Genomic DNA, 141,910 nt, shown 5'->3' with positions numbered 1-141,910 from the left:
TAATATTAAAATAACATAAATGTGCATGCTCAGTCATTAGAACATGTCTGAAAAACTGTACTTTCAGTTTCATTAAACTGCACTATAAATTTATAATACAGGGTTAAAAAGAAAGATCATTTTTTTATTGCATTGTTGATAGCTGCACTAATAAAAAGCCAGATGGAGTTAAACTACCGGTTCAAAATGGCGAGTCAGTGAAAATCAAAGTTGGATAGGTCTACAATCAGAGCCAAACATTTGTAAACACCTAGTCCATTTGCCAAAAGCAGCATTAGCTGTATCTACAACGTTCATCCAGCTGAGAACTACTTAAGTAAATGTTTTAAACACCCACAAAACAGAATAGTGTCTGAAACCCTTTTAAAATGTCAGTGTTCTAGCCTTTTTCTAATTAAAGCAAAAAAGCTTTCAAAAACAAATATCTTTATTTGACAAAAATAACTCTTGACTGTGAGCTCCAGTTTTCTTCTCTTTTTGTGAGGCCAGGTGGTCCCAGATTGTCAATAAAGATGCTTCACAGATTGCAGATTAGTTCCAGCTGGATACAGCCTGGGTTTGAGCAATAAACATGTTGAGGAAGTGTGACCTAAAAAAATCTGCTAAATTAATATTCAGACGGAATAATCTGTTACACACATTTTATATAGCTATTGTTTAGTTCTCCATAACTACTAAAAAGAGGCATTTTAACAAAAGATGTTTTTAACAATGCTCAAAGTCTTTGTAAATTTTATATTAACTACTTTTTTCTCCCATAGTAGTACTCACATCTCATTTGTAACAGTGCAAGATGTCCATCAACTCTATTGGTTACAATAAGAGCAATCTACAAGAATTGCAAGCAACACACCCCAAACTACAACACAGAATGTCACATCTATCCAAACTGATCATGTGCTTTTTCTGGGCCCCAAACTCTCTCCCTTTAATTTCTGTGAGAAGGTTCTAATTCAGATTAAATGGATTCTCAGAGAGATGGCTGGCAGCTGTGCACAGAATGTGCAAAACACATTTCTTAAGTCTTCCTCTCACCACAATTTTTTTCAGTGTAGTCAGTTTAGGGGAATATCTGTTTTGAATTTCACTTTAGCATTTTCAGAGTCTTCCTGCAGTTTGTTGCACCCTTAAGACAGAAAAGTTGGCAACAAGCAAGTCTAAACAGCCAAACCTTTACTGTGTGTTCACATAGAGCGCGAATGAGGCGTCAAAAACGCGCTATTCGCGAGTAGTTTGACGCTTGAACATTTTGTGTTTACTCGCTTCATTCGCGTCATTCGCTTCATTCGCGTCATTCGCACTATTCGCCGTGAAATTCGCGTCATTCGCGCTATTCGCGTCATTCGCGAGTGAAATTCGCTTCACGAAATTCTTTTTACAATTTACCGGATTCTCCGACCTCCTCACTCACTTTCTTCCAAGCAAGATCCTTTTTATTCCTATTTTTATGAACACGTATCATATAGCTCCGGGTGTCCACACACTGAGATGAGCTTGTCCTCCATTTTTTATTTCTGCCTCTGCTCGCTACGTCGTCTACGTCACTACTCGAGCAGGCGCCTGATTGGTTAACTCGGCGCGAAATTTTCGCCAAAGTTCAGATTTTTCAACTCGCGTGATTCGCGCAATTCGCGTGATTCGCGCTATTCGCGTCATTCGCGCCGCCTCATTCGCGCTATTCGCGCCGCAAGCGCGTCTATCGCGTCTTTGCATTGACTTAACATGTAAATCACTCGCGCTTGACGCCTCATTCGCGCTCGGTGTGAACACACAGTTAGGGTATAAAAATATGCATACACCGAGTCAGGATTACACGTGAGTGTTGAGAGCAAACGCTTTGGTCACATATTGTGTCCGGATTTGTTCTGGCTAGCAAGAATTGTGACCAATGTAATTTCTAACCACCTGTCAAACATACATACACAGTTTTTGGTCGTTTGTTTTCTACAAAGCTGGCTCAGTAACAAGTTAAATTTAAACCATAGCCAGGCATTCATTTGTTTGTTGGCTGATGGCTTCTTTAAGACGTTTCTGTGCATTTGCATCACTACTCGCATAAAATGTTTTTGGTAACAGTAATCCAAAAAAGAGTGCTCAACTACTTGGCATTAAGAGTTTGGTCTAAATGCCTACCATGATTCAAATCCCCCCTTCCAGCTGCCAACAGCAGCCTCAATATAACACTCCCTGCTTGAATCACTCATTCTTCAATATAACTGAACAACGAACTCTATTGAAATCTCACTGGGTGTCCCTGCTGTTTTAAATTCTGACCTCCGTAACCATGACAACAATGCCGCAATGACTAATACCCCATAATACTTATTCATAGCTGGAAATGTACAGTAGTAAAAATGGGGTGATGGAACATTAAGAATACTGAAGGAGCTGAACATGAGTCTTGAACATGTGCCTTAAAAACTGTGTATTTGAACATCGTACACATTTTTTCCATGATATGCATTTTGTAGTTACAATTTCCATGATTTTAATGAACCCAGCCTAACGTTTGTTTGGAGAACATAATATTTGTTATATTAACTTTTCCCACACGTAACTCATGTCCAGCTCAAATGGAAATGTTTATGTGTAAACAGAGGGATAGAAATAGATTGGAACACAAACAAGGTCTCCTACAAGCTTAACTTCTACAAAAAATGTTTTGGGTTGAGGTGACCCAGAAAAATGAACAGGATGATCATGATTCTGAACACCGTTATCTTAAACAAGACCCTTAACCCTTAATCTCTAAATTCTGTTTGCAAATTAAGCTGATGACATCTTTACTGACCTGTAGGCTACTGTAGTTTAAGGCTCAATGCTAGAATCATCAAAGCTCATGGCAGCACATCGTAATCCACCAAACAAAGTCATATTTGAAAAACTACATGAACACAACCACTTCTGTGAGGAATGTTGCAATTTTCGTCATGTTTTGTCTATAATTGATATGAATGTTGGCTCCAACAGTAACACTAATTTTCCTGATGTAACATCATGGAACACTAACATTTTTTAAAACGCATACAAGAAATCAATACTGCGAGAGAGCGAGCAAGAAACTTTACTACATTTATAGCAGCATTTTAGCAAGACGTCTGCTAAAGATATGGAGATCTGGAAAACATCTTCTGTGTAAAAATAGAAAGAGCAGTTTTACATCAATTTTAAATCAGAAACATCTTAAGAGACATATTATATGTCTATATGACGTTTGACAGCCGACTTCACCGAGACTTATTGCAGATGAGCAAACTATGTAGGCCTATTGCAGATGTCTTCCAGATGTAAATGCAAAAATCAAATAGACGTCTGCCAGATGTAGTGTGTTATCAGAGGAGTAGAATGAATATAAGATCAGTCTTTGTGTTTAATTCTAATATTTACTTTCAACTGTCAACTCGTTAAAATGTAAAAAACATGCAGTTACTTCCCCAACTTTACAGCAAATGCGTTTGGTAGACACTGAAATCAATGATCTTCACTGCAATGTTTGGAACTATTGTAGGCTCCATGACATGAGTTACTTCCGCATTTATGGCCCTTTTGGCCTTCCATACACTCTCTACGGTCTTGTCTCTGTTCCAATCCTCTCGTTACCTCATTACTTATTAATGCCCTACACCTGTTCCCCTCTTGATTTGGTCCCTTATTTAATGCCCCTTTGTCTTCTGTCTTGTGCTAGTCAAATCATGGTATGATTATTTTAGTCTTGTTTAAGTGTAGGTAGTTTTAGTCCTGTCTTGTTATTGTACCCATGTTTTGTTATGTTACCCCCACATGGGTCTTTGTTTTATTATTTTTTAAATATATGTTAACCCTTACCCGCTGTCTGCACCTAGGTCCCCTGTCCTTGTCTCACCACTCGAGAATCATGACAAATGCTGATTTGAAATTGTATTTCAATTTTGTGCATGGCTGTGTACAGTGTATACATACAAATAGAAACATGTATGTGTTATGTCTATTACTGGGTTAGAGTGTTGGGCTTGTGATCAGAAGGTTGCCGGTTCTAAACTCAGTGCCAGCAGGGTCATGGCTGAAGTGCCCTTGAGCAAGGCACCTTACCCCTGATTGCTCTGCAGTAATGTGTCACTGTAAAGAAACTACTTGTAAGTCGCTTTGGATAAAAGCGTATGCCAAATGAATAAATGTATGTATGAAAGCGAGCCATAGACTTGCCCTGTTTTCAATGGCATCCGTTGTAAAATGCTGTATAAAGTACCTAGATCACTTAGTGTTTCATCAGCAGAAAAGTCCAAAAATACATTTAATGACAATACAACTGTAACTCTTTGAGATCGGACAGATGAGAACACCAAAGAGTTCCAGTGAAGGGGTTTATTGATCCTGGATAGCAAAAACTTCACCAGAGTTAAATAAGCAAAAAGCCAATCCAGGAACTGTAAGAGGGCGAGGGGGGTGTAGCCGCCTGGAGCCCTTCAGGAAACGAACGATAAGATCGTTCTTGCCCACTCCTTGTCCTCCGATGAAGGTATGTGAGGCTGAAAAAGCCGCCACATAGACTTTGAGTGTGGAATAGGCACGGCCGTTATCCAACAACTCTTGTAAAAATGACAGTATCAGCGATATATCACAGGACACTGGGTCAGCGCCACGTGTTGCACACCAGGAGGCGAAGACAGACCATTTGAGAGCGTAGAGACGTCTAGTGGACGGGGCTCTAGCCTGAGATATGGTGTTCAGTACGCTCTCTGGGAGGTCCGTAGGCTCCCGTCGAGAGGCCAAAGGTGCAGAGCCCACAGCTCTGGCTGGGGGTGCCATATCGTGTTCCCTGCCTGAGAGAGGAGGTCCCGCCTCAGGGGAATGGGCCACGGGGCTGCTACTAGCAGCTGGGAGAGATCCGCGACCCAAGGCTGGTTCGTCCACAGAGGGGCTACCAATAGCACTTGGTGCGCTTGATCCCTGATTCTCCTGATCGTCTGCTGCAAGAGCGCGATCGGGGGAAAAGCATAGAGGAGCCGGTTGGGCCAAGCGTGGGCCAAGGCGTCCTTGCCCTTCGAGAAGTACGTCGGGCAATGAGTATTGTCTTCTGAGGCGAAAAGGTCGACTTCCGCCTTGCCGAAGATTTGCCAGATTTGCTGAACCGACATGGGGTGGAGCGTCCATTCGTCCGAAGGAACATTGCTCCGGGATAGCATATCTGCTCCCCGGTTCAGTTTGCCTGGAAGATGAGTTGCCCTCAGTGAGCACAGATTGGACTGGGCCCATTCCAAGAGGTGAGATACTAGGGAAAAAAGGCGTCTTGAGGAGAGGCCTCCCTGATGATTTATGTAAGATACCACCGTCATGCTGTCTGATCGGACTAAGACGTGACGATCTTTTAGCACCGGTAGGAAGTAGTGGAGAGCCAACCATACTGCCTGCATCTCCAGGTAGTTGATATGGAGGCTTCTTTCCTGGTTCGACCAGAGGCCGAAGGCCGGTTCGCCATCGCACAGAGCCCCCCAACCCGTGTTGGAGGCGTCTGTCGTGACCACTTTCCGGCTGGATGTGGAGCCCATGGGCATACCCTGCTCTAGCCAAAGGGGATTTTTCCACGAGGCTAGGGCGGTTATGCAGGTTTGATTCACCAGAACACGCAGTCGTCCAAGACGCCAAGCGTGTGGAGGAACTCTGGGCTTCAGCCAGTACTGGAGTGGGCGCATCCGGAGGATGCCCAGGCTCAGTACCTGAGATGCAGAGGCCATAAGGCCTAGCATTTTCTGAAAAACTCTGAGGGGGCGTGAAACCCCGGGTGTGAATGAGGCCGCAAGCCGTCGAATGACCAGAGCTCGTTCTGGCGATATTCTGGCGGTCATGCGTTTTGAGTCGAAGACTGTTCCCAGGAACAAAATACGTTGGCTGGGTGACAGTGCACTCTTGGCAAGATTGATCCTGAGTCCCAGGCACTCCAGGTGGCTGAGGAGGAGGGATCTGTGGGACCTTAGCTCGTCCTCCGACTGGGCTAGGACAAGCCAGTCGTCGAGGTAATTCAGAATGCGGATTCCCTACTGTCTGAGAGGGGAAAGAGCCGCATCCATGCACTTCGTGAAAGTGCGGGGAGCTAGAGAGAGTCCGAACGGAAGGACCGTATATTGATAAGCAATTCCCTCGTAGGCGAATCTCAAGAATCGCCTGTGACGAGGGGCTATCTGAATGTGGAAGTAAGCATCTTCCAGGTCCAGAGAGAAGAACCAGTCCTCTGGGCGAATTTGCGAGAGGATCTGCTTCATCGTGAGCATTCTGAAACGCCGTTTCATAAGGGCGCGATTCAGATGTCTGAGATCGAGGATGGGGCGGAAGCCGCCGTCCTTCTTTGGTACGAGGAAGTACCGGCTGTAGAAGCCTGACTCGATTTGATCTGGGGGAACCATTTCTATGGCTCTTTTTCCCAGTAAATTCCTCAACTCCGAATTTGAGTCCTGCACTCGGGTGGGGACGAACCCGCGGAAGCGCGGGGGTTGACGAGCAAACTGGAGTGAATATCCTCGGGATATTATTTCCGGAACCCAATCTGACACCCCGGGGATGGGCCTCCAGGCCTTGGCCCGGGCGGCAAGGGTTTGGGTGCAAAGAGGAGGTACGCCGCCTTTTGGGGGCTTGACTCCCAAGGATAATGGAAGAGGAAGCTTGCTCTTTTTTTGACAATGTTTGTGTTTTAATAAACATTTTGCAGAATGTGGTGTGGGCGTTAGAAAAGGCCCCGCACTTACAACATTGCACATCATCAAGACATTTTTGCCGGCACCCGGAGCTGAACGGGGTGACCTGGCAGACATGAGAGCAGTCTTTGAAGGAGGGCCGGCTGGAACGGGCCCTGTAGCCTTCCTCTTCCTTGCATCGGGCTCAGGACGGAGCCTGAGGCGCAGGGTCCAGCGTGATCTTAGGCCGGGGACCTTGTCGCTGAGGATGCGGGAATTGCCGTCCGGATCGGGAGCGTTGACGGCTGTCAGCTCCCAGAGCCTTCTGAGCAGCAGGGGTTCTTACCGGCTGTTGCGTCGAGGCTGGCTTCGGATGGGTTGCCGCCGGCCGAGATCCGGGTCTCTTAGGCAGAAAGTGCCTCATGGCCTGCGAAGACTTCTGCGCTGGCGTGAAGCGTTCTGCAAAACCCTCCACCGCCGGTCCGAAGAGGCCGGTCGTGGAAATAGGAGCATCCAGGAAGGGGACTTTATCCGCATCCTTGATCTCCGTCAGCGTCAGCCATAGATGACGCTCGAGCACCACTAAGCTGGCCATGGATCTGCCTATCGCCTGGGCCGTGGCCTTGGTGGCGCGTAGAGCAAGATCCGTCGCGCTCCGTAGCTCTCTGAAGAGCGCAGGGTCAGGGTCAGACTCATCCATGCCTTGGAGGAGCTTTGCCTGGTAGACCTGGAGCACTGCCATGGAGTGAAGCGCTGAAGCCGCCTGGCCTGAGGACGAGTATGCGCGTCCAGCGAGGGCCAAGGTGGTTCTGCACGGCTTTGAAGGATGAGACGCTTTAGCCCTCCATCCGATGGCGGCGGGTGGACACAGATGTGCGGCCACAGACTCATCGAGGGGGGGTAGCTTCTCGTACCCTTTTTCCTCTGCGCCGTCCACGGAGGTGAGCGCAGAGGAGGAAGAAGGTCGAAGACGGGCCGAATAGGGGGCGCGCCACGACTTTGTGAGTTCGCCGTGAACTTCCGGGAAGAACGGTGAGTTTCTCTGACGAGGAGCCTGACGACGCCCCGGCAAGAACCACTCGTCCAGGCGGCTGCGAGTGGGTTACTCTGGGGGAGACCACTCTAAACCCAGCTCGTTAACCGCCTTCGTGAGGACCCGGAAGAGCTCGGAGTCCGCACTGGGGGCGTGTCCGCTGGGTTCTGGAGACGGTGAAGGGGCGGGGTCATCCAACGAGCCCGCTAACTCCTCCCCGTCTGACGCCGCTAACGACATGGCGTCGTCATCCTCCGGTTCGTTTCCACCGAACGAGATCATGTCACAGGCGGCCGCCAGTGGACGCTGATCTGTCCGGGTGAAACAGACCGGGGAAACATCTCTCTGCGGGGAAGGCGAGGCACGGCGAGCCGGCGTGAGCTCGCGCTTCCCCGAGCGCTTAGCTCCTCTTCCCGCTGCTTCGCTCGCACAGTGTACTGTGCATGCAGAGGCGGGGGCGATCAAGGGGCGGAGTCACTCTCTGAAAAGAAAGCTATCCGCGAGCGCAGAGAGGAGAGACTCATACTCTCGCAGTGAGAGCATTCCGTCTCTTTGAGCGCGTCCTCTGCATGGGAGAGACCCAGACATGAGACGCACTCGTCGTGCCCGTCAACGGCGTGTAGGAAAACCCCACACGAGCGACAGGGACGACGCGGCATTGTAGCGCAGTGAAAACTGCACGTGAATACCGCAGGAAATTTGCTCTAACACTCTCTGAAAAGAAAGTGTGTGAAAATATGCTCTTTCAGAATCGCCGGATAGCGGCAGGGAAAAGACCGTGCGAGAACCGTTCGCTAGCGAAGCCGCCCACAGAATCCGCCGGAGCGAAGCCGCTGAGCAGGAGGTCGAATCCGCTGCAGGTGCTCTCTCGACGGCGAAGCAGTCAGTCTCGGGAAGCGAAGACCAGGTCGTCGCTGAAGGAGAAGAGATCTGAAGACCCTATGGCGATGTGTCTGCTTATATAGCCATAAGCCCCGCCCATTTTGGCGGGTGCCATCGCCATTGGTCCGGCAGCTCCGCTACGATTGGTTTAAAGTTTTACTTTTTTCCAACCAATCACCGTGCAGTTTTCACTGCGCTTTTGAATTGCTTCAGTCATCGGAGAAAAAGGAGTTTTCCCCATAGCGTCCTGCTACGCAGTACGAGTGAAGTATCGATAGGGAACCCAAAGTGACCAGACATTTTAAACACTCTCACTGGTTATTGAATTTTGTTGTGTGCTCAAACTCACCGCTAGGTATGCATCATAGACCACTGCTTTTTTAGAAGCAAAGAATTTTCACCGTCAAATAGTTTTAAAGACAAGGTGGAACAAAGGAAATCAAGTTAGACTGAGTGGTTGGTTGAGGATCCCTGGTCTAAACACTGCAACTTTACTTTCTATAAGTAAAACTGATAAAACCGCATGTTTGTTTTCTTCATGTAGTGATATTATTTAACTTTGTACTAAACGTGTATAAAAAAATGCATCAGGGCTACACAAAATATAATAAAGTGTTAAAAAGTGATAAAAAGTGCATTACCTTTGCACATACATTTCTGATGTACACTCACACCACAAGTCGAACACATGGCCTACTCTGTCAGATAGCGCTTTGGACAGAACCCAAATACAAGCAGACGTAGGGTAAAAAAAACGTTATTTAAATGAACAAACCCACGAGGGAGAAAAAAGGGTCCTTAGAAAAACTAAATAATAAATCCACAAACTTTGGAACAGGAACAATAGGTAATCCAAAAATACAATCCACAAACATGAAGTACTAGACACACTCAGTATCAAATAGTAAATATCTGACAGTAAACTCAAGACAATGCACCAACAAAGGACAGAGGGAAGCTGGAGCTACATAAAAGGGAGACATTAATGAGGACTGATCACACAGGGAGAGTGGTAGCAGGTGTCTGGAATGAAACACTAAGGGAAAGCTAACAGGAGGATTGAACGGAGCAGGTGAGGGGAATGAAACCCTAAAGGGAAGATTGACCGGGGACGGTGACAAGACTAACAGAGAAACAAGGGCAGGGCTGAGAGACATGACAGGAGGACACGTGGTGCCAAGTAACAACAAAAGCCATGTGTCTCCACACATAACACAACAAAACCCGAAAGACGTGGCAATGTCATGACTCTGCCCAACGAGCTAGAAAACCAGAGACGGGAAGGACAGAGTACTGACATACATGTTTTTTTAAAGAGACTCATTTGTAAAGGTAATTTTTTATACGAAACATATCATTTGAGACTTTTGAAAACTTGCCTTGCTCTTAGCAACAGTTTTATGGCAGACACCACAAATGCCCGACCTTTCTAAAGAAAGCAAGAAACACTTGTTGTACTTACAGTTTTATTACCCAAACCAACAGAAATCTGTAGGTATAAACTTGACACTTAGTGAAGTGAAGAGCAGAATTGCTAGTCTTTCTCTTTCTTCATGAACTGAAGAGCAGTTAAAATACCCCTGGTCCCCGCAGAGAAAGGTTTAATTCCCTCCAAAGCATACGCAGACACAAGTGGTTCTCATGCTACTGGTTTATTTGAAGACTCTTCTCCATTTTTACCGTGAAAACTAAACAGTACAAACAACAAGATACAGAAATATAACATTAGTTTAACACAAAACAAAAGCATACGCAAAGTGCGTGTAAACAGATGTAATGGCATTTAACGAACACAAAATACAAGCAAATAAAACAAAATACCTCGTTGGCTGCATGCTGCGAGAAAGGGAATTAGTATTTGAACATTTCTTATGAATGTTCAAGTCCTTTGTGACATTTAAGCCTTCTGAGCAAAATGTCCGTGCCTACCGCTTGCTTGCATGAACTAGTAATAAACGTGAAGTTCGCATCTGCCGCTTAACTCAATCTTTCAAAATAAAGGTACTGCAACTTATAAAATAAATATATAAATAACAAACAACTTTAATCATTACAAAAATTTAGAATTTAAGAAAAATAAAAAAATTATATGCACATTATATCAATAATATAATGGCAGCATTTACAAAAGGCCTCTGCAAACTTTGAAAACATTTTTGTCACCTTTTTGTATGTAAAGGGTTAATCTAATGGTTTATTTTGTTGTTCTGTGAAACACAAAGGATTGTTCTGAAGAATGTTTGTAACCAAACAGTTGAATGGCACCATTGATTTCCACAGTATTTCTTTCCTACAACGAAACACAATGGTTCCCCAAAACCACTTGGTTACACATATTCTCATAATCCTGTGTTCAACAGAACAAAGAAATCTAAACAGGTTTGGAAAAACTTGAGGTTGAGATATGGCATCCATATTTCTATACTAATATATTATTACATGTGCATAATATCCAAATATTTATGTGTAATGCATATGTACTGTAAATTAAATGATTCAGGCAAAATATTTGTAACAGATATATCACTATTATTTCAGCATTTAGATTAATCTTTAGAAAATAAAATTTGGTCTTTTAATGTTTTACACACTGTAAAGATGCCACAAGAAATGATATTTCTCTGAATGTCATGCTCCCTTGTGCAAAATTCCCATGTTTCCTGGATACCACATGTAAAGGACCGGTTAGATTAAATATAGTGAAAAAGTGAAATTTATACCGTAGTTTATATGTACATACTGCTTATATGTTCCGCTCACCAAAATCATTTAGGTAGGTTATTGTTCTACCAGCAATGTTGCAGTGCTAAACAAAAAATGGAAATAGCTGGGAACAACTTGTATGAAACTCTGGAAGATGATGTTTGCATGTGAAGATTAAAATTCTCAATTTAGAACAAGAGGAATTTACAAAGGTGATTCCCTCCAGGTATGAACCTAAACAACTTCATTTTTAAGATTATTATTAAATGTTAAAGAGAAGGCTACACGAAACACAGACATCCTGGATAGGAAAACATATTTTGGTAAGCCATGTGCACTTCAATTTAATGGTACTACAACACTGCTTTGTATATTTAGTAAGACATGTTAGATCCAATTCACACTGAACAAAAAAAGAACATTACTAAAGTAATTCTTACTTTGACAAAACTTTTACTTCTTGCTCTGATCTTTCCATCACGAATATTGTTCAAGGTGTGGCTATTTATTGCCACTAAGCCTGGTGTCTTCTAAATTACAAATGAAATGTTGTGTTTTTAAAATTGAGGTAGTTAAAATATGTAACTACATCATTAACTGTTTTCTGACATAATATGTATAGGTAGATAATATTATATTGCCATGCTGAACAGGTGAAATATGGCATCCATGATCTGATCAGGTTATAAATAATAATAAGAAATAAAAAGATAAGAAAGGTAAAATGGAATACATTAATATAGAATTGTTTATATTTATAAACATGTGTATTATATGAAATAGATTTTTTACCTCATCAGGAAGTTCCTGGTCTCCCAGAAGGGACTGAAATCTGCTGACATATAGGGGATATGGCTCTATTTTCCCAATTTTAGTATCAGAGTTTAACTGTCCCGAAATTAAAAAGCGCAAAACTATATGGCTACAGAATATAAACATACCATTATGCATATTAATCTACATACACACATGCAATCTGTGAATGAACTGTTTACAGTTTAAAAACAGAATGAAAATATTTGTATGTGCTTACAATATACTTGACTGCTGATCCAAGAAAGATGCTTGTTTTTCTTATTTTAATGCTCACAAAACTGGGTAGAATTATATTGGATTGGTGATAGTGTGCTTGTGTCTCTGTATGTGTGGTTGGCCAATTGATTCTTTTCATCTTCTTGAGTTCAGTGAGATCATGTAGACTCGTGATACAGTATTCAGTTGCAACAGTACCAATGACCCTTCTGTCTCATCTTTGAACCTGCCGATAGTGCCGGCCCATACAACAGGCAATACAGGCGATAACAGAATAAACTCTCCACAAGAAAATCCGTAGGAAAATTAAAATAAATAGAAGACCATAGCCTATAAATAAACACAGAAAACATTAGAAAAAAATAAGAGCAGAGTGGGCAAGCTCCATAATGTTTATAACGCGATTGCGGAGGAGCTTTAGGTGATGTCAAATACGTGTTATTGCGCATGCTTGGAGTGTTCAGGGCTATGGGTAATGTAGTATCTCATAACAACGTCATGTTCTCGTTACATCAAGAAATGCTCCTGGGTATTGATAAAGGGAAACACTAACAAGGAATGATGACACAGGGAGGTGACATGGATGAAACACTAAGGGAAAGCTAACAGGAGGATTGCACGAGGCAGGTGAGGGGACTGAAATACTAAGGGAAAGATGGATCAGGGCTGGAGACAAGACTAACACTAATGGACCGCTAACCGGGGAAACAAGGGGGCGGGACTAAAGGACGTGACACTGGAGAGAGAGCATGGCTTCTTAAACCAAAACAATGCTCTTTCTCCACACAAAACACATGGGACTGACATGATCCTGCCACAAGACTCGAAAACCAAGACAAGGAGAGGCAGGATCATGACATGTTACACTATTACAGCTTTGTTTAATATGTTGCACTTAAATAAAACACTTTTACGTGTAAATATATAAATTGTCATTTTTGTGTATTTTATTTTCACAATTTTTACACTAGTGGGCCCATATTTATGGTCTTGCCTAGGGCCACACAACCCCACAACCTGGCCCTGGCCGATGATCCGATCTTATGGTATGTATCATTCATTATATTTCATTCTTAATGTCCCTGTGTATCGACTTTAGATGGACATTTTAAAGATGAAAACGAGCACGTTCATCACCTAAGACAAACTCATGACACTTTGATATTTTACGATCTGTAATTTATCTAACATTGTTTGCCAAAATGGCTCACTCAACAGTTCACCCCTCCCTTTCGAAGCACTACTGTGGCTATCGCAAGACAAATAATAAATAAAATTTATGAAATGCACTCTGTAGCAGTTTGTCCGTTTAGACTTTTAAAAGAACATGCCGAATTCCATGTAAGGAGACCCGCAGTATATGGAGATAGAAATAGCTCATTCTATAGCATGGGCCGAAAACCGGTTTCAAGGTATACTGAGGTTTGAAAGAGTCAAGTTTTCAAAATCCCTACAATTTTCTGTGATACGGTTTCCAAGGTATGAGTTGCGTATACACAAAAATAAATAATTTAATAATTTAATGCAGTGTTTGATGTTTAGGCCTAATATATGGGCTTTGACAAAAATACATTATTGTAACACTACACAGGATAGAAGGATGATGCCACAATCAGTCTTTGTGATGATGAAGGTTTAATAAAAATCCAAGGCAAAAGGGTATATTCCACAAGGGTAGGTGATCCGCACAACAAACAGGTAACATTCACAAAGTAACTATATGAGCTAATACCAGGAAACCCTGGGAGACCAAAGAGGCGGCACTAGAACAGTAACAAAATTCAACTAGATCTGGCAACAAACTAAACACAAGCAAGGATATATAGTCTTCATGGGATGAATATCAGGTGCGGGTGCAATTATGGAGGGTGCAAAGTTTCTGATTTTAAGGAGCTAAGAATATAGCATAAAATTGTCTTTTTTTGAACTTACTGTGTGGAGTTACACACAATACACAAAAGACATAACATCTAAATCAGTTTAAAAAGTTAAAAAAACAACAGAGAGTGGAAACAATGTATGCAGGTCCTAAATTTGTATTGGCTCCGCTTAGTATGTTGCAATGGCTATTGCATCCTGTGAGATTTATTCAGCTTGTTTTTTGGCCAAATGACAGTGTGAGTGTCATGATCCTGCCTCTCCTTGTCTTGGTTTTCGAGTCTTGTGGCAGGATCATGTCAGTCCCATGTGTTTTGTGTGGAGAAAGAGCATTGTTTTGGTTTAAGAAGCCATGCTCTCTCTCCAGTGTCGCGTCCTTTAGTCCCGCCCCCTTGTTTCCCCGGTTAGCGGTCCATTAGTGTTAGTCTTGTCTCCAGCCCTGATCCATCTTTCCCTTAGTGTTTCAGTCCCCTCACCTGCCTCGTGCAATCCTCCTGTTAGCTTTCCCTTAGTGTTTCATCCATGTCACCTGCCGCCACTCTCCCTGTGTCATCAGTCCTTTTTAGTGTTTCCCCTTATCAAGCCCCAGTTTCCCTCTGTCTCTTGTCGGTTCATTTAGCATTTTGCACACTTTGCACATTTGCCCTTCGTCTGTCTGGAATTACCCGTGTTCCTGTTCTCGTTCCCTGGACTCAGTTTGTGGACTTATAGTTTGTTGTTCTTAAGACCTTGTTTGTTTTGTCCCCCTTGTGGGTAGTTTTAGTTTTCAGTCTTGTTTGTGTTCTTATTTTCCCCATCGAGGGTCTTTGTTTTTATAAAGATTTTGTTATTTAGTAAACCGCTGCCTGCGCTTGGGTTCTGTCCATACACCCTGACAGTGAGCCCCTATAATAAACGTTTTAAGCTGTAAATTGATTTAAAAAAATTAATGACGTTGCACGGGGACATTGTTCTTTTATATTCACTGATGTGAACACAGAGCTTTTTATAATGATTTGATGCATTTACTGACTGGTCAAAACATATATGTCCCACAACATGTAAGTTTACATGACATGATATTCTGTGGAGCAATGATGCCGAAAATTAATCAAGGGAATTACATTATTAAAATATATTCAAATAGAAAACACTTTTAATTTGTAATAATATTTTGCAATATTAAAATTTAAATACATTGTTCCAAAAGATTGCATCTATTACATTTGGATAGATACAATTTTGTTGAATAAATCATACAGTTCTAAACATTCTTAATATCGAATAAAATAAACATAATTTGTAATTGTTGTTTAAGGTTAGCTACAGGACATACACTCGCGCACCATGTCCCCCTGCCCGCAACTTTAGCCCCGGATCGGTGGCCTTTCCCGATCCTGCTCCCCTCTCTCCTCCCAGTAACTTCCTGTCTCTCTACACTGTCCTATAATTTATAAAGGCAAACAGCCCAAAAATATAACTTAAAAACTGACATGACCAATAAAGGGGGAGTGGGGGCTTGTTTCAGTTTCAGCACATGCTCTTAAAAGGTTATGTACACGGTTCTGATGGTAATTTTCTAAAATGACACTCAGTTAACAGAAAAAATTGCATACATGTAACTGAAATGATATAAAAAATTACTGAACTTTCATAATTTTACAATGATAACATTTACCAGCATACCAACACAATATTAAACAGATACAATAATTGTAGTGTTGCTGGAGACTATGTAGAGATTAATACTTCAAAGAGAACTGTGAGGTGGGGCTGGAATATTTCTCTGGCCCTTCCCAGTCTCACGGTTAATTGGACATGTGATAAACACAGCAGTTAGATTTTCTGCCTGAAATTGGCCAGATGAAATCCCACTTGATAACCACAGGCTGCTAAATCAAAATTAGGTAAGGTAAAACTATTTTTAATACATACTCTTATATTTGTATGCATAGTTTATATTATTGTTTATATTAGGATATACAAAAGCAAAGGACAGGCACTGCATGTGTGTACAAATGTTTTACACTGTGTAATTTGTATAGAAATAACATGAATGATATTTAAAAAATATATAAAATGTTTTAAGGCAAAACAACAGTTGCTTGTCACATTGGGAGTTGTGCATGGTTTGTAAAGGAATGACATGTCTAGAGAGTTGCAGACAGTGTTTTAATAAGTGACTTAAGAGTCATCCGTGAAGAATATCAAGCCTCTTTGGTGAACCAAATCCAATAAATGTGTAAATTCTTATTGTAAAAACTGTAACAGTGAAAGTGGTATAAAAGCTCAAAATGAGAGTTTGGAAGTGGTTAAAGAGAGCTGGATTTATTTATTAGACTTGGTTGATCAATGTTTTTTTTCATAAGACCTGACAAAGACATGAAAAAGCTTTGTATCACTCCACGATGTGGAAATAAACACAAAATTGCTAAAAAAAAACTGTTTTCACATCAGAATCAACGTTTCAATATATTGCCGAATTGTTTTGTTGGAGACTTCTTGTTGCTCCCGAATCCTAAATTAAAAGACGTTGCACTGATGAAATTAATAAACATTGTTCAGTCTGTGTAGTTTGTCACTAGGGAAGATTGAAACATCCTTCAGATAATGATGTCATGGGATTTGACTAAAGACAGTCAGTTTGAGCTCAATAATCCCTTTCAGCACTCAACTCACCCACAGCGAAGCACATGCTCTTGGCATGGCAGGTCAAATGTCCTAAGAATAAATTAAATTACTGATTCAGTAAACGATCAAGACATGCTCAGATTGGTAACTAAACCATTTCATAATTCTGCCCTGTAGCTCAACTACTGTACATGAGATCATTTTAATAATGTTTGATATAAAATTCTCAAGGAAACTTGTTTAGACTAGATGGGTGGTAGCACACATAAATAAGGCTAAACATTATCTGTGGTTTCAGTTGACACAGGCATTTTTAGATGAGAATCGAGATGGTGCCCAGCAGCGGAGATGTGAAGAGTTTGGATCTGTCAAGGCTGACGGATGATGAAGCTAAGCATGTGTGGCAGGTGATCCAGAGAGACTTCAGCCTGCGAAAGAAAGAAGAGAACAGACTCGGGTGAGAGACTTTTAAATATTTTAACTTTTTCATGACACAAGTCAATCCCAGTTTCATTCTTGTTTTTAAGTCGTTTGTAGCATTTTGGCCTCTACTAAAGAATGAGTTTTGTTTCATGACTCCAAACCAAATATGTTGAAAATTCCTTAAATCTTTGGATAATTTAGCATGTGTCTGTTGGATGGAACATCAAAGACTTAATGAATATAGTCTCACGAATTCCAAATTTGTTTAGTTTACCAGACAACTGATTCTAGACAATCCAGTACCTGTTTCTTCTTCTCCCTAAATGATATCCATACAATAATTTTCCAACATCTCTGCAAACATTATATTGTATTTAACAAGACCTAAATGGTCTTATCGGTCCATCCCATCAATGTATAAAATAGTGCTTGTGGATCACTTCTGACATCTAGTTTGGTCACCTGGGATTTATGATTTAACTTGAATCTGTGAGATGTCTGTGATGAATTAATACTGCTTATAAAATATGAATCTTAGGAACCGTTCCATGGCACTGGGCCTGATGTCAACATAGCTGAAATCTTTTATTGGAGAATGTTTCTTTTCGTAACACGTTTTTGAAAGAATCTTAAAGGTCCGGTGTAATTTAGTGGCCTCTAGTGAGTGGCATCTAGTGGTGAGGTTGAGAATTGTAACCGCTCTTTCCTGCTTTTAGAAGCACGACGGCGGCTGATACGGCACTAAGATGTCATCACATATTAGCTTCTTTGCCGAAGAAGATAAAGTATTGACGAAACGCACTCTGTAGAGTAGTTTAGGGCTACTAGTAACAACAGGTATGTAGATAGAAATAGCTCATACTAAGGTAATAAAAACATAACGCTTCATTGTGTAAGTTCTTTATACACCTCTAAAGAAATAGTTATGTATGTTATATTGCATATCCTCCGATAAATGACACACTGGACCTTCAAAAATGAAAACATGTATCTGACATCGGGTATTCTGACAAGGGGGAAACAGGGTGTTCTGATTGTCTCATATCTGCTATCTGCTAGTTTTTATTTTAACAGTGACTAATAACTTGGTGATCCAGGAAACAGTCTGGTGAATGAACATGACATGATTATATAATGTACATAAAATCTGTAACTATTCTCTGGATCTGTAATTCATTTTGATCTATTAATAACAGAGACACAAATGTGGTCCAGTCCCGCTTATAGACACGTGAAGCTATTGATAATTGAGCTCAATTATTTACCAGAACTCTAACTGAGATATGTCATAAGATCCCCCATTCTGTTCTTGCCATGTTCTGTCCTAGAGCTGACTTTTAATACATTTCTAAAGAGAGTATGTAAGACATCCCATTTCAACCTTCCATTGACATGCCTAATGCTTTTCATGTGCACCTTATTTAGTTGTTTATTAAACATCAGCAGTAGTTTTTAGATGTTGATGCCTTAGACACCATTACAAGCCGAATAAGCTCATGGAAGTCTAAATTCCAGTCATTTTATTGGAGGTAATAGGATTTGTCTCAGCATATTGAATAACATCACATGACGTTTTTGCCTCAATTCTCTCACAGTTGGGAGGCAAAGACTAGCTCGAAATAGTCCCATGGAAACTAGCGTGGTGATGATAAATACAAAGAAGTTCTTTCCATGGAAACACAATTTTCACGGATTTTCAAAGAAAGCTTAAAAGAATGAAAGAAGTGCTAATGTACGCAGATGATTTTCAAATGTTAAATTAGCTAAAAGTCTTGCAGGGGAAAATCGATTCAACAAATTGTATGAACAAAAAATTTTAATAAATAAGTGTTTGTCCAACATTAAGCAGTGATATTCAATTACTCAAATGCCTATTATTTGTTTTAAATTAGATCTGTTTCCGTCTTAAAGTTGTATATGAGTACTAAATCAAATAGAAAGTCAAGTTCACATGCTCTTAAAATCAGATCAGGAGCACTGTTACGTACAGTATGTGAGAGAAAAGGTCACACAGATGATTCCATATGCAGAGAAGTCAGACTGTTTATAAAATATTTCGGTTTGAAAATTGCTTACTGACTTCAAAAAAATAACAATAGCTGACAATCTTCTTTCTTTTTCATGTGAACATTATTGATTATTACAGTATGCTGTAATATTATACAGCCAAATTGACATCACTATGCATATTTGTTTTCAACCTGCCAAACAGCACACCACCTTTCAACATGTGGAGGAAAGCTCTTCGCCAGTTGCTTTCTGAAAGCAGCAGATTAAGCTGAAACTGCTTAAATATCCCATTTATAATGCTTCACAGCTGTGATACAGAGAGGGCATTGTGTTTGACGGCCATCCCATTGGCCATGAAGCTTGAGAAGTTGGCTCATTAAAAATAGAGGTTTTTGAGAGAACGCTAGAGAGGAAGACCCCGGGGCAAGTTATTACTCATGGATTATATCCCATTTTTCTTCTGGAAACCTCTGCTGAAACCCCAGTTTGCTATTAACAGAATAAAGGCCATTTGCTTTGAGTTCCCGGAATGTAGAACTACAGTATGATATATACAGAAACACAACTTTTAAAAGTGAGATCATAGGGTGGCCACAAAATTCATCTGAACCCAAAACCTTTTCATTTTTATTTATTTATTTAGAGTTTTTTTCAACTATACAGTTTTAAAGTGGTGCTAGAAACAGTTTGTCACACCAGTGACATAGAAGACCCATTTTTGGTCCTCCTCAGAAAAACTTTATTTAGTGAGATAATAATGTTTACGTTTCTGTTTATGCTAAAGGTATGGAATAGTCCCAATAAAGTAATAATATAAATCAGCACATGTGAGCCTGTGAATATGTTTTTTTTTCGTTTGCATCTAGGGAACTGAAGACCAAAATAATGAAAGAGGACACAAAGAGAGAGCTGTTGGGACATCAGCCCAAACTCAGCCATTCTCTCTGCATCCGATGTCTGCATCCCTTCAAATTCCTTGTCAACAGCAAGCGCCAATGTCTGGACTGCAAGCTCTTTGTTTGCAAGTCCTGCAGCCGTTTGAACAAGAAGGAACATGGTTGGGTTTGTGATCCATGCCACATGGCCAGGTGAGCCCATTCCTGTCACAGACATGTTTGATACAATTATTATTTAACAAACAGGAAAATTGTAAAATGCTTTTTCTTTCTTCCTATATAGAATCCTTAAGATTGGCACATTGGAATGGTTCCATGAGAATGTGCGCTCTCGCTTCAAACGTTTCGGCAGTGCAAAGGTTATGAATTTGCTTATCCAGCATCTGAATAGTGATCGCGCCTGCTCAAAAACTGACCTTAGAGGTAACTACAAAAAACATGTTTACTCCCTCCTCAAAGAGAGTCCAAAAGCATACTGATTCAAAGTCAACAAAATCTAGAACTGTCATGAGGTGTGAAAAGAGCTGAAATAATATAAGAAGACCTACTGCAAGTGATCTTAAGGCAGAGCTGAAAGGAGAGATGGCCTCATAACTGAAGGATTAAGTGAGAGATCCAGAGAGAAGGAGTAAATTGGCTGGGCTGAGTCATCCATGTGATTTACTCCTTTTAAGAGTCGCATGTCTTTTTGTCTGTCTGTGCCTGGACTGAAGTTAATCTCTTATCCAATTTCAAGCTCTCTCTGTCCTGAATATCGAGGTCAGCAGAAGAGCACTGCGGTTTGGTGAATTAAAATGGATGATTCAAACAAACGTTTAAGGAAAGAATTCAAAATGAGATGAATCAGATATAATTTTGAGAACAAATAAAATCCTCAACATTTTTTAGATATAAACCTGTTAGTTCAAATCATTGTTTAATCCCCAGATATTTGAGTCTCTGTTTGATAATGTTCTTCTTTCAGCTGATGTAACAAATCACTGTTCATTTCTGTCTTTTAACTTTTTATATCTTGCTGTTCCCCCCTCCCTTGCTGCCCATTACCAAGATCCCCGAGACGATGATACGCACAGCATGCCTGAAGTTCACAGTGAGTTAAAACAAACCCTGCTCCTCTGTGATGTATAAATGCTGATGTCATGCAAGATCTCAAACATCTTTCATCCGCCTGAACAATCCGGCAGCATCTGCTCTCACATTTCTCTGTATAATAGGGTGGGGAACAAGGAGAACAAAATGTATGTGGGGGAAAAAACTATTAAAAGCACAATTAAGAACACACAAGTATTTGTTCTCCAAAAGTTTTGATGATCTAAAAAAAATTTGGTCATTACTAAAATACTCATATGTGTCATTCTTGTTTTGGTCACAGCTGCTTCTCTTTATAGCCAGGAGGATGAAGAGTCTGAATGTGCAGACGAACAACACCACAGCCTGGTACTGTACAGATAATGAAAGGAAATTAGAGGAAATGGAAATCAGTGGCAGTGAGAGATCGCCCTCTGGTGGTCTAATTGTATACAACTAGAACGGAATGAATGTTATTCAGTTGTCTTGGATTGCTTAATTTAGAGCTCAGAACATACATTTTACATTTAAACCTCCATATCTTTGCTTTAGGCAGCCTATCAATTACAAACACTAGTTTTTGACTTTTTCAGAATAGAAATTTTAAGACCGTGTTATGCAAAAAGTATTTTTGTATAATTTATTTTGTAGTCTTTGTCATTTTAAAGTCCGAACCCCATCTGATAATTGTAAATCGTCGCTGAGCTTGGATGTCCAAATTCGCTGTTTTTCAGGAAAAAGAAAAAAGACACTGTACTAGCCTAAATGATTGAATACCATGTTGTCAAAGTTGACAAACACTTTTAAAAACTTTTTATTGGTTAGATATTTTCAAAACCCAGTGACAAACATAAAGGGTGACTAATGATAATGATTTATTATTTAAAAAAAAATGAAGAACAGCAGTGAAATAATGTCTGAATGTTTTTAGTGAATAATAACTTGTTAGATGTAGTAATAGTCTGTTAAATTTATCCTAACAGTACAATATTTGAATTTTATTTAAAGGAATATTTCAGAGGCAAAACTAAATCCAGCAAGAACACAACCTTCTTGTTCTCAATGTGTTTGTCGCGTCTTGCTGTGCCGTATCAAGTGTGGACACATTTTTTTAATTATAATGGGTTCTAATGCGTTTCTAATGTCTTTTTTCGTGTAGCATCACACCAGTCATGTCTGGTGTAGACACTGTTAAAGGGACAGTTCACCCAAAAATTTAAATTCTGTCCTTGTTTGCTCACCCTCAGGTTGTCTCAAGTCTGTATAGATTTCTGTGCTCTGTTGAACACAAAGAAAGATCTTTGGAAGAGTATTAGCGAATTTCAGTTCTATGACATCATCCACTACCATTCCGAAAAATATTGTTGTATATTTTTTGTTCTGTTAAACACAAAATGAGATAATTTGAAGAATTTAAGAAAACAAAGTTTTGGGGCATCTTTGACTACCATTTCATTTTTCCTATTATGATAGTCAATGACGTTCAAGAACTGAAAATTGCTAACATTCTTCCAAATATATTTCTCTGTGTTCATCAGAACAACGTAATTTATACAGGTATGAAATAAAAAGAGGGTGAGTAAATGATGACAGAATTTTCATTTTTAGGTCAACTATCCCTTTAACGTGCAGTTCTTTGATCGATGGATGTATTTTTTGGAGCTTCAAAAAATTGCCCCCCATTCTAGCGCTTGGAAGACAAGTAATACGTCGTATTATTCTTCAAGAAGAAACTCATATTCAGTCAGGATTCCTTGAGGGAGAAATTTTGTTTTGCCTCTGAAATATCGCTTTAAGTAGTTGTTTCTGTTTTGATCATTGTGATACAGTATAACTAAAACAATAAACATTTCACCCTCTCTCCCTTAAGACTAGAAAAGCCAGACGGCTGCTCCCAGTTGATCCTCTTGATTTTAATCTTGCCTTTGGGAAGTCTGAATATTCTCAGCCTGACTTCATGGTTTGTATTTTTTGTTCCTACATCTGATATTCTGATGTCACAAATTAGCAGATGTTCAGCTGTGGCTCGATCCATAATCGGGTAAATACTGATAGGGTCAGCTGTGGCCTAATGGTTCAGTGTTGGGCTTGTGATCAGAAGGTTTCTAGTTCAAATCTCAGTGCCAGAAGATCATGACTGAAGTGCCCTTGAGCAAGGCACCTTACCCCTGATTGCTCTGCAGTAATGTGCCACTGTAAAAAACCACGTGTTAGTTGCTTTGGATAAAAGCGTCTGCCAGATGAATAAATGTAAATGTACTGAAGCTTGTACAGACTAATAATTGCACTTTTGCCACAAGGAAGCACCTTTGATTTTTACATTTTGTGATCTATGGCATGGAAAATGCATTAGATTACAAACTAAAAAGACAAAGCTTTCATGATCTGAGTTTTGTCAACCAGTGAGCTGAACAAATTCTATGAAGCATTCCAACTGTGCGTGACTATTAACATTGTGGCTGTTAACTCCGATAAGACCTTGTGTTATGTGTACCTTGTCTTTTCATTGAGGCACATCAATTTAAAATTAGCCATACCTAGTTTTGAGTCACAGGGTTTGTTTTCTGACTAATTCTAAATGCTTTTAATTCTAGTTCATACTGAAATTTTTAAATGAATAGTTCCAATTTTTTTTTTAATCTGCAGCTTTTTAACCCCTCAAATGTTTAGCTGTGAATTTCAAGATATCATGGCTTTGATTTCTGGTAGCAGGTCAGTAAAATATATTTTGTGATTCTCACAGTATGTAGGTGGCCAGCAGAAAACCCCCCAGAATAGCGGTTCAGTTGCTGAAGCGAATGGCTTCACAACATTCAGGCAGATCATGGAGAATGGAACTCATGGAAGAGGTGATGACATGTATCATATCAGCCAGACGAGTCTAGACAGACCTTTTCATTTTGGTAAGATATGATGTCTGCTTCAAATTCCCTTTACTGATTTATTGTTTTTCCAAGAATCTCAAGTGGAGGGATTGCTTCTTCAAATTATTCATTTTTAGCTACCAGAAAAGAATACATTTTTGTGGGAGATCTAACACTATTTAAAACCATACAGCCGGCTTGTTTTGTTTCTGCTAAAGTTAGTTGATCCTCTATACTATACAGAAACAAAATGGTTTATTTTGCTGTCTGCAGATGACTACACACACATGGAGCAGACGATATCACAACCCCGTTTCCTCTCGAAGATGAGTTTCTGCTCGGCGGGCAGTACTAACCCTCACCTTCACCGTGAGCTTCCTTTAGATTCTTCAGATGATGAGGAGGTCTCACGGATGCATGTCACATACAGTCCTGTCTTACAGAGGGAGCCTTCACCACATGATGTTCCTCCACAGGTGAAATCATAACAGTCATGATATAAATGAACTGTGGTCCTGATGGTGTCATCTTGTCAAATCTGGTTACATTCTTTCAGGACACATAACATAACTCATACCTGTTTTTTGGCCCATGTTTTATCTCTCTGTCACTAGATTATCGAGCTGAAAAAGCGCATGTCGGCAGTTGAGACTCTTCTTATCCATTTGGAGCAGAAAATGTTGTTATCTGTGACTGAGGGAACAAAGGAACATGTAAAAATGAATTATAACTGTAAATCAAAAAGCATCAGTGTTATATGAATATGCAAAACTACTTAATTTTGTTGTATAATTTTTTATTGTGTTGTATAAGTTGTGTTGTATAAGTTTGAATGTTAGTGCTCTGGTTTTGGCCCTCAAAGGGAGAGACGTAGTTCTTCTGCTCTTCTTGCAGACTGAACCCAAGGAAGAGGATCTAGCTGACTTAGAGGAGCTTGAGCTAAGAAAAAAACTTTATGAACTTACTGACAAAATAAGTGACAAAGACCCGTCCTCAGATGATGATGATGCTGAGGATTCTTTAAAGAAAAGAGCTGTGTACTCTTCAGCACTCACTGGTGCATCTTCAGATGGATTGGATCATGCTAGACACGAGTGGTCTCTTGAAATAGAAGAATGTGTAAGAATATTCTTTATAACTTTATTTAATTATCAGCACTAACATTTACATAGTACATTAAAGACAATGTAATGGTCATATATATTATAATGTAACGATAATGAGTTCGTTAAATTTGATAGACATTTGCTTACAGCTTAATGTTTTACTATGTTTCATACGTTTCTTATTGTGTAACCTACAGAAAGTAAAAACGGATGTACATACATCTTTTATAAAGAAGAGGAGGCCGAGTCCTTTTGATCTCGGTAACACAACCAGCTGTGAGCTGTCACAACTGGAGGGAAAAGTAGCAATGGCAGCGGCCAGTGTCCAGAGCACACAAAGTGGGGTAAATTAAAATTCACTCCATATTTATTTTTCGAAAAATGTTTTCTTTTAAATATCTTACACATTGCTGTAGCTGTCATAATATCTGGTTGCTTTGTTTGAAGGTTACAGACATTCAGAAAAGAATCGCAGCTCTAAGCTCTGCAGGAATGACAGTGGAGGCCTCGCGCAGACGAGTATGTTGTACTATTATATATTACAAAATGTTGTATTTTTGTTAAGGTTTTCAGCACACTAGAGAAAACATGTTTGACATATTTTTATCTAATTAAAAATTTTATTGTATCAAAATCTGTCCCTTTTGTTGCAAAAGAAGCACATATATTGTTCTCTTTTCATTTTTATGCAGTCAAGTCTTCAGCCATCAATGGTGTTGCATGAATTTCCAAGAAGTAAGTGTACAAATGGACATACTAGTTTTTAATAAAATATTTTGTAATAAAGTATTTTGAAACGACTTTAATGACTTTTAATATTTTGAAAAATATTGTCAAGTGGCACCCGCATTGGCTGATGTTCAGTTACCAACAATCTTCAAGTTATCTTCTTTTGTGTTCTGCCGAAGTCATACAGGTTGGAAATGACAAGAGGCCGAGTAAATGATGACAGAATTTTCATTTTTGGGTGAATTATCCCTTCAATGTTTTACTTCTTTTCCATCTCCTCAGCTTTTTTGACATTATTTAACATTACATAAATCAAATTACAATAAAACTCTACAGGGGATTTGGCCCTGTTGTCCTCTATTGAACATATTTGGTCAGTTATCAAGTTTTTTCTGTACACCACAAAATTTACAAGATGTTTTCTATTCAGGGCTGATAACTTCCAAATGCAAGCGTCAAGAATGTGTAAATCCCTATTCGACATTTTAGCCTGACAAGCGTTACTTAAAGTTTTCATTGTAATTCCTGAAAGAAACATTGTGATTTTCAGTGCATGGCGCTGATATGGATCAGGTCCCCCGCTTAGCCACGGGAACAATCAGGCTGCTCACCTCCTGCTGTCATAAAAGGACTGCAGAAAATGTTTTGTTTGGTTATGATGTGAGATTTAATGGAAATTGAAATGCGTATCAGGTTGTCATTTTAAAAAGCCACCAACAACATTTTACCATCGGTCAGTTTTAATCATTTCCATCAGTTGGCGGACGTGGTACTGTAAACAATAAAACATGTCTCATTCGGTAATAGGTTATTTTTTGCTTTCCTTGAAGGAGCCAGCAGTGAAACAAGATCCTTCCGGAAGCTGAGCATCATGTGAAGCAAGCTTCTGCTATTTCATATATATTTTGTACACCATATCAGAACACAGATCCACGGAACATTTATACATTTAATGCAAGCATTATTTCAACTTATGCACACAATATGTGAACACAAAAATACAAAACTTTTAATCTTGTTGTAGGTAAAAAAGTGAATTTGACTCCCTTTTTAAGATCTAGACCCATTTATTTTTTTAATAGATAAATGTTAAATTATTTAGATTACGGAACTCACCTCACATGTGCTGTTTATTTTCTGAGAATACAAAATGTTTGTCTTTATACACATGCTTATTAACTACTGTTGTTTAGTGTTATTCAGATTTTGAATATCTGAAATTAATATTTTTTATTTAATATCTGAAATGATTTTCCCTTTAACTTACCAGAATGATTCTAATGAACTGTTTCCATTAATACACACTGTATCAAACTAAATTGATATTGTATGATTATTTTATATTAACGTTTATGCATTCCAATCATTAAATATTATACAACACAAATTTGATTGTATTGTCCTCCGTATCAACAATGAACAAATCAACTCTTTATCAGCGCAAATGCACATTTTAACTGTAACAGCCTCTTAACATCCATAACTACCCCATTATGCTATTATACTACATTTGCATATTAAGGGAATTTGTGTTTATATGCACGTGGCGTGCCATTCACCCTCCCCCAGGGGATATATATATATATATTGATGGAACATCCCCGACCTCTGAGAAAAACTAAAGAAAGCTGTTTGGACTGTTTCTTTCACTTACTCAAGATAACAAAAGATCATCTAATACCTTGAAGACCCATTGAGGCTTATTCTGCACTTAAGGATTTTTATCTGACAGCCGGGGACCGCATAGCAGGAGGTTGGACAGAAAGAGGTAAGTGTTACTGTCAATGCATAGTATATACTTAACAATTTTTTTAAATCATTCTTAAATGAGAACTCGGTTGAAATTGTCATTGAAAGTTGTAGCTTCAGAGTGAAAATATGAGTAATTTAAATGTTTTTCAAAATGATAATTATGTAGTAGTATATCCATACTTTTATATGTCCATGATCATACTTGTGCAATAGACAGACCCAAAAAACCTGAGGGGAAATATTACGGCACAAACATTTGTGTATTGTCAATTTTTCAATGGTTCTGACTTAGGACACAGAGAAAGAGATTTGAATTGACTTTCTTATTCTTATAGGAGACACCTGCCATGGCTGTAAAACCGTTTGCGTTGATCTGTATCCTTATGCTACTAGTTTGTCTTACACAGCCAAAACCTGATGATCTGCCACTACGCTCAGCTGAGAAAAGAGGTGCACTTTTAACAGAATTATATTAAATAAAACATAAATCTGTAATAAAATTATTCAAATAAAAGCTTCCCTTACCTATCCCTGTTAATGTAGAATTATGATTTTCTTTCTCCATCATTTAACAGCGTCACTTACTAGTCACTGAGTTTGTCAATTTAGTTTCAAATCTCTTTTTTTACCATCAGATCCAAACATTGATGCCTTGTGGTATAAAGGTAGAGGAATACGGCCAGTTGGGAGATTCGGGCGAAGAATGTCACAAAGAGGTGAAGGATCATATTTGGGAAGACATAGGTCCTGCTATCCTGAGGTCATGGCTATGGACTGACAAATCATACAAATAATGACACATTACAAATATTTGTGTATGTGTTAAAAAAATGTCTTACAGATGAAGTTCAACATGATCATGTTAATGTCTGAAACAGTTTGCTGTATAACACTATGTTCAGTATTGGTCAAATGTCTTGGTCATTTTATTATTATCGGAACAGACAGACTTAACAACATTCTAAGTTCTTTAAAATAAAAGTCTTTTGGAATGTTCAATAGACAGATACAGAGTCTCATAGAATCGGCTCCCATGTCATTGTCAGCCTAATATCAACAAACCCGTTCATAACACTAAACGAATAACTGTTTAAATAAAACCGAGCATCAGCAGCTTAACCATCAGTGATGTAACCTTTTGCCGCACAACTGTTACTATGAGGTCATAAAGAGACGAATGGTCAAATTGGTGGGAAGAGAAGCAGTTCCTATAAGAAAACATCTGAAAGCTCCTGTTGAATCCAAACAAAACTCTTGGCAGAGTGTCCTAGTGTGCAAACGCGGCCTTGAAAACCATGTTGTTTCCTTTCTATTCACAAGCACCACTAAGTGATCAACAACATATTTGTATTTAAATCGGAACATCAGCAAAGATACTGACTATCAGTGGTGATTGAAAACAGATCGAGGTTAAAAGTGTAGATGGTCAGCGGTCCAAAGAGCGCTTCTGGATGGCCTCACTAACAACATTTTTGAGAAGGGCGATAACAGAGCGAGGGTCCTCGCTGCTCACCACAGCACTGCCTGACACGATCATGTTAGCTCCAGCCTAAAGAGAACAATTCAGAGCTTAAATTAACACATGTAGACAAATGTAGCGAAGATATCAGCTGTCTTTATGTAAAACAAATCATATAATCACTTTCTGAAAATCTGATTTTACGTTCTTAAGGTGCAAGGTAATTATAGAGAAATGATGAATGTACCTCAGCACATCTATGAATGCTATCTGGACCAACACCTCCATCTACCTCGATGTCCAAAGAAGGGAACTGACTTCTTAACCAGCTCACCTGTAGAGACACACAGGCATCTTAAGTGTCCCCGTATGCCGTTTTCATACAGGCATACAGAGATACATACCTTTGGCATCATATCATCCATAAACTTCTGACCCCCAAAACCAGGCTCTACGGTCATGACAAGAGCCATATCGATCTGTCCGGCCCATGGTCCTAATTCCTCAACTGTTGTTCCAGGTTTGATGGCCAGACCAACCTTAATCGGAACAAACAAGTATGATTTGAACATAATAATAAGAAATTATTCTGGATTATGAAGTCAATTACATTTTGTAAGCAAATCAATGTCGTTTACATGCACTTCACTCACAGGTAAAGTGTGTCATTTTTCAGCCACCAACTGCCCCAAATAGATATAGAAATGAATTGCAACAATCTTTAAAGAATTGGTCATGTTACTAACCGTAGAAGGCGCCAGATAGATACACTCAGTGTAGTAGCAATGAAACGAGGCCGCGTATACAAATGTCCACACAAACAAACCCTAACTTTTTCATTCAAAACTAAATGCAGTTTATATCTTCTTTACAAACCTTCATACCGCTCTCTCTGATTTCCTTGATAAGATTGCCAGGGTTGGTTGTAGCTTCTAGGTGAAAAGTGTATTGATTTGCTCCAGCTGCCGCCATGGGCTTCACCCACAGCTCTGGCCTGGACACCATCATGTGCATGTCTGCAGTAAGGCAAAGGGTAAGCAAACAACTATAAACATATACGAAACAAACACTGCAGCTTTTCAAGGGCTGTCCCACAGGTAAATTAAGTTGGCCATTCAGACAGAGCATGAAAACATGACAGAATGGAAGGTAGGCCTACTTACGTTTTTAAAGAATGTAAAACATTATAACGGAGCTATTTTAAATTCAACCTTAACCATTTTTAAAAAGATAAATCATGTCTATCATGTGAGACTTTAGATTATATTACTGAAGACAAACTGTTACATGGAGGAGTGGAAGACATCAAAATAGAGAAAAACATACTATTTTGCAAAATATCTTACTTACCAAAAAATGGATCAGGGCCAATAGAGTGCCGTAAACACTCCACCATCGGATGGCCAAATGTTATGTTAGGTACAAAATGCCTAAAGATGCAAGGTTAAAGAATAGAGTAAGAAGTGGTCCAATATGTGAATCATTTAAAGAGATCCTTCAACCAAAAACGAATATTCTGTCATCATTTACTCACGCTCAGATTGTTCCAAACCTGTAGAAATGTCTTTGTTCTGTTAAACACAAAGGAAGATATTAGAAAGAATGTTAGCAACCAAACAGATCTTATCCCCCATTAACTCCCATAGTATTTCCTTTCCCTACTATGGCAGTAAATGGCATATGTGATCTGATTGGTTAATGACATTCTTCCAAATATCTTTCTCTCTGTTCAGCAAAACAAAGAAATATGTACAGGTTTGGAACAACCTGAGGGTGAGTAAATGAAGACAGAATTGTAATTTTGGGGTGAACTCTAGGCTACATGTAATATCACTGCTTCAAGTATGAAAGTGAATATAATATAGGCAACGAATATCACACGTAACAGTAAAATATAATAATAATAATATTACTTTTAATATGCATGCATAATGATATGCAACATACATATTTACAAGAAGTTACCAATTCGAGGTGCAAATTATCAGATAGAGAAACTTAGTTTCCTCTGACAATAGTTTTCTGTCAATGACTCGGAACTCGGATCTTTATTCGTTACCTGAAATAAAGTTGAATGATACACGTTTAAACACTGATGGTTACTGTAACCAAGTCATTTGCTCCAGGTGATGAAGGGGAGAAAGTTACATGCGGAAGTACAAACTTTGTTCCTCACCCATCCATAACGTCGAGGTGCAGATAATCCGCACCGCACTCCATCATCCGCTCACATTCCCGTCCGAGCTGCGACAAATCGCTGCTCAATATTGAAGGGCCAATTTTCGCCGTGTACGCCATGTCTGTCTTCTGCTTCCACTTCTTCTTCGCGTACAACAGTCATTCATTCGTCATGAGTGGGCTTTTTACCACCACCTACTGTACACTACACGAACTGCTTAGGTGACGCCTCCCGAACAATTTGGTTGCTGTAATCTCTGAACTCTGCTTTTTGGATTAATTGATAATCCGAAAGAAGATACAAGTGCTTTTGTTTAATCCATTTCTTTACACGTTTCACGAAATTTCACATTTATAAATTCAAGTTTGTTAAGACACCCAAAGTGTGCATGGCTGCATATAAACAATATTGGAGATCTGAATAAGGCTGTCAATGTTTTATTTTTTCTGAATATAAAACATAATTTTGAGTATTTATTCTTATTTGTATATTATTATCTCTCCCGACACTCTTCCTTATTTTGCGTTGTATGCATAATGGCAGAAATGTTTCATACTTGAAAACCCTATGTTGCTTACAAATAAATGAACAAAAATTCTATAAACCTATGAAATCATTCTCTGAAATAAATATTCTTTATTGTCAACAGGTGGCAGAATGTAGAAACAAAAGAAAGTTGAACCATGTTGTTTGTTTATTTATAAGCTTCATAAAATCATAAAATAAAACAACTAAGAGAATAAATGTAATAATTATTCTTACCCCACAGACGAAAGAACCTAATAAGGAAAGTTTCTGATCTTATGTGTGTACTGTATATGCATCTTTAATTGAAAGAGGATGGTTTTTGGATGTTTAATGATGTTGGAACAACAAGTAAACATATGATTTAATGAATATCTGAAACCAGTGCCTCTTACTAAACTCTTCAAATATGCAATGTAAGTGAATTGATTCATATGTTGATCCTTTATGTTACTAAACTAAAAAACATTTATGTAGATTTGGTCACAGATTTTGTCCATTTGTACTTCGAGTCAAGCAGGACTCCACTTGCATTGAATACAGTTACTTTTCTCTTTATGTGCTTGGTCTGATGAGCTTGACTGTTTACAAAAGTGTGTCCTCAAAACCTCTCCCATCCCATCCTTTGAGTCCGGCCGATAAAACGGCCTTTGGCGGATGTGTTTGTTTACCATCTCCTGCTCCTTCCATCTCGGCAGGAGTGAACAGTTGCAATTGTCCACTGAGTTGTTTGTTTCCTGGAATGTGTTTTGTTCTTGGGTCAGGATGATGATTAAAAAATGCTTGATGATTAAACGATCCACATATTTTTCACGTGTACGAGCTACACAAGACCTATTGATGCAAAAGCAAACATGCAAAGGACATCTGATCCCAAAACCACAATGTTCTCCTTGTTTTAAAGATCCATTTTGCTTATTTGACGGACAAAGGAATTGAATGCATCAGCATGTTTTTATGGACCTCTGCAACAACATATTGACTCATTGATTTATCATAGTACATTCCTTACGGCTGTGTGCTTCTGTTTCCTGATATTAAAGAACTGCACTTGTTCTGCGGGGTTCTGATCTTTAGCCAAAAACAAATATGTGGTAAACATGAAAATGGAAGAGATTATTATAAGGACTTTGCATAAAAGAACAAACATGTGCCTTTCACATTATGGACTAGGTATTTTTGTTATTTCCAGTTTGTACAAAATACAACTTTTTCTAAAATACCAGAAATCTTTGTCACACATTTGTGCTTCCTTAAACTCTGTCTACAGGGATCCAGTTTGCTTGGTATCTGTAGAGAGATTCACATTCCTGTGATATTAGTACAACTCAAAAATGTTATAAAATGGGACAGGGGTCAAGCACACAGCATGTGCAACATAATAGATTTCTGCTCTTTGGCAGATAGAATCCTTTTGAGTATTCATAGCAAAATATAAGAAAAAAGTGTTTGTGGATGTTTTCTTCCAACCTAAATCTGTGACAAACTGGGGTTACACTGTAAATTCCTGGCCTCAGAACAAAACATTACCTCTGTGTTTCTTACGCTTCTGTGTTTTTACCATCTGTCCAAATTTATACAGTACGAATACTAATATTTATAAACTGCTAAAAGTAATAGTTCACCCAAAAATGAAAATACCGTCGTCATCGTGTACTTTCATGTTGTTCCAAACCGTGACATATATGAAATACAAAATGGAAAGTTAGGCATAGCCTCAGTCATCATTTAGTGATTTTATCCTTTTTTATACAATAGGGTGACCATACGTGTCATTTTTCCAGACGCGTCCTGGCAAAGATTTAGCACGTGTCCTCTGTAGGACACGTTTGTCCACTGTACATCAATAGTAGAGTTTTGGTTCCTTGCCACTGTCACTCACTGGGAGACTGCTGATTTAGTTAAAGCCATTAATACAAACTGTCATGATTCTGCCTCATCATGTCATGTTTCTCTTGGTTTAGTGGCAGGATCATGACTGAACCTCATGTTTAATGTGGAGAGAGCAGTTGTCCCTATTAGTCCTGTTATAACACCCCAGTTTTTTCTGTCCTGTGCTGCGTCATTTTGATACGTGTGGGTGAGTTCCCGTGTCCTGTTCAGTGAGTCTAGTCTAGTCTAGTCTAGCTATTTGTATTTAATTCAAGTGTGGTCTTGGTAAGTCAGTGTTCCTGTTTTCCCGTCATGTTTTATTCCTTTGTTCCTTGTTATGTTACCCCCTTGTGGGTCTTTTTATTAATAAATGTATTTTAACCCCTTACCCGCTGTCTGCACCTGGGTCCTCTGTTCATGTCTCACCTTCCCGATCCGTTCATGACAATAAACAACTTGCATTTAACAACACACATGCATGTTAACATTTTAACAAATATACGTTTTGGTATTATTGAAAATTGTTCTGGTATATTGTGATTTTGGGCTCCCAGTCCTGATAACAATATTTAAAATAATAATATACCTCAATTAAATATACTTAATAATTTATAGTTTCTGACAATCCACTGTTAGGACTCTGTCCTTCCTGTCTCGAGCTTTCTAGCTCCCTGGGCAGAGTCATGCCATGTTTTTCGGGTTTCGGTTATGTGTGGAGACACGTGGCTTTGTTGTTACTTGGCGCCACGTGTCTTCCTGTTATGTCTCTCAGCCCCGCCCTCCTATCTCCTGTAATTTTCTTGTTAGGATCTCATTCCCATCACCTGCTTAGTTGTTCAATCTCGTTAGGGTTTAATTCCCATCACCTGTCGCCACTCTCCCCATGTAATCTCTCCTCGTAAGTGTCTCCCTTTATATAGCCCCAGTTGCCCTCTGTTCAGGGTTGGTGCATTGTTTGTGTTTTTTCTCAACACTGATGTCTTGCGGTCACGGTAGTATCCCCTGTTTCTCGTGTTGTTGGAGTACCCTGGTTCCTGTTTACAGTTTGTGAACTTATTTCTCTTTTCTAAAGACCTTGTTTTGTTTTGTCTCCCTTGTGGGAAGTGTTTGTTTTCTAGTGTTTGTTTGCTAGTGGTTTTTGTGCATGTTTTCCCCATTGTGGGTTTTTCAATTAAGAAAAGTTTTTTTAACCCTTCGTCTGCCTGCATCTGGGTTCTGTCCAAGCCATTTTGTGACACCACTGACATCAGTGTACATTTTATAGAGAAAAACTTACAATAATACCATCTTAATGCTGTATTTTCTGTTTCATTTTCCCCCTTCTATTATTTTTATTAAATTCCTTATGATATGTGAAGCTGCTTTGCAACAATTAGAACTGTGAAAAGCACTATATGAATTGAATTGGAGGACATACGTGACCTCCGGGAGATGAATCTAAAAATCCTGGCCAGGACGTGTCAGGGAAAAATAGCACGTACGGTGATGGTCATCCTACCATAAAGTAAAAGGTCATACAGTAATAAATGCGACTGAGGGTCTCAGTTTCCATCTGTTGACTTTTTTTTATTGAAATGTGAATAAATAGATGTTTTTTAATTTAACAAAAAATGAGCCTCCCATGCTCATTGAGTGGTTTACAGTACAGTTTATTATAACTCAACATAGAATGAAGCAGCTAATGAAGTTTTATTTATATTCAATTGTATCTTTGAGCTGAAAAAGGAAAGGCTGAAACTGAAAATGTATGTAACTTCTGTAAATAGAATCAGAATCAGAACAAGCTTTATTGCCAGGTGTGCTTACACACACGAGGAATTTGGAAATATTGCACACATTTATTGCAAAAGGTGAACATTTAACTGTTCATGAGGTAGATGGCCTGAGGAAAGAAGCTCTTCCTGTGTCTGGATGTTTTAGTACGAAATAGTACGAAACATCAGCATTATGTTCAGCGTGCTTTTAGGTGAGTAGTGTTTTTGCGCTGCTGTGGTTTGGATCATGTTCTTCGTTGTGAGTTTACCTGTCATGCTGTGCTCCAGTGATGAATGATGCCTCCAGGGCGTCTGGAGTCACCTGTTTGTTTACTGGTGTAAACGGAGCTGGGTGTACAGAACAGGCTACTTAAAACAGCGTCTGTTTAATTAGGAAATGACTGACCAATATGAAAAGGCCATTTTTTAAAAAGGACAGTGACAAATGACATGCTAGAAAACAAGAAACATAACTATGTACAGATGAAAAGATAATATGCTATCTTATTTAAATATACACCGTATGTTTTCACTCCATAGACCGTTTCAGAGCAACAACATAAACAAGCAATGCACGCCTTTGTGGCCTGAACTTGACATCCGCAAAGAATAGATAGAGGCCCTGTAGATTATTTCTGAATCAAGCAAAAGAGTTAACAGTAAATCACATTTGTCTAGCAAGTATGCTTTTGGGTCACCGGAAGAAGAACCGCTACTTGGGTAAACTTAAATGCAACAAAGTTACACTACATATTAAACAAAATGTTTATTTTAAAAGATGTATGTAATAAAATTAAACAAATTGTATATTTAATATATCTATTACACAAGAAAATATTAATTTAAATGAATGTTAATTTAAATAAAAGTCCCCATTCTCTTGCATTGGTTTTCTGTCCAATAGAAGTGAATGGGGTCCAGTGCAGTTCGGTTACCAACTTTCTTCAAAATATCATCTTTTGTGTGGTTGCAGAAGAAAGTAAGTCTGAAATGACAAGAGGGGGAGTAAATGATGGCAACATTTGTATTTTTGGGTGAACTATTACTTTAAATTCTGGCCAGGCGCATGCGTCCGATGAAACAGTATATATGGGTTTAGATTTGCTTAAGCACTTTACAAAATTCTTAAACAGTATATTTATGCATTTGGCAGAGGATTTTATCCTAAGTGACTTACACCCTGTCACTACATGTTTGCTGGGAAGGATTGTGTAACATTGGTAAAGACAGGTTAATGTAATGTTTAAAGTTTAAATAGACCTTAAAGAAAAAACATCATGATTGTCTTGTTCATGGACCACAAATGGATTTTATTTATCCAGAGCCTGGTTTGTGTTAGCCTGAAAATGTTCTGGGTCATCATCATAATGCATCTGTTTACACAAGCATAAGATATGGTCTAGACCTGGGCATGTAGGTCATGCAAAGCTCCAACGAACACAGAAACTTTTGGAGAAAGAGGAGAGAGGTGAGCCAGAAATGACAGTGATTGTGGTATGAGATCATTTGACTTAAAATAAACCATCTGGATATGATTGAGGAATTCGTTTCAATGAATACAATATACTGAAATTCAGAGCTACTGTGAAAAGTTTCACATGTGATCATTTTTGTTTGAGCGGTAACTCATAAGCACTCGTAAGAAACTTACTGTAAGTTTATCATTGTAGTCTTTCAAAATAAATATGACTAGAAAAACTTCTCAAATTGTATGACGAAATCTAAAATAAAGATAAAGCAGGAAAATATTTAGGTGCGTGTGTGTCCATAACTCAATTTAATTGAACATAATAATATGACTCATGATTTAGGCTTTATTTTGAAGAAATGGATTGCTAAATAAGGTGTACTCAGCGTATTTCACAAGGTCACACAGTATTTCCATTTACACTATTCATACCTATCCTATTTCTAACGAAAACAGTATTCAGTGCTTGTTGGAGGTGATTAAAAGTAACAGATTTCAATGAACATTTCAAAACTCCTTCTGATCTTTTATTCACTTTGCTGAGTCACAGAGACTTTATGTATTTGTTTCCGTGTCCCCGGGACTCCAATTTAGGACACATGGACATGCAGATGAATAGAAATAATAGTGGTTGGGATAAACCTGCTTTGCTAATCAAGCTACTATTTCCATGTGAAATTCAACTCCTTCAGCATATTGTATGAGCTGATATTGTGTTGAAAGTGAAAAGGGGCTGAGAGGGTTTTTGCTTCCATTAGCCTCAGAGTCCAGTGATTCCCGTGGGAATTTGTGCTCTGGAGTGTATAGGAGAGACAGACATTTCAGGGACGAAAAATAAGACTATACGCATCTATACACTCATCTAACCCCAGAGAGAAACTTGATTCTCATGGACTGTAGAGAGTCCGTTTGGTTATTCATGACTTCATGAATGCTTTTCATCCAAAAGTGTCCATCTCAAGGTGATAGCGCTGATTGTTCATGTATCACTCCTTCCAGTTAAAATTTGGGACAAGCCTGTGTTCCCAACCCAGAGGTTAACCTCACCAGCCACTTCACGATTTCGCCTTGCATGTGATAACTACAGATAGGTGAAGGATATTATGCGGTTTAGGCTTGCTGTCCCGGGGAGAGGGCTCCGAGCTCGGTGGTTCCTCCAAACTCGAAGGGCATGCCCCTTGCACGGACTCAGGTCGTACACTCTGTTATACTGCGGTAAAAGTAAGCCGATAATGAGCAGTTGGGGTGGAGGAGGGATGCTGCGAAAAATTTAGAGAGAATGAGTGCAAGGCTTCTTGTCTATTTGTAGGGGTTTTCTCCCGAACTTAAAGATGATTGGCGCGATTTGTTATAGGAAGCCACCCGGATTAGTTATCTGATTGGGAGATTGGTCACAGCAAGCCAGCCGGGTTAGTTATCTGCACACGCTCCTCCAGAACTTTGTTAATAAAACACTTTTAAGTTCAGGCCATAAATGAAATGACAAGAGGGTGAGTAAATCAAGACAGAATATTTACTTACGGGTGAACTGTTACTTTGAGTGAAAACCTTTTCACACAGCATTATTGTATAAAATGCCTATAAAGCAAAGCGTACTTTTTTATCCCAGAAAGAGAAATATATCAGTGTTTGCATAACATTACTTTGTTGGTGGATATCATTAATAATCATCAGGCATTTTCATGTTTCACATCTTTGTAGCAACTGCAGTATGTTTAGATGAAAACACGAATCAGAAAAACTCCTCTAGCTTTGTTGTAAAACCAACACAGAAATACCGACTGTTCATATTGCATTCTGAGCTGCTCATTAAGTCTGCATGAACCAGTGTCTCCCTGCCATTTTTAAATCCCTTTTGGAACACCAGCCAAACCACAGGAGGCAACTGAAATGACTATTATTTATATCCTGTAGACCCGAGGTTCAATAAAAGCGTATAAGATAAAAAAGACAGATTTCTCTACAGCACATGACAAAATGTCAGCCTTTATTTCATGTCCAATATCATTTTTGTAGTTCTTCCGATACGTCTTCTCTAAATGTTTATTCTAAATATAATTTTGTGCTAGAAAACATTGAAAACAACTTCAGTCTCTCTATCCACATTGTTAAAATTCCAATGTTCACAGTCGTTGCTGCTGGGTAGCCTGTAAACGGAGGCCCTCTTTAGCAGAAACAGAACTTGTATGTTGTTAGTCACAACCTGTTTTAAACTGATGCTCTCTTTCTTTCCCTCTGTGGGTTTAACACAATCACACCCTACATTCAGGACAATGGTGTGTTTGAAAGAACACATTTTTAATGAAGCTGTTTATTGTCTTATGAGTTTTAACAGTGTTTAACTGTGTTGTCCTGATGTCTGGCAGTTTTTTTAATGTGGTGTTATTTTCCAGACCTGAACACTTTGCATGACAGCAACAATTAACCGTTGCCAAAAATAAGAGAGAGAAAGACAAGAAACCATAATGATGAAATGTGTGAGACAGATCAAAGACTTATTAAAAACATAATTATCTCTGTTCCATACTCTATCCATCTTATCCTATATAGGACCATGAGGAGTGCTGAAGCCTATCCCAGACCATCTCCGGCCGCAAAGGAGCCATCAGAGGATGTAAAACAACAAGGCAACCGTTTGGACATCCATGGATTATGCTGAAGCAGACCATGTCCTTTGAAGCCGGCAACTAACGTGACCTTAAGTGGTTTTGCTTAGACCTTGCGGGTGCCTAAATACAGAAAAGTGTTGAAAGCATTAGATAGCAGACAGGGACTGCACACTGAGTTCAGATCAGCATAAATCAAGCTCTAATGTGTTCCGTCCTTGTTCTGCTACTGGTAGTGGTGCTTACTGGCTAAAAAGGCAGGGTCAAACTTTAGAATAGGGACCTCACTATGGTATTAACTATTAACAACAACTTTGCTCTCAATAAACTGCTTATTAGGCCTACTACCAAAGTTTATTTTGGCTCCTCTTTTTGAACCCATAAATTCCATTAAATCAGTTAAGATAAATGCAGCTTGCAAAGTAGCAATGTTTTAAAGCTGCAATGTAGACCACAGATGGGATTTTGTCAGTGGGTGTTACTAAATTAAATCTCAACATGTGTCCCACATGTGAACGGCATATAGAGAGCTATCAACATAGATATTTCAATTGAAGTAGGCCCGCTTCCTTTCCTGATTTATTTTAATGTGACAAATATGTATTAGTCAAGTCTTTGAATCTTACTGGAAGGATTCTGTATTATAATGTTTTGAACTCAAAAATATTTTCTATATGACTCGATAAACATGAGCAAATTTTTAGGACCACATTTAATGTTCAAATTGAATTATTAATATAAGTATCAAATAAGACTGTTATCTGATTTGAGTCCTTTATTATTTTCTAAGAGACATTTTTAGGGGAGTTGAATTTTCAAATTGTCACATTAAATAAATACATTTAAAAGTTCTTTGATGCATTCGAAACTTCAAAGTTATTTTATCATTGAAATGTTTATGTTGGTAAAATGTTGTTAACATTCCGTTCCAATACATTGCTCAAAGTGTATTGGCTTGAAATGAAAAGTGTATTCAGACATTCATGTATCTTCAATTTTAAAAAGCAGCTAATTACACTTTCATTGCAAGAAAATCTTAACATCCCTTTACATTTCCAAATGTTAAACGTATGTTTCAGCTGTAATGAGTGTATAAACATGCTTGACCACTGCAAACAGTAAAAGTTAGCATACGTTTGGTGTGACCATCTTGAAACAGTTTGTGGTGATATATTGAGTATTTTCAATTAAGACAAAAGTTGTTCAAAGATGTTTGCTGTTGCACTAAAAAAGAATGTAGATTACCTTTAAGTTTTAATGAAGCCCTTAGGGTGTAAATGAAAGTGGGCCACCACTGCTGAACAGATGGTGAACCAGTTATACTATATAGTAATCCTTGTCCCGAAGATACGGATCTGACTTGACATAGTAATACTACAGAGTTTTTTATCATTTATAAAACTTTAAAAGGCAAGTTTTTATTAAATCCACATTGACTTCAGCTCATTCAATTATTCATATCCGTGCAGTTTTCAAATACTACACACTAGCTTTAAATACAAAGAAGTTGTATAAAAATGTTTAGATAACCAGCATTAGGGATTCAATTTGATATTTATTTCCAGAACATTTACTTCAGAACTCTATAACAAAAATAAATGATAGAATTAAATATAGCAATGTATATACCTTACAGCAAATCTAAATATACACATCTAAAATTAAAACAATGTTCTTCTAAGTACAACATAGGAGGCTCTGTTACAAAATAAAAGCTGTCAAAAAGCATCATATACACAAGAACAAAACATACAATAATATATAAACACAAACACATGCAGTAGCATGTAAGGATGATACTCTATCCTTCAAATCCAGTTGAAACGGATGTGCTCTTTGCATATATCTAGATTGTTGCATCCTTCAAAAATCTAACATTTCAAAATACAAAAGCAATGTGAAATTCTTGCCCCGGAGATAATAGCTTCTGCTCCTCCTCAAAGTGCTTTGAGCAATTAAAAAGAAAGAGAACATGACCAATATAAACGTTACAAATAAACATTTTGTTTACTAAACATTTACATTTATGCATTTTGGCTTTTACGCAAACCGACTTACATTGCATTATCCTATACATTTGTTTCTAAGCATGTGCAATCGAACCCACGACCTTGGCATTGTTAACGCCATCCTCTTACCACTGAGCTACAAGAATGCTAAACTAAACTTTCTCAAATTTTTTGTCAGTTTTGCCTTTTTGATATTTTAAGAAGCAAGACACTCTTAGAATTATGTGACATTTTCGCATTCTGTATCATGAATTGCTTCTCTCACATGTCTGAGATTATTTTTGACCCAATTACTGTTTGTGAGATGTGCCACTGTAACTTAATACCAAGTTTTCTCTAACCTGGTTAAAAACATCACAGAGTTAAAATAAAATCCCATCTGTCTTTGGTACATTTCTGCATAACAGCCTTTGGAAATATTCCAAAAGCTCAAAAGCTATCAATGTCTCTGAGGCGAACGTTAAGCATTTAGACCTTTGATGAAAAACATTCAGTTCTAATTCAGTTTGTTTATCTTGAAATCCAAATCTGAAACATGTCAGGTGAGGTCATGTTTGAAGCAGTGCAGAACTTTGGTGGTGGAGTGTGAAGATTCCCAAGGTCCCCTAGCTCACCGCTGTAGGTGTGTTCTCCACCATTGCGTACTCTGTCTCTGTGCCTTGAGAGCCCTCCATAAGACGTGTCAGCCCCGTACGGGTGGAGTACCTGAAGATGAAGGCCTTCATGAGGTCATATCGGTAATGACGATGAGCGAAGCTGTAGACCACAGGGTTCACGCAGCAGTGAAGCAACGATAGGCACTGCGTGAGGTGCAGCGCCACAAAGAGAGAGTTCTCCGCGCTGCAGCCCAGAGGAAGCACCCCGAGCATGGCTAGAGCGTCAGCTAGGAGTACGGCATGATATGGTGCCCAGCAGGCTATAAAGACCACTATGTACGTGAGGATGACCTTCCTGCTCAAGCTGCGATCCTGATCTCCACCTGAGGGGGAATTAGGGGAACCCAGAGAGTTTGCCAGAAGGGCATAAGACACTGCTATTACGGGGAAGGGGATGGCAAAACCTAGAACCACAAAACTCAGTTGAACGCCCACCATCCACTGCAGAGGGTTGTCCTCAGGATACACAGGACGGCACAAGGTCACATGACCGTGTAGCGACTTCACCGACTGCAGGAAGTATGTGTCGGGCACCGAGGCGAACAGAGCAAGAAGCCATGTTACAGCACACACTATATGCCGTATTTGCCTTCCACGTCTGTGAGATATCTCCCCTGAGCATACCACAGAAACATACCTATCCACGCTCATGCACGCCAAGAAAAATATGCTCGCAAAAAGGTTGACACTAAACAGAAGATGTGTCAGTTTGCAAGCTACCTGGCCAAACGGCCAATGGCCACCCTGTGCAAGCGAGCTTACCCACACGGGGAGAGTAGCTACCACACACAGGTCAGCCACTGCAAGGTTTAAGATGTACAAGTGTGTTTCGTGATAATGCCGCTCTGAGCGCAGGTTGACCCACACCACTAGTGCATTGGCGGTTAGGCCAACGATGAAAATGAAGGCGTAAAGGGTGCACATTGCATGAAGAAGAGCGGAGCGGTTAAATGAAGTGGGGCACATTTGTGTTTCCACTTGTGATATGTTTTCATTGGCATCTGTGAAGTTAAATTCCTCCCACATGGCAAAGAATTCAGATAGTTCGCTGGCACTTAGACCCATCTTCTCATTTGGAGTTGAAGACAGCAACTGTGGAAAGGGAAGGAAACAGGAAAGTTTAACACAAAAGTCCAACTTTCTTTGTTTTTAGTGCCATTAAATGCCTTCCACATTCTCTGGGTGACTCTCACAAAATTGCCTTTTGTTTCATTCTTTTTCGATTTTAAGTTTTCTTTAATTTGTGAGATTTACCCAACCCACTATAAGGATTTTTTGACCATCTGTCAGTTTACAAAAAACAGCAACCAACTATCTCACGTATTGCTTAACAGTACAGTAAGAACTAACAGATGCAGGCTATATGTACCAGGCTCATATGTGCAAAAAAGCATTTAGGAGTCAATGTTTTGACTATTTATTTTGACATTTACCTTTTCAATCACACAAGACAAACCTGACTGTGGTACTAGAATTGCATATCTGTGAAATCGTCACAACATCCTATTATGATTTCATGGTTCAGCTCTTTTAGAAAGTTGACACTACTTCAAAAGCACAAAGCTGTTTGGCTTTAAGCCAGTCGTGCTCAGGCACCCTGTAAACTGGTTCTGCTTTCCAAAAATCAAAGCGATTTGGTTCTATGACTTCACAGCAAATTCTGTGAGCAAAGTAATTTCAGTTTAGGGATTCTGTCACGCCATCTTAAACATCTAAGTGGTCCTTTCTAAAAGACTGTTGCTATGTGGGTGCCGAGGTCGCTGACCTTTGACCTTAATTTTTTTCTGGTCTTTAAATCCTTTTTAGTTGAACCCTTCAGACTCAAGCAGTGCTGAAACTGTGGATGCGGAGGTCAGTTTGCTGCTTTCGGTATCAAACGATAAATCTCTGGCTTATTGTGTTACGAGCCTTATCATAACACAAACAGTATGTGGCTGTATTTCTGAACTGATATAACCAAAGTCTTGAATCACACACTATTTCCCCAGCAAAAGGAAATTTCCTGTTACTCCACCTGTTTTCCTTTTGAAGTTCATTACAAAGTCAAATCTAATTGTCTTTCATTTAATAAGTAAACAATAGTGCTGTGTGATAAAAGCTTTTAATCTCATGTTTGTTTAGAAATGGTTTATGTGCGTAAGCCCTAAAAGAAAACATTTTGAGAGCCACTTCATAGCACAAAATGTAACAGATGAATATAATTTAAGCAAACAAGCATGTGTCCTTTCTGTATTTTTGACATTATGCGTGTTGTCTTCTGCAAAACAAAATAAATTATATTTTGAAGAATAATGGTAATCAAACAAAACGTATTGACTTCAACAGTAAATCGATCTCTCTTACTTTGTGTTCCATAGTAGAAAGAGTCATAGGCGAGGATTATTTGGGTTAACTATATCTCTGATGGTCCTCGGTCAAAGCAGTTAAATCTGTGAACTCTGAATGCTTCTATGTCTCCCAGCACATGGTACAAAGTGGTTAAAGCAAGGACATCGTAAGGTCAAAAGTCAAATGCTTTATGACAACAGACACCTTGGGGGCCTTGAACCTGTGACGCTGGTCTTGCTGACAGGATGCTGTCGATTAAGTCACGATTCACTCACAGTTTTGCTTGGACCCTCACTGGATACCTCTGTCGTATCTAAATCCGGTGCTTTGAAAGTTCTCTACAGCCCTATATTCAGCATTTTATTCTTTTCAATTAAAATATATTCCATGTTTTTGCCAGTAAACTCTCTGTTTCAAATTAATGTTTTATTTTGTTGAGGGTATGGATTTTGACAGATATAAAAAATGAAATAGAATTATACATGGAGTTAAAGGATGAACAAATGTGACACGCTGAGATCATTTCCAGCAAAGAACTGCAGAGCAATGTATGCAGAGACATGGACGTAATGAACTTTGATGAAAATGTGTAACATATGTGAGCTTATACTTCAAAACAAATCTCTGGATTGTAGTCTTTGGTTATGTTATGTTATATCACATTGTTAAGGCAAAACAAGTTAAGAGGATTTTAGGTTGAAACAAATGATAGGAAACTGTAAAAATGATGTGATCAATAACTGATGGCGACATATTACAATACATTTAAGAAACTTAAAACTTTTTATAAGTTATTGCAATTTAGCACTAAAATACTAAGCTATGACTTAGCCAACAGCATGATTTAACTTAAAACATTTATAGGGCAGCAGAACGCCTTTGGAAAAATGGTCATTGATAAACATCCTTAACGTCATATGCTGATGCGACTGTCGAGGATTCACTGATGTCAACTTTATTACGACACCACACTCATTTTAGTATAGTCATGTTTGTCTAACACTTAGAAATGAATAAATATTAGTTTTCGGTCGTTTACATTCTGAATTGAAAGAAAAATGATATGTAGTAGCAAATCTGTGCAGGTGTTTAAACCAGACAACGGTGTAACTAGAAAACATCCACGTTTAGTCCTCGGCATTTGCTCGTTCTTTCAAACTAAGTCATATTTACTTACCTCCGTCATTTTGTCCCTTTAATGTACGCAGTACGATTGATCCTCGTTTTTGTTGTAGTCCAGAAAGACAAGAAGCGCTCCCGCCAGCACGCGTCCGCTGCAGGTTGTTTAAATAGAGAGTCTGAAAGCGGCGACGCCCATAAAGCGTCTGTGAATAGCGGCAATGAGACGAGAGTTGCGCACATGTACAGTTACTGGCTATAAGCATTCTCACAACTCTCACTGTTTGCCTTATTTGTACGGCCTTTGTATGATAGTAACTCTTTGTTAATGTTGTCTTTCACACGATGATTCATGATGAAACTATATGAGCAGCACGGATCCACCCCGACACATCAAAACAGCCAGGTCTGTCTGCCTGAGTACACATAATGAAACAAAACGCCCAAAACGACAAACTGACATTTTAAAAAGTAATTTTCAAAGATGAGTGTTCTTCAAGTTACAAAACTTGTGTGTTTCTGCATTACTTTTAATTTGAATAGGTTATAGTTTTGTCTGTAAACTAAAAAGTGGTAGATCTTAATGAATCTGTTTTGTAATTGAACCAATACAAATTATTTATAGCTATTATATCTTTAAAGATCATTCTCAGAAAATATCTTTAATTTGACAATTGAAATTTACATTGAAGATTATATACTTTCATTCATGATTGGCATCAAACACACTGTCTTTACATAATATGCCATTTTAATACTGTGATAGAGAAAAGGTATGACCTCATGAAGGAATGATAGAGTGATTGTTTCCATCACAATAACCTGCAAGAACAGTCTAAGCATATCTATTGTCCCCATTTATCAAAAGCATCGGAACAGATTTCAAACAGTCACTGATAAGCATCCTGGTTCCCCTGAACCAGGTGCCAGCTTCATTATCTCAGCCTTTTTTCCACATGCACAGGACGGGAGAGAACTTTTGTCTCTTCTGGGAGAAAGCTTTGAAACCGATTTAATTAAGTGAATACGGGAGGGAATTGAAAAAGAGCAGGGGTTCCAGCTCCTGTAACACCTATTCTCTACTGCTAAGCAACAGCTGTTGTAATGCAGTTTTACGAGTGAGTGGAATAGAAGCACTGAATAGAAAACTAGAACAGAAACAGACTTCCTCCAGTTGATGATTCATTTTGTTTAACAATATACATCATATTGTCAAAGACACAATATCGTAAGATGTGGTTGTAGTTCCAATCTGGATCTTACAGATCTCTCAATAAGCATGGAAGAGTTGCGGTGACAGCTGAGAAGCTACTGGATAAACTTGTCCAAAAGGTGTCACCTGGGTCATGTCCTCTTCTTTGTCCAGGTCAAGGCCGGGAACTGGAGATCAGATATGTCTCTCTAACCAGCTCTTTCTTTAAAGCCCTAAACCAGCATATAACGGATATGTATAACAGATTTCTTTTTAAGAATTGTGAAGCTCATCTTGGAAAGGGTGTATAGAAGTGTTTTTTGTTTCTAACGTGGGTTTTAAAAGCAAATTTTGGGATTAACAGGACATACAATTAAATGACTTCTAGGTGTGAAATTTGAGTGTGTGTGAAACTGTTGACCTAGGAAAAACTGTTTAAACATTGACAATGCAAGAGAAACTCCCTGCTCTTTTCATCTCTTTGTATTTTTATTTCAGAGCCCAAAGATTAGTAGCAGCTTAAGGCAATACTTTCAAGACTGAAGTTTATATTTCCTCAAATATATTTTCGGCACGGAATGTAGTAAAATGGATTATGTTTTTTACAATTAGGTAAAATGTTTTTTCAAGTTCAGGCGTGTGTGCTTGGTGTCATTTAATATGTCTGGAACTCTTCAGATTCTTCTATTCTATTCTATTCTATTCTATTCTATTCTATTCTATTCTAGTCTAGTCTAGTCTAGTCTAGTCTAGTCTAGTCTAGTCCTTATTGACATTTATTTTTGCACACTGTTAATGTGATAGCTGAACTTGTGACCTCTGCAGCTTTCACACATTAGTCTTGGTTTTGTAGTAAATCATTAGTTTTGTCATTACGTTACTGTCATTATTACCTTTAATTATTGAATTATAACTTCTAGGAATGAAGAGGAATTGTATAGATGTCTTATTGATTTGTTTCTAGCGAATGAGTTTCATTTCAATTGTTTCTCTCAGGATGTTTCCTGGACCTCGAAGGTTCACTCTCACTAATAAAAAACTGCTCAGCTGGCCCAAGGGACACCCTTATTGTGAAAGCTTCGGGACCAACCACAGCTCCCATTGCTGCCATTTGCTCAACGATGTCTTGGTATATTGTACGGACTAAAAATTATTAGCACTGTTTCATTAGTGATCAAGTGATGAAGTAAATACTGTAAAAAATATACAATGGAAAAAGCAGTTGTGTTTACATGTGCTAACAGTGAGAAATTAAACAAACTTACCACACTTTATAGTGTTTAAAATGTCATATAGCATTAATAAACAAAATAACAAATTATTCCAAATCCAATCACTAAAATGCCAATGTTCAGCACAATAGCACATTTGCTTGTTTGTTTTTTTATTTAAAATTTTAGATGTGCACAATGGGAGGTATTTAACTTAATCCCTTCTTCTAGTAAAGTACCAATATTCTCTACAGCTGCTGATTTGCTGGTCTATGTAGTAAATAAAATCGTACATCTAAAAACAACCTCGCCTCAAGAGACAGCACGGCTGTGAAATACGCACATGTGGTGAGTGCCATCATGCAAAAACCAGACTTTATGCCACGCCGTTGTGTTCCAGGTGGTTCCCGTTTTAAGACTCCCTTGTGTGAATTCTCAGTGCCATACAAAGCTGAAATCAGTGTGGGGGGTGGACCCAGTCATTCCATCTGACATCGGGGGCTCATGTGTTGGTTTTGGTAACTGAATGATGCAGTTTATTGGAGAAGTGGATCTATGACTTACAGCCTGTGCCATTGATGGAAAAACTAATAGCCAGTAACAGCATAGGAACTGGTTCTTTAGTCTGTGTTTGACTCAGAGTCTTTTGCTGTAATTAAATGTTTTTCTATAGTCTGGACGTTGGAGATGAAAGCTACCCCCTATTGTGTTCACTAAAGGTGAAACCTTTGAAGACTGTACAGAGCCTTACAGATTAACCACTACTTTGTTTGGAAATAAAATGCTATTGTTATTTATCAGAAATATTCACATCTGAAATGACAATTTGGTATTATCCGTGGTACATTTTTGACCACCCATCGGGGTCCATTAAATGAAAGGCATGTGGGTTTAAATTACTTAATCGAAATAACCTTCAGGACAGATCTCAAAATCATGTCAAGCCTGTGAGCTTTTCCCAGAAGGACAGTCTTTAACTGAGGAAGCTCCTTTGATATACCACAAGCACATGGTGGAATACTGTATTTTGAAGTTTCTAATTGGCTCCTTGTTTTGGATAATGAAAACATGAAATAAGTGATTCCGTATGTATCATCATGAAACCAAACAGAGCAATCCAACAGTGTGCTTTACTTTTGAATCAAAGTAGCCTATTGTCAAACAGAAACAATTAACCATTTTGACAGTCACTGTATTTCTATTAGTGGATACATTTGTTTAACTCAGAAATGTCCAGTATTGAAATAAATATGACTCATTATTGATATATCTTCACTCAAACAAGTATAATTTGTATTACACAGTTCTCTGTCTCGAACAGTTTTGTACTGTACATTGAACTGCTAGAATTGTGGTAGTAAACGGTGTCTAGCCATGCCAGGAAAAGGTGTGTTGCATGCTAAACTGATCCACACCCAGAAGACTGCCTGTAAAGACTGTCACCTAAAACCACAGATTCTTTCCCTGCAGAGCCCACACAGATCCGCCTTGCATGCGATCTGTTTTCCACTTGATGCTGGAAATGCTTTCGCAATATTTGTTTGTCCTGCAAAAAACTATACAAATTAAAATGGAAAATTCACATGATTTGAATCTTTTTGTTTAAGTGAATGTCCTTTGCTTGCTAAATCTCTTCCACATAAGGCCTTTATTTGCCTTGTTTATCAGTTAATATTTTCAATGAACAGGTTTACCTGACAGTATTGTAATTCGACATACAGTTAAAACAAACCATCTTGTGACCAGGGTCAGAAGATGATTTATTTCAACCATATGCCAACAGAGCCATCAGCGTTTAGATATGCATTCCAATGTGCGTGTCAGACAGACACTTATTCACAACAGAGTACTTGAAATTGGATATAAAAAATGATAGTAATGATTGTGTACATTCTATGTACGTCTGTGTATTCTGAGTTCATATCAATCAAAACTGACTTTATTTAAAACTATGAAATCTGTCAGAGAAAAAGGTTTAATGTAAAATGGCAAGTGCTGTTTAAACTCTGATACATGCATTCACACATTCTCAATACCACCACAAGAGGTCCCTATAGGTCTAAGTGGTTTCATAGCATACCTTTGTAATGGAATTCTAGCACACTCCTCACTGAGCCGTGTAGACTTTATCTTACATGCTAACTTTAAAAAAGCAGAAGCCTATACAGTATATAAAAAAACAAAACACATTACCTCTACAGATTCTTTAGAGGAATTTCTGAGAAAAGGGAATTTTTTTGCACAGCAGAGAAAAATGCCCTCCAAAAAAACTAAGGTGCTGCTTGTTATCTCTATCTTTTACATTTCACCCAAAAATGAAAATTCTGCCACTGTGGCAGTAATGGGGATTTAGAGATTTGGTTACTGACATTCTTCCAAATATCTTCATTTTGTGTTCAGCAGAACAAAAAACATTATACAGATGTGGAACAACCTGAGGGTGTAAACTATGATAGAATTTTCATTTTTATTTTTGGGTGATAACTTATAGCTTATAGCATTTGATGCAACTTAAAAAAATCTTCACCCATTACAGTCTCCTTAGACCGCCTTTCAAGTATAAATATTGCTATTTTATAACAGAGCGTACATGATCTGACAGCTGACAATTTGCTGACAGGAGAACATATCCTGAAAACTCATACATTAACGTTTACATTGTCATGAAGCAGCTGTTTTATCCAAAGCGACTTACAAAGAGTTCAACTCAGAGTATTGCCGTCAGATAAGAGAAGAAGAAAGGCAGGCAGGAATCAATGCCTGATCATCATAAACCTTATGCACTAACCACTTGATGGGACCAAATAAAACGTGAAGCCTTTAGTGGCTACATATAAAGTTTTCCATAAGATAGAAAAGTAATATGTGTCGCAAATTTGAACAGCTGAATTTGAACACCACAAAAAGAAGGCTGTCAGATTTTCAGAGTGATATCTGTAAAATTATCCAAGAAAGCAGGAGATCGTATCTTAATAACTACGGATGTTGCTGTCAGACGAGGTTCCCCTGTGTTCAATGAGGTAAAATGGAAAGGAAAGGCAAGCAGGAATAAAACCAATGACCTGTTGATGACAAACCCAACAACTACGCCCCTGGGGCTTCTGAAAGTAACCAGTTCAACCATGAAGCTCGTCAGGGCTGATTTTTTCAAATTATTGCAGGGACGACCGCTATCTGACATCTGATAATCTTACTGTCAGATGCCGTTCCCTCTTTGTTCCATAAGATAGAGAAGGCATTTGTGTCTCATATTTACATTGCTGACATTGAACACCACAAGAGGTATAGTCTCATAGTTTTTAAAGAAATCAGGAGAATGTATCCTAACAACTAAGAATATTGCTGTCAGATAAGGTTCCCATGTCTTCAACTAGGTTCACAGGGGTAAAGCAGGAGGGAATCAAACCAACCACCTCATGGCCATAAAGCCAGTGCGCTAACTACTACACCACTTGGCCTTGTGGATGCAGCCTGTTTAAAAGTGAAGCCATTTAAGGCTAAAGTTTCCAAGTTATAGCACGGAGAACAGTATCTGACAGCTGAGAATCTTGCTGTCATATAATTTTCTCCCTGTGGGCCATAAAATAAAAATACATAGATTTTTTCATGCATAGTTTTTGATAATATGTGCATCCATGCAAACGTTTAAATAAGGTAGAATCCTGGCAGTTGGGAAAATCTTGATCAAAAAGCCAGCGCACAGACCACTACACCACTTTACCCCCTCTTTTATTACCCTGTCATGTGTAACATGAAGTTTGTGTTGTCTCGAATTTTATTAGCATGTCCATGTTCGGCATTAGTTATTTAAGCCCGGTTTAGCAGTCATGCTCCCATAGTCTCAAGATGCACACCAGTAATGTATTCTTTCAAGGCATTTTTATAAAAGCAATTTAAATATCTTAATCTTAACTAAGGCACACTCCTATCTTAAACTAAGCCATGTCTGTGAAACCGGGCTTTAGTGTTACTTGTGTCCATGCTTCAAACTTTTTTTTTATTATACTGTATGTCTATCCATGAAAACTTTAAAGGGGGTAGAATCCTGACAGTTGGGTAAAACTAAACTATCCTAAAGCAACAAGTCTTTATAATAGAAAATAGAAAACCCTTTAATAACACTTCAATGTTTCACTCTCCATTCCAGTGGCATAATCTCACCAGCAACTAGTTTTCCAGCCATCTTCAAACTAGAAGTGTTCACAATGTGGGAGGGGTTTTCGCTGTTGGTCCTTGACCAAAGTCTTGTTGTTAGCACACTTTGCCTGCATGCTGCTACAACAAGAAGATGAAGGATGACAAAAAAACTTGTGCAGTGAAAGCGCCATAGCAATTCAAGTAGTCTCACAGTTGCATAGTGCCAGCTCAGCTTAAGAATGTTGCTCCCAGATGAGGATCCCTGTGTTCAGTGAGATGAGAAACCTTTCTAACCGCTGAGAATCTTACTGTCGGATAGCTCAGTCGGTAGAGCATCAGACTTTTAATCTGAGGGTCCAGGGTTCAAGTCCCTGTGCGGGCAATTGGTGCCACCCGTAACTCACCTTTACTTTACACCTGCACAAAAACTGCCCACACCTCCCAACGACCAGGCACTCTACCTGTCTCCAACCTACGTAAGGAAGACCCTAACTAGGATTAACTTTCTAACCGAAAGACCTCAGTCAGTCCGAGTCGGCCACAACACCTCGAGCACTACCACACTGAGTACAGGTGCCCCACAAGGTTGTGTGCTCAGCCCGCTGCTCTTCACGCTGCTGACCCACGACTCCACTGCCAAGTTCAGCTCAAACCACATCATCAAGTTTACTGATGACACAACAGTGTTAGGCCTAATCAGCAAAAACGATGAAACACACTACAGAGAGGAAGTGGCACAGCTGGCTGAATGGTATGGCACTAGCAACCTGTCCCTCAATGTGAGTAAGACAAAGGAGCTTGTGATGGACTTCAGGAGAAACTCTGTTGACCACCCCCAACTGACCATCGGCAGCTCGCCTGTGCAGAGAGTCAGCAGCACCAAATTCCTGGGAGTGCACATCACAGAGGATCTCACCTGGACAACCAACACCATGTCACTCTCCAAGAAGGCACAACAGCGCCTACACTTCCTCCGCCGGTTGAAAAGAGCAAGCCTCCCTCCACCCATCCTCACCACTTTCTACAGGGGAACCATTGAGAGCATGCTGACCAGCTTCGTCACTGTCTGGTACGGAAACTATACTGCAGAAGACCGCAAGACCCTCCAGCGGACAGTGAACACAGCTGCAAAGATCATCGGCGCCCTTCTCCCCTCCATCCTAGACATCTTCCTTGCACGATGCTCCAGCAAAACCAACAGCATCGTGAAGGACCCCACCCAATTAGTAGACTTTCTAGAAGTGGACAGCTTAAACGTAAAGCCATTCCTTCAAGGCAACATTTTTCAAGTTTTAGCAGGGGAACAGCATCTGACAGCTGAGGATCTTACTGTCGGATTCTGTTGCCCCTGTTTTCCATAAGTCACATGTGTCTCATCTTTATATGACATCTATAAATCGTTTAAAAAAAGCAGAAGAATGTATTCTGACAACTAAGAGTTTTGCTGTCAGACAAGGTCTCCCTGTGTTCAATCAGTTAAAAACAGGGAAAGCATGACGGTATCAAACCCATGACCATCTCATCATAAAGCTAATGCACTAACCTAAACATCCTGGCCTTGTGGATGGGGCCAACTTAAACTTAAAGCCCTTTGAGGCTAAATGTTTCAAGTTATTGCAAGGGGAATGGTAACTGACAGCTGAGAATCTTACTGTCATATACCGTTCTCCCTTTGTTCCATAAGTTAGAAAAGTTGTGTGTGTCTCTCACATTAACACAGCTGAGAGTACACCACAGTAGGAGTAGGAGTACAAAATGCCATAGGAGTAGGAGTACAAAATAAGTGTACAAAAATGCCTTAGAAAAGCATGAAGAAGTCAGGAAGAGATTCTGAAGTCAGGGAGAGATTCCCCAACATTCAAACTTACTGTTTGAAGTAAGTAGGAGGTTCTCATAGTTGAGAACTAGGTTCTCATAGTCCCATCTCTTATGGCAGCCTGATGTACCCTGATGACTCTGAACACACGATTGTTCACAAAGATTTGAGATCAAAAGCCTGACATCCACCGGGCATTTTAGACGGACCTGCTGAAATGTGCCTCTGCCATTTAACATCCTGTTTCCGCACTGTGACAAGAACATTCTTATCTGCATTTGGTAGCCAGTATCGTAAAAATCACCCTCCCAAATTTGATACGGAAGTGACGCATCAGAAAAACTACTGTGGTTGGATTCTACTGTAGCTGTTCTACTGTGTCTTTAACTGATATACAGTATAAATATGAAACTAGAAATAAAGCATTCATTTAATAAAAGCTCCAGTTCCACAAAGACACACAAACAAACAACAAACTTGAAGGCAATTTATAAATGTCCAATGTAAGATTTAAACCTTGACACTCAGTTAAATAAATGATGGTCCAGTGCTGCCCCAATGAGGCACTAACACACAGGGTAGCAGAGGCTTTTCCCGACAATGACCCCACATGAAGCCCAAACGGTGACTTCAGCTAGAAGACTTTTCCCTTACTGAAACTGTCCAGAGGTGGAACGATGAGTAGTTTCACTGAGGAGACTCTGGAGACAAGATAACGTTCCTACAGGTTTTCACAAGCGAGATGCGAAGGCACCCAGAAGATCTTTGGTGTGATGACCTGTAAACAACAGCAGTTAGAAACTCACATGTTTGACCACTGTTTATTTGAAATTGAAACGGTTTTAACTAATAGATGGTCAATTTTTACCATGAAGATTTATAAAACAGAAATGAATCAATCATGTTTGTAAAACTATAGCAGTTATCATCTTAAGATGCCCAAATACTACCTGAAATGAAATCTAGAGAAATTTCACAATGAACATAAACAAATGAATAGGCAAAAATAATAATTTGGCTTTTAAATACATAATATCTAAGATAAGTGTTTTTTTTTAAGTTTTTGAGGTGTATGATTTGTGATCCGTAACTCAGTTCTCTTAATACCATTTCATCAATGTTGAAACTAATGCACTCCCTGATTTATTTGATTGAAATACATCTGATAGAGATGATGTTCATAGACAAGGTTTTAAAGTGCTTCACACTGACTCTTCTTGACATCTTAAAGTGATTAAAAAACACATATTGATGTGATTAAAGAAATGTTAACCCATCAAATCCTAATATTCTAATGTGTTTACAAAACACACAACATACATTAATCACTTTTATTTTATTTTTTAAATCTAGACCAAAGGGAATTTTGGGGGCTTTAGTGGACATGATCAAAGAGTTACAGCAATTTTCAGTGGTGGAGGATGAGGCTTCCGGGGGAAAGATTTGTTTTTTCAAAAATATGTTTAGTTGCAAAAAATGAATCATTAACTGTAATTGCTTAAACATTACAAAGCCATGTTTTCTTAAATACAAAATATTATTAAGAAATGTCTCAATTTTTGCTGACCGGCCAGCCCATTTGACCTGAACACTGCTATCTCAAAAAATGTGGGGTAACTAATGTTTAAAAACCTGTAGGGCCTGAACAACTGTATTTTATTTTATCAATTCACCACAAAAATATTAAAATCAGTCCTTATTAATCACAAGAACACAGTTCAACGTCACACATGTTTTTTTACACTTATCACAGTTACATTTATGTCAAACATAATTTCCTTTTCACACATAAGCCTGTGAGATCTTGTTGAGTTATTAAAATTAATATCTAGAATAAAAGATAAAGCTAACTTTTCTATATCATTTCATTGTCCTTTTCCAGATGTATAACACTACCTTTAACTAACCTGCTTATTTGTCTAGACAACTTTAATGACAAACAAGTGTATTATTAAATGGTGAAAGTGATGGTTAACTGTGTTACTGCTCTGATGATTTATAATAAAATACAACAAAAACACAAAAAGCATGCACTAATATTGAATGATACGTTTTCTAATTTATTTTAAAACCTTACAATTTTAAGAAAACGTTAGCAATTGTTGAGCATAATCTGCCATTGAGTTTGACGTAAGATCTCGATGCTTTTACAACATCCTCACCAGCCAGCATGTAGTGTTTCCAACGCTTCGAAAACGTGAATCATTTGGTTCATTTGGTTCAATTGATTCAAAGCTTCGAAAAGTCATTTTTATTAAAGATACAGAATTGCAATAGTAGATAATCACTCTCCTACACGGGTCTGAATGAGCTACCAACAGCACACTTCCTTTAAATCCCATTCACCTGTGCACACCTGAATCATTTCTCGAATCAATTATAGAACGAGCGCATCCAAGAGCATGGATTTTCGTCAAAGAAGAGAACAGGGAATTACAACATTTATTCAAAACAGAACATTTTTAAACGCAGTCTTTTATTTATTTTTCTACCTTCGTCGAATCACTGTAGTCGCAAAATATGACTGGTAAGTTCTCCTTCTGTACCACTAGATGTCAAAATACACCAACTAAAACCGCCAGGCTCCCTTTTACACGGCTTACGGGTGATTTAGGCTATACGTTGGCATATTAATATTTATCAATAGAAAATGAAAAATATAAATGTTTACCTAAACTAAACTAACCCTAACTTTAAGAATAAACATGATATTTTGTTTGTCACAGAGAACGGTGTGATAATACTGATAGTCTGACTTCAAGAAGTGCACGATAAGGTTTCTGTTTTTAGCACTAGACTGCCATGCTTTAAAAATAGCGAGGAGGGTGGGAGCCTCCCCCAACTCGCTCAGAACAGGCGCTCGAGTCGATCTGCGCACACCAAGAGTGAACTAACAGTGGGAAGTTTTAGGCAGCTACTGACAGACACACTGAAAACAGTCTGATTCTCTAACTGACTTCAGCTTCTTTCCAGCCATTTCTGGCAGCTCCTCGAGGGCAACACGTGTGTCATGAATACGTCTTTGCGCGCTCGGCACCTCTTCGCTCTTTGAAAGTACAGCACTAGGAAGAGCGCAGAAGACGGATGTAACACAATGAACCTCGTCGGCAACCACACAGCGTAGCCTCACTGTTTAACGCTTGAAATTGAATATACATGTTCTTGTTTTGTACTTTGAAGGATTCGTACATATTGATCATTGATCAGGGTCTCAACTACACAGCGCAAACGCGTGTTTCTAAAGACTAGAAGGATTTTTTTCAAGGTTGAACTCATGGGATCACAAGGGCCAGGACGTAAACGAACCACCAGCAAAAATGGCTTGACGGCTGAGGAAGATGCCCTAAACGTTATTGCCAGAGAGGTAAAGTCATCTCTTAACAGAATTGTTGAACTTAAATTGACAGGCACCGAAGTGCCTCCAATGAAAAACATGAAAGCCACATGGCTCGCCGTCATTTATGAAATTATTTTTTAATCTAAATATTAGGGAGACGGGAATTTATTCATCGACTAAGAAAATCATTTATCTAGCCCTGAATGTAAAATACGAACACTGTTTCACAAGATGTAGACCATTTCCTCTCATGTCTTCTTCCTGTAAGCTTTTAGTTGTCCAGCAATTTGCTTACATTTCAGATGCCAGAGCTGCTTCTACTGACCAAAGTTTTGTTTTGTTTTCTTCTGTTTTCAATTTGTTTCGTGTTGTTAAACTTTTACAACGTGCTGCCAGTGAGCAACATTAGCTGGTTTGATGTACTGGAACAGGTGCTGAGTTCATGGTTGAGGAAACACTCATTTTGACTGCTTGGGAAATGATGTCGCCCAGTCACAATTTTCACCGATGTGCCGCAAAAATATGTTTAAAAATTCCCATCTTTAGAGACCCACCGTGGATAATGAACTCTTGTGTTAAAAACGTGTTTTTAAAGACGATTAAACTGTGTGTGAAGCAAAAGTTTAGTTCTATTAATAGCATGTCTCTGCTGGACACATCCACCGGTGGTTGGCAGAAGAGTGGCCTCCCCACACACTAGTCAGCAATAACTGCCCTCTCATTTTATTGTGTGGAATACAGTCAGTGACGCAAACGCTGTGTGTGAACGTGTACCCATGATTCATTTCAACTAATACTTTGTTTGACTGCTGATAAACACATACATTACGTCTTCTGCACGTACAGCTCATGAATGTGTGGTCATGAGCTCCTCATATTTTGCAGTATAGATTTCTCAGTGGCATTTGGTTATGTATGTTCTCTTGAGAAGTCATTTGAGTTTTGTTAGGGTTTATATGGGGGAGATTCTGGTAACACAGTCCTAGTGTGTCGGCGGACATCTAATCAGGATGATGATACACATTTGCATAATTTCAGTTTGAATACTAAAGATTTGTTTTGTGATGCCAACACCACCAGTTTGTCTTGTAAATGAAATGGGAAAAGGACCTTCCGTGCAAATGTCTTATTACAGAAGGTTTTCCCTATACGGCTAGGTCAGATGTCAATACTTGTAAGTGTTCAGGCCTTGTAAGTGCAGGTTTAGCTTCAGATAGATGATTGTTTTTACCACTTTTTTTCTACTTTATCTGAATTTCAAATGCCTTTCAAAATAATTTAAGCTATAAACACCAATGTTCTCACTGCCCTTTGACATTGCTGGAGATATTTCGTCTTTCATGTACCTCTTTTATCTTCACTCACCTGGTACCTGCAGCTAGTTCTGATATTCTGTTGCCTCATTCTTGTTGGCCTCTGACATGTAGGTATGTCGGCCCTTATGTGCTTGTTGATTCTGTAACAAACGCTTTAAAAATAGAAAGCCCTCAAAGGCCAGCTGGTCAAGACCAGACTTGATGTTTTGTGGCTGTGACCATTACTTTGAGCTTTGAGTACAGCATCTGTTAATGGATCATACCTTCAAACTAGTTGCTTTTTGGCAAAATTCACCATTTTGAATAAAAAACGGGTCATTTATGTGAATTGTGTTAATCCGAAGAGTTTTTTTTCCATGCAGCGTCGTCTTTTTTGATCCTAGGGCCAACCAGAATCACGCGTTCTAAACGTCATGTTTGCGCCTGTGAAAAGCATTGCTGAAAGGGACGAACGCAAAGTGTCTGTCAAAGAGTACGCGGCGTTGATATTTATTATTCAGTTCACTCGTGTGATCGAAACTGCTGTATGAGAGACAGTTGCCAGTCTCCCTTTCGAATTTCCACTTCTATATCTCTGCCCTTAAGGGAGTATGGCACTGGTGTGCGATTGATATTCGTCCGAAGGTCACTGTAGTCTACAGATGATATTTAATAATTTTTTTAGTGACCGATCAATTAGCTTCATGATCTAGGAGCCATGCGGATTACTTTTGTATTGCTTGTATCTGCTTTTTTACTTTTCTTTATGATAAAAGTTCTTAATAACTTTTTTTAGCTCTTGTAACTCGCATCAGTCAGGTCCCGCACTTTATTTTCGTTAAATCCTGCATGTTTTAAATCCGAAACCAAAACATCAGATGGGCAAGCGCTTTGCTTCGATGGACACACATCCAGTTTGAATTGGGAAAGACTTAGGAAGGTGCACCTCTCAGAAAACGTAGACGAATGAAGATAACTAGATGTTTAATTACGATTTTGAGCATTGGGATCGCGAGACGAGGGCAACGTATTTATTTTTATGAAAATCTCAAATTTGGTTTTTCCTGTAGCTCTAAAATGATTGTCAAGGAATTAGCAGCTGCTCCATAGGTGTCATGTGGTGCACTTAAAAAAACGTGTGCAGGCCAAAAGCCTGAAGAAAATGACAATTCACTACCACCACACCCCCCACTACCGTCGTATGGCAGTCACCTTTTTCACCTCTTCCAAGTTTGCAGGTTTGTGGATGCAGCGGAGTCACACACAGACTATATAGTCCTCAGTGGCAGTGTCTAATTTAATTTAACTTAACTTAGTGTTTCCATGTGAACTGTGTGATGTAAGACCCCCGGTAGAGCATGAATGAGGGATTTCCTGCTAAAAGAAATCTCAATACTTTTGATTCAGTGCTTTGCTTCGTCTAGTTACATGCATGCAAGTTGTGGAATCTGGTGGGACAAACTTATGAGATCAACAGATTGTTGCATCTGTTTGTATTTGGTTAATGACCACATTCTTCAAGTTTTTGTTAAGCGCAGGGGAGCTCCAGATGCCGTCTGGAGTTTTCACTGTCTGCTCATCAGTAGCTCATTTCTCTACAGGGCTCTAGACTAACATTTGAGAGACGTGGCAAAGGTGCTACCAAGTGATTCAGGTGGTGACACCCGCGGTTAATTTGGTAGAACCAGTGTCGTGGGGTGAGGTACGAAAAAAAATCACTAAAATCTTATCAAAATGTGTTGAATACATTAATAAATCCATAAGAAATTAATAGATATCATTCTTAATGATTTTTATTGTCTATGTAAACTCTTTCAAAACTTTTCAACACCATATTTAAAGCACATCTATCTTTAAGCTACTTTCTTCCTTTATTTGATGTGATCAATTGCTTTAATATAATTGTGTTTTGGGCCCATTCTTTGTTGTTTGATGAAGATTATAAACAGAGATCTTTTTTATGCTGCTGCCCCTTTAAGAGCATTTTTTGTGCACTGTACTGTAGCAAGCATGCGTTTTGTTTCAATTGCAAGATTGAGCGCTTCACTCGTTTGCTCTGTCGGTCCTTTCGCTTCATCATATATGATGAATATAGCATATATATCATATATCATTAACACTCGCGCAGGAGTGTTCGCAGGAAATAGCAATGGTGGCATGTCAGACTCCTCTACTTATTTTTACATTTCTCTGTATATAAATTCTTAAGAAATCAAACCTGAGACGTTTCAAAGGAGATTAGAGTGCCAGGTGAATCAGAGCTAGACTTTGAACTCTGGAGGGTAGTGGTGGGCGATACTGTAAAATGTGTTATTGATCCAAAGCATTTACTTGAAGTTACATTTACTTTCCTGTGTAGATGAAATGTTATGATTTATCAATGAATGCATCATTAATATGCTTATTAAATTATTTAGCGCCGGTTGAAGCAAGACACTTTAGAAATGCATAGAAAACTGTAAAATTATGTCCATGCACTTACAGTGAGGGAAATTATTATGTGATCCACTGCTGATTTAGTAAATTTGCCTGCTTACAAATAAATGAAGTGTCTATAATTTTTATGGTAGGTTTATTTTAGCTGATAGAACCCGAATATCAACAAACAAATCTGGTGAACAAATGTATATAAAGGTTAGAAAATAATTAGCATTTCAGTCAGTGAAATAAGTATTTGATCCCCTAGCAACCAGCAAGAATTCTGGCTTCACAGATTGTTTATGTGCCCATATGGACCACAGATTAGTCCTGTCACCTGTAAGAAAGTACTCCTAAATCAGCTTCTTGTGTATGTTATGTATATAAAAGATGCCTGCCAACAGAATCTGTATCTTACATTTCAACCTCTCCACATTGGTGCGGTTGGTGCGAATATTTGGAAATACAAGAAATACAAAATAACTATCAATTGCCCTTGGTCTGGAGCTCCCTGCTAGATTTCCCCAATGGGGTAAAGATGATCATGAGAAAGGTTAAAGATCAGTTCAGAACTACACGGAAGAAGCTTGTTAATGATTTCAAAACAGTTGGGACCACAGTTAGCTAACAAACCATTGGTAACACGCTATGCCACAATAGATTGAAATCCTGAAGCACCCGCAAGGTCCTCCTGCCCAAGAAGGCCAGCCCGGCTCTGGTCTGAATTTTGATAATAAACATCAAAAGAATTCAGAAAAGAATTTGGAGAAAGCGCTGTGATACCAAAATTGACTCCTGTGTTTGGAGGGAGAGAAATGCTGACTATGACCCCAAGAACACCATCACTACAGAGAAGCACAGTGTTGGAAACATTATGCTTTAGGGCTTTTTATCTGCTACGGGTACAGGATGACTTCACCTGAGGGACGGTCCCATGCACCGAAAAATCTGGGACGAGAACCTCCTCCCCTTCACTAGATCACTGAAGATGGGTCGTGAATGTGCCTTTAACATGACAAAGATTCAAAATATATTGCCAAGACAACCAGAGAATGGCTTAAGGAGAAGCATGTCTCTAGACCCTAGTCCTATAGAAAATCTGTGAAGGAGGCTAAAACTCCTGAGCGACAGCCAAGAAACCTTAAAGATTTACAGAGGAGTGGACTAAAATCTATACATTTTGTCTCTATCAGTTAAAATAAACCTACCATAAAAATATAGACCCTTCATTTCTTTGTAAGCAAGGCAAACTTACAAAATCAGCAGTGGATCAAATAATTATTTCCTTCACTATGTCAAAGCTTTTAGCATACTGACATTTTTCAGTGAATGGAACCTCTCCATATAAGGACGAGGATTCAGAAGGGTTTTCTTCCTCCTTCTTACATCACTGACGGCCCCTGAAGATTGTTATCACAATTTCTTTCCTGTTTACTCTGCCATTGGGAGGCGTCCCGTATGGAGTAATGCTGACTTATTTGTTTTCTTTTGATGCTGATTCTTCGTTATTCATCAATTATTCCGTTTTTAAAAGGCCAATAATTGCCCCACGGAACACACTGTGATCCATTAAAAAAAATATATAATCAGTTGTGAAATAGTTCTTAATCTGAACAGCAGTTATGTTACCTTTAAAATCAAATAAACACATTTGCATGTGATAATATGACACAATACAATGGCGTTATGTGTCGGGGCTCGCGTTCCAAACAGAATCCCTCCGAAGGACCCTTCAGGAATGGGACACCACACAAAACATCACTCCAAATAAAGAGAATATTACAATGTTTTTATTGCTCCTTTTGCCATGTGAATTTTAAACAGACAATTTATTTTATCCCTTCAGAACTTACACATCAAGAGCTTTACCTAAAAGAGAGTAAACCATGGGGATGATCGTTTCGGAATGGAACGCAGGGAATGATTTCAGCGTGCATTTGGTTAATGTATAACTGCAAGTTGGGTTACTACATTGCAATGCATTATATATGGAAGTCTATACACTGACAAATAGGGTAAACTGTTGTTACTTAAACTTGAAATTTATACCGTGGCATGATGTTCCGCTCCACAACAACGCCCCGGCCCAATTTAACCCCTAATAGTATCCTCATCTTGATATGTTTTTGGTTCATTCTGGGTTCATGCTGCTGTCACCTTTGAAGTTGATCTTCTGGTGTCTTTGATTTATTTTTCTTATTTTTTTAAATGTAACTTTAAAAACTATTGCAAATAAACAAAACAAATACGGAAAAGGAAAAGGGTTGATGTTTTGTGATTTATTAACTTGCAAAGTTGCTCTGATAAGACTCTGATGTTTGCTTAAGGAAAAAGTAATGTTTGTTCTGACTAGATGCTTGTGTTGTTGCCTGTTTGACATGAATACAAATTGGTATGAAACAGTTTGATGTGTATATCAAGTTGATGAATTGGAAGATTCCATAAAAAATAGCAGCGTTGTTAGGTATTTTGCAGTCTAAACCCAGACTATTCAAGGCCAGATATTTTTAGGCCTTTTCAAAAGAGAGCACATTGAACGTCTTTGAACATATAGGGATCAGTAGATGAGCGGAAGAGAGCTGATGTCTCTCATCTTGCTCTTTTCTCACATTTCAACAGGCTTCTGTTTCCAACAGGCTCATTGGTGTGTCTTGAGTAACTTCTGTGGTTGGTGAAACAAGTGTTTTTTTGCTGGCCAAACACAAGGACTTTACATTTTGTCAAGAGATGCTTTTGTGTGGTCGTTTGAGATGTGCACACGGCTGCACATTTATCAATAACATGGACAACAAGCCCATGTTAAGTAACTATTGCACAATTTCGGTGAACTATTTGTTTAAGGGTGGCATGTGTAATTTAATGTCCACTTTGTGCACCTAGTCCACTTCATCAAATTCTGGAATTGACTATTATCGCAAGATAATAGCACAGTTTATGTGTTAATATGGGCAGAGCAGAGGCTGAGATGCCTGCAGTGATCTCAAATGTTTCCGCTCTGAGAAACACTGTTTATGTCTCATGCAGACGATCCAATGAATCCATTTTAAAAAGCTGCCAAAATGATTCTCAATATGATATTGATATGATTATCAGAATGATTTTGAACATTTATAAGGGGCTGTAAAGCGATTAATCGCATCCAGAATAAAAGTTTGTGTTTACATGTTTGGTGCTGTGCATTTTATTTTGTATTATAAACAGTACACATCCATGTGTAAATAATATTTACATGTATTTATTTATATTGGTCAATTATTTAAATGATATACAAACATCTTTTTTGGTATATGCATATATGTGTATGTTTTATAAATACAAAATTATTATGCACAGTACACAGACTTATATTTTGTAAACACTCACTTTTATTCTGGATGTGAATCGTTTGACAGACCTCATTTTAAATGTTATTTGTTTGAACATTAAATACAAACAATTAGTTTTTGTAAAAAAAGTTTTACTCAATTTTATGGTTTTCTTACAAGCTCCAATGCAAAAACACACGTAATCATTGAACCTCATCAGTTTTCTTAATGGGCCTCATGTAACTTGTCTTTGTTTTGCCTTTCCTGTGTTTGTTAACATGGAAGCTCTTCATATTTTCCTACAAACAGGGGACCAGCTGATTCAAATGTACTGTACCCACACAGCTTGGCAGGGTTGTACCAGGGGCCGTGGGAGACATGGCCCCTGGTACGGGCTTGGCATCTTATCCTGTGGCATTTATGTCATCAGATAAGACCTCTGGATTTGTCCTGGCATTCATCAGAAACTCTCAGGGACTTCTGAATTTACTCTTTAGAGCCATAAATAAATGTTTATATTCAAAGGAGTTGTTTATCAGACAGCATAAGATTGTGTCTGTGTCCAGCTATAACATGATGGAACAAGCTCTCCATTCCGTTGAGAACTGTCACATTCCGAACTTTCATAAAATTGGAGCCTTTGGGATATTTTGATAGAGGGCGCTGCATTTGGGTCATTAAAAATAGCCGTTGAGGAGGGTGTGAGAAATAGGCCATTTTTTATCTTTTCTGTGATAAGAAAGTGTGTGAGAGCTCATGATGGGGGAAGATGCTGATGACCCTGGCTTCAAAATGCTCACCGTGACTGATATCATGGTCTACTTTGATAACTGCAAAAAGGTACTGTGACTTAAGATAAATGTGAGTTATGAAAAACGAGAGCATGCTTTTTTAAGAAATATCAACCTCTTTCTTTTATATGCACGTGAAGATCTTTCTGTTGTGTTCTGTTAAACACAAGCCTTCACATCGGCTCAAAAACAGCTATGGCCGTGCGTTAATACCATCAGCATTTCGAATGCTGTGTTGTGAACTGTGCAAGGAGGGTGTTATCCAGGGTTGATTGTGAGTGATTCAGCTATCTGACTTCCTGCTATGGTCAGAAAAGGCATAGTTTTGGTTACCCAGTCATTCACACAGTTGTATAAAGTGCATTTCTTGATCAATGCTTGCAAAAGTGAGACTATTTATGTTTAGTCTTTTTAATGAAATATTGAGAAGTTCTCATAAGGCAAAGGCTTTTTAGGTGGATACCTATAGTGCATGAATGCACAGGTAACTTACTTGGCACACAGAATGTAAGAACCCGTTTTGACAGCTGTTGTTGTAATTGCTGGGGGGAGTTGTGTGTTCTTTGTCTCCTTGGCAGTTAACTTAAAAAATGATCCGCCTTCATTACAACAGTACTGACTAACATAACAGCCACACAGTTCCTGTTTACAAACAGTAGTGATATATAATCTACTGTAATTGTTACTTGCTGTACAATTGGACATTTAATTTTCCGAGGTGCTGTCATTCTCCCATTTTTCCCAGTTTAATCCTTTTTTGTCCTCATTGCCTCTCTTTATGGGCATCACATCTGTGGTGTTGTACTTCTTGAAAATAATTTGTAAAGAATGTGTTAAAGCTGGTCAGCTTCTTTTTTTAATAAAAATGTTGATTAAATAAAAAGAAGAAATAGGCCATAATCTCTGTAGCACTGTTACTAGTAGCTGAAGCTTTAGAAATATTTACTTTGGCGACATAGTTGTTTCAGAAAGGCTTTCAATTCTCAAGATCACTGGGCAGTGCAGCAGCTGCTTCCTCGGAAAGAGGGCGACTGCATCCAGGACGGAAAGCCAATTTAAGATTATGATCTAACATTTACTCAGGAACAAGTTATTATAGACTTCTCCATCAGCCAACAAACACAAGATTGCATTTAGGCCCCCTTTCATTAGCTGAGGGTTTAAGCTCAATGGGTTCATTTAAACACATTTTTCTTTAGTTTCTGTTTTATTAGGACTAAAGGCTTTTGTTCTGTATTTTATCGGAGTATTGTAATTTATTACAGTATTGTAAATAAGAATGTAAAACTGCGTTGAAATGATACGCTTAAGAGTAAGTTTGCTAGTATCAGTAGCAAACCTTAAGGGCCCTCTGTGATGACCTAAACTACTGTAAAAAAGATTATTTCCAATAAAAGTTGGCTGATTTTCCCGCAATTCTGATGATTTTCCCACAAGTCGCAATTCTGCAATGTCATACACTATCTGCACAGCCTGCGCATGCTGCAAGATGTCGAACATGTGCTTGAATTAGCGTACCGCTGGCTGACAGTACAGTAAATCAATGGGGGAGATGTAATTTCAAGTGACCGTAAAACTGACCAATCATATCATCTTTCTACACGGGCACGCTTTGTTTTTGGCTAACTATCCGTCATCTGGGGGGGATTGTTCACCAGCAATCTCGTAACGTGGAAGAAGCTCCCGAATATGGTTCGCCAACCGCCAAACTTAGAAAAAGAAGAAATGCGCAAAAAACGTGATTAAAAAAAAAATATACTAACAGCCTGTGGATAAGCTTTATCAAGTCTCGGAAAAATAGAAAAGCTGATAAACGTTGTCCAAAGCAACAGGAGGAAGACTTTATCAATTAATTGGATCATAAAATTGTAAGTTATTCAAGATTTATTAGACCGACGTGCCTCAATTCATTTTAGTTGCTGATGTGAGTTTAACTTGACACGATTGATTTGGACTGGTCAGTCTTAGATTTAACATATTGAGCGTATTTGCTGTTATTCTGCATAAAAGTGACATTTTATCAGATAGGTAAATATACCACGGTCAGTTCCATATGTTTACTTCGCTGTAACGTTACCAGTTTAATCATAGTCTATTCGCTGGTGAATCTCTGTTTACTGCCTGCTAGTGTAGGTTTTCTTTACTGAGCGCACTCTCATGAGGTGTCGCTTTTTAAACTGGTATAGTGTACACATAGTCTGTGATGGTTTTATGATCATACTGGGAGGCAGTGTCGGTCGTGTGTGTGCAACCCGGTCCATTATTACATTGAAGAGCACATACACGTGTGTAATAAGGATTTGTATCGTGTGCTATCTTGGTGATAACTGTCTTGCTGTGCTTTTCGGCTTTTTGCGTTTCAAGTCTTAAGCAAGTAGCATTGTAAATGTATCATGTGGTAAGTGTGATGGTATAATGATGTAATGTTGAGTACAGATGGACTTCAAATTAAATCCCTTTTATACCTGAACCATAAAATAAAAATATTTTTGTGTGATTTTGTTTTGTGAATCTGGGTAAAATTCCTCTGAATTCATGGCTGTATTCTTAGGAGTTGTTGTATTAAGAGAGCTGGGTGGAGTTAATGTGCTGTCGTCACTTTGGGAGGGTCTCTTTGAGGAAATACTGTGGTCGAGTCTTTTTGGTTTGTCACCACATTTTGTTGCCGTCATATACAGGAAGGAAGTGTGCTTGCTCGGCCCCTCTCTCTCTTTCTCCTCATGCCTTAGTGGGACTCTTTTCCTTAAAAGGACTTTTGTAATGTGATGGACTGAAGTGCACACATTACCGTACACACACACAAATACACTCTCATGTAGACACAAACAAACTTGTTGCATGTGCAGGCAGAGGAGTTACAAAACATCAATGTTATGAGTGTACACATGCATTTTAGTGATTTAATAATTGTCCGGTTTTCATTCATTGTTACATTTATATTTATAAAATATAATTAAAAAAAGAATCATTTTGTCTTGAAATACTTTTTTCTAGAAAGATTTTGCTACCAAATTAAAAACCTAAAATCCAAGTTCCAAAATGGTTTCATAGTTGTGCTTTTTATTATATATATAATTTTTTTTAAAGTACCTTTGTGCTTAGGAAATTGCTTATGGTCTCTGTGCTATAATTTAATATCTTTATTTCTCTTTACCTCCACCTGCAGGCTGAAGCCCGTTTGGCAGCTAAGAGGGCAGCCCGTGCAGAAGCTCGGGAGATCAGAATGAAAGAACTGGAGAGACAACAGAAAGAGGTGAAGAAACACAAGTTTTGAGTCTTAAACTTTTTCGTGTGTGTGTGTCTGTGTGTGTGTGTGTGTGTGTGTGTGTGTGTGTGTGTGTGTGTGTGTGTGGAGATTCAGGTTCCCGAAACATCTTTTGTCCAATCAAATTCAAAGACGGGACCTCACTGTTGTCTTAATAGTCTAAATACAATTAGAATAAAAATAAGTGAATCTCATAAAGATATTGTTTTGTACTGAGGTGTCAGACCTGACTTATCCTGTAAGTCTAAAGTCTGAAGAGCTTTAGCTCATGGAAAAAAGACGTTCCCCAGCTTTTACTTGCTTAAGCCCAGCATGTATTTTAGCTTTTTACTGGTGTGATAATCACCACACTAACTCCCAAGAGTCAAAGGTTAAGCAGTGAAGCATCTCCGAAGTAAACAACCTGCGTCACAGTTTTTAAGTTTAACTGCTTTGGCTTTTGTGTTCAACTACCAAAGGAAAATAAAACCATTAAAATATTTCCAGTAGTCTTGTTGATTTGCTACTGTATAACTCTGCCAGCCCATTATGTTGAATTTGTTTAATCTGCATCATGTCTGTGGGCTCTGGGGTCTGAAGGACATGTTTTGGAATGATAATAGTGATCAGGATCAGTTAATCAAAGCCCATGTCAAGACCTCCAAGAACGAGTTTGAATTTCCACATTGGATCAGAAATGTAGCCTCAGACCAATGGCCAGACATATTTCAGAGTGCAGGTTTCAACACATAATGGTCTTTGTTTTATTTTTTGTATTTAAAGTGATCAAAATGTAAATTCTGTCATCATTTAATCACACTCTTGTCATTTCAAACCTTTATGACTTTCCACCGCAGAACACAAAAGAAGATATTTTGAAGAATTTGGTTACTGAACAGCACTGCCTCCCATTCATTTCTATTGTATGGACACAAAACCAATGCAAGTGAATGGTGGCCAGTTAACAAAAAACTTCAAAATATCTTCTTTTTTGTTGTGCAGATGAAAAAGTCATGCAGGTTTGAAATGATAAAAGGTACGAGTAAATGATGACAGATTTTCTTTCACTTTAATCTATGTTGAATGCAATTTAAGGCTGCATTGAGAGCACCTGTGTACAGGTTATGAAACAAAACGTTGAATTGCGTATACAATTTGTATAATACAGTAGCATGCAGTTGCTTGATTTAACTTGCTCTGATTCTGGTGTGTAAGACATTTGTTTAGATAGCATGAATACAAATGCTATGTGGTGTGTTTGCTCATTTTGTTGTAGCGTGTTCCAGCTTTGTGGCGCAGGTTTTTTTTGTCAATCTTTTTTGATACTTTACTCGAACATTGCAATTGATTTTTAAGATTCCTTTTATAAAAGAGAGCTGGGTTTCAGGCCTTAGTTGGGTATTAAGAGATCGAAGCATTGTTATCTTCATTTACTTGGATTGTTCAGAGGTGAAAATCTAGAAAGCCCCATCTCAATACCTGAGACAGACTCAACAAAGCTTACATAATGAAGATATACACTGAGCCTTCAAATGCCCGGGTCACACTTGAGGGATTAACTAACATTCAGAGTTAAGTCCAGTCTGATCAGGAGGTGTGGGTCTCAAAGAAGATTATACGATTTTTCTCCTACCCACAGCTAGTTCCCGTTTACTAACTGGATGCAGAGTCAGGCTTGACCCTGGATGTAATATAGGCTTGGGCTTTTGCTATGGATATTTTGCATATGTTTTATGAATTGTTGAAGTGTAGCTTCCAGTCACTTGTGGAATTGGTTTGAATCCCACCTAAGCTTGACTCCATGAAGATGAATCGCACGGTGGCTACCTGGTTTGGATTTCAAAAGCGTCTGTACTCCTCAGACCTGAGGTAGATGGAAATGCAGTGAGACTGTCAGAACGGCTTTTAGGCGACTTTCGAGCAGAGGGGCAAGGGAGGCGCTCGGTGGGCGTCCCCGAACCCCTCTGCTGAGGAAGGTGAGCATGAATTTACTGGATAAGTATTGAGAAATTAAAGGCTTTGGGTGTAAATAATTTGCCTGTTATACTAGGTGAACCAGCATGAAATGACCGGAATGTGGTTTTATTGGTTGGCTGACTATATGGAACATTCTCTATTCTTCAAAGATCATTGATGAATATCGAGATGGTTTTGTGACTTATAAGGGTATAGTTGACCAAAGCTATAATAGGATATGACTTGTAGGAAGTCACTTGCTTTTGTAGTCGGATGTAGTTAGTTACGAATTACTGTTGGTGTTATTATTGGTACGAGGCAAGACTTGTTCAATTCTGTAATGCAGTACTTTGTTGTTTTCAACATTAAACTAGTTTCTTAGAGAGATGGACTTATTTTCAAGTATCTGTACTTTATCTGTGTGTGTTTTTACTTTGAACTTAAACTGGTAACACTTTACAATAAGCCGAATATGTCGGCTTTTATGTTGCCATATTTTTTGTTCTTTTGTTTTCTGCCGGAATTTCAGTGCATCACTAATTTCTATCTACATACACCGCGGGTCCCCTTACATGTATTTTGCCATGTTTCTACAGTAGCCTTCAATGGACAAGCTGCTCTACAGAGCAAGTCTCCTTCGCCAAAGAAGCAAAAACATGACAACATCTTTGTCCTGTTTCAGCCACTGTAGTGCTTCAAAGTGAGGGGTGAGCTGTGGATGCAATTTCCAACCTCACCGATAGATGCCGCTAAATGTCATGCACTGGACCTTTAAAAGTGTAGTAAATTTGAATCATGTACTGTACATTTAAAACCTAGCACTTTAGTAAAGTGTTTAAGTATTAAAAGTTAAAAATGAAAATGTACTCGGGTAAAAGTACTTTCCACCTCTGCTATCCTAGACTATTTGTGGGAGGTTGCAGAGACTAAAGAGAGATTTGTGAGCTTGCATAACATCTTATCAAACAACCATCAAAATAGGTAATTCTAGTGACAAGCAATATATTGTTTATATATTTGAAAGTTGTTTCCTCTATTTTTATGTCAAAACAAACAGAGGTGTACACCTATTGATTGTGTTAACATCCAAACTGAAACATAGGTATTGATCTGTGTGATATTTACATTTAGTCATTTAGCAGATGCTTTTATCAAAAGCAACTTACAAAGAGTTCAGGGAGCAATAAGCGATATGTCATACAAAGAGCAATAGTACAATAGGTGCTAATACAAAGTTACTAGTTTCAACAAAAGCTAGACCACTACCTGTTGAGAGAAGAGGGTTAGTGTACTTCATTTTTTTTTTTTCCAAATTGTTTTTTAATTTATTTTATGATTTCCTTTACGCTAAACGTTATTAAGCATCTGTGTAAGATTGTGAATGTAATTTGAAACCAACGAAGGCCAACAAAAAGTTCATATTTAGAATTGTGTGCTACAGATGGTCGGTTAGTCGTCATTGACATTTTTGTCGGAGCAAAAGGGAAGTACAGTGAGAGACCTTTTAGAGAGTGCTTGCAGGAAGAGAATATTAGTTATTACAGCAAATTTACAACAAATCCACATGGGAAAACCATTTAGGTGTGAATCTGGTAGGAACTGTGCATGCTACTGTGCTCTGTGCTACATTATTAAAAAGGTTTTTCCATCTCAGATTTTCCCTAATATCCGCATAAGAAACACTTTTTTTTTAAATATAGTTTGGCAATAGCAGGGGAAAATGTTGTATGGTCATATGCCAACTCTTAACAAGTGTTGCCTGGGAACAAAACCTAACCTGCATATTAATGTACTGCAAGTGCTTTACTACTGTATTAGTACTTGCAGATAGTGTGAGTGAATGAAACCTCAAACATCAATGGAAAGAATCCTGTAACCCCATAGACCCGGCCACATGACCACTCTTCATATTCCCATGCGCCGGTAGATATCTGAACACGTGCAACTACATGCCATAATTCAGATTAAAGTATTCCTTATATGGGCGCTTCAGAGATGTTCGCAACATATTTAAGCCTTGTCTACTTCTAAGGCAAGGTAACGTGATGCTTGCCCGCTGGATTGCTCAAACTTGACCTGTTTTGCCTATATATCTCCAAAATCCTCCACTTGTTTTTTGCTCTGCTATGGAAATAACCCATACCCATCTCTCTCTCTCTCTCTCTCTCTCTCTCTCTCTCTCTTTCTCTTGTCTGTATGCTTGGTGGTCTATATGTCTGTCTGATCCTTTATGCTGGCTTCCTGTGATGTAGATTTATCAGGTTCAGAAGGTAGGACACCTTTCCTCTGTGTTTGCTGCTAGTTAAGTACCCTGCATGTTTTGATTCTTTTATTTTTCTCCCCTATTTCATATTTAATTTTTTTCCTCTATTGCATATTACATTTTTCTCCACTATTGCATATTTTGCTATTTATTATGTTCTCTTTAATAGTATGATTTGCAAAAAAATAGCATTACATCAGTGGGAAAATATAATACTCTATATTCTGTTCTACTATTATTACATCGCATTCTTGATTCCTGAACCTTTCTCCTCGGCTGTTTTCTCTGCTGAATTCTGCTACTTTTCAGAAATATTATGGACTGGATAACCAGGACAACAAATGGGGGGACATTGAGCAGTGGATGGTACATTGGATTCAGTTGAGATTTTGCATGATAGGGATACAGTACATTGGAGTGCAGGCTGCTGTTATCCATTAGTTACTCATAAGAAAACTAATGTTTGACATGAGGACAGGGATGCATGTTTTGAAACAAAACAATGTCAGTATTTCACACCAGTATTTTACAGAATCTATAAAACAATCTGTTGAGTTAATGTAAGTTTACTGGCATTGTAGATATTTATCTATTGCTTAATTTACTAAAAATGTTAAGCATGGATAATAATGTGTATATTATTTTTTATATATATAAATAGGCCTGTCTGTAGATGATACTGTTTTTAGCAACTGTTATGATTTGTACGCTGCTTCGCATTCAATACTGGACCTTCTCCTTTCTTCTCTTCTCTTTTCTGCTCTCTTCTTTTTCTCTCCCTCTCCTGTAGGAGGACAGTGAACGGTATACACGCCTGTCACGGAGACATGCTTCGGTTTGTATCTCACTGTCTGTCCTTCTCAATCCTTATTAGATGCTTTTCTCTGCGTCTACTCCGTGACTACCGAATGTGACCGTAACGTCGGTTGTGGGTGCTCAACAATATTGCCACTGTTATCAAAACACAATATACATCACTATACGCAGCGGGGTGTTTTACATATCAAACTCATGCCAACTGTGGGCAACTTCTAATTTTACCTCTTTTTCCATCCATCAAGGTGTCTGATGATGAAGAACGGATGTCAGTGGGGAGCAGGAGCAACATGCGGGTCAGTATCAGCATAGCTTCTAGATCCTTTCAGAGTTTGTTTGTATAATGTAGCCCTTGTGACTTAGATTTTGGGTTTATACTGTATGTGTACTCGCCATGTTGTCTGGTCATAAAACGGTCCACAGTGATGCTCCAGCTGACGTGGTTTTGTTTGTGCAGTTGGATGCGTCAGGTGCTTACGGCGGGGTAAGATTCTCAGGGTTGCTTCAGTCACAAAAGAATGTTGTGTGGTCTCTTTAAAAGGAACCTGAAAGTGTTATGATCGCATTAAGCAACTAACTGAGTTTACAAGACTTCTTCTTTTAATTGTTTTCAGTGTGTTGTGTTGCAGTTACGTGTTTGATCTGATGATGCTTTGAAATGTTTTAAGTGTTTCACTGAATTAATACAAATGAGGTGGTGTGGTTTTCCTCTGAATTTCTAAACAAATATAAGTAAGAGTAAAACGTCTGTCGTGCTGCTGAAGTGTCTAATATTACAATGTTCAACGGTAAGTACTGAGCATCAAATCATGTGGTTTTAATCGCATTCCCTTTCCAGCTTCCACAGATCCCATCCTCTCATTCACATAAGAAGTCCAAGAAAAAGAAGAAGCATTCTTCCAAGACTGTATGTTTATGGCGCTTAAATTCATGTCGTATCTGTGTGGTTTAAGGAGGAGATGCGATATCAATCATTTGGTGTGTTTTCCACAGAGCAATGGCTATGATGATGATGATGATCTCAGCACATTATCTAGTCGGGTTAGTGACTCGTGTGTTTGTGTGATGTCAGGGTTTGAGCATTAACTACTTTGTCATTTTGACTGTTAAACAATATGTTTGACTACCTGGTGATCAGATCAATGTTATGGAACTCTACTGTGTTTTTGTACACAGAGCTCCAGACTCAGTGATGAGAGCAAAAGGTCTCGTTCCTCTAGGCTTGATCTGCAGTCGGTGGGTCTACTTCCTCGTCCGGGATTAACATTAAAATACAGATAACATGTGGAAGGTTGCCACAATCTTTGAGAAAGCATGATGGATTTGTGATTTGCTTGATAAAAGGACATTGTACTGATCTTAATGGGAGCTGTGCTGTTAGGTGATTGAAGCTAAATGAATGGCTTTCCAGGCTAACCTCCTGTATTTTGTACAGTGTGTACAGTGCAGTGTGAATTACTAACCCAGGAAAATAATAAACCGTATGATGCATTAACCCCGGGAATGATAAATTATACAGTACCACAAAGTTATTGTCTGTCTGACGTGAGTTTTCCTCGCATTTCGGCTTTTTAAAACAGGTCATCCGCTCCAACATCTCAACATTTATCACACACCTCTTCTCTTCATAAGTTAACCATTCACTTCCTCATTCTTTCCCATGGTTTTAGAGTACCTACTATTCTCCTGAACAGTACAGCAGCAGCAGTAGTTATTCTTCTAAACATCAAGGCCTCTCCTACAATGGCTACAAGGTCTGTCGTCTTAATCCATCCCGCGTCTCTGACCTTTCCATCCCTCTCTTTCCCTTTTCATTGCCTTGATTTGAACTTAATTTGTTCCTCTATTCGATTAGGAGTCTTATGTTTATTCTTATGTTTATGTTGTTTAGCTCTCTCTTCTGCACAGCAGGAAGCACAGGGTTTGTGCTGCTCCCCACATTATACTCTGCTACCCAACACTTCCTGTATAATATGTCATCCTGCATACACGGATACTTACATTCTTAATACGTCACCCGTCCTTTTTCCTCATCCACAGCAGGTCATCTAGGGTTATTAGAGCTTAAACCCACACATGCCACAAACACCTGAAAACTGAGCTAACTGCTTTAACTGTTATCTCTAAAAGGGAAGTGTGTCATTTGTTTAAAAAGATTTTGCAACGTGTTTCCCTAATGCCTCCTGCAGGCCAGGTTGTGACACAATGTAACTGCTCAAACAAATAGGGCAATGTTTGACAGTGCCACAGAGAGACGTCTATTGTTTTAAAAATATGACATAAAAATGACACGCTCCACCTAGCTTTAGCTCTTTTCTCGCCAGTCTGCCTGGTTGTGATGAGAGGCAGCTGTAGACTGATGCTGTGTGCACTCAGAATGGAGAAGTGAGACTTCAGAGAGAGTGTGCATGCTAACTCATACAGCGGTCATGGGTCAGAGCTCTGAGTGTGCTTCTTTTTTCTTTTGACTATCAGGGCTCTGTTTACGAGGACGGTCTCTACAGCGGCTCTCGACGCTCCAGTATTCGCGCTGTAAGAAACTACACCATGATAGAGAAAAACTGTAAATGCGCATGAAATTCACAGAATGCAAACCATGTTTGGGTGTGTCTTAAGATCCCTAACCACTAACCATTTTGAGCTCCTTTTAATTTCTATACTATGCATTTTTAAAGAATTTAACAGAAAGTTTTATCAAAGTGCATTGCAGTTTTTGCATACCCTTGACTGTGGTGTTTCTAGTGTCATGCTCTAATAGTTGCGCTACAGGAACAGCAGGAAGAATGAAGTTGTCGTGCCTGCATACTGTATACAGTACAGTAATTTGCTGTGTATGAAAGAAATAAATGAAAATCTATATGGTTGTCCTTTCTAAAACCTTTTGAGTATTTTAACAAGCAGTGGAGTCGTGTTTGCGAGTGTGAAACAGGGCCTCAAACTGAATGCTTCATTTGTGTACCTAAGAGAAGTGGACAGAAGCTCTTGTGCTGTGATGCTCTGCACGTTCTCATATTGTGTCTGAGATGTAAACGTGTGGTTTTAAGAGCACCTTTTTTTAAAAGCTTGTAGATGAACAATGACAGCATGTAACAGATCTGCATTCCCTTCTGTATTCTATTTTACTTTCAGTTACTGCTTGCATATTTTCACCCTTGCATTTCTCTCTGCCTTCTTTTCTTTCTCATTATGTGTCTGTCTTCCTCCAGTCTTCTGAACACAGTGGTTTTAAAGGTTCAAGCTCTAGGAATTCATCCAGGGCAAATTCTGCGTGCAGCAGCCCTGTGGTGAGCACCTTGAATGACAAATGAAATTGAACATTCAGTGTTGTTCTAGTTTAGGGGTTGTTTGTTCACAAAGGCTGATTCATTATCAACTACAGGCATGTTTATAATCATGGGTTTCCCAGGTTAAACCCTTAAAGGGGGTGCTTGGGCCGGGTATAATGGATAGTTGAAGTTTAAAGCTAAATTGCTTTCGCAACTTGCCTGGATAAAAATCTTATGACTAGTACAGAATTATGTCGAAAGCTTAAACTGTGGTAATATGTGTTTGTCTGCATTCCTCCTCAGGGTGCATGTGGAAGGTCAACTATTGAACTAGGATAGTTGAGACTTCTTAAATAGCTGAAATACCTCTGACGTTTCCTTTGAATTATATTAATGGCGCCCTCTGGTGGTTTCCAGGAGGATTGCAGCATCTCAGTGGCTAGTTATATGCGGAGCAGCACAGCTAGTATTACTGGTCTTTCTAGAGATCTTGACCATGTCATTATCCCTGACCTGCCGGATGTTAATGGAAGACTGTCTACGGTACGAGATTTATAATGGGGATCCCGTGATGTCTGAAGCACTGTTGTGGCCTTGAGTTGTGAAGTTGTAGTACGGTCTGCATTGATTTGTTTCATGCATCTTGCATTTGAATGCCTTTTCAGTTTGATTGTCTTTAAACCTGGAGATGTTGCAGAAATCTATTTGGTCAATGGATTTGACAAATTGTCAATGGACAATTTTTCATTGTGTGGACAGAAAACCTCTGACGGCCATGACTTTTGTTGGATATTTAAGTTTTCAGCTGTTCACAGTGTGTGAGGCACTTTTTGTTCATCTTAACCAGAGTTGTTTGCAGATTCAAATGAATTTTAAATGATTTAAGGTGCAATGTGTAGGATTAAGCGTGATCTATTGAGAGAAATGCAATTTAATATACATAACTATGTCTTCAGAGGTGTATCAAGACCTTACGGTATGAAGCATTGTTTTATTACCTTAGAATGAGCTATTTCTATCTACAAACACAGCGGGTCGACATTTCAAACGTGACGACATCATTGCTCTGTCAGCCACCGAAGTGCTTCATAAGGGAGTGTGGACTGGGCTTTGGTTGCAACCTCACCGCTAGATGCCACAAAAATCACCACATTGCACCTTTAATTTGTATTTAACTTCAAAAACAAGATGAAACCATTTAGGATTTTAAAAATGACTAACTTGACTTGGTTTTCTACCCCTTCTAATATTGTAATGCTTGTTTTCATTGGATGACATTGTTCACTAAATAGCCTCGCATTATGGTTTTAAATTCAGGGAACATGTAAGGACAATCTGTTTATTTTGGATTATCTTTATTTACAGGCTGATGACAGGTTAGAGCGTGACTATTTGGAAAAGGTTTGTAGAAATATCTTTTTAAGATTATTCTCAACAGTGTTTGAACAAGTTAACTACAATGAACTTGAACATTGAAATATGATCTTTTTTAGGGCTCTTCACGAGCATCAACGATATCTGGCGCTACTCTCACTTCTCTGGGCGGGACGTCTTCACGGAGAGGAAGCGGAGATACGTCTTTCACTGCAGACACAGAGGTTTCCATACGGGAAATCAAGGTTATTGTTTGTCTTTTTGTCTTGTTTTCCTCCCAAGTTTAACCAGTTGATTTATGTAGAGTGTCTTTCTTTTACAAAACCCCCATGATGTAATGCTATTATCCACCTTTGCTGTGGTTATCGGATAAAACGCATAATCTGTATAATTTTTGTCTTGTGTTGACTTCAAATATAATAATGAATATACTAGATGTACAATATACTTGGGATAATGCTCATTCACATCACTCAGCTTCACAGCATTCAACGGAGGTTAAAGCACTTTTGTTTTCAATGTCATCCCTGTGGTGCTCAGTTGTGTTCCTGGAGATGCCTTCAGCAGAATTTAATCAAACACACCTGATACTAGATAGTGTTTGTGTGTTAAAGAGGGTGTAACTAAACACTGCCGGAATTAAAATCTTCAGGAACTTCAGGACTGAGCAGCTCTTTCCTAAGCGCTCATTCTGACTTCCCGCTGTTTCTAAAGCTTTCCACTGTATTTCACATCAGTTTGTCTCACTTTCTCGGCCCTTGCGTTGCTCTTCCACCACTGTGTCTTCATTGTTTCTCCTCGTCTTCATTTTTCATGCCTTTCATTCAGGAGATCCATGAGCTTAAGGATCAGATTCAAGATGTCGAGGCGAAGCACATGCAGAACCTCAAAGAGCTTAAGGTATATGTCTGTTTCAAGCACAGTATCAGTGCCAGCCCAGTAAGAATTATATTGATGTTTAATCGGGCTGCCAAAGAAACAGCAGTTTATCATTTGTACTGTTTAATTTCCTGATAACCAGCAAGTGGGTGGTTTACCAAACATTGGGTAATAAGAAGGAATATAGTTTTTAGTCTTTCTCTGTTTTTATTTTAGGCTCTTATCTTGATTGTACATTCTGTGCTGTGCTGCAGAAGTCTATCGCCTGCTTTATCTTTGACTTGATTTTATTCTTTACAACATACTGTTACACTTTCTTTGTCCATTACACTGTGATGAAGTTTGGAAGTTAAAAAGTGTGTTTAAAGGGCTTCTGTGTTCCTTTATGCATGCGTGGTTACAAATATATGCTTATTTTTACTGTGCTGTCTGACCTTTTAAAGGAGTCACTAATGGAGGTGGAGGGAAAGTACCGGAAGGCCATGGTGTCCAATGCACAGCTGGACAACGAGAAGACCAATCTGATATATGAAGTGGACACTTTAAAAGACTCTTTAATGGAACTGGAGGAAATGCTCTCCGAAACACGACGTGAGCTTGAGGAGAAGAGGAAGGTCTGTACATATTTGTTTACAGAGGCAACAGTTTGTTACAACACAACACACCATTACAATAAACCAAACTTTGTAGGTTTGTTTTCATGCTTTAACATGAGTGATGACGCTGCATTAAAACTTCGCAATTATTAACAATGAAACAATTAAGTTATTCTTTGTTTTTTCAGGACTTTGAAAGGGAGAAGCATGCACATAGTATACTGCAGTTTCAGTACAATGAAATAAAAGAGACTTTAAAACAGAGTGAAGAACTGCTAACCGTGAGTATTGTTGTCATTACCGTGTAAAAGTCTCTTTCTTGAAGCTTTTTGTCCTTTTAAATGCTTTGCTATTCTGAACATCTGCCTTTAACCTCTGTCCTTCATTCTGATCTTTGCTCTCCTTCATGCAAAATCCTTTCTATAGGAGATCCGTCAGTTACGACTCAAACAGGACGGCTTTGTCAGAGAGATTTCTGACCTTCAGGAAACTATTGAATGGAAGAATAAAAAAATTGGGGTATGATCCCTGAATGTTTTATAGCAGTGCTAAGATTGTTTTTTTCATGCTTTCTATATTCACTTTTTAATTTGTATTATAGCATTAGCCTAATTCTACTTTCAGCTACACTCTATCTGTGCTTTACTAAAGTCTTATCTTGATGTTTTCATCACTTTCATCATCTTTCTGTCTTCTTCGTCTCATCTTTGCCAAATCCCCTCCGATGCTGTTCAGGCATTAGAGAGGCAGAAGGAGTTTTCCGATGCCATTCGGAATGAGAGAGACGAGCTCAGAGATGAGGTCGTTCAGCTCAAAGATATTTTGAAGGTATTCGTCTGTGTGGTCAAATGGCTAATTGTCAAGTCAACTTTATTTATATAGCGCTTTTTACAATTTTCATTGTTACAAAGCAGCTGTACAAGAAAACATTGACTATAAGCAAAACATATAAGGTTATACAAGTCAAAACACCGTTCAATTATCAGACAGACTATAAATTCCTATATGCAGTGTCAATTAAATAAAACTATAAAATTCTAGCAGCCCCCAGCCAGGCAAAAAGTGTGGAAACAGTATGCAAACGGTGGTGAGGAACGCAAAATGGTGGTGAGGAGAAAATAAACCCAGAGGGAAACCAGGCCTAACCAGGGGATTCCAAACAAATGATCTACAATTGTCGAGCTTGTGCAATTTTCATAAACATTTTCTAACAGAACAGAGAATGTAATTAGACACGTAATATGATGTTCTTTTCAGTAGACAGAATGTCTGTTTAGCTTTAGGAAATGAATGTCCAAAATATAAATCATTAGCACCTTGCTGAAATCACGTTATATCAAATGAATGTTAGTGTATCCACAAATCAATATAGGCAACATATGCTCCATTCGCTCTGTGTCTAAATATAACTGGACCTGTTACTAAATTAAGTGTACTTGCATTAATTTACTCTGTACAGAAACATGGTATTGTCCTTGGACATGATCTAGCCACCAATGGAGTAACAGGTGGAGAAATGGGAGAGACTGAACCGAGTTCTCAGACATCATCTGTTGAGATCCGAGAGGGGAGCAGTGTGCTAGGTAAGCTGATTTATTGACCGTCTGTCATTGCATGCTAAGATTTCTTTAACATTGCTGCCTGCATTCTTATCTTGTAGAGCTGTAGTCAGTGGCGGTTCTAGACAAAATTTACTAGGGGGGCCAAGGAGGGGCCAGTGTTTAACCAGAGGGGCACATTAAAAAAATTGCAACAAATTATATTTAAAGATTACAAACGTTATTTTACTTTACAATCATATAAAAATGTATTTTGTACAGTAGTGCAAGAGTGAGTTCAGGTGCAAAAGAGGTAGTGCCATTTCCTATTGTGGACAGTTGAGTCCACACTTAACTTGGCATAACAATGCTGGATCAATAATAACAGTTTGGCCTGAGCTCCGTTTTCTGTCCCCCATCAAAGTGGTTGGGAATATATTCAAGATGGGCTGTACTGGTACGTCATTCTTGGACTTGCTGATATCTGTAGAAAGATGTACAGTAAACACACATTTATTTACTTATGCATGTATATCTTCATGTATTTCAATTTATAAGCCAAGTATTTACTTAAAAAATAAACATTATTGTCATATTGTCACAAAAAGGAATTTACAGCAGAAAGCACTATTTTAAGGACACACAGTAGACCAACATGATAACGTTTCATGATAACTATATGAAGAAAAAGAAATTAGGGGCATGCATTACATTTCTTTGCCTATTATGGGAACATGTGTGCAACATATGTACACAATAAAGGATTCAACTTTGTAAATATAACATGTAATGCTATTTTTGTCTTCATTTATAAATATTATATATGTATTAGCCATTCATGGTCATGCATATATTGCAGTATATTGAAAAATATAAGCACTAGTTTCCCATATATGGAAATTCGTTATGTAATATATCGCATTACATTTTGAAGTATATTCCCATATATTTTTGTTCCGTGAGGGCATTGTGTAGACCTAGTAGCAAGGATACTGACATTTAGATATTCGCTTCTGCTTCAATAAGTTTGCTTAGATATGAATACGTTTCTAAACATATCGAAACCAGACATTTACAAACTTGATTTTATTATCAATGTAAGGAACAAAAGTAACATGGTTATGTGTAAGAACAAGTCACTTATGAGATCAAATCATTTTAGTCTTACCTGCTTCGACTCATGCACCAGGAGAAATTGTAGCTCCGCTCTCCAAGAGTAGTTGCTGAGCCGAGCAGGACCGCAGGCGACTACAGTGTTTGGGTGCGCCGCTTTAATTTACCCGTGTAGAACGTTGAGTCGTATTAGTTCCGCTATTTGCGCTCGCATGTAAAATCATAATTAATTGATACTTTTTTTTGGTCAGCACGGGGGGGCCACAGGGGTGGCCAGGGACATGTCTACAGAGGCACGGGCCTCCCTAGGCCTCCGTGTAGAACCGCCACTGGCTGTAGTCTAACCAAACTGCTTCTATTAGCCTGCTTTAAATGCACTGTCATTCCAACTTCTCACGCACTTTATTGCTTCCTTGTTTTCACAAAACCCACTTTAAAATTTAAAAAAATATGTTTAATAGACTATTTTAATCTGATTCACATTAGTTGTGTATGCAGATGCTATGATTTACGATACATCATATATCTTGTATTACTATGTTAATCAGGTTAACCCAATCATAGCACAATAGGGTTATGTCTTAAGTTTCTATCCTTACACTATATCGGAACCGGTTTTTACCAAATAACTGCAAAATCATCCAAATGGCTTTGTTTACTGTCCATTTTGGTTGGAATCACAGTATTCTTCTATCAAAACCAGAGCAGGTGTAGGAAAGGTGTGCTGGGTATTGACTTGGGCAAACTCTGGGGTTTTCTTTGGGGCATCCTTCACACATGTGATTTGTAGGTTTCAGAGCTTTGGCTTGTGGTCTTTTTATTCCTTTACCTTCCCTCTTCTCTGCCTTTCGCTAAATATCTTGGATACTTGTCAACTAGAAACCCATTTCTTTTGGCCTTAACAACTGATGCCTCAATCGTCTCCCAGGCACTCATCAGTTGAAGATGTGCAAAGACCAGGACCAAAAGGTTTTGGATAAGGATGTGAAAGAGAATCAAGTGTCTTCACAAGTCCCACTGAGCTCTACAGAGAAATCTTTAGATACAAATGAAAATGGAGTCTTTAGGGATGAAGTAAACCAGAGTGAAGAGCAACAGTCGGATAACAGACAGGAACCAAATCCTCAAAGTTCTGTTGGTGATCATGAGATCGTTGTACCAAAACTCACGGATGGGATCAAAGCAGAGCAGCTTGTATTGGAAGATTCAGGCGGTAATACTGTGGAGTTTGATGTTCACACAGATGGACCTACGGAAAAAGATCAAGAAGAGAGCATATGTGCCAAACAGATAATCAAAAAAGAATCATCTATAGAGTCAGTCTCTGGTCCAATACTTGAAGATCAGCCTGGTGAGGATGTACTTGATAATGAAAGCAACCCTGTAGAGAAACCTGTTGAATCTTTACACACAGAGAAGCTTCCACAAACCCAAGGTGCCAGTGTTTCAAATAAAAAGAAAAAAAAGAAGAAGAAAAGCAAACAGAAACAGAAACAAAGTGACAAGCTGGAGAGCGAAGCAAAGATAGACCGTAAGAATGAAAAGGTCTTAAGCGTGGATAATCCAGACCAAAATCTAAAAAGTGATCAAGGAGGAAACCATGAGGAGCACTTGAGAAATGACGTACCTACAGCAATGCATACAGAAGTCCCAGCTGATGATTCACACGATGATAAAAGAACGGTTGAAATGGACTGTGTCAAAAAAATTATCACAGATAAACATGCTGATGATGTTAGACATCAATTTGCAGTAATTCCTGATGTAGTTAATTCAGCAGAGATATCAAATTCTGAATCTACAACTGGTAAGAGTGTCCTTTCAACAGTAAGTATCACTAACCTCACAGACCAAACGGAAGTTTCAGCAAATCCAACCCAAGAGGTTTCTTCGGAAAAAGATGCTTTACTGCCTCATGAAGTTTCTGATAAGCTTGTGGATACTGCTAACAGGTGTGTGGAAACCCTTGACCCTGTCAACAGGTCTGACAACATTGAGAAGTCTATGGTGATGGTAGATGACATGGAAGTGAAGAGTCATGTGATCAGTGATGCATTAGTAGAGGAGAAAAAGCTTCAAAGTATTGATCCAGAAGTGACCGGTTTCTCTGGAGATCATGATGAGTCCGTTCCTAAATGTCCTTTAGCTAACTCTGTCACAGAGAAGGTAGAAAAGGAAAGTGAAAATGTAATTAAGGAACAATCAACATCTCAGAAAAGTATTGAGAAGGACCAGAAAGAGGTAAAAACACAGCAAGATGAACTAGTTGTGGAAGCTCTACCTAGTGGAGAAGCTTTTAATGAACACAGTCATATAGACACAGCTGTATCCGAATCCCAACTTGTTTTAGAAAAAAGTGAAGGTGAAGAAGAGGAAAGATCACTGCATGATCAGCTACTACCTTATCAGGAATCACTGGGAGCCTCGGACCAAGAATGCAAGCTTGATATGCAGCTGCCTGGAGAGGCGGAGGATATTCTGGCAGACAAAAGTGAGAAGGTTGAGAAGGAAGAATCAATCCAGGTTATGCTTGATGTGCATATTCCTGGATATGATAAAGGTATCCTTGTGGAAAAGGGTGAAGATCATGATAATGAACGATCAATCCAGGATCAGGCTATGCTTGATACTCAACTTCCTGGAAATAATGACTTTATTCTGATGGAAAAAGGCGAGGAGCATGAGGAGGAGGACTCTGTCCAAGATCAGGTTATGCCGGATACACAACTGTCTGGAGAGGATGAAGGCGTTTTGGTGGAGTCGGTTACAGGTTCCCTAGAGCTCAGAGAAGATGCTGAGGATGAAGATGAAGGAGAAACTTTTGATTTTGATGACATGGATCTTGAAGCATCGTCAGGCGATCCTCCAAAGCACTGTAAAGATCAAGCAAGTGATGATGTTACTCTGTTAAAAGAAAGTGCGTATGAAGCAAGCAACGAATACCAAAGCGATGCCATCAATGAAGACCATACTCAAGATAATGATGAACCTCTGGAACATCCAGATCAGCATTCTGAGCAAAAGAAGCAGATGGATGATGTTAATACTATTGAAAACCCACAAACAACGACAGAGATAGAAACATGTTTAACAGAGGACAGCCAAATCAACAAGATAGACATTAATCCTGACCATCAACGACAAGAATGTACACTTGAGAAGCCTCACCAAACGTCAGAAGATCTGAGGCACAGTGATCCAATCTCAGAGATGGAGACAAAAGATGTAGGCCAAGAGATGAATTCTATCCATGAAAACCAAGGAACCAAGATTTCACGAGAGCAGGAAGCTGAGAGAGAAACAACAAGGACCAATAAAGAAGATGAAAGGAAGGAAACAAAAAAAAGTAGCAAGAAAGGAAAAGGCAAGGGAAAAGAGGAATGTAAAATGTCTTAATATGCCATGAAAATGCAGAGTGGATTCGCTCAGCATCTAAAGTGCACTTACGTAGGTCCCAATGATAGTAATGTGGAACTGTTACTTTTATGACTTCTGAGAATCTCATGATATCAGTGTTGTCTTGGTAATGTCTTATCAGTCATGTCATTTTCATCACAACTGTTTAAGAAAACATATTTTATACAGGAATATTTTACATTAGATCAAAATGCTGAATTCACTTACAGTAGGTCAAACTTAATGCTTGAAGTTTAAAAATCATTCACTTATTAAATGCTGAAAGTAATGGGTGTAAAATGCCATATTTATTTGAAAATTTTACAAAAGCATGTAATACAAAAAATTTCATAAATTTAATAAAAGTTTTTGTTATCTATTTGGAAATGACCAGCCTGTTGTCTGTCAGAGTTATGACTAGCAGTGAGACCTGTCGCTTTCTTATTAAAGCCTTTTGAATTGTATGTATCTTTAAAAGCCTAAAGGGACCGACACAAAAATTAAAATTTTGTCATTTCAGATCTGTTTTAATGTATTATTATGTTTTGATGAACACAGAGAAAGATATTTGGAAGAATGCTTGTACCCAAACTTAGTTGGAAATATTACAATGGTAGTCAAAAGTGCCCCCGGAACTGTTTGCTTTCCTACATTCTTCAATATATCTTCCTTCCTATTCAACAGAAAAAAACGAATCTATAAAGCAAATTTTCCTACTATGGTAGTCAACAGTGGCCCCTGTTTGGTTGCAAGCATTCTTCCAAATATCTTTCTCTGTGTTCATCAGAACAAAGAAATGTGTACAGATTTGGAACAACTTGAGGGTGAGTAAATAAAGACGGAATAAACATTTTTGGGTGAACTGTTCCTTTAAAACAGGTTTGTTTTGTAAGATTTTGACTGGAGCTTTGTCATCATATTTAGATTTTACCTTGACTTGTTGGGAGATGTCTACTACTATGTTCAAAGCAAATGGAAATGTGAAGTTTATTATGAGGCCTATTTAATGTTAAAGAAACCAGCTGCATATAAAATAAAATATATATTATATATATAATATATTAAATGTTTAATATTAATATCTATATTTTTTATATTTACTATTTTTATTGACAAATATTTGAATACTTAGTCATAGTTACCAGCTGTCGGAATACATTGTATTAAATGGTGATGGAGGTCCTTTGCAGTGTAACCATTTTTCAATTACTTTTTCTTACATTTGTCACAAAGGACAGTAGTTTTGCTGTTTTGTTATATACAGTATACACACCAACCTTTCTTTCCTGAAGAATACCACTTATTTTTGCATATGAAATACATTCCAAACTGCATGTAGAAATACAAATGTATTGGTTCTTTGAGCTGAACACTAAGTTACACACCCGTATGAGGTGAAGCCTCTGAGACTGACCACATGAAGTTTCTGCATGTATATCCACCCTCATCCTTCACTTCCCAGCATAGGACGGCCTCACATTTGCATGCATTGACTCCTCCCCTCCATGCCTCTGGCCACTCCCATCCCGGTATGTGAAAATCCTTTACTGTCTAACCTTGGAGCTTGTTTTAATTAACCAGCATAAATGTGTGAATTTCTATTGCAGATTACATTTTATATCTGTGGAAATACAATCGAGCCGTTGTGCATGTACTGTCTTATTTATTGCGATATTGATGATTAACCAATTGACATCTTGAACTGCATTTCAGAAATTCGATTACGAAAACTGGTTGATGAAAGGGAGAACTTAATAGAGCAGGTGTGTTTTTGACAAGCACTTGATTGTTCTTAACCATTGGCCTTTAGTTTGTGCCATCAGAAAAAAATATCATGTTTTATTTTCAGGTTACACGATTGAAAGATCAACTCGAGAAGAAGAAACAACAGAATGGTGAAGACTCGTCCAGTCCAGATGGAGATATACAGAGTAAGAACACTATCTGCTCAGTCAGGGTCAGCTAAAATCACTTATCCAGTGTTTGGAAATGTACAGACATAGGTTTGTTTTCATTTGTTCTAAACAAATAAACTCCCTGCCGCGGATGTTTAAAACTGATATTTATTGCTTTTTTTAGGGGATGCCAGCAGGCACATCACTGACCTCAAATTTAAGCTTGTCAAATCAGAGCAAGAAATTACGGCTCTGGAACAAAATGCAAGTTCTTTTATAATATTTACTTTTTCATTTACAAAGTTATTTCAACTATTCCAGTAATTCCAATTCATGTTGTAGGTCACAAGACTTGAGGGTCAGGTCTCCCGGTACAAATCTGGATGTGAAAATGCAGAAAAGGTGGAAGATGAACTCAAAGCTGAGAAACGCAAATTCCAGCGAGAGGTACAAAAGAACGACACAAGGACTAATTTACTCTGGATGACAAGTGTTTGCATATGAAATATAAACGGCTTGCTAAACTTATTTCACAGCTACGGTCTGCACTCGACAAGATTGAAGAGTTGGAGGCCAGTAACAGCCACCTTTCCAAAAGAATGGAGAAGATAAAAGCTGGTCGGGGAACAGCAGCAACACCCTAGATGTTTCAGATCTGCTCCGTGATCTGTTCCAGATCTGCTCCGTGATCTGTTCACCTCCACTGCCTGTCTGTTTCCCAGCTGACAACCTCAAAAAGAGCTCACTGTTTAACCTCACCCATCATCTTGCATTTCACAAAGTTATTAAGACTATAAACTAATGCAGTGAGAATCCCAATATATCCCACAACTGTGCCAATCTTCCGAGTGTAAAAGTTGCAAACCCAGGCAAGACTTTCTGAATGTTACAGAGGAATTCGGAACGTACCTCATTAAAAAGCACAAACTGTAGTTCTAAAAAAAAGTATAGAATAGTAATTGTCTTGTAATATTGCTTTGACATGACTGCATTTATGTAAGATAAGGCCCTAGTCGCACGGGATAATGTATTACCTGGGGACCTCTAGTCATTTTTAATAATTGCAGAGGTTGTCTGTGATCTCAAAGTATTTTGATACTATTTCAGATGCTGGGTCATATGCATACCTGCCAAGACTGTAGTTTTGTTATTTCTCATGTAAACGCTTGTAACATTTGAGACCCTCGATCTCGCAGGTCTCAAATGCGGATAGGTGCAGTCATATATCATTATACACCATACAACTATAGGCTATGCAAACTATACGCAAAGACCTGCCATCATATCCCTCAGATACTTTAAGTCTGTAAATTTGAGTAGAATCCACACCACATGATGTACAGATGTGGGGAGGTAATTTCTAAATCACTCGAGGTCCCCAGATAATACTAATCCTGTGTGAATAGGGCTTTAATGTGCGAGGCTGACATAAAATGTTTTAAGAATCTAAGAGGTTATACTTGTTAAGCCCTCCAGATCCCGAAATGTTGCCCAGCACTATGATGATTTCCAAAGGAAATTAAGGAATCGAGCATTGTTGCATTGCTAAAACAGGCCAGAGGAGTATGTGAGAGTGTGAAATACTTTGAATTAACTTTCATAAATGTTCTAAAAAAACACTGGTTTACTAGATCTGTAATAAAGCCAAAGTTCTTGGAATGATGCTAACTTCTGCTGTCTGTGCTTAGATCTGTCTACTAAATGTTCTTAACATTTCCTAAATGTCATGACAGCTTTATGAAGATGAAGGTTTTCAGCAAAGCAGAAACTTTAGATGGTGTTAAATAGAAAAACCTCCAAGTGAAGCCGTTTTGTTCAGACTGACTATGGGAAACCCAAGTATGCTGATTTTGTGATCAAGGCAAATATTGTTGAAGACTTATGAATAAGCCACATTTAGTATCGCCACATCCGATCACAGGCTGCTTCACCTTGTTTACAATGCTTTAAACCCTGACTTATCTGTGCAATAAAATTCTCATTTTAATTTGAACTTGTTCGTTGTCTGTTCACATTGACCTTACACATTTTTTTACAGGAACTTGTAAAAGTTAAAGCTACACAATGAATGCAAGTAAATACTCTTAAAACGAGACACACTAGAATAAAGACTCCGCAAGAAACTTAAAGCAAGCCAAACATTAACAATTTTATTACATTTTAAACCAATAGCATCCTTGATCTAACAATTTCAAACGTAGACCTAATTTAAGAACACTAGATCATCCATAGGAGCTGTAACAGTACTATCAGATAAAAATGCACATTCTTTTGTAATATAGTCACCATATCAAGAAATATATTTGTAATCTTACGTATGCATTTTATTTGAACGGATTATTTCAATAATATCAAAACTTTCAGAGCCACAAAACGTGTTTATCTCTTTTTCATTACTGTAAATCTACAATAATCTTCAATGTGGCATTTTTACAACATTTCTTATTCAGTTTCCTCTATCTGGGCACTACGAAACTGCCGAACAGACCTTTTTATGTTTGTATCTGGCTTTAGATCACTGGAACTAAGAGGCTTCCCCGTGAATGGATCGACCTGGTTCCTGCAACAACGGGATATTCTGATATTATCTCTCTGCTATATACAGCTCAAGATACACATAATATTATAAACACTATAAATAATATAAACAGCTGATATGTTAATTAAAATAGAAAAGCTGCTAAAAACAGCCTTTTCACCATAAAACCTTTATATTGACACTATTCATAATCATCTGCAAGCCAACTCTCTTACAGGTAAATACTGTTCATAAATACTTACGTCTTTAGCCATTCCTCAATGGCTTTTCGCTCATACACAGTCCCATATTTGCTTTTCACTGGATCAACAAACATCTGTTTTGACAATGTACATAACAGTTGAGGAGGTACCGGCTCACTGCTTTCTCCTACGTATTTCTGAAACATACACACACACACAAAGTAGACGAATCTAATGATGTGACTTTGAATTGGAAATTATTTTAAAGGTAATTCTACAAATTAAATGTATTCACTATTAGGACTTATACATAAACAAATTTGTGTTACATTTTATTACCAAATTCACATTTTGGTATATTTTATTATTCACATAGTGTCTGATTTCAAAACATTGATTTTAAAAGTGAATAAATTACCATTTCAATGGATTCAACAGACTGACATGCGCTTTTCTCTGTCTCATCTTTGGCCGCTTGATCAAAGCCTTGTTTGTTGGTCTGGAATTCTTCTGCCAGAACACTAGATAAAATATAGACCGTGAACAAAAAAATCAAATATTATAAGTTATATAATATTATAAGTTACTATAGTAACCATTTTCCATTTTACACAAGATTTTATGTTTCTGCACTATGGTAAAAGGGTGCAGTTAAAATACAGTAAATAGTTAACAAATATATAAACCCACATTATCTCCACACCAAAAAACGTGTTGTTAATAAATGTTTTAAACAAGCTTAAATAAAAAATTAACCTGTCCAATGGATCTTCAGCCTCTGGGAGTATCAGAAGTCCATACACAGCATCCAGGATCTCTCTCATAGTAACATCAGATGAGTAGTTTCGATCGAAAATGTGGTGGCAAATCCTTCCAACATTGTTGATGTTGCAATGGTAGATCTACATTTCAGTGAAGGATTTATATGCTGCACAATTAGATACTGTAATCAATAGTACAATCCATTCATATTTTTATCGATACATATTTTATACACTTATTTAGCATTCTTTCTTTCATGAATGTTTTTTATAACTATTCTTTTACTTCATTTGTTTCTATAACAGTCCTTTAACTGTTTAAAGGTTGCCCTTTGAGAGACTGCTGGCAAAGCTATCTATGATCAACTGTCATCTTACCAGAATATTAGTATTTGTCAAAAATAAAACCAAATGTTAACATAAAACAGAATCGAGTGTTTTGATAGCCTAATGAATTCACATCTACAGACTCTATGAGAGTCTTCGTGAGTAGTTTACCTTATGTCAAACGTTTCATTTTACATGCATCATCATACTAAACGCACGTGAATTTTCAAATCTAATACTTCATTTACTCTTGAATGTTTGATTAAATATTTATAAATCCATCCATCCATTTTCTACCGCTTATCCGGGGCCGGGTCGCGGGTGCAGAAGTCTAAGCAGAGATGCCCAGACATCCCTCACCCTACACACTTCCTCCAGCTCTTCCGGGGGGACACAGAGGCGTTCCCAGGCCAGCCGGGAGACATAGTCCCACCAGCGTGTCCTAGGTCTTCCCCGGGGTCTCCTCCCGGTCGAACGGGCCCGGAACACCTTCCGGGGAAGGCGTCCAGTAGGCATCCGTAACAGATGCCCAAGCCACCTCAGCTGACCCCTCTCGATGTGGAGGAGCAGCGGCTCTACTCCGAGCTCCTCCCGGGTGACCGAGCTTCTCACCCTATCTCTAAGGGATCGCCCAGCCACCCTGCGGAGGAAGCTCATTTCCGTCGCCTGTATCCGGGATCTTATCCTTTCGGTCATGACCCAAAGCTCATGACCATAGGTGAGAGTAGGAACGTAGATTGACCGGTAAATTGAGAGCTTCGCCTTGCGGCTCAGCTCTTTCTTCACCACGACGGACCGGTACATCGACCGCATTACTGCAGAAGCTGCACCGATCCGTCTGTCAATCTCCCGTTCCATCCTTCCCTCACTCGTGAACAAGACCCCGAGATACTTAAACTCCTCCACTTGAGGAAGGAACTCTCCACCAACCTGAAGTGGGCAAGCCACCCTTTTCCGACTGAGGACCGTGGCCTCGGATTTGGAGGTACTGATTTTCATTCCAGCCGCTTCACACTCTGATGTAAACCGTCCCAGTGCATGCTGAAGGTCCTGGTTTGAAGGGGCCAACACGACAACATCATCCGCAAATAGCAGAGACGAGATTGTGTGGTCCCCAAACCTGACACCCTCCGGCCCCTGGCTGCGCCTAGAAATTCTGTCCATAAAAATTACGAACAGAACCGGTGACAAAGGGCAGCCCTGCCGGAGTCCGACATGCACTGGGAACAAGTCCGACTTACTGCCGGCAATGCGAACCAAGCTCCTGCTTCGGCCGTACAGGGACCTGACAGCCCTTAGTAAAGGACCACAGACCCCATACTCCCGAAGCACCCTACACAGGATGCCACGAGGGACACAGTCGAATGCCTTCTCCAAATCCACAAAACACATGTGGATTGGTTGAGCAAACTCCCATGAACCCTCCAGCACCCTGTAGAGGGTGTAGAGCTGGTCCAGCGTTCCAAACCACACTGTTCCTCCTGAATCCGAGGTTCTACTATCGGCCGTATTCTCCTCTCCAGTACCCTGGCATAGACTTTCCTGGGAAGGCTGAGAAGTGTGATCCCCTGTAGTTGGAACACACCCTTCGGTCCCCCTTCTTAAAAAGAGGGACCACCACTCCAGTCTGCCATCCCAGAGGCACTGTCCCCGACCACCACGCGATGCTGCAGAGGCGTGTCAGCCAAGACAGCCCCACAACATCCAGAGACTTGAGGTACTCAGGGCGAATCTCATCCACCCCCGGTGCCTTGCCACTGATGAGTTTCTTGACTACCTCAGTGACTTCGGCTTGGGTGATGGACGAGTCCACCTCTGAGCCCTCAACCTCTGCTTCCTCAATGGAGGACGTGACGGTGGGATTGAGGAGATCCTCGAAGTACTCCTTCCACCGTCCGACGACATCCCCAGTTGAGGTCAACAGCCTCCCACCTCCACTGTAAACAGCGTTGGTAGGGCACTGTTTCCCTCTCCTGAGGCGCCGGACGGTTTGCCAGAATCTCTTCGAGGCCAGTCGATAGTCCTTCTCCATGGCCTCACCAAACTCCTCCCAGGCCCGAGTTTTTGCCTCCACAACCACCCGGGCAGCAGTCCGCTTGGCCTGCCGGTACCTGTCAGCTGCCTCAGGAGTCCCACAAGCCAACCAGGCCCGATAAGACTCCTTCTTCAGCTTGACGGTTTCCCTTACTTCCGGTGTCCACCACCGGGTTCGGGGATTCCCGCCTCGACAGGCACCGGAGACCTTACGGCCACAGCTCCGAGTGGCCGCTTCGACAATGGAGGCGGAGAACATGGTCCACTCGGACTCAATGTCTCCAGCCTCCCTCGGGATCTGGTTGAAGCTCTGCTCGAGGTGGGAGTTAAAGATCTCTCTGACAGGAGACTCGGCCAGGCGTTCCCAGCAGACCCTTACAGTACGTTTGGGTCTGCCGAGTCTGTCCAGCTTCCTCTCCTGCCATCGGATCCAACTCACCACCAGGTGGTGATCAGTTGACAGCTCCGCCCCTCTCTTAACCCGAGTGTCCAAAACATATGGTCGCAGGTCAGGTGAAACAACCACAAAGTCGATCATCGACCTGCGGCCTAGGGTGTCCTGATGGACACCCTTATGCTTGAACATGGTGTTCGTTATAGACAAACTGTGACTAGCACAGAAGTCCAATACCTGAACACCGCTCGGGTTCAGATCAGGGGGGCCATTCCTCCCAATCACGCACCTCCAGGTGTCACTGTCGTTGCCGACATGGGCGTGTAAGTCCCCCAGTAGGACGACGGAGTCCCCAGTCGGAGTACTATCCAGCACCCCTCCCAGAGACTCCAAGAAGGTCGGGTACTCTGCACTGCCGTTCGGCCCGTAGGCACAAACAACAGTGAGAGACCTAACCCCGACCCGTAGGCGCAGGGAAACTACCCTCTCGTTCACCGGGGTAAAATCCAACACATGGCGGGAGAGCTGGGGGGCTGTAAGCAGACCCACACCAGCCCGCCGCCTCTCCCCATGGGCAACTCCAGAGTGATGAAGTGTCCATCCTCTCTCGAGGAGTGTGGTTCCAGAGCCCAAGCCATGCGTAGAGGTGATCCCGACTATCTCTAGTCGGAACCTCTCAACCTCACGCACCATCTCAGGCTCCTTCCCCGCCAGCGAGGTGACGTTCCACGTCCCTAGAGCTAGCTTCCGTGTCCAGGGATCGGGCTGTCGAGGCACTCTCCTCCGACTGCCGCCCGATATATTTATAAATCTCCCTTTAATTAAAGCGATTGGATAATTAATACAAAAACAGGAATTTGTTCATAAAAATACAGTGACTCCAAGTGATAAGGATACGGGAGTGAAGAATCGCACAAGAGGTGTTTTCACTGGATAATCAGGACCAAACTCACAGTACAGCTCGAAAACCCCTTTCTCATAGGGGGTCTCTGGTGGTCCTTTCATGATAATCCTCCAGAATGCTGAAATAAATGTTAGATATTGAAGACAACAAATTTCTATTGCATTGCGATCATTTAAAGGGACAGTTCATCCAAAAATGAAAATTCTGTCATCATTTACTCATGCTCATGTAATTTCATACCTACTTCGTATAAATTACTTCGTTCCGAAGAACACAAAGAAAGATATTTAGAATGCGAGTCCTTTTTAGTTCCGGGACATCATTGACTACCATCGTAGGAAGAATTAAATGGTAGTCAAAGATGCCGAGAACTATTTGTTTTCCTAAATTCTTCAATATATCTCATTTTGTGTTAAACAGAACAGAACAAAGCAAAGTTTTTTCCTACTATGGTAGTGGATGATGTCCCAGAACTGAAAATCGCTGACATTCTTCCCAATATATTTCTTTGTGTTCATTGGAAAAAATACATTTATACAGGTTTGAAACAACCTGAGGGTGAGTAAATGGCAGATTTTTTTATTTTAGTTTGTTCTTCTGACAGCTGAAATTTCATGATTGACTCTTTAACAGTCCTTTAGTGAATGGCCGATCTGAAAACTGGTTGCCGGGTTTGTAAAGATAATTTGCAACAAGCATCCATCCACCCAGAGACATAAAAACATAAAATACAAGTACATTTTAGACAGCCTGAAAGTGAATATTGGCACAATTTGTTCATGAAAACTAGTCTGCATTATTTAACTTACTGAAGTCTGTTTCAGAGGGATACACGGTACAGTACGGATGGGGATCACAATGAAGACTCTTCAGTTCTTCTAAAATCCGTCTTTGTTTCTCCATGAAGAGTCCTGTTCTGCTTTCCTTTATCTTCTTTTTAAGTACACTAATATAGAAATATATTATTAATATAAAGTCTACAAAGGCCAATACATTACAGTACACAATCGAGGCACTTAATGATGTTATAACTAGGGATGTTAATGATTAATCGAGAATCGATTTATTGGCCATATCAGTTTACTGGAAATAACTTAAGGATGGTCGAGTTCAAGGTCATGCACGTGTGTGGCTCATGCACAAAACACCTAAAGCAGAATCATGGAAAACCACAATGGCTATCCACAGCCGGCTGCTTGTACATTATACCGCTTATTACACGGATGCTTGCCACATGAGAAAAACCTGGACAAAAAATGTGAATTAGAAATATTTTATTAGATAATTTTTTACCTAATGCAGACCATGCGGGAGGAAAAGCGGTTTACTTTCGGTTTTTAAGTAAGAAACGACATTCAAACGTCTATTGTACTATTGAATTTGCTCATAAGCAATTGCCAGAGTGCACATCTGGGGCGCCATGTTGTACATTGGTCCATATGTTAGTTATTAAATACAGAATTTTATATATGATTATATTACCAATCACACAGATTAATTTTTTTTACAATGCTACTAGGCTTTTATTTAAACTTAGAAACCTTTTTATTCAGGTGAGGAAGCTGGCGTTTTGCATAGCATTTGCGTGCCCTCATGCCTATATTCCACTGCAGAGGCATTTTGCAGTATTAATGTCAAAGAGTAATCGATTAATTGATCGTTAATTTAAATGAAGATCGATTATGGGAATTTGTCCAAATTGACATCCCTAGTTGTATAACAGAAAGGAAGAAAGGGCTGATGGAATTCTGGACAAGCTCCATGTCAGTCATTTGATTTGCAACGGAAAGTTGCAACAGTGGCCATGTTTACCAAAGCACACATGAAGGACCTAAAAGATGACTTCACAGAAAACTATTTCTTTCTGTAAAATAAACATTCTTAAAACTAAATTTTAAGTTTATTGCATTGACATTTTTAAGTGAATGGATTTTGTATGCTAGCAAGTTAAATGAACTCAACTGATGGGTTCAAAATGGGACTTGTACAATTTTGTGTTAGAAAGAAAACATTTTTTATTCTGGTGATAAAACATGTTGACAGTTGATATAAGTGATCATTTTTTTATCAGTTATATTTCTTCTCATCAGATGTCCAAAATCACATCTTTACTGTGTGTGACTTTTTTCTCATGTTAAAGTATGCATAATAATACTGTACCTCTCGGTCCTGTTCACTTTATGGGTGATTTGTGGAGGTAGCTTCTTCTTCGGTTCTAGATCATAGCCATGTTTGGCGAAAATGATTGTCAAGTCCTTCTGTTGAAAATAAACACAAAGCCAATCGAACCGAGACTCATTTTGAATAATTGCTGTGCGTGAAATTACATTTTATATGTTTTCATTTTCATAATTATAGTATCATGGTACTGTATATATTTGAAAACATAAAATGTGACCTTGGACCACAAAACCAGTCACACGGGCACAGCATTTTCTCATTACAGACTAACACACTCGCAGTGTTCAGCGTTAACGTAAACTCATTCTGAAATGAAAACCGCTGCTCTCTGTGTGTTTTTCTGTCATCTACGATCGTGTTCATATGTCAATGTGTGCGCTTATTCAGTTCATTCGACCAAAAGATTTACATTTAATCCCGATGTGGTGTCCCCATAGACCTTTGCTTCAGTCTGAGGCAGGGGAGTTGCAGTTGGAGCCATGAGACCGTAAATACAACACAAGTAGATGGGCGTTTTGTTTGTAAATGTTTCGTTATATTACTAGTGTTGCTACCCTATTGCACTACTGCATAGCATCACACATACGTCGATCAAACTTCGGCCGTTATTCAGGGATGGAAAATGACAAGCAGCGGCAGCCTCAAATTCGCCATTAACAACCGAATACACAGAAATAAAACAATACAAATATCAATAACAGTCCTGAAGCTAGTCGATACTCTGGTTTTGACCCAATAATGCACAGGCCCAAAAGAGTTCTGGTTCTCCATACACATCCCTACCAGTGATTGTATAAAATTACAGACTTTCTTGGAAAATACATCAACATCTGTTAAGTTTAGTAACATGTATTTATTCATACCGTGGTTTTTATGGAAGAGACTGGTACATCTGTTCTCTCTGCCCTCATCTCCATGGACAAAACGGTTTCCATCTCCAAAAGCTTAAGTGCAGCTTTTGCAGTCTCAGGCTTAAAACAGTAACCACCTAAAGTCAAGACAGGCGACAATGCTCCTATGACTACTTTAATATAATCACAGGTAGAAATATAAATTCAGAACTGGACAGTAAGTGTCAACATCATTAGTGAGGATAAAGAGTTACCACATTACCTGTTACATAGCTGATGCCATGCAAAACAGTGTTATCTGCCTTGCCAAGAAGAACAGCATCAACCACGATCTTCTTGTCCATCAATTGATTGGTAACAGAAACTGGGTTACTATGAGATCTGTGGATAAGACAATAATATTTATAGTTATAATTGTATCACTTGAAATGAGACCTGTTTAGGTATACATTAAATACAAGGAAAGCACACCTACCTGTAATCATTGCCATCTGTCAAACACAGGATGCGACATCTGCAAGCTGGAAACCTTTGCTTGACTTTTTCAAGTTCTGAGATGCCATGGAGTAATGCATCATACAACACTGTGCACCCTGAAGCTTCAATACCATGCACTTTCTCCTACACAGAAAATACATTAAATATGCAGCAAATATCTGGTACTTTAGTAAGTTATTTAAATAAAAAAAAATCTTTAATTGTAATTATTTGTATTGTGATATAAGATAGTTAGAAAACCTTGAAGGTTTCCAGATTTTCGGTGAAATCAAGGATAGTTTTCACATTCGTGTTAAATTTCACAAGGCATATGACATGTGGTAAATCATATGCCATGCTTCTGTTAGAAAAACTGTCAAAGATTTGCTTGACAGCGTCGATGCGCTTCATCTGACTGGCAGTGTCGTAACATTCTTCTGTCATTGAAGAACTAGAATCAAAGAGGACCTGTAAAAAATGTTCATTAACAAAAATGAAACCATACCTTTGTCAACTTTTGAGCATACTTTCACCTGGACAAATAATAATGCATTAGTAGTTCACATTAAATAATTCAAATGTTCCAGAATCCAAAATGCTGAATATTAATTTCAAATGTATATATTTTAAGTAAAATCGTTTAATTGGATGTCCCAAACATAGACTACTCATAAATCACAGTCAAAAATAGATTATTTAAAGTGTGAGTAAATGCCTATTTATCAGACTTATCAAGTTGTCCTATCAAATGAAATAAAATTATAGTATTTTTTCGCAATACAGTTTAAATAACAATTGCAACATTTGCTGCAGCTAGGCAATTTTATTTGATTTTAGATAGTCTAGTCACTAGAACATATACTGTAACTAGGAACAAATTAGAACAACAAATACAAATTCTTACAAAACTTACCACAATCGCCTCTTTGGGGGTTTTAGTGAGTTTGAAGGTGTTGTCCCTTCTGACATCATTAAGGCTGAATGGAATGAATAAGGCATAGAACGTGAGAGAGTAAATAATAAAGAAAAAAATGACATACTGTAAATAGTTATAAAAACGTTCCAGAATGATTACAAATTGATCAAGTCAAAAGGAATTGGAGGTTACTTTGAGTAAATAGCTTCTTTTTTATTGAATTACTTATATATATATATATATGCACACAAACATTCACACACTTACATGCGAGCCAGATTATCCACATTTTCAGTTACCATTTTTCCAGATAGACAGTCGTAAACAGAAATCTTTTTTGGATCTCCCTTATCTCTGCAAAAATAAAGTCCGAGATTATCTGTAAATGTAAATAACATTGGATGAGAATGTAATTCCAGTACCTGTTCATCAAATTTGCACTGTAAAAACAATGAAAACTCAGGGTTTCAAACAGATTCGCCTTCAACATTTAAAATACTCTACTGTACCCTCTCGGAGAAACACCAGTCGGGTTCCCATAGTTCCCATTGCAAGCAGTTGCAGGGGTGGGGTCACAATCAAATGGTCAAACTGTTTGGCATCCTCATACATTTCCATGAACGGTTTCTTTTGTTCAACCTGAAAGCTATAATAATGTTTGTTTTAGAAAATACTGAATGTTAGTCTGAATGTTTTTCAAAATTCAATTTGGCCTACTTGAAACTTTTTGGAGCACTGTGACAGCAGATCCACAATGGGAACTTTCCGACTGACATTGGCTGACTTAGCAAAATCTTCTCAACATCTGTTGCTCTTTGGATGGACGACAACTGTAGGTTGCTCTCGCTACAGTTTGGAATTCGCTTCTCCTCTACAAAAGATCATTCTTGTTTAGCATTACGGATGCAGTGATGTCTCAATAAAGGTATAAACAAACATCTGACTTACCGCTGATTTGTTCCAGTACGTATGACCTCTCCAAAACCTCAGGAAACCCTGGAATTCTCACAGGCTCACGCATTCGACAGCCTGTAGGATATGCCCACAGAGAAACTGTAGCAAAGTTCTCCATATCAGCATTCTCGTTCTGTTTAGAAAAATGGAATAGCATTGAATTAGTTTGCCATGACCAAATTTGGACTTTCTACATTTTATTATTATAATAACCTATTGGTACGAGCAGGCGGGACGAGAGGGAACGGCGAGGCCGATGACCCGAGTGATAATGAGCATCAGCTGCACGTGCACCGGTCTTGTATCTCTCAGATGATAGACCGGTGAACGCGCAGCGGGCCGCGGCCCGTTCCCTCACGGCTCTAGGTCCCGCCTTGCTCATCACAGATATATTCCCTGCAAAATCGATCTATCAATAAAGGATAGTTTAATAAAATATGTTGCACATTATTGTCGTAATATTTAGTTGTTCTTTTCAGAATCATCTGTAATACTACTTTAAGGTCCTTTGTTGAATGCTTTAAAAATCTAATGTGATCTTATGTGATCTAATTGTGAATTTAAAGGTTGTGTCAAGAAACATATGCGCACAAAAATGTACCTGTCCTTGATGGATCAAGTAAGCCCAGCAGATGTTTGCATATTCAAAAACATCAGAATCCTCAATTGTCTTTGGTCCCGATGTATCATTTAGATCTGGTAACAACTCTCTGAAGAGAAAGTACAGACCCTCAACAACAGCGATCTGAAATGAAGTTACGATTAATGATGACTGGCTTAAATACTAGTGATTCACAATTAATAAGCATAATTTTAAAATGTATATAATAAATACCTTTTGGTTTCTAGTTATATGTGCATTCAAACAAATCAATTGGAACAAACTCTGAGCCAAAGCATTGCATCCACTCAATTTCCGAATGCATGCAATCACTTTCTTGAATTTTTCTCCATAGTGATTTTCTTTCTAAAACCCAGGAAAACAATAAAAACATTACAACTGCTAATAATAAATATGGAAAAAAAATATATATATTGGGAATAATATATATGACATTGGATTAAACATACAATGGCATACAGCGTTGACAGAAAAACACTCAGGCCTTTCTGTGTTTGCATCACTGAGGGTTTGACATCATTATGGAAGAGGAGACTAAAATCTGGTTTTACATCATCAAATGATGATAATGAGAACTGTAGAACCGAATCTTCAGTGATTTCAAAGGAACTCAGTTTTGTGAAAAGATTTGACGAATTTCTGTGTAAAGAAAGAAGTTTTTTAAAAGCATTATATTTCTTTATTAGTTATAGTGCTGTATAAATAGTAAAAATGAAATTCATAAGTGACCTGCAGTGAAGAACTGACACTGGTATCCCACTTTCCAGAGAAAGCCGCCACTTCAACTCTTTCAACGTATCATGTTCCAAGTCAACTCTGATTTCAAAGTCTCCCTATTTAACAAGTATAGGGGAAAGAGAAAACATTGACAAGACACTTTCCTCTAATATTTATAAATATAGATGTAAAAAGATTAATCATATATTTATTTTAATCAACTGAAACAAAGGGTCTTTAATTAAAAAAAACACTCTTTACAGCATAAACCCAAAAAGACATAGACATGCTCAAATTTGTTGGTACCCTTACAGCTCATTGAAATAATGCTTCATTCCTCCTGAAGAGTGATGAATTGTATCATGTATACTTGCATGCATTTGATCAGTTTCTGATCGCACCATCTGTCGCTTTTTGAGCAAAAGTGGGCTCCATGGAAGACCCAGGAGGATTCCACCTTTGAAAGAAAAACAAAACTAGACTGGAATTTGCTCAAATCCATATTGACATGCCACAATCCTTTTGGAGAATGTCCTTTGGACAGATGAGTCAAAACTCAGCTTCCTGTAGCTCAGTGGTGAGAGCATTGCATTAACAACGCAAGGTTGTGGGTTGAATCCCAGGGGACTGCACATACCTAATCTATGTATAAATATATAGGATAATGTAATGCAAGTCACTTTGGATAAAAGCGTCTGCCAAAAATGTAAAAAGAAATAACTGGAACTTTTTGGCAAGTCACATCAGCTCTGTGTTCACACATGAAAATAAATCAATCTTTCGAAGAAGTGAACACCATACCTAAAGTGAAACATGGAGGAGGCTCGGTTATGTTTTTGGGCTGCTTTGCTGCATCTGGCACAGGGTGCCTTGAAACTGTGCAGGGCACAATGAAATCTCAAGACTATCAAGGCATTCTGGAGCAAAATGTACTGCCCGGTGTCAGAAAGCATCTGTCTCAGCCGCAGGTCATGGGTCATCCAACAGAATAATGACCAAAAACACAGCTAGAAATCACCCAAGAATGGATAAGAACAAGTCATTGGACTATTCTGAAGTGGCCTTCTATGAGTACTGATCTGAATCCTATCAAACATCTATGGAAAGAGCTGGAACTTGCAGTCTGGAGAAGGCCCCCATCAAACCTGAAACAGATGGAGCAGTTTGCTCAGGAAGAGTTGGTCCAAACTACCTGTTAACAGGTGCAGAAGTCTCACTGAGAGCTACAGAAAACACTAGCCTGCAGTGATTGCCTCTAAATGTTAGGGGTCCCATCATTTGTTTTATTATTTACAGTATTATGTTGAATAAAAAAAGCGAAGTCTGATTTCTATTAAATATGGAATAAACAATGGTGGAGGCCAATTATTTTTGTCAGTTTCAAGTTTTTCAGAGGAAATTGTGCATTCTTCGTTTTTTGTGGAGGGGTACAAACAAATTTGAGCACGTCTGTATATGCACCATCTGATTACATTGGTTATACATCAGTACCTTTAGCATTATGTGACAGCGGATGACATCCGGTCCTTCATTTTTGATTTCGGTCATTTCTCTCTTCTGTAACTCTATTAAGTTTTCTTTTGGTGTAAATATGCCATACAGTTCACTTCCACTCTCAATATGTCTGTCTATCAAAGACCCTTCAATAACAAAGATATAAAGCGTGCAGTGAAATTAAAGTAACAAAACCAGGTAGAATAGATCATGGAATGGTATGCTCTACAACATTTCATTAAATAAAGGGAAAACAAAAATAAACTCAAAAACCTTTTCAGTATTGGCAGGTGCTAATTCAACGTATATAAAGTCACACACCAAAGCTCCACAAAAAATTGAAAACTAATATTTATAACAAAATGAATATAAAAAACTTTCACATGGCACATGACGTTTTGAGCACACAGGCCTGTTAAATTAATTCAAGCCTTTTAATGAATACATTTTTATATTTTAAGAGCTTTGGTGTGCCGCCTTCATATAAAGTACAATTCTTTATTCATTTTTTAAATTAAAGGTGGGGTTTTTCAAGCCTTCTGACTTCTTTACGATGTAAAGCCTGCTGGCTTCTCATGCTTGACATTGGTCAACATGTCAAAAACAAGTTAGATGTATGACAGTATTTCTGTGCTCGATACACTCCCACGGTGTTAGTATAGGTATTTTAAATGAAATTCTGTGTCTTATTGGACAATTGTGTTTGATCATCACAAACTTGAGTGTACTTACATGTGTTGAAAAAGGGATCATCAGTCAAAGGCATACCGTCAGCAGTGTAAAGGCATACAGACGTGTGCCTGTCAACGTTATTTTCGTGGCAAATTCGAAGCATCACGTCATCCACGGTGTTATTTGAGGGATCTAGACCTGTAAATGCAGTTAAAAGTAAATTATGATATAGTTTAAAGCAGGTGAGGACCTTCCATTATACTGTGTTGCGTAGCCAATTAAATGTTTATCACGACAAACAAATAATAAATTATAATAATATGTTATATATAAAGAATAATCATAAATAATTAGAATGATTATCTCTAGGGTGATATTCCCATTCATTTGGTCAGTTTTAAACGCAACAAAGCAGGTTGGTATGACTTTAAGAAAAAGACAAATGTAATGTCATCAATATATCTATTCCAGGCTATGTTATTTGGCTCTTTATTTGTATAGTTGATGGAATCTCTATTTTTGCAACATTTAAAAGTAGGACAAGGCAAAAAGTAGGGCAAATGTATTTTTATAGATTATCAATTATTCAAATAATGGAAATTATCAAATCCATTGAATATTATATATTACTAGAAGAGTATATAGAAGCTGACCCTATAGTGAGGAATTTTCATTTTGTATTGTTGGTGAAGTGTGAGGTTAATAAGGCTTTACCTGTGATCTCTTGCCTGTCAGCACATTTTGGAAATCGGTAGAATATATTAAATGTATTAAGCGATTTCATCACAGGCATTTGTTGCATTTCTGGAGTATGTGTACTGCCAATTCTCTGCAAGTAAGCGATCATGTTTTGATACCGAGCCATCTCTGCCTGTGATAAACCTTAGATGAAAAAACAGTCGAGATTAGCAGGTGCTCATTTTCATGGAAACATGTGAGAGAGGTACACCCTTGGGAACTGCAGTTTATGGTTATCCTCGATGAATCAAGTGGTGTTCACACCATCTTGACTTGAAGTATAATGCATCACTAACATAACTTTTATAAAACTCATACCTAGGTCTTTTAAGGTCTTGTCATTGACACTGTCAATAAAATCCTGTTCGTTTTGAATCCCAAAGTCAAGGAATCTTTTGTAGAATCCTTCCAATCTGAATTTCTCCAGTATTTTGTATATTTTCTCCATCTGAAATACACAATTGAGATTTTTTAGAAGCTTGTTGTCGTGAAAGGTTTCCAAACGACGAGGCTGAATCCAGCTTCTTATTCGCAGTTTCTTATTGACGCTATCCGTTCCACCTTAAAAACGCGAAGCATCCGCTTTTCCAGTTTCTTATTCACGCGTAGCTTAGGGATCATCTCGCGTTTCTCTTCTTTTACGTTTTTAAAATAAAAACGTGCGTGCGTGCGTGCGTGCGTGCGCGCGTGCGCGTGTGCGTGAGTGTGTGAGTGCACCGATGATGGGATGCTGCTTGCTGTCTAAGTCATGACATGCTGAATGCCCCTTGAGATGAACCTGAACTTCACGTGGAACCTCCATCACCCACTCCCCTTACCATTCTCTATATTACTTTGATAGAACAGTTTTTTAGGCAGCCTATCTCCACAAAGAATATTAATCATATCCAAAAGTACCTACAAGTTTGAAAGTGCAATATTCTAGTGAAGAGCATGCAATACGGTTTATGCATAATTAAGTAAATGATGTGTATATTTGTAAAAAGCATAGTATACACCGTTTTTTAATACTTTGCATATCTATAATTAACTGTCCCTCTTACCTCTTATGTAAATTAATTATTTTCATCATTGATGTATTTTATTTTTATTTTATATATTTATTTTTTCCATTTCCTGTGTTTGTCTATACTGTATTTTTTCATTCTGAGCTCCTGAAACCACAACACGTTGCATGTCTGTGTGTGCACAATTGGAAAATAAAGCTTATTCTAATTTTTTTCTGATCCACTGCTCTTATACAATTTATTATACTCTTGTTGGTCTAAGCCATTGCGTATATTACTGCTATGCAGTTACATGTATATAGATTTATGTAAACTTGTTTGAAAATGTGTTTTTGTACAAGCATGTCTTTGATGGTGCGTTAAAAGTTCCACAGCTAGGTAATACCTTGTCTTGATGTCTACCGTCAAAACAGTTTTACTCTAGCATTATGGGGTTATTGGGACATTATGAGGTGCTACATCTCGAGAACCTTTAAGGATGCGTTAAAAGTTCCACATAAGGGCTATACCCAGTATCCTTGACTACCACCTAGCCAAAAAGCAGACAATTTTACTGTAGCATTTTGGAGTTATTGACCCCTGAAGTTGGCATATTTCACAGTACTCTTCAATGGGCCGTTGCACCTATGGGACATTTTGAGGTGCTACATCTCGAGAACCTTTAAGGATGCGTTAAAAGTTCTACATATAGGTTATACCCAGTATCATTGACTACCCCCTGGCCAAAAAGCAGACAATTTTACTGTAGCATTTTGGAGTTATTGACCCCTGAAGTTGGCATATTTCACAGTACTCTTCAATGCACCTATGGGACATTTTGAGGTGCTACATCTCAAGAACCTTTAAGGATGCGTTAAAAGTTCCACATAAGGGTTATACCCAGTATCCTTGACTACCCCCTGGCCAAAAAGCAGACAATTTTACTGTAGCATTTTGGAGTTATTGACCCCTGAAGTTGGCATATTTCACAGTACTCTTCAATCGGCAAATGCACCTATGGGACATTTTGAGGTTCTACATCTCAAGAACCTTTAAGGATGCGTTAAAAGTTCCACATAAGGGTTATACCCAGTATCCTTGACTACCACCTGGCCAAAAAACAGAAAATTTTACTGTAGCATTTTGGAGTTATTGACCCCTGAAGTTGGCATATTTCACAGTACTCTTCAATCGGCAAATGCACCTATGGGACATTTTGAGGTACTACATCTCAAGAACCTTTAAGGATGCGTTAAAAGTTCTACATATAGGTTATACCCAGTATCCTTGACTACCCCCTGGCCAAAAAGCAGACAATTTTACTGTAGCATTTTGGAGTTATTGACCCCTGAAGTTGGCATATTTCACAGTACTCTTCAATGGGCCGTTGCACCTATGGGACATTTTGAGGTGCTACATCTCGAGAACCTTTAAGGATGCGTTAAAAGTTCCACATAAGGGTTATACCCAGTATCCTTGACTACCACCTGGCCAAAAAACAGACAATTTTACTGTAGCATTTTGGAGTTATTGACCCCTGAAGTTGGCATATTTCACAGTACTCTTCAATGCACCTATGGGACATTTTGAGGTGCTACATCTCAAGAACCTTTAAGGATGCGTTAAAAGTTCCACATAAGGGTTATACCCAGTATCATTGACTACCCCCTGGCCAAAAAGCAGACAATTTTACTGTAGCATTTTGGAGTTATTGACCCCTGAAGTTGGCATATTTCACAGTATTCTTCAATGCACCTATGGGACATTTTGAGGTGCTACATCTCAAGAACCTTTAAGGATGCGTTAAAAGTTCCACATAAGGGTTATACCCAGTATCCTTGACTACCCCCTGGCCAAAAAGCAGACAATTTTACTGTAGCATTTTGGAGTTATTGACCCCTGAAGTTGGCATATTTCACAGTACTCTTCATTCGGCAAATGCACCTATGGGACATTTTGAGGTTCTACATCTCAAGAACCTTTAAGGATGCGTTAAAAGTTCCACATAAGGGTTATACCCAGTATCCTTGACTACCACCTGGCCAAAAAACAGACAATTTTACTGTAGCATTTTGGAGTTATTGACCCCTGAAGTTGGCATATTTCACAGTACTCTTCAATCGGCAAATGCACCTATGGGACATTTTGAGGTACTACATCTCAAGAACCTTTAAGGATGCGTTAAAAGTTCTACATATAGGTTATACCCAGTATCCTTGACTACCCCCTGGCCAAAAAGCAGACAATTTTACTGTAGCATTTTGGAGTTATTGACCCCTGAAGTTGGCATATTTCACAGTACTCTTCAATGGGCCGTTGCACCTATGGGACATTTTGAGGTGCTACATCTCGAGAACCTTTAAGGATGCGTTAAAAGTTCCACATAAGGGTTATACCCAGTATCCTTGACTACCACCTGGCCAAAAAACAGACAATTTTACTGTAGCATTTTGGAGTTATTGACCCCTGAAGTTGGCATATTTCACAGTACTCTTCAATGCACCTATGGGACATTTTGAGGTGCTACATCTCAAGAACCTTTAAGGATGCGTTAAAAGTTCCACGTAAGGGTTATACCCTGTATCATTGACTACCCCCTGGCCAAAAAGCAGACAATTTTACTGTAGCATTTTGGAGTTATTGACCCCTGAAGTTGGCATATTTCACAGTACTCTTCAATCGGCAAATGCACCTATGGGACATTTTGAGGTACTACATCTCAAGAACCTTTAAGGATGCGTTAAAAGTTCCACATAAGGGTTATACCCAGTATCCTTGACTACCACCTGGCCAAAAAGCAGACAATTTTACTGTTGCATTTTGGAGTTATTGACCCCTGAAGTTGGCATATTTCACAGTACTCTTCAATCGGCAAATGCACCTATGGGACATTTTGAGGTGCTACATCTCGAGAACCTTTAAGGATGCGTTAAAAGTTCTACATATAGGTTATACCCAGTATCCTTGACTACCCCCTGGCCAAAAAGCAGACAATTTTACTGTAGCATTTTGGAGTTATTGACCCCTGAAGTTGGCATATTTCACAGTACTCTTCAATCGGCAAATGCACCTATGGGACATTTTGAGGTACTACATCTCGAGAACCTTTAAGGATGCGTTAAAAGTGCTACATATAGGTTATACCCAGTATCCTTGACTACCACCTAGCCAAAAAGCAGACAATTTTACTGTAGCATTTTGGAGTTATTGACCCCTGAAGTTGGCATATTTCAGTACTCTTCAATCGGCAAATGCACCTATGGGACATTTTGAGGTACTGAAGTTGGCATATTTCACAGTACTCTTCAACAGGCCAATGTCAATGGTTAATACAAAGGCAGGGATGATTCTGTCGCTGTCCAAGGTGCTGCAAATTATATCACAAAAAGGTTTAAAAAACTCATCATTATCCAAAATAATTCTGTTTATATTATGAGTCATTAATGATGTTATCATTATTTTTAATTTTATACTATCCTACTGCACATAAAAACATACTTTTTACATTCCAATATAATTATTGGACTATGGCTAATATTTATATTATATTTATATTAATATATTTATTTTATTATAAATTGCAGTACCTATATTTTGAAGGATTGGGTTAAGCCGCAAATACGAACTTCGAGTCTTATTCAGAGTTTTATAGTTCATGCAAGTGTGATGAATAGGTCACCTATGATTGATGGACACTCCCCTTAATTTGAAGGACTGGACATGGTTCATTCAATTAGTGGTTACAGCTGATACGGGAGGAGAGGTGTGCTGATCTCTACTTCTCTTATACTTCGTGCTGTTGTTACACAGGCAAGTGGTAAGCACGGACATTATGCTCAGAAAAAGGCTTAAATCTTCGTCACAAAGGACTTGAACATTCGTAAGGAAGATTCAAAGACCATTTCCCTTTCTCGCAGCATGCAGCCAACGAGGTATAGTGTTTTATTTGTTGGTATTTTGTGTCAGTAAAATGCCATTACATCTGTTGCACAGGCTTTGCTTTTGCTTTTGCTTTTGCTTTTGCTTTTGCTTTTGCTTTTGCTTTGTGTCAAGCTAATGTTAGATTTCGATATCTTATTTTGTTTTCACGGTAGAAATGGAGAATTTGAGTCCTCAATTAAACCAGTAGCAAGAGAACCACTTGTGTTAATAGAAGTTGTAGATTGTTTTCATTGTTAGTTTGTCTGTTAATGCATTGTTAACAAATTGAACCTCATTGTAAAGTGTTTCCATTTATTTGATTGCATATGCTTGCCATTATAAATAATCAAAATAAGAATTATTAAGAAAGTGCTTCATAAATAATACAGGACATAAATTACATTGATAAATAAAGTTTATTTGTAATATGCCTTTTTTAAATTTTCTTTGTTGCATGCCTTGACATTATCTGTCCCCATGTGTTTAATCATCTGAAGTCTTTGTGGGACGCTGGCGTGATCACTATTCACCTCATGATGAGCATCCCGAGGTAAAAGTTTGAGAAATGGAAAATACTTAAGTGTTGATGCTGTCTTAGTATTTTTTGCTGTTCATAACTTTCAACTAAACGGTAATATTACAATTTAATCCGCTAAACTGCAAGGTTACAAGATCCATTATGTAAATGTTTGGCTACAGAGAGGACTTCAGTGTAGATCAAAACTGGTACAGTGTCTGACCTAAATCGAGAAAGTGACTTATTAATTTTAAAAAGGAGTTAGCTGAACTTTTAGAAATTTGCTGTGTACTGGGTCACTTAAACATTATTTAGTGAGCCTATGAAACCAATGAAACATTGTTGTATAGGTTTAGTTTTCTTTTTCAGTGCTGCAGCTGTTCTTAAGGTGCAATATATTTTATGCTGATTTGTTTTATTTTTACTTTTCTTAAGCTGTATCAGTTTATATGAATCACCACGCATTACTAAGGTTTGAAAATTTATTCTGCATCCTTTCAACAGTAAGTAAGAACTTTTTCAACAATTTCTGTACTGTTCTTCAGACATTTTTCAGTGGATATTACATATTAAACATTAAAGGTAAACTTTTCGAAGATACATTACCCTTGTATTATGTAATCATGAGGAGAGCTAATTAAGCTGTTTTGCTCATAATGATCATTCCTGCATTGTAGGCACTCTTCAGTCTTCCAGTTCTTTCTGGGTATTTTCATCTTCACAAAATGAAAAGACATGAACATAATTAGTTATTCTTTTACGATCATGTAAATGTAAAAAATATATATATTTTGTCTGTTTTCGATGGAAATGAACTGGCAAATTTTCCCTTTTATGTCTTCCTTTCACTTTTACTAGTGCGTCTTCGAAATGTGAAGCCTGTAGAATGATCTGTTTGGCCAGACACTTCCACCTTAACCAGGACACAGTCTGCATCTTTGGCAGGTTCCTCAACTGTGCACAACCGGGAAATTTTCAACTGGCCTTTCCTTGCCAGAATGGACACAATTTCTTTCTTGACTGATACTGAATAGCTTTATTATACGAAAATGCCAGAACACAGTTGCTAATTTGACAGAGTTTTTCTGAAAGCATGTCTGTCCAGCCAGCTTTAAGGATTCTATATCCTTGTCTTTTGCATGGTTTTATTCCATTCCACTCATCTTTTGACAGCTGTAATTGTAATTCAGGGGGGCACTGCTGAGCCTGTTAATCTCCTTCTGTACAAGATGTATGCTTTTGTTCATCCTCCTCCCCCCCCCTTCCTTTTCAATGTCACCAGACTATGGTGAATCAAGATTCCTAAAGTTAAGTTTTGTCCCCCTGTAATGGTAAACTTGTCTTTTTTGTGGAGCAGTCAGGACACAGTCATGGTGAAATCACTTTTATGTCTTCAATGCTCTTGTATCCTACACACTTTGGGTGAAACCAATCTTTACACCTGTCACACTGAGCATATGGTTTGTCCAAGGTGTTTGGTAGCTTGCAGACACAATATAGAGTTTTAGAAGAAACGGATTCCACTGAACTGGAATGCTCAGCCTTATTATGTAAAAAAACTAATAAATTACTTCATATTGCACAATACATTGACTACTCTCAAGCATATTTAAGGAATATCAGTGTTCTACTCGGTTATGTCCGTACTTAAATTTTAAATTGCAACGAAGTTTAAATGTGAGGTAATGCATCGAGATAGATGTGTTGACAAACCTAACTAAAAACAGAAAGGGGGAGAGATTAATTTACTTTTATTGAAGAGATCTTGTGAAGTCTCTTTCTGTTCTTGAAATTGTTAGGAATAGCTAGAGAACAACATAGCTGTCCCCAGACACCTGTGTCTTGATAAGAAGTATTGAAGAAGTACTGAAAGACTGTCCATTAGACCGGAGTTCTGCTAATTCTGTGAAAATGTTTTCCTCACTCACAGACACATACCGTATCTGTTAACAATGAACATAGTTACAATGCAGGTTAAGACTGCATTAAAAACTGTGTGCCCCCAAACAAAAACACCCACAGTCATCTATTAAACAATCTTAACACATTCCTTTCCAAACACATTGAACCTGCAACAACAAAACTAAATGAATGTTTGCACGCAAGAATATTATAAAATGTTGATAGATCATTGTAAACAAGTACTGCCAATAAAACAATAGTAGGCCTACTAACGTTAAGCCACACACCATGTATAAAGAGAGCCTATATTTTCAATACATAAACAAATGTATGCAGAAATTAATTCGCTTACCTGTAAACATCCTTAGACATCTTGCGATGGGGTCCTAGCTGTCAAACATTTTAGTCCAGGTAGGCATACGTTTAAGTTTTTTTGTAGTCAGTTTAATTGTACTATTTTACCAACGCAATTACAGTCACACTATAGTTGGGATTGCACATACCTATGTATATGCATAGGATAAAGCAAGTTAAGACACTTTGGAAAAAAGCGTCTGCCAACTACATACATTTTAATGTAATCACGCATTTATTCATATAAAGGTCTTTAAACTATTAAGGCGAGATTGAAAAATGGTTGCATTGATACGTCCAGTATGTTGACAGTTTCTGGCTGTGGGTAGCAGTTCCGTCTGGTAGGCTGCGTCAGAATCTTTCAGACAGCGGACCAGTATTAACTTCTCTTTCGTCCTTGAATGAACAAAACAGGCAAGATTATGCCAGAAAGCACATTTTGTATTCTGAAGTATTAAATGAATACAAAGAGTTATGAAAATAGTAAGCACATTAGACCTGCTTAGGGCTGCAGTTCTTAAAGGGGCCGCGTTGTTAAACCTACTGTTAAGTCACTTATGTTAATATAAAAAAAGGGAATCAATGTGATTTAGATGCTTAAAGAGTATTCTACCACCTTTTTAAATATTTAGAAATAAAGACTGTAGTGTTTAAGAACTTAATTGTGACCCTGGACAACATTACCAGTCTAATGGGTAAATGTCTTGTTTTACAAATTGCGCCTTGAATTAATGTATGGTTGTTAGGATAGGACAATATCTGGCTGAGAAACTTTATTTGTGAATAATGATATTACCAGAATAAATGTAATTGATATTGTATTTTTAAGGCATTCTAATTCTTAATAGCCATTTCAGCACCTTGGGCATTGACAAATATCACCTTATCCCCTGCACATTGAACGCTAAAACTAAGTCTGCTTTCTGGCATGTTGGTAGACAAATAGACATGGTATAACACAGCTCTGGAACATTTAACATTTATCCTCAAAGACAGTTGAGATATGGCACCCCAAAATGTGCTAAAAGTGCAACCGCCATTGTACCGTTTTGTGAGATATGCCAAACGTGAGATTCACGGGTCCATAACCTAAAAATGCTACAGTAAACATGTCTTTTTTTTGGCTAGGTGGTAGTCAAGGATACTGGGTATAACCTATATGTAGAACTTTTAACGCATCCTTAAAGGTTCTTGAGATGTAGTACCTCAAAATGTCCCATAGGTGCATTTGCCGATTGAAGAGTACTGTGAAATATGCCAACTTCAGGGGTCAATAACTCCAAAATGCTACAGTAAAATTGTCTGTTTTTTGGCCAGGTGGTAGTCAAGGATACTGGGTATAACCCTTATGTGGAACTTTTAACGCATCCTTAAAGGTTCTTGAGATGTAGCACCTCAAAATGTCCCATAGGTGCATTGAAGAATACTGTGAAATATGCCAACTTCAGGGGTCAATAACTCCAAAATGCTACAGTAAAATTGTCTGCTTTTTGGCCAGGGGGTAGTCAAGGATACTGGGTATAACCTATATGTAGCACTTTTAACGCATCCTTAAAGGTTCTCGAGATGTAGTACCTCAAAATGTCCCATAGGTGCATTTGCCGATTGAAGAGTACTGTGAAATATGCCAACTTCAGGGGTCAATAACTCCAAAATGCTACAGTAAAATTGTCTGCTTTTTGGCCAGGGGGTAATCAAGGATACTGGGTATAACCTATATGTAGAACTTTTAACGCACCCTTAAAGGTTCTCGAGATGTAGCACCTCAAAATGTCCCATAGGTGCTTTGAAGAGTACTGTGAAATATGCCAACTTCAGGGGTCAATAACTCCAAAATGCTACAGTAAAATTGTCTGCTTTTTGGCCAGGTGGTAGTCAATGATACTGGGTATAACCTATATGTAGAACTTTTAACGCATCCTTAAAGGTTCTCGAGATGTAGCACCTCAAAATGTCCCATAGGTGCAACGGCCCATTGAAGAGTACTGTGAAATATGCCAACTTCAGGGGTCAATAACTCCAAAATGCTACAGTAAAATTGTCTGCTTTTTGGCTAGGTGGTAGTCAAGGATACTGGGTATAGCCCTTATGTGGAACTTTTAACGCATCCTTAAAGGTTCTCAAGATGTAGCACCTCATAATGTCCCAATAACCCCATAATGCTAGAGTAAAACTGTTTTGACGGTAGACATCAAGACAAGGTATTACCTAGCTGTGGAACTTTTAAAGCACCATCAAAGACATGCTTGTACAAAAACACATTTTCAAACAAGTTTACATAAATCTATATACATGTAACTGCATAGCAGTAATATACGCAATGGCTTAGACCAACAAGAGTATAATAAATTGTATAAGAGCAGTGGATCAGAAAAAAATTAGAATAAGCTTTATTTTCCAATTGTGCACACACAGACATGCAACGTGTTGTGGTTTCAGGAGCTCAGAATGAAAAAATACAGTATAGACAAACACAGGAAATGGAAAAAATAAATATATAAAATAAAAATAAAATACATCAATGATGAAAATAATTAATTTACATAAGAGGTAAGAGGGACAGTTAATTATAGATATGCAAAGTATTAAAAAACGGTGTATACTATGCTTTTTACAAATATACACATCATTTACTTAATTATGCATAAACCGTATTGCGTGCTCTTCACTAGAATATTGCACTTTCAAACTTGTAGGTACTTTTGGATATGATTAATATTCTTTGTGGAGATAGGCTGCCTAAAAAACTGTTCTATCAAAGTAATATAGAGAATGGTAAGGGGAGTGGGTGATGGAGGTTCCACGTGAAGTTCAGGTTCATCTCAAGGGGCATTCAGCATGTCATGACTTAGACAGCAAGCAGCATCCCATCATCTGTGCACTCACACACTCACGCACGCGCGCACGCACGCACGCACGCACGCACACACACACGTTTTTATTTTAAAAACGTAAAAGAAGAGAAACGCGAGATGATCCCTAAGCTACGCGTGAATAAGAAACTGGAAAAGCGGATGCTTCGCGTTTTTAAGGTGGAACGGATAGCGTCAATAAGAAACTGCGAATAAGAAGCTGGATTCAGCCTCGTTTCCAAACGGTTATACCATTAAACACGAGGCTGAATCCAGCTTCTTATTCGCAGTTTCTTATTGACACTTTCCGTTCCACCTTAAAAACGCGAAGCATCTGCTTTTCCAGTTTCTTATTCATGCATTAGGGACCATCTCGTGTTTCACTTCTTTTATGTTTTTAAAATAAAAACTTTTTGTGTGTGTGTGGGCGTGTGTGTGTGTCTGTTGGTGTGTCTGTGTGTGTCTGTGCCTGCATGCGTTTGTCTGTGTGTGTCTGTGGGCGTGTCTGTATGTGCGTGTGTGCGTGTGTGCGTGCGTGTGCGTGTGTGAGAGAGAGTGCACAGAGGATGGGCTGCTGCTTGCTGTCTTAAGTCATGACATGCTGAATGCCCCTTGAGATGAACGTGAACCTCCGTCACCCACTCCCCCTACCATTCTCTATATTACTTTGATATTACTTTGGGGTCAGCTGTGGCCTAATGGTTAGAGCGTTGGGCGTCAAAGACATACTTGTACAAAAACGAATTTTCTGTACATACAACAAGTGACAAAGTTTACATAAATCTATATACATGCAACTACATAGCAGTAATATAATGTGTGTAACGCACTGGCTAAGACCAACAAGAGTATAATAAATTGTATAAGAGCAATGGATCAGAATTTTTTGAAAAAGCTTTATTTTCCAATTGTGCACACATAGATAAGCAACGTGTTGTGCTTTCAGGAGCAAAGAAAGAAAAAAAACAGTATAGACAAACACACGCATGCACGCACGCACGCACATACAGACACGCCCACAGACACACAGACACACACACACACGGCCACAGACACACACAGACAAACGCACGCAGGCACGCCAACAGACACACACGCCCACACACACACAAAAAGTTTTTATTTTAAAAACATAAAAGAAGAGAAACGCGAGATGGTCCCTAATGCATGAATAAGAAACTGGAAAAGCGGATGCTTCGCGTTTTAAGGTGGAACGGAAAGCGTCAATAAGAAACTGCGAAAGAAGCTGGATTCAGCCTCGTACATTAAACCCTCTTTATATGCTCCTTTACCTTAAATTATACTAAAACGTTTGTGCATTTACATTACTTTTAGAAACGTCGACGTGATCCTGATAAACATTATATTTGGGTACATTAAATAGGTATGTTAACAAAATTTCCAAACACCCCTAAACTCAAAATGGCTCACATTTCTAGACAGAGCTGGAATTTCCCTTTACAACGACACCTGAATTGTGAAAATCAGTTGATGATTGCGAAAGTTATGATATTTATAATAACGGGAAATATATTAAAATAGTAAACATTAACTACAATAGAAGTCATGTGATCGAAAATGCTAATGATTAAATACAGGGGATGTTTTTTTAGAACGACGCCTTTAGTACAAATGTCACTACCCAATTTCCGCGATTTAGTAAAATACTTTCTCCTCTTTGGATTTCGATGAAATTTCGTCAGTACCAAGATAGAAGCTTTGTATTTATTTCCACATATCTTTCATCAGTGATCAAAGCTTAGATGAAGCCCGCCGATCGGTTGAAAGCTTTAGGGGTTTGCACTCGATGTAGTTACCATCGTATTCAGGAAAAACACTCCCACCAGGCGGCCAGAAGTAGATATTAAAAGACGCGCACATTTCAGTACTACGCAGTTTGGAACACATTGTTGAGACAGAATGTTCGACGCGAGTGGTTGCAATGTCGTCATACCTACATTAAACCAAAAACAATATGGTTCGGCTTATATAACAAGATAAGGCGAAATGTAATAACTATTTTACCACTTTAGGGCAGTACTTTAGAAATAAAGCATGCCAGACAGTAATTGTAAAATAAATAGTTTTTGGTATACTTCACTCACTGACTTAATAATAAATTGTTAGCAGAGCGCTCAAATAACACACAAGATACGTCGTACTTTTCCCCAAAACCAGTCCTTCCAACTGGCGTCCTGTCATGACTAAATAATGCAACTTTTATTTCATTTCGCTAAACTTAGGCCAGCTTTACTTTACAATAGTCCTGAAACATTTTCATGCTCGATTTTCTGATCTAAAACATATAATTCTGTTGAGTGCTTGTAACTTAACCTAAATATGTCTGCTCACGGGCTCTTACTGCAGATGGCCATAATAATGAAGCAGAAGGAAGCAAACTATTGAACCACAGCAAAAAAAGCCAACATGTCCTAACGAGCGAGATTAAACTTTGAAATAAGAATAAGAAAACGAAGACTGAGCGGAAATATATTATTTAGCTTTTTTATAACACTTTGAAATAATGTTGTACATTTGATAACATTAGTAACTGGATTAGCATGTACCAACAATGAGCAATAAAGTTGTTCAGCTTTTATTAATCTAACGTTAGCATTTGGTATAGGACCTCCATAAGCTAAACAAAGTTTTTATTTCTAGATAAAGTGATTTAAAATGTAATAGTTTACCTTTGTCAGGAGATATCACGCAATGTTAAACAATTCAATTGCAGGAGCGAGCGAGCACTTCTAACTTCTAATTTCGGTTTCTAACAAGGGGTGGAGCTAATTCAGAGAGAGGAAAACATGTGCTCGATTTCAAATATTTCCGAACAGTGGATGCTGGAGAAACCTTTGAGTCGAGACATTCAATGAAGATAATATTGTAACAATATGATAGTAGTTTATGTTATTGGAATCGGGAATCATTTGGCAGAAGTGGAACCCGATGGGATTCAACCCAATGCATAACTGACCAATCAAATTAATTATTTCAAAAGATACATTAATTAACAATTGAGACTTAAGAATAATATAATATTCTGCCCATTGCCTCATAGTTATCAAATCTTGTTTAAGAAACATTGAGTATGTGGTGTGTATATTTACAATTACCTTGTCAGCAAATACTGGTCATTTTCAGTCGTTTTAAGATCAATTTTAATAACTTTTCTACATCCTTGGACTCATTTACATGTACATGTTCACCTCTTGTTGACTGTCCCTTTGCGGGGGTAAACATATTTGCCACACTACATTCATGGGAAGAGTTTGGGGTTCCTCCTGCCCATCATCAGGAGGTGGCGTAGTCAGACTTAAAGTATTCTGCATGGCAGTTACTTTTGTTTATTCCATATTTAATAGAAATCAGACTTTGCTGTTGACTTTTTTTGTTCAACATGATATTGTAAATAATAAAACAAATGAAAATTTCATGGACAAAAATGAATGGACCCCTGACCTAATATTTTGTTGCACAACCTTTAAAGGCAATCACTGCAGGCTAATGTTTTCTGTAGCTCTCAGTGAGACTTCTGCACCTGTTAGTTTGGCCAAATCTTCCTGAGCAAACTGCTCCAGCTGTTTCAGGTTTGATGGGGGCCTTCTCCAGACTGCAAGTTTCAGCTCTTTCCATAGATGTTTGATAGGATTCAGATCAGGACTCATAGAAGGCCACTTCAGAATAGTCCAATGTTTTGTTCTTATCCATTCTTGGGTGATTTTAGCTGTGTATTTTGGGTAATTTTCCTGTTAGAGGATCCATGACCTGCGGCTGAGACAGATACTTTCTGACACTGGGCAGTACATTTCGCTCCAGAATGCCTTGATAGTCTTGAGATTTAATTGTGCCCTGCACAGATTCAAGGCTCCTTGTGCCAGATGAAACAAAACAGCCCCAAAATATAACCGAGCCTCCATGTTTCACTGTTGGTATGGTGTTCACTTCTTTGAAAAATATTTTTTTTCATTTGTGAACATAGAGTTGATGTGACTTGCCAAAAAGCTCCAGTTTTGACTCATCTGTCCAAAGCACATTATCCCGGAAGGATTGTGGCTTGTCGATATGAATTTTAGCTAATTCCAGTTTCTGTTCAAAAAGTGATGGATGGTGCGATCAGAAACTGACGTACCTTCACCTTAGAGTTTAGCTTGTATTTGTTCAGCAAATTATCCTTGGTTCATTTTCTATTATTCGCACTATCCTTCTGTTCAATCTGGGTTTTTTAGCTTTTAATTTAATTTCTTCAGGAGGAATGACGCATAATATCAATGAGCTGTAAGGGTACCAACAAATCTTAACATGTCTGTATATACACCGTTTTTCTGTGACATATGCAGCTTAATATAACACATCAATTAAATATACCTAGTGAATAACATGAGATTAAATTAACAAATGATCAAAGTGCACTTTCATCGTGTTTTGACATGGCTTAAAACTGAAAGCAAACTGAATGCATCATGGAAGGTCTGCATCTTTTACAAATAAGATACTAAAATGTTTAAAAATAAATTACTTAAATAACGGTTTATTATGCAATAATAACCGGCTTCCTCTACAGTTACCCCTTATAATGCCCCATAATCAGTGGTTTGTCTTGGCACTAAATCAGTTGTAACATTTATTCATGACATAAAAACATATTCATCACGTCTCCAAATTTAAAGAAAAGGGTCAGCTTTTTCTCTCTTTTATTTAATTTTAGTCAGGATGCGTAAAAGTCGTATTTAAATTGCCTTGTGTTCCCTGCATACAGTAAGCCCGGCTTTGAATCCGCAGTACCATGCGGCGAGCATAGAAGTCACGATAATCACTCGGAAGTTCTTCTAAGATGCTTAAAGTCCGCTCAAGTGCCTGCAGAGCTCGTGTAGCCGCTATCGGGTCTTTGTTTCCATATGGATCTTTCTTATCATAACTGTCAGTTGGCAGATGCTTCCAGAACACATTGACACCAACACCAAACTCCAGAGCCAGGGTATTATGAAACCAAAGAGCTGAGGAAATATAATTAAACTGTCATTACATACCACATTTTACTATAAATACCAATATTGCCTCTACACAGAGATGTATATGGTTTTATTAATATAAATACAACAGAAAGTATTCAATTCATTGGTCATACCTGGAATGAAGAGAAGGTCTCCAGGTTCTAGAACACATTCAAAACGACATGCTTTTACAAACTCAGGATAACGCTGCAGGTCAGGAGTGTCGATATCCAAAACTTCAGACTTATCACCTAAAATAACAAAATTCATAATGTATTCGGGTGCATTTCAATCTACACCAACGTAAATCTGTATAGTAAACTAAAATCTATATTTAGTACATTTAAATCATGTTCAATATTATTTAGGGATGCACAGATATGTACATTTATACCGATAATCATTTAACACTGGAAGCCGATAATCGATATATTGGCTGATATACAGCATCTTAATATTAATATTACATTTTCTGAGACTCACCATATATACTGTGTTCAAACTCTCATTCGGCGCGAAGTCTTGTTTAGCCTGTCTGACATTTCCGAGCGATTCTCCTGTGTTTGTTTCTGGACTGTTATCTTGTTATCTTGGACTGTTATTTTGACTGTGATTCTCTGCTGCCTGCCTCGACCTCTGCCTGTTACTGTTGATGATTTTGGATTCCTAACATACCAGACGCTGTTGTATGACCTCTGCCTGTTTGACCATTCTTTGGAATAAAGCTGCATTTGGATCTGACCTGCCTGTCTCGGAGCACTTCATGACAGAATGAGAGTTTGAACACAGTATATATGGTGAGGTGGTAATGGGAATCATCTGGTGGTGATAGTCTGTGATATGAGACACCTGGTGGCGGTTAGCATGGGATTATGGGAATTGGAGTCCTGAGTGGAGTGCCCTCTACTGGAGTTCATGGGCACTCCAGCTGACAATCGTGACAGTAACCATTAGTTCTCTTTTTTGCCCCTGAAAATCATGTACGAAGCCTACTTTACACTAGTTGAAGATTCTTTAACTTTTAAAGTTTTCTGGTATGCTTATTTAATAAACAAATTATAGATGTTGTTCCAGAGCAACCCAGAAAAGTGTTCTTAATAGCTAACAGGTCTCAAGACAGAAAGCATTCAGACAGCAATTGGCTTTAAACAATATGCTTTTGTTCCTACAATTTACACATTGATAAATATCAACATACTGTAAATACATTATCAATGTTTTGCTAATAGCAGCAAGTGAATGATCAGGACAGAAAGACAGTACTGTACTGGATTTTGAAGGAGTTGTTCATGGTTATTTACACCCCCCCGTGTCATCCAAGATGTTAATGTATTTTTTTCTTTAGTCGAAAATAAATTTAGGTTTTTCATTAAAACATTCCAGGGTTTTTCTCCATATAGTAGACTTCAAACGGTTGAAGGTCAAAATTACAGTTTCCGTGCAGTTTCAAAGGGCTTTAAACGATATAAGACGATGAATACGGGTGTTATCTAGCGAAACGATCCATTAATTTTTAAAAAGAAATAAAAATGTATATGCTTAATAAACAAAAATGCTCGCCTTGCTCTGTTCTGCGATGTGTATTCATGACTTCACGTAATACGAGGCTCGCTCACCTGCTGACACCAACTGATTGTAAATGGCGGAATTAAATGGTCCAGTCATGGCAACATTGAGATTCTCCCTCTGTCGGCAATGGTTTGTATTTACCACATGTGCACCGCCACGTCTTGTTAGATTTTCGTCTGCTTGAAGCTTGAGAGGTTTGTGTCTCCTCCATCTGCCTAATTTCTTCCTCTGTGTTTACAGGTTCAAACTCCATCTTATTTTCTCCTCCAAATTCCAAATCGTTTTTCCTTTAAACTCCCTTTATTGTAAACGGCATTTGCCTTAGTATTTGCACTGGTAACATTGACTTCGTAGTTTCGCAAGCGTGACGTAGTCATGAACGCGCATTGTAGAACAGAGCAAGGCGAGCATTCGTGTTTATAAAGCATATACATTTTTATTTTATTTTTTTACCAGAAAAAAATATTCATAATTTATCGGCCTAAATTTTATTATCGACCGATACCGATAACATTAAAAATTACCATTTATCGGCTGATATTGATAATATATCGTGCATCCCTATTATTTGACTTTTTAATGTTCATGTGTGCATATGAAATAAAATAAAATTATATTCTACATACATTTGTGTAAAATACTGAGGAATCACCTGTGAGGTAGAGATGAAGGGCATCTTTTGGGCTAAAGAGGACAACACGCTTTCGTCCTGTAACCTGAGCAAGGAGGTTGTCCATTACCTGTTGCATAAGAAACCAGAAGAGGTTACAGAATTCTTCAAGTGACTGATAAGGTTTATTGTGAAAACAAGAATCACCAACATGCTCCAGGGACTCACATCATAATGTGTCCACAGCTGTAGACCAGGTGAACTGATACGAAAAACACTAGAGAAAAACTGCTCAGGTTCAAAGAACGGAGGGATCTGAAAGTCTTCTGCCAGCTCAGGGAACTGCTTCCTTAAATCTGCAGGTTCCTAGGAAAGAAAGAAATATCAACCCACAGTAAATATGCATTTCTGAGCGAGTGAGGTTCAGAAGTATATTAAACACTCAACAATTTCATGCCTTGTACACATGTATTTAAAGGTTCAGTTTTATTTATTGACGTAATTGCAAAGTAATTGACCTAACTATGTGTTCAGAGGTGTATAAAGACCTTGCATAATGAAGCATTATGTTTTTACTACCTTGGATAAAGCTATTTCTATCTGCATACACCATTTCTCCCCTAACACAGAATTTGCCATGTTGTTTCTACAGTAGCCCTAAACAGACAAACTGCTCGAGTGTGTTTTGAAAATGTTTTTTCCTTCAGCAAAGAAGCGAAAAACGTGACGACGTGTTTGTCCTGTATCAGCTATGAAAGAGAAGAGAGGTGGGGTGAGCTGTTGGTTGCAATATGCAAGCTCACCACTAGGTGCACTAAATGTCCACATTGCTCCTTTAAATGAAACCCCCAGCCCAACAGATGTGGATCCTAATTTCGTAAATAAATTCAGTTGAAAATCACAGTACCTTCCGTGCATCTTCTCCAAGTGAACGCAAGTAATAGCTTTCATCCTGTTTAGAAAAAAGATTATGTGATTTTTTTTTAAGAAGGGGTTTTCAACCTTTATATAATCTGCACAGATATCCCCCAGATTTTGCACCAACCTTGATCTCTGGATCAGGAAACTAACCTCACTAATGAAGAACTCGGAGTGTTTTGCTTCTGCAGCCCTTTGAACAAACTTATCAAAAGTCAGCGTCCTATAAAGAATTATAGAGAATAACAGCACGGTCATTTTGATGTTGGGCTCGTTTATGTTTAAAAACTGCGTGTTAATATCACACCTGTAAACAAAGTTCTTATGTAGAAAGTCCATTCTAGACTCAGGGGACACGTGCACTTTGACCTCCCGGTGTCCCCCTTTCTGAGCGAGGTAACTCACTGACCACGCGTTCACGCAGGGTCCCAGGGGCACGCGCTTCAGAACCGCGGGTCTACGCTAACGTTACACGAGACATGTGTGATTCAACAGCCCATAAAAAAACACAACACCGCGTCATTCAATGTATATCTCTCGTTACCAGTGGATATATGTCCCTCGCAAAAGTTTCTGCGCCCACATCGGTAAAGACGGGCACCTCCTGCTTCTCTTGACAGTCCATTTCTAGCATTATGAAGTTTCCTCTGTATTTATAAAAACGTGTTTCAATTCATTTAACTGTAATAAACATGCATTTACGAATTTAAATAATAATAGTTTCAAATGCTATGTTTGGGATGCGGTGTTCGTCAAATGCCTGCTTTCGTTCTAGACGGAACCTTAATGTCTTTCTAAATTGTCAGTCGGACGTTTCAAACAGAAGAACAGCTGAGGATTATGGGAGAGAAATGGCTCTGCCCTTACTGAGGTGCTGCAATTGCAACAGGCCTTTCACGGTTTTGGCTCGGTTCTTTACATCAAGGTCTCTTTTAATAAATCAGCCCAGACGGCTCGCTCCCGTGGTGCCTTTTGTGTGTGATGTTCGTCGGCGGTGGTACAGCTCTGAAAGGGGCAAGCAAAATAATCAGAAGGTGATGGTTGTTGGTATCCCGAACCCCTTCATCTGGTTTCGGACCCGCATCTACTTCTTTTTGATCCGAACTTATTTCGACAAAGAGTTTAACATCGAGGACTTCACGGATGGAGCTAAACAAGTATGCCAACATGAACGAAACAGACAATAGTGTGTATTAGAATTCATGTCATAGATGAAAGTGCTGGTTATTTTTGTGTTTATGTAAAATTGTTGATCATATTTTACCTGATGATTTGTTTGTAAACAAAATACATTGGGCAGGTAAGTTATGCGAATGAGCCTAAAAAAAAGATGATAATTCCGATACGAAGACTAAAACATATTTTTCTTTTAGGCTTTCTCTCATGTGTCAAGACTGTTGTCTCAGTGTCACTTTGAGGCTCTTGAGGGATTAGTCGCTAAAGATGTAAGCATACGAAGAGACAACACACACTGTTGTTTTCTTGATTTAGGTTGTGTGGATATGACTACAGTAATGAAATATTTGCTTTAGTTAATAGGGAAACTCCAGGAAAAAAGCTCTCATTTGCCTTTAAGCCACCAGAGGGCGCTGTCGGCCGAGTCTGATGAGATCATGTACACAACGACGGGAGATGTGGGCATTTATTATGATGATAGTGGTGAGACCCTCTAAGCTCCATACCACTCAATATTTGTCAGGTCGTATTCTTTATTTCAGTTTGCAAGTGTGTAACTTTAATCTTAAATGAATTTAAATCAAGAAAATGTGAATGAATAATTTCTACATAAATGAACTGTAATTTAGTGTCAAGCAAAACATGCACATTCAAAATAATTGCTGTTTTTTCTTTCTATCAGGGAGGAAATTTGTTAATATTTTGATGAAGTTCTGGTACTTGACAAGTGCCAGACTTCCTGATGACACTGTCGAGGGAGCACGAGTATTCCAGGTTTCCATTGGAGGAGATGGAGAGCGACCAGAGACCAAAAGACTTCTTACAGCCAATTATGAGTTAGTGTTGGATTTATTAACCTATGAAAATTACCCTATTGTTTTATTATATTTGATTGTGTTAAGTGATGTGGGGTTCTTGTAAAATGCTGTTTTGTTGTTTTTCACTTTATGCGTAAATATTAATGGAAAACCAAGAGAAAATATCTAGAACAGTCAGTATATTTTATGAATATAAGAACAATAATCAAACATTTTATGTCTCTCCTCTGGCAGATTCCAAAGGGAGTTTACTCAAGGTGTGACCCCTGATTGGATCATCACAAGAATAGAGCACTCGAAGCTTCTTGACTGAGTGTGTTGACCTGAGACAAGAGATTTTTGTTATTTTTGTTGCCTAACATGCCATTAAAATGTAGGTATAATTGACATAGCTTCGCTGAGACGCCTTCAGAAAATAATGTAGCAAAATTCTCAGCTCCAGATACTCCCCTTGACAATAGAAAGCTGTATATTTCTACATTGTTTTTCCTCTTTTTTTTTGCCCACTGTTCTCATATTAAGATTTGTATGTCTGTAAATTGTTCTTGCCTGCACAATGAACAAAATCTGAACAGGGAAATTTTTTTACAACATATCTTTTAGTTTTGGGTCTTTTTGGCTGTAAATTCTACAAAACAGAGGAACTGTAAAGGATAATTGCTGTATTTTGACCACAAAACGTGTTTTTGCAACGCTTTCATCAAAAACAGTATTTTATTTCAGTTTTATCGATATAAGTGAAAATTCTCAACAAAAGACTAATTCTCTGGCAAAGGATAATAAATGGTTGGGGAATATAATGAAATCTTGTTAGTAATATGCCCAAAATGTTTAACAGTAAAACAAAGTTGAAATGAAGATTAAAGCCAAACATTTTACCATTGTGTCATTGCACAAATTTTTGATGTTAAATATTAAATTACTTTTGTTGGTAATACATTTTTTATTTATATGGTACATATGAAAGGAAATGACAAAAGGAGATGCTCAAGTCAAGATTTTATGGAAATATGCTGCCTAGACAAGCAGTTGCTACGATGATACGCTTCAGCTTTATCACCGTCCCACCTCAAAGCCCGCCCACCAAGACAATTCTCATTGGTTTACCGTGAAACCGATGCTCACTGTCTATTTGCTACATTTCCTGCCAGTATCGAGTCATCACCCCGGGAGACGTGACAGATCCGTAGGAGGTTTCCTATAGGTTGAAACGGGCAGTGTGTTACAATGAGGAAAAGGGAGACGCGATTAAAATGATGTGTAAATAAAGCCAAGCCTGTTTCGTGCAGACATGAGGTATACGGTTTACGCGTTTTTCGGCTTTGCTCTTGGGCTTTTACTCGTGGGATTGCGGGAACTGTTGTTTGGTGTCGAGGAGAACCGATGTAGCATGACATACATGTTCGAGTACCCAGAATACCGAGTGAGTACAAAACAACCGAAATAGTCTATAAAATTCCTGTTGTTTTCTATATGTTTGAGATGACTAAAATACATAATGTGGCGTAAGCAGGATAATATCACAAGCTCACAGTTGAACTGCAGGCCATGCAAGCATTATTTCCTCATGCTTATCATTCTACCTGTTGTTGTGGCAACAGCAAACATTTCTGTTTATAAGCATCAGTCAATATATTAGCGTACGTCTTTGGGGTTCACTGATGTAAATACACACGCTTAACAATTTCGTCCCATATTTAAAAAAAACATTCATCGTATATATGATATCAGGCTAAACTATTATAGCGAGGTCTTGACTCCTGGAGTCCCGAACACTGAAGATTGTTCACATGAAGTCAAGCATAATCTGTTAAAATAAAACATTGATGAGTTTATTTGTTTTCTGCTGTCACACTTTTTGCACGTTTGCGACTGACTACTCACATTTGTGTCTGTGCGCTCACGTCCGCAGCACGTGCAGCTCCCGCGCAGGGTCGCGCGCCAGTATCCATCGTACGGGCTGTATCTGTATGGAGAGGGGGCATATGCTCTGGAGACCAAAGGACTCAAACTCACGGGGGCACCTGTTCTCTTTCTGCCCGGGAATGCAGGCAGCCACAAGCAAGGTGAGATGGGACTGTTTTTCTCAATTGTCTGTCTCAACCTTCCGTGTAATCCACAAGTCTGAATATTTCGACATCAGTGTTGGCCTATTCATGATAAATCTGGCCAGACAGCATACTTCAAATCACGTTGTTTGTGCCAAATGTAATTTCACATTTGTACAGGTTGGCCTTTACGTCCGACGTCACGCTGTGGGGTTGTCCGATTCAGATTCCAATTCCTGGTTTGGGAATCGAAAGAATAGATTCCAAGAATAGATTCCTAGCTGCTGTTTTCGATTCCTGCTCAAATCCCTGTTTTACTACAGATTTGTGTTTATTATTTAAAAAGAAACCTCATTTTTAATGCTATACATTTTCTACGATGTCACTTTTTACATTAATATGTATTATTTCTATAACAAAAACCTTAACCAAATATGTCGACCTTGTTCTGCAATTCATGCTATCATTAATAATATCATTAACAATCTCATTTACTAGCTGTTTTCAAAAATAAAGCACATGTAAAATTATATGTTTTTTAAAGGTATTCCGCAGTAAAGTTATTCCACACAAGAATACTTGAGGAATATAGATAGATTAGATTGATAATCAGTAAATTGTATTAACAACATGTAAGAATACTGTGCATATAAATATAAATCTTAAATGCAAGTGTTTCAACAGGTGTTGAAAAAGTTCCGTCCAGCTTTAAACAGACGTCTGAGTAAATATGTTGTGAGACTATGCTTTATACACATGTTATTCTCTTCATGCACATATTGAGCTCATCGCTAGAGAGTATGAGAAGACGGTCCATTTACAATTTGTCTGAAAAGCAAACGTAGGCTACTTATGATTTTTTTTAAATATTTGGATACATGTGTTTGTTTTCTGCATTGTGTGTGCAAACAAAGCTTTTGCTTTTATGGATGCAGAATATCGCATGACATTCAACAACTCGAGATTCCATCCCTCGATTTTTCTCTGAAGTCTGTACAAGAAACTAATGTGATTTAGACGATGACATCAGCTAAGGGGCGGGGCTTGTGCTTTTGAAGGGTCATAAATAGGAGTCGATTCCTAAATGGAATCTATTCCAACCTTTGGAATCGACCCTCGATTTTCAACGCTTTGGAATCGAGGAAGCTATTCTTTTTGGAATCGATTCCCAGCCCTATCAGGCTTACGTCACTGCATTAGCTGGAGGCAAAACAAAGGGAAAACTGGAGGCGGCCAATATAAAACAGCACAGATTCGGCTACATAAGGAGTTAAAATATCATCTTGTTGTGTTGTTTAGTGTCAACTTTGATAGAATACTGTCTCCAATTTGATATTTGAACGCATACCTGCTACCATTGCCAAACAAAAACACTGACCACAGCTGTAGTTAAACACAATAAAATGAGCGGACTGAACAGAAACAATCATCAAAAATGCTCACATTTCACTTCATAACACTTCAGTCTTTTGTTGGTGTGGATTATTGATTTGTGTCTAAACAAAGCTCACTTATGCCCAAATCAGAAACTGTGGAACAACGTTTTTCCTCGTAGCGTTAACTTTAGAATGCATTGGGTATGCTAGCTAAGTTCGTTAGTTATACAACTAGCAGTTAACTATCGGACAGAAACTAAACATAAAGAAAACAGTTATCTCTTTTTCTTTAACGTTAGTTGTCACAAGTGCGTTAGTATAAAGGGGGAGGAAACCGTGAGAATGTTCCTTGTCAGATTTGTGTTCAAGTAAATGCATTTGCTAACGTTTGCCACTGTAAGTACATGCAGGCATCTATAAATGTATAAGCTCTCAGTTTATCTTTACTATACACGCTTGGTTTCTCTGTCTGGTAGTTGTAGATGTCCACTTAACTGGATGTAACCCTGTCAGTTCGTCCCTGGATCCATTGAGTGAACGCCTACAGGTGGGCCAGATTCCTTGCGTTAAAGTAAACTTTTTCAAAAACAATCGCAGTCCTAGATTAAAATCGAACAGATTTTTTTTCTAGTCATTGTCAATAAGTAAGCAAACAAAAAATTGTTACAGCGTTAGGAATGCGGTCAGATGGATCTTTCTGTCTCCACTTAAATTCCGCCCACAAAAACGTGTCACCATGTTTACTAACAGAAAAGGCGTCTATTTTCTTATCAGTTAATTAGTAATAGAGACCTCCAACAACAATGAAACATTTTTTAAAGAAATGCAATATAATATACATAACCATGTCTTCTGAGGTGTATTATTACCCTACATAATGTTTTGTTTTTATTACCTTAGTTTAAGCTTTTTCTATCTACACACCCCTTGCACGAAATGCACCATGTTGTACAGTACAGTAGCCCTAAACGGAAAAACTGTTCCACAGAACGCATTTCGTAAATGGATACTGGCAATTCTTTGGCAAAGAAGCGAAAACAAGACGAGATCTTAGTCCTGTGTCAGCCACCTTCAAAAGGGAGGGGGTGGAGTGAGTCGTTGCAATTCTCAACCTCACCACGAGATGTTGCTTAATTTCATACACTGGACCTTTAATCCACTGATCTTATCAGCTCTAACCAATAGGGAGAGAGAATAAGTTGTTACACTCTCTTTTGCAGCTCGTTCTCTCGGTTCAGTGGCATTAAGGAAAGCTGAGGACCTGGACAGACAGATCCAAATGAACGTCTTTACCATTGATTTTAATGAGGATCTAGTAGCTCTGTATGGGGGCAGCTTACGCAGGCAGACTCACTTTCTTCACGAGTGCATCAAAGCCATCTTGCGGCTTTACAAGGTCAGAGGTGAAAAGGTCATGGGAGTCTTGCTTTCTTTTTTCTGTTTTATTCTGTCTATTTCTCAAGGCCACATTTTGCAGTTGTGACACTTTGAGTCTACTTAGTTCTTGAGTATCGACAGTCCATCTTTGGTTGTTTTTTTATGCTTGTTGGTCTCATTGCAGGACCAGCCGTACCCCCCAACAAGTGTGGTTTTGGTGGGTCACTCTATGGGTGGAGTGGTGGCAAGAGCATTGTTCACCCTGCCACGCTTCAACCCACATCTGGTCAGTCTCATTATCACCGAGGCCTCCCCGCACCAGGCACCTGTGCTGTCTTTGGACCCTTATATACTGCGTAAGAAAATGTGTTAACAGTCACATAAATGTGTGTGAGATTTTATAAACCAATGAAAAGATTTGGTTAAAATCTTTTGTGTGTGTGTTTATGGTAGAGTTTTATACTACAGTCAGTAAGCGCTGGGCAACAGATGCTGAAAAATTTCGCAATGTAACCGTTCTCTCTGTGGGTGGAGGTCATCGGGACTACCAGGTGCGCTCAGGTTTGACTGCGCTGTCCTGTCCCATCGATGACCTCAATAAAATGTCCACAGTGGTAAGTCTACTTACCCTATCTTAAATCTGTTTCTGTATTAAAACTTCTCAAGGATTATTATGTTTCAGCTGATTTGGTTTATAAGTAAAATAAAATTGCATTTGTTGTAGGTTACTGCAGTTCCTAGGACTTGGGTTTCTACAGATCATCTCTCCATTGTTTGGTAGTTTTTGACACTCCATGCTTAACGTATAGAGTCAGTTAATAGTTTGTTCACTGTTAACTGTTATTGTTAACACAATAAAAATGTTAACGTAATAAAAAAACATGACTGAGTAATCTCATTTTGGAACCAAACTCTTGATTTGTTGTTTAATTTGTTTTTGAAGGTGCAAGGAGCTGGTTCTGGCAACAGTCAGGTCATTTTTTGACCTTATTGAACCTGAAACAGGCCAGGTGAGTTCTGTCCTAATACCATTTTTCGTATTTAGCCATTTGTTTGAGTTTGTTACTGACTGATGTTGCTCATTAGTTCACAGATGATCCAGAGAAGCGAATGTCCGTGCTAAACTATCACTTCTTCAGGCATCCTGTACAGCAGCCTGGCGAAAGACAACATGGCCCTGTCACTTTCTCGGGTTTGCGCTCTTGTATATTTATGAATTTGTCGGTGTGCATCTCTCTTACATAGCTAAAATATAAAATCTGTCTCTTTTCATCCAAATAGCTCCTCTTGGGGCATGGAAGGAGGTCAACACACTCCGTCTGTTCTATAGTGCCCCCAAGGTGAATATCAGTTTTAGGCTAATTCATTCTGACAGTATCACATTCACTGTATGCTGGCGTAAATCACCCTTTTTCTCAATTTTGTCCACAGGAAGCTGAAGTCAAGTACTTCCTGTTCGCTCTCTCCAGTCGAAGGAAAGCCTACAGTCATTTTCACTGCCGCAGTAATAATATGGTGAGGGAGACACACTGGATTACACATTCCTATAGGCTAGGTGTTTAAAAGGTTAGGCTGTCATTTCAGATAAGCATTCATATGTACATGTTTTTAGAGGGCTAAACATTTTTTAAAAATCATACTGTGAACACATGTTGTTTTCCTCATCATTTATGCTCATTGTGAAATGTCTGAGCGGTTTACACATCTGTCTGTGTTCGTGTCTTCAATAGGAAATGTCCAGTTGGCTGTATGGCTGCACTCAGATCAGTGGCTCTGTGTGGTGAGTCTTTGACCTCAAATCAATTCCATCTCAAGGGTTTGAGACTCTTAGGGATTTACGATAAAGAGAACATGAGTTTGTGTGCACATTGGCATAGAGTTAGAGTTTCATAAACACAAGTAATGTGCCATCTGTATTAACATGTAAATCTGTAGGAATAATACTAATAATAATTTAAAGAGTTTGATGGTCTCTCCTCAAAGTGTACAGGCAGTCGATCTGTCATCTGGGACAGAACTTCTTCCAGCCTATAAGGTCAATCCACAATCCCCATTTTTCTTGTACATATTACATTTCTACAATGTTTAGTTGTAATAAGTACTAAGTAATAAGTTTTTTTTCTAGGCTGTTACAGTGAAGATCAGTAAGCTCTCTCATGTCTCTCATCTCATCATTGATGCCTCTAACCCTGGTGGAGAACAGGTTAGTAACTCAAAAAAAGGTTTTAGCATACAAGATATAAAACATTTGAATTTATGATGTAAGACACTTTATCATATGCTGTGTTAATGTTATATGATCAATATAAAAGAGTAGTTCACTTTCAAAACAAAAATTCATTTACACGCCCTCTTGTCATTTTAAACCTTTATGACTTTCTTTCTTCTCAAAAGAAGATATTTTGAAAAATATTGGTAACCGAATAGCACAGCCCCCCTTTTAATGCAAGTGAATAGGGGGCTTTTAACAACATGTTTCAAAATATCATCTTTTGTGTTCTGCGGAGGAAAGAATGTGTTGATATTATAATAGAAAATAACTTTATAAGTACTCTTCAGCTTTATTATTGTCTTTCTTCCTGTAGTTTATAGTGGAGTGCGAGCTGCAGAGAGAGGAGAGCTTTACTGTCTCAGTGCAGATGCCTCATGTCCTGTCCTTTGGTGAGCCCTTACTTGTATTTAATCATTAATACGTCAGCAATGATTCTTCACTAACTAAATGGTTCATGTAAATGCATGGTTCTTGTGATGTTTTATTTTCAGTGATTACAGTCTAGTCATATAAAATAAAATTTGCCAAACGTTTTCTCTCACTGTGCTCACTTCAGTGGCGCAGCCTCCACCAAACCTTGCAATTCAAACTCTGTTTGAGCATGATGCTAGCAAGATTGAGGTCATGGGTTCGATTTATGGGATTATATTGTGTAGAGGAATGATTTTGTATAAATCTGGCTGTTTACAGGATTGACTGTCAGTGACATAAGCATTAACTCCTCCGGGCTGCTCCATACATTGCAGCTACAAGACTTTCACCAGGTAAACACTCACCACAGGCATTTTGGTCTGTATTAACTTTAGTTTTGTTTATATTTTTTATATTGAACATATTTATTTCTTTAAGTTCATTGGAAGGTACAAAACATATCCTCTAATACGCGTTACAGGGTCTGTATGGTTGCTGTACTATTGCACCGTAAACTATTGTAGCTTAATCTTGCCTAGTATTGTAGATTAAGAACCTCAAATGGATAAATGAATGACTTTAACGTTGTTTCTGCAGGTTTATCAGGCGTTCAGAATCACAGTCACGAGTCACTGCAAGTCCACTATAGGTAACCAGCGCTTTAGCTGTATCAGCGTAGTGATTCATGACTCAGTTCAGCATATTGATATGAAAGATTCACATCTGTCTGACTGTAAATGATTTTGTTTTACAGACAGACTACCCAGCGTGTACAGACTGAGGGTGCCTTGGTTTCGTGAAGACTCCTTTACCACAGCAAGGTAGACAGATACATTCTTTATATACTTGTTTATTCCTCATTTCTTGCAAGTTATAATGAATTTTTGTCGTTTTTCATTTCTACATTGAAGCATTCCATCAGTAAGTGAGATATATTTCATACTTCACACCAGCCGCCCAGACAACACCTCCAGTGCCCTTCTGCAGCTCCACACTGCCCCCAACTGCCAGTATAAGGTATTTCACATAGGTCATTTGTTTAGACCGGCAGCTCTCAAATTGATTTGATTCAGGACCCAGATTTTACATTGGATAGTAAATGGTGAACCAACACAATATTAGAATTGTTTGCCATGCTAAACAACAATTTTAAAATGAATAAAATTTAAATGATCACAGACCATGTAGAGTGAACAATATGGAAATGAATTTACATAGACTAAATAAAAAAAAAACATCAGTTGGGAACCACTGGTTCAGACAGTCTAAGTGCATGCATAACATACATTAACAATAATCATCAATAAAGCTGTGTTGTTTCTCTGCAGGTGTCTTTTCGGACTTCCATTCCCAAAGTGCTTGGGCAGGTGAACTTGCATTGTGTGACATTACATTTGGCATATGTTTTGATGAGCATTCCTTATATTTAAAAGGAGTTGTTGCTTATTAGATCCTGCGTTTCTGTGGCCCGACGCTACCTGTCTATGCAGCCGCAGTGCTTCTTTTGAATATCAGGGCTCAACTGAGCTCTGTGAAAAAGTCAGGACGTCCTGTTGGAATGCAAGAGGCGATGAGTAAATCTTTACAGCTGCACAAACTGGAACTTCCTGTCCTGCTGCTACTGCTCTCGCTCAGGTGAATTTCTCTACTGTGACGCTCTATTTTGTGTGAATGCTGGTGCTAGTCACTGCATAAGGACTTTCAGGTCACAAGAACACACATCTGATCATGCAATATGTTGGCAATACATGATTTAATTAGTTTTTTAATTCATATATCAATGTTCGTATGTATTTGTTTTTATTCCGTCCCTCTCTCACACAGGCAGAGCTGGTTTCGGGATATCTGGTTTTCTTTGGGTCTCCCAGGGGTTGATAGTCTTCCGTTAAACACAGCAGAGGACTTATCTCAAGATATAAAAGCATCTGCCCAGGAATGGCCACGGCTGGTGTCCCCACTGCTCTGTGTGCTAGGTGCAGCCATTGCATTCTGGGGCAGCACAATCCTTAGGGTTTTTGTCCACTTTCTGTCCTTTGTGCTTGCTCCAATGCACAGGTAAAAATAACAGCTTTATAATATAATAGGCAGGATTGTTATGTATTTATGTGTCACATTTTTTACAAATCTATATTATATCATTTTACTAGTGAGGATGGCAAGTGTGTTTGTGTTTGACTCGTGTTGTCACGTTACTGTTTTACGATAGACCTTTAGTGTCACGAGAATGTGGCACCCTTCGTCTTCGAACTCAGATTCTCCTGATGGTGTGTTTGAGTGTGCTGGGTGGTGTCACCTGTGGTGCTCTGGCTCTAATGGTCTCCACGCTCCTCCACTTTTACAGGGTGAGCTATCATATCCCTCTTTATTCATGCCTGCTTTATAATTAGTTGTCTTATAAAGAGAAATAAAGAGATATATGGGTTCAATCTTGGGTTTTATGTGCAGGTTCTTAGATTACAGATGACAGAGAGATCACTAAGTCATGTATTGAATCTGGTAAAACAAATCTTTATCTTTATAGTTCCTGTTTTACCTAAATTTGTAAAATGTATTGACTTGCTTATTACAGTAGCTAATGCTAATGTTTTGTTCCGCTTAAATCAGGCCCCACAGAAGGTTTCACAAAACTCTGAAAATGGGTTTCACGGCAATGATTGTCGCAGTAAAGGCAAAGAATGTAACGGCACACCTCTGCTGTCAGAATCACTGCTACAAGATGTGAGAGATGATCTGCAGCTCCACCTTAGCTTGTCCGCACTGCTTACTCTTCCCATGATGCTCTGCGCCCCTTCCCTTATCCACTGGAATCGCAATCTCAGGTTTTAAAATGGTCTTTAAATCTTTGTTTGAGGTGCATGTTAGGTTCTCAGAAATCTCTTGTGCATTTTTATAAGTTTGAGGTGTGTTGTTATTTGTCATGTCTGTGTGTGTCATCAGATATTGGGTTCATCTGGATCCTGACCCCTGCTGGCCTCACACGCTGCCCTTGCTCTTGAGCTCAGTACTGCTCATCAACTGTAACGCACAGACACTCCTCCGCAGGTTTGTGTGCATTTTGTCTTACTAAAGATGAATAATGTCAGATGAACACCGTGAATGAGGTTTTTATTTTCAATGAAAGTTAGTAAATCGTCGCTGTCCTGCATAAAACCTCAGATGTCCAAGTTTTAGTTTTTTAGGAAATCACAGTACATTTTTAATGATTAAATCCCAGTGACTCAGATGGTGACTGATAATAGCAATTTATGGCAAAACATAAAAGTCAAGAATACAAGCTGAAGGACAGCAGCAAAATGTGCAGAATAAAGTACCCAAATATTACTTACCACACGTCTTAAATTCCATGTTAGGATATAAGAATGGTTTTCGGGAACAAATTAAACATTTTTAACTGCATGTACTTGTGTATTTACATGTTATTGTTATTATTACAGCAGATTGATGCTGAATCTGACGACTCGTCTGCTGTTGCCTCTGTGTGTGGGCATGCTGGCTTTCTGTCCCCTGCATATTTACCGGGTCACTCACTTCCTGTCTGCAGCTCTTACCCTTTTGGTCTCTTCTTGTTATTTTTGATCTCCTCTCAAACCTTAGATTAAAACCAGACCAAGGATTTGTGAAACTCCAGACAGCCTTAGAACCTTGTGTGCATTCAGTGGGATTACACGGGTGACATCACTGGACCAGCATATCTGGAGTCATGTGAATTGTTGTGTGGTCATTTGTGGCTTCTGAACAGGGTAAATCCTTTTGTAATTCCGGTATGTCTGTATTAATGAACAATGTTGTTCATTAGACTAATTTCCCATACAAATTAAGCCTAGTCCTGAACTGTGAGAACAGTGTTCAGTGATAGTTATTTTTAGATTAAGATTATATTTAATACATGTCTGGGAAATTAGCGTATGTGTGTTAATTGAACTAAATCCATAAGATTTAGTTTTAATGCCTGAAGTCAATATGCAACTATCATAACCCCTACGTTCCTCACACAGATTCCTGGTGTTTTTTTCAACATTTTCTGTTATTTTGAATGTCCTTTGAGTTTAAGGAATTGAGTAACTGTAAATTCACATTTAGAAAGTTCACAATTCAAACAATTTCTAATGTTTATAACGTATTTATTTTTGTTTCTGAGAAATATTCAGAAATTACTTCACATTAGAAAAGTAGAAGGGGTTGCGATTTCTGTTCCATGTTGACTTTTAAGTAGGGCTGTCAAACAATTATTCGCAACCAGAATAAATCAAAAGCAGAATTTGCGCTTTCATAATATATGTCTGTTTACTGTGCATATTCATTTTGTATTTATAAACACACACACAGATATATATTTACATGTATTCATTTAGATTTACCAATAATTTAAATTATATATAAATGTTTATTCATTTTTATATTTTATTTTGATGACAAAAGCACACACATCAACCTGAAATGGATGATCGATTACATACAAAAGTCAGCACACCAAAGCTCCAAAAAAAATATTATTAAAAGACTATTGCATGGCGTGTAACACTTTGAGCACACAGTCTCTTCATCAAACAAATTATATTATTTTTATAAATCAGACAACATGTTATAAATGTAAAATGAATATGCACAGTACACCTATATTGTTATCTAACAATCTTTTATTCTGGAATGCGATGAATCGTTTGACAGCCCTACTTTTTAGGTTATAAAAAGAGTTTTAAATGTTCATTCAGCTTGTGCATTAGTCTGGCTACATCTCCCTGCCTGTTCTGCCTTAAACTATTTTACTTACTATTTAATTTTACTGTATTTTTCAGTGCAGATGTACCTCTCTGACAGATCCGTTACTATACTAACCCCCCTGTTGCATTTAGCCAAAACTAAGTATGACAGCTAACCGCCAACTACACATTCCGTCCGGAGATGTTATACGTTTTGTATGTGGATTGACAAGCAATATGATTTTTATATCAGCATCATTGTGGACAATAAGTGATGTAAAACATCACATTGACCTGACATAAGGGGAGGTATAAGAATCACTGCCACAATCTCAGTAGCCACAACTTTTTTAGCTGTTGTATTACTGCTCATGACACGCTCCCTCTTCAGCGTCCGTCTGCTCCCTCATCTGATCTTCTCAATTCCTTGGAGCTGATCCAATGTCATTTGTCATCGTGAGACAAATGAAGGAATGGTGCCTTTCTTGTAATATTTCAAAAAGCTTCTTGTCATCCTAGCATGGCTTGTGTCATCTGCACTGTGACTGTACTTAAGTGTGTGTCTGTGTGTGTATTTAAGCTTCTTGCCAACGAGAAATGACAGGTCAGGGGTTGTGTGCGTGGGTCTTGCTTTGCCTCATTCTCAATTTGAGCATTTTGTGGCGAAATGTGCTGCTTTTTCTTCTCGTAATGATTATGATTGTTTTCATTGGTGTTCACTGTGATGTGCCACAATATTTTGAGGTCGGGATATCTGATTATGTCGGCTGATCCAGGATCAGGTCCTGGTCATGATTGCTTTCAAACTGAAGTGAAACCGATTCAACAGCAGCTCTTTATCACTCTCATTGACAACAATGTTTGTACTAATAACTTTTATCTTTTGAATAGAGGCGTCTCTACAGTGTGTGATAATATTTGTTGATAAAAGTTGGACATTTGCAGTGGCATCACAAGAATACAGTTTTAATACAGGTGATAGATTTGAAGACTCTACACAACATGTATGCTTTTATTTTTTGCTTGTTTCATTTAACTAGAAAGGAAGCAGATGTTAAACAAAACACCTCAATTCAGCTGTAATCGGCCGTCTGGAAAAAAAAAATGTAATTGGGGAAACAAAAGCCTGTGCATTCCAAGGTCATATTGTAAATGTGGGAATCAAATACAATATTTCGTATTTGGGTGTAGCTTGTGACAGGCCTCAATTTAGCTGTGACTCATAAACCTAAATGCTGTTGTCCTAAGATTGTTCAAGTAAAACAATGGCACCGTTCACATCATGTATAAAACATCAATAAACTTTACATTAAGTTTGTTTTTGTTAATATTAGGAAATGCATTGAACTAACAACGACTAATATAGGGTTTTCAGAATGAATGAATAGTCGTTAGTGCCCATATAATAATTTATGTTAGTTCATGGTGCACTAACTGATGGAAGCAGTTTTCACTGAACGATGTCACAAAAGAATTGATGAAATTAACATGAACTAAGATTAATAAATAATGTGAAAGTAGTGTTCATTACACATGTTAGCTAATGCATTTATTTGTTTACAAATACAACATTATTGTGAAGTGTTACCAATGTATTATAAATATCTACAGTGCACAGAAAAAATTAAGAAACCATTCACATTTTCATTTCGAATAAGCATTTGTTTACACTTTTTCTTGTTTTTTTGCTGTATGCAGCTAGTTGCCAGTAACATACTGTAGATTCATATTTAGCCAATTTATTGGCAACCGTTTGTTATTTTCGTTTTTTTCTGTAAAGAGAAAGGCTTGTTAATGGTTAATGTTCATTTCTCTTTACAGAAAACTAAAATAACAGCATTCTGGGATCTAGAAATCCTCATTAAACGTTTTCGTTTTTTTGTAATTTGGTTTCCAGAATGCTTTGCATGTAAGTAGCTCACAAAATAAAACAAAAATGATATTTTTTGCTAATCACGCACCTACTGTTATAGTTCATTCAGAAATATTTGTAATCATCTGATCTCTTAATTTTTCCCCGGCTGTATTGTAAGGAGGTAACATGTTTAATGAGTATCGGTCTTATGGTTGTAGGGTTATAGAAGTGGTTGTTTTTATTGCAGGAAGGATTTTAGCAGTAAATGGCCTAATTAAACTCTTTCGCAGTGTCGTAATGTTTTTCTTGGTTACAGATGTTTGCTTGGAGATGTAATTGATACAAGTGTGATTGGAGTGCTGTTTTGCTTGGTGCTTTTATAATGATCATATTTTACTTGTGTGTAACTACCAACACTGTATAAGCTTTTTTTGTACTGATTTGTGTTTTGATGACTGAAACCACTTTGATTGGTATTCAGGCTTAATGAAGATAAGTGTCTGGGCAAAGTGCTTCTGTGATTGGTTGTGATCAATGTTTTCTTAATGTGGTTGTTAGGACAGCTCATGTTCCAGAAATAGGCGGCATATGTCATTATTAGATAAACAGATATGCTAGAAAGTGTCAGAGGTTTTGTGCACTTGTTTTGTAATTAAAATGTGCAGGATAACAGTGTAATTGCCTATTTGTATATAGTGAAATTACAAAGTGAACACTCAGGTTTGTAAAGTGTTGTAAAGTCGGTGGCTTTCAGTGTTTATATACTTGACCATTTACACTAATGTTATTTTATTAAAAAATAGGTGCAGTTTTTGTGCACTTATGCTGTCCCAATAAATTGTTTACTGGGAGCTTCTTGTTTCTTAATATCTCAAATGTTTTTATGTCTATACATTTTTGGTTTCAGAATTTGAATATAAACGATAGACATTTTTTAAAATATCTTAGTGTTCCACAAAAGAAAGAGTCACATACAGATTTAAACGACATGAGGATGAGTAAATAATAACCATTTTGGTAACACTTTTGTATAGGGAGCTGTTAAGAAGGGAGTGTGGAGTCAGATGCGGGGGGTAACAAAAAGCTTTATTAGAGACGGACAGAAATAACAACAGTCAAGAGACAGAGGATGAAACCACAGGCAGCAGGATGGGGTACACGGGGAGGGAAGCTCGACCCGTTGTCGACTCGACATGCGTGGGAGACAACAATCCACAGGGAGGGAAACTCGACTCGAGAGGGAAGAACAACAAGGAAGTCCAATTGCGTATAAAGCATCCGCTCGGGACCAGCTCTCCCGTAACTGGCATAGTGGCTGCAGGTGGAGAGCCGCTGCCGGAGCAGCAGACGGGATCGTAGTGGGCGGGACTCTGAACAGATGACTAACAGCTTTGGGGCAAGGGAATTAACAGAGTATCTTACAAATACTAGACTTTCTTGTCAGGGTAACTAGAAACTAAAATAATAACACTAGGGAGTCAGCGTGAGTCTAAAAACATCTAAAACAGTCACAGGACAGAGAAACACAGGGAATATAAAGGGTACAAAACATCAGAATACAAACGAGGAACTGGAGGGGAGAGAGAACAATGATAAGAAGCAGGTGAGGAGAGTGAAACAATAACAGGTGACAAGGGGTCACAACAGGTGACGAAAAAGTACATGGCAGGCTGGCAGCCAGGGGCCTGTACCATGAATGTAGCTGAACAAACTCAGGGTTACAGGATTGGTTTTGGGTTGACGAAACCAAACTAACCTGATCAAGCTTTGTTGGTACAAACAGAAGGAGCTAACCGAGATTCTTTGTCAACTCAAGCTTTGATCCTGAAGCTAAGATTAGTTCACGCACGCTTGCACATGAACGAGTGGCGTTGGCATCGCAGAACCAAACGTGCCCAACATGGATAGAAGGAGTTCTGTATGTTTCTCAGGAAATGATAAGGCGCACATATTAGTACACACAATTTAATTCCAGCCACGGATTAATACTGTTTCTGCTGTCTACACAAGAGAATGTCAGTATTTGAACTTATTTGAAAATCTGAGGGTCATCTCAATACTGACTCTGGTTTGACTGTGGGCCATGTTGAAGTGGTTCTGTGGTCAGAATAGCAAAGTCTCCCATCAAACAGTCCTGTCGAAGAACAAAGAAGGGAAGATTTTATTGAAGTTTGAAATCGATTTTTGATCCACACATTTCATTCATTTAAAGGGTGTAGTACATTAAAAGAATGGAACATAAATACATTTCATGCGAGTGTAAGGTAAAGCCAGCAAATATATATCTCTAAAATCTGATTTTAACTATAGTTGATTTTATATTTGTAATAATTGTTTATATTTTTTGTATTAGTATTTTAATTTTATAACACATTCTTTCACAAAAGAATTAGCCATTGTAACGTGCACTGTGAACTGGTTCCAAGAACTTATATGCAAACTGGTTCAGTGTGAGCTCTCTAATCTAGATCATAACCTGCTGCTCTGGAGCAGGATAGCCATGAACCATAAATTCCCAATGGCGATGAACACTGATTAAAGTTACTTGGTATCATGGTAAAACATTTCCCCGTAATTCCACAGTATTCCTCTACAATGGCCATATACTATAACATCACATACAGACGAGCTCAAATTTGTTTGTACCCCTTCACAAAAAATGAAGAATGCACAATTTTCTATGAAAAAACTTGAAACTGATAAAAGTAATTGGCCTCCACCATTGTTTATTCCATATTTAATAGAAATCAGACTTTGCTGTTGATTTCTTATTCAACATAATACTACAAATAATAAAACAAATGAAAATTTCATGGACACAAATTATGGGACCCCAACCTAATATTTTACAGAATGCCTTGATAGTCTTGAGATTTCATTGTGCCCTGCACAGATTCAAGCCACCCTGTGCCAGGTGCAGCAAAGCAGCCCCCAAACCCATAACCGAGCCCCCTTCATGTTTCACTTTAGGTATGGTGTTCACTTCTTTGAAAGCTTGATTTTTATTCGTGTGTGAACATAGAGCTGATGTGACTTGCCGAAAAGCTC

The 141,910-nt window shown here is 38.5% G+C and overlaps 9 protein-coding genes across 24 annotated transcripts; 5 read left to right on the top strand and 4 right to left on the bottom strand.

Annotated features, from left to right (window-relative positions):
* Nucleotides 1-15,980: 15,980 nt before the first annotated feature.
* Nucleotides 15,981-27,263, top strand: mlphb (melanophilin b). The gene is made up of 15 exons (XM_079464082.1): nucleotides 15,981-16,058; nucleotides 17,081-17,239; nucleotides 20,082-20,303; nucleotides 20,395-20,534; nucleotides 21,160-21,201; nucleotides 21,484-21,548; nucleotides 23,050-23,139; nucleotides 23,923-24,082; nucleotides 24,317-24,519; nucleotides 24,658-24,756; nucleotides 24,938-25,162; nucleotides 25,347-25,493; nucleotides 25,597-25,668; nucleotides 25,842-25,884; nucleotides 26,709-27,263. The coding sequence occupies exons 2-15, from the start codon at nucleotides 17,100-17,102 to the stop codon at nucleotides 26,753-26,755; spliced, it is 1,695 nt and encodes a 564-aa protein (XP_079320208.1). The 5' UTR covers nucleotides 15,981-16,058; nucleotides 17,081-17,099; the 3' UTR covers nucleotides 26,756-27,263.
* On the bottom strand, nucleotides 26,811-31,552 carry rpe (ribulose-5-phosphate-3-epimerase). Its single transcript, XM_079464940.1, has 6 exons — nucleotides 31,266-31,552; nucleotides 30,440-30,519; nucleotides 29,966-30,105; nucleotides 29,494-29,628; nucleotides 29,337-29,423; nucleotides 26,811-29,179 (listed from the first exon to the last, which is right to left on the bottom strand). Exons 1-6 carry the CDS (start codon nucleotides 31,385-31,387, stop codon nucleotides 29,057-29,059), a joined length of 687 nt encoding a protein of 228 aa, XP_079321066.1. The 5' UTR covers nucleotides 31,388-31,552; the 3' UTR covers nucleotides 26,811-29,056.
* Nucleotides 28,014-28,408, top strand: prlh (prolactin releasing hormone; the record flags this gene model as incomplete). Its single annotated transcript, XM_079464479.1, has 2 exons — nucleotides 28,014-28,080; nucleotides 28,266-28,408. The coding sequence occupies 2 exons, from the start codon at nucleotides 28,014-28,016 to the stop codon at nucleotides 28,406-28,408; spliced, it is 210 nt and encodes a 69-aa protein (XP_079320605.1).
* A 9,477-nt stretch (nucleotides 31,553-41,029) lies between the features above and the next one.
* On the bottom strand, nucleotides 41,030-45,748 carry ackr3a (atypical chemokine receptor 3a). Its single transcript, XM_079463670.1, has 2 exons — nucleotides 45,664-45,748; nucleotides 41,030-43,250 (listed from the first exon to the last, which is right to left on the bottom strand). Exons 1-2 carry the CDS (start codon nucleotides 45,670-45,672, stop codon nucleotides 42,108-42,110), a joined length of 1,152 nt encoding a protein of 383 aa, XP_079319796.1. The 5' UTR covers nucleotides 45,673-45,748; the 3' UTR covers nucleotides 41,030-42,107.
* Nucleotides 45,749-56,319: 10,571 nt separating this feature from the next.
* lrrfip1a (leucine rich repeat (in FLII) interacting protein 1a) lies at nucleotides 56,320-89,435 on the top strand. Of its 13 annotated transcripts, none has more exons than XR_013787147.1 (16): nucleotides 56,775-57,325; nucleotides 68,274-68,360; nucleotides 73,632-73,682; nucleotides 78,018-78,053; nucleotides 78,146-78,271; nucleotides 78,855-78,926; nucleotides 79,349-79,519; nucleotides 79,690-79,782; nucleotides 79,928-80,020; nucleotides 80,237-80,329; nucleotides 80,961-81,084; nucleotides 87,262-87,311; nucleotides 87,398-87,551; nucleotides 87,628-87,707; nucleotides 87,786-87,890; nucleotides 87,980-89,433. XR_013787147.1 is itself a non-coding variant. In XM_079464664.1 (16 exons), the coding sequence occupies exons 1-16, from the start codon at nucleotides 57,236-57,238 to the stop codon at nucleotides 88,085-88,087; spliced, it is 1,461 nt and encodes a 486-aa protein (XP_079320790.1). In that variant the 5' UTR covers nucleotides 56,775-57,235; the 3' UTR covers nucleotides 88,088-89,435. The 13 variants fall into 13 exon arrangements, 12 of the variants coding, with proteins under 12 accessions (XP_079320794.1, XP_079320796.1, XP_079320799.1 ...); XM_079464664.1 differs by having other exon boundaries at nucleotides 87,398-87,479; nucleotides 87,980-89,435; XM_079464665.1 differs by lacking the exons at nucleotides 79,928-80,020; nucleotides 80,237-80,329 and having other exon boundaries at nucleotides 87,398-87,479; nucleotides 87,980-89,435.
* A 134-nt stretch (nucleotides 89,436-89,569) lies between these two features.
* LOC306898493 (uncharacterized protein) lies at nucleotides 89,570-117,525 on the bottom strand. 4 transcript variants are annotated; one of them, XM_079464004.1, is made up of 27 exons: nucleotides 117,429-117,520; nucleotides 104,525-104,654; nucleotides 104,183-104,350; nucleotides 103,529-103,666; nucleotides 102,794-102,942; nucleotides 102,104-102,447; nucleotides 101,615-101,759; nucleotides 101,315-101,418; nucleotides 101,035-101,224; nucleotides 100,799-100,930; nucleotides 100,565-100,708; nucleotides 99,958-100,096; nucleotides 99,727-99,880; nucleotides 99,519-99,655; nucleotides 99,277-99,388; nucleotides 99,007-99,070; nucleotides 98,355-98,561; nucleotides 98,092-98,237; nucleotides 97,879-97,997; nucleotides 97,629-97,753; nucleotides 96,745-96,842; nucleotides 95,394-95,530; nucleotides 94,578-94,702; nucleotides 90,921-91,066; nucleotides 90,583-90,685; nucleotides 90,225-90,361; nucleotides 89,570-90,003 (listed from the first exon to the last, which is right to left on the bottom strand). In XM_079464004.1, exons 9-27 carry the CDS (start codon nucleotides 101,083-101,085, stop codon nucleotides 89,886-89,888), a joined length of 2,394 nt encoding a protein of 797 aa, XP_079320130.1. In that variant the 5' UTR covers nucleotides 101,086-101,224; nucleotides 101,315-101,418; nucleotides 101,615-101,759; nucleotides 102,104-102,447; nucleotides 102,794-102,942; nucleotides 103,529-103,666; nucleotides 104,183-104,350; nucleotides 104,525-104,654; nucleotides 117,429-117,520; the 3' UTR covers nucleotides 89,570-89,885. The 4 variants fall into 4 exon arrangements, with proteins under 4 accessions (XP_079320130.1, XP_079320127.1, XP_079320128.1 ...); XM_079464001.1 differs by lacking the exons at nucleotides 101,615-101,759; nucleotides 102,104-102,447 and having other exon boundaries at nucleotides 117,429-117,525; XM_079464002.1 differs by lacking the exons at nucleotides 102,104-102,447; nucleotides 102,794-102,942 and having other exon boundaries at nucleotides 101,677-101,759.
* A 1,539-nt stretch (nucleotides 117,526-119,064) lies between these two features.
* On the bottom strand, nucleotides 119,065-123,643 carry tyw5 (tRNA-yW synthesizing protein 5). Its single transcript, XM_079464508.1, has 8 exons — nucleotides 123,374-123,643; nucleotides 123,137-123,291; nucleotides 122,983-123,052; nucleotides 122,819-122,863; nucleotides 122,140-122,277; nucleotides 121,954-122,041; nucleotides 119,867-119,983; nucleotides 119,065-119,735 (listed from the first exon to the last, which is right to left on the bottom strand). The coding sequence occupies exons 1-8, from the start codon at nucleotides 123,461-123,463 to the stop codon at nucleotides 119,443-119,445; spliced, it is 996 nt and encodes a 331-aa protein (XP_079320634.1). The 5' UTR covers nucleotides 123,464-123,643; the 3' UTR covers nucleotides 119,065-119,442.
* On the top strand, nucleotides 123,561-126,120 carry maip1 (matrix AAA peptidase interacting protein 1; the record flags this gene model as incomplete). Its single annotated transcript, XM_079464509.1, has 5 exons — nucleotides 123,561-123,986; nucleotides 124,203-124,274; nucleotides 124,362-124,488; nucleotides 124,688-124,841; nucleotides 125,058-126,120. The coding sequence occupies 5 exons, from the start codon at nucleotides 123,561-123,563 to the stop codon at nucleotides 125,134-125,136; spliced, it is 858 nt and encodes a 285-aa protein (XP_079320635.1). The 3' UTR covers nucleotides 125,137-126,120.
* pgap1 (post-GPI attachment to proteins inositol deacylase 1) lies at nucleotides 125,992-136,787 on the top strand. Its single transcript, XM_079464507.1, has 26 exons — nucleotides 125,992-126,246; nucleotides 126,736-126,889; nucleotides 129,468-129,643; nucleotides 129,809-129,980; nucleotides 130,078-130,238; nucleotides 130,349-130,401; nucleotides 130,568-130,634; nucleotides 130,711-130,816; nucleotides 130,906-130,964; nucleotides 131,056-131,139; nucleotides 131,355-131,404; nucleotides 131,608-131,659; nucleotides 131,750-131,827; nucleotides 132,210-132,285; nucleotides 132,587-132,660; nucleotides 132,905-132,956; nucleotides 133,062-133,128; nucleotides 133,219-133,324; nucleotides 133,636-133,674; nucleotides 133,758-133,942; nucleotides 134,132-134,362; nucleotides 134,514-134,649; nucleotides 134,753-134,803; nucleotides 134,912-135,126; nucleotides 135,245-135,349; nucleotides 135,742-136,787. The coding sequence occupies exons 1-26, from the start codon at nucleotides 126,115-126,117 to the stop codon at nucleotides 135,881-135,883; spliced, it is 2,823 nt and encodes a 940-aa protein (XP_079320633.1). The 5' UTR covers nucleotides 125,992-126,114; the 3' UTR covers nucleotides 135,884-136,787.
* Nucleotides 136,788-141,910: the final 5,123 nt, after the last annotated feature.

The sequence above is a fragment of the Barbatula barbatula genome (assembly GCF_947034865.1).
Source record: "Barbatula barbatula genome assembly, chromosome: 9".
Classification (NCBI taxonomy): domain Eukaryota; kingdom Metazoa; phylum Chordata; class Actinopteri; order Cypriniformes; family Nemacheilidae; genus Barbatula; species Barbatula barbatula.
This window is presented reverse-complemented; position numbering and strand designations above follow the sequence as displayed.

What these genes read in the sequence shown, in the direction of transcription:
- mlphb (XM_079464082.1), top strand. Translation starts at nt 17,100, where the DNA reads ATGAGAATCGAGATGGTGCCCAGCAGCGGAGATGTGAAGAGTTTGGAT. An exon ending in ACGAACAACACCACAGCCTG is followed by an intron (nt 21,549 to 23,049) that starts GTACTGTACAGA and finishes CTCTCCCTTAAG; the next exon opens with ACTAGAAAAGCCAGACGGCT. An exon ending in GTTGCATGAATTTCCAAGAA is followed by an intron (nt 25,885 to 26,708) that starts GTAAGTGTACAA and finishes CTTTCCTTGAAG; the next exon opens with GAGCCAGCAGTGAAACAAGA.
- rpe (XM_079464940.1), bottom strand. Translation starts at nt 31,387, where the DNA reads ATGGCGTACACGGCGAAAATTGGCCCTTCAATATTGAGCAGCGATTTG. An exon ending in CACCTCGACGTTATGGATGG is followed by an intron (nt 30,520 to 31,265) that starts GTGAGGAACAAA and finishes TTGCATCTTTAG; the next exon opens with GCATTTTGTACCTAACATAA. An exon ending in TGGATGATATGATGCCAAAG is followed by an intron (nt 29,424 to 29,493) that starts GTATGTATCTCT and finishes GTGTCTCTACAG; the next exon opens with GTGAGCTGGTTAAGAAGTCA.
- lrrfip1a (XM_079464663.1), top strand. Translation starts at nt 57,236, where the DNA reads ATGGGATCACAAGGGCCAGGACGTAAACGAACCACCAGCAAAAATGGC. An exon ending in AGCTCAAAGATATTTTGAAG is followed by an intron (nt 80,330 to 80,960) that starts GTATTCGTCTGT and finishes TACTCTGTACAG; the next exon opens with AAACATGGTATTGTCCTTGG. An exon ending in AGAGGGGAGCAGTGTGCTAG is followed by an intron (nt 81,085 to 83,080) that starts GTAAGCTGATTT and finishes ATCGTCTCCCAG; the next exon opens with GCACTCATCAGTTGAAGATG.
- LOC306898493 (XM_079464001.1), bottom strand. Translation starts at nt 104,654, where the DNA reads ATGGAGAAAATATACAAAATACTGGAGAAATTCAGATTGGAAGGATTC. An exon ending in ACTGGTGTTTCTCCGAGAGG is followed by an intron (nt 99,389 to 99,518) that starts GTACAGTAGAGT and finishes TTACATTTACAG; the next exon opens with ATAATCTCGGACTTTATTTT. An exon ending in CCCCCAAAGAGGCGATTGTG is followed by an intron (nt 98,562 to 99,006) that starts GTAAGTTTTGTA and finishes CATTTTTTACAG; the next exon opens with GTCCTCTTTGATTCTAGTTC.
- tyw5 (XM_079464508.1), bottom strand. Translation starts at nt 123,463, where the DNA reads ATGCTAGAAATGGACTGTCAAGAGAAGCAGGAGGTGCCCGTCTTTACC. An exon ending in TTGGAGAAGATGCACGGAAG is followed by an intron (nt 122,278 to 122,818) that starts GTACTGTGATTT and finishes TTTCTTTCCTAG; the next exon opens with GAACCTGCAGATTTAAGGAA. An exon ending in CCTTCATCTCTACCTCACAG is followed by an intron (nt 119,984 to 121,953) that starts GTGATTCCTCAG and finishes TTGTTATTTTAG; the next exon opens with GTGATAAGTCTGAAGTTTTG.
- pgap1 (XM_079464507.1), top strand. Translation starts at nt 126,115, where the DNA reads ATGAGGTATACGGTTTACGCGTTTTTCGGCTTTGCTCTTGGGCTTTTA. An exon ending in TGCAGGCAGCCACAAGCAAG is followed by an intron (nt 126,890 to 129,467) that starts GTGAGATGGGAC and finishes TCTCTTTTGCAG; the next exon opens with CTCGTTCTCTCGGTTCAGTG. An exon ending in AGCTACAAGACTTTCACCAG is followed by an intron (nt 132,661 to 132,904) that starts GTAAACACTCAC and finishes TTGTTTCTGCAG; the next exon opens with GTTTATCAGGCGTTCAGAAT.